The 131,239-nt window shown below is 47.5% G+C and overlaps 16 protein-coding genes and 2 non-coding genes across 41 annotated transcripts; 9 read left to right on the top strand and 9 right to left on the bottom strand.

Annotated features, from left to right (window-relative positions):
* The first annotated feature begins 2,710 nt into the window (after positions 1-2,710).
* On the top strand, positions 2,711-12,741 carry Dcaf11 (DDB1 and CUL4 associated factor 11). 9 transcript variants are annotated; one of them, XM_042686382.1, is made up of 16 exons: positions 2,715-2,847; positions 3,100-3,162; positions 3,454-3,633; positions 4,566-4,693; positions 4,915-5,042; positions 5,282-5,346; positions 5,608-5,708; positions 5,925-6,071; positions 6,421-6,475; positions 6,813-6,881; positions 7,527-7,584; positions 7,675-7,860; positions 8,810-8,963; positions 9,557-9,709; positions 11,708-11,814; positions 11,909-12,741. In XM_042686382.1, exons 3-16 carry the CDS (start codon positions 3,479-3,481, stop codon positions 12,041-12,043), a joined length of 1,641 nt encoding a protein of 546 aa, XP_042542316.1. In that variant the 5' UTR covers positions 2,715-2,847; positions 3,100-3,162; positions 3,454-3,478; the 3' UTR covers positions 12,044-12,741. The 9 variants fall into 9 exon arrangements, 8 of the variants coding, with proteins under 8 accessions (XP_042542316.1, XP_042542313.1, XP_042542318.1 ...); XM_042686379.1 differs by having other exon boundaries at positions 3,381-3,633; XM_042686384.1 differs by having other exon boundaries at positions 3,263-3,610.
* A 6,999-nt stretch (positions 12,742-19,740) lies between these two features.
* On the top strand, positions 19,741-21,021 carry Fitm1 (fat storage inducing transmembrane protein 1). The gene is made up of 2 exons (XM_042686471.1): positions 19,741-20,008; positions 20,384-21,021. Exons 1-2 carry the CDS (start codon positions 19,743-19,745, stop codon positions 20,994-20,996), a joined length of 879 nt encoding a protein of 292 aa, XP_042542405.1. The 5' UTR covers positions 19,741-19,742; the 3' UTR covers positions 20,997-21,021.
* Positions 21,022-25,700: 4,679 nt separating this feature from the next.
* Psme1 (proteasome activator subunit 1) lies at positions 25,701-28,566 on the top strand. The gene is made up of 11 exons (XM_042686346.1): positions 25,701-25,848; positions 26,553-26,585; positions 26,687-26,749; positions 26,856-26,966; positions 27,052-27,097; positions 27,225-27,322; positions 27,557-27,625; positions 27,716-27,783; positions 27,934-27,988; positions 28,068-28,154; positions 28,342-28,566. The coding sequence occupies exons 1-11, from the start codon at positions 25,810-25,812 to the stop codon at positions 28,420-28,422; spliced, it is 750 nt and encodes a 249-aa protein (XP_042542280.1). The 5' UTR covers positions 25,701-25,809; the 3' UTR covers positions 28,423-28,566.
* Positions 28,560-31,116, bottom strand: Emc9 (ER membrane protein complex subunit 9). Its single transcript, XM_042686350.1, has 5 exons — positions 30,608-31,116; positions 30,416-30,492; positions 29,121-29,190; positions 28,941-29,035; positions 28,560-28,786 (listed from the first exon to the last, which is right to left on the bottom strand). Exons 1-5 carry the CDS (start codon positions 30,803-30,805, stop codon positions 28,606-28,608), a joined length of 621 nt encoding a protein of 206 aa, XP_042542284.1. The 5' UTR covers positions 30,806-31,116; the 3' UTR covers positions 28,560-28,605.
* A 558-nt stretch (positions 31,117-31,674) lies between these two features.
* On the bottom strand, positions 31,675-35,748 carry Psme2 (proteasome activator subunit 2). Of its 3 annotated transcripts, none has more exons than XM_042686348.1 (12): positions 35,731-35,748; positions 35,500-35,560; positions 35,162-35,194; positions 34,675-34,737; positions 34,083-34,169; positions 33,959-33,989; positions 33,775-33,872; positions 33,162-33,230; positions 32,960-33,027; positions 32,744-32,798; positions 31,881-31,967; positions 31,675-31,797 (listed from the first exon to the last, which is right to left on the bottom strand). In XM_042686348.1, exons 2-12 carry the CDS (start codon positions 35,545-35,547, stop codon positions 31,717-31,719), a joined length of 720 nt encoding a protein of 239 aa, XP_042542282.1. In that variant the 5' UTR covers positions 35,548-35,560; positions 35,731-35,748; the 3' UTR covers positions 31,675-31,716. The 3 variants fall into 3 exon arrangements, with proteins under 3 accessions (XP_042542282.1, XP_042542281.1, XP_042542283.1); XM_042686347.1 differs by having other exon boundaries at positions 35,681-35,744; XM_042686349.1 differs by lacking the exons at positions 34,675-34,737; positions 35,731-35,748 and having other exon boundaries at positions 35,500-35,614.
* Positions 35,749-36,448: 700 nt separating this feature from the next.
* On the top strand, positions 36,449-51,797 carry Rnf31 (ring finger protein 31). Of its 2 annotated transcripts, none has more exons than XM_042686356.1 (21): positions 36,449-36,800; positions 36,888-37,034; positions 37,176-37,331; positions 37,528-37,587; positions 37,684-37,759; positions 39,532-39,709; positions 41,482-41,869; positions 42,037-42,321; positions 42,573-42,821; positions 42,929-43,114; positions 43,218-43,424; positions 46,809-46,982; positions 47,079-47,177; positions 47,269-47,358; positions 49,307-49,421; positions 49,531-49,649; positions 49,913-50,026; positions 50,178-50,235; positions 51,013-51,109; positions 51,395-51,563; positions 51,674-51,797. In XM_042686356.1, exons 1-21 carry the CDS (start codon positions 36,612-36,614, stop codon positions 51,725-51,727), a joined length of 3,210 nt encoding a protein of 1,069 aa, XP_042542290.1. In that variant the 5' UTR covers positions 36,449-36,611; the 3' UTR covers positions 51,728-51,797. The 2 variants fall into 2 exon arrangements, with proteins under 2 accessions (XP_042542290.1, XP_042542289.1); XM_042686355.1 differs by having other exon boundaries at positions 42,034-42,321.
* Positions 51,798-52,161: 364 nt separating this feature from the next.
* Positions 52,162-58,356, top strand: Irf9 (interferon regulatory factor 9). Its single transcript, XM_042686361.1, is given in 10 exon segments — positions 52,162-52,453; positions 53,624-53,804; positions 54,682-54,865; positions 55,101-55,219; positions 55,303-55,441; positions 55,518-55,601; positions 56,585-56,929; positions 57,868-57,971; positions 58,101-58,176; positions 58,179-58,356. Coding segments are annotated over 9 exon segments (1,281 nt in total). The 5' UTR covers positions 52,162-52,453; position 53,624; the 3' UTR covers positions 58,229-58,356.
* Positions 58,357-58,682: 326 nt separating this feature from the next.
* On the top strand, positions 58,683-58,782 carry LOC122113502. Its single transcript, XR_006148442.1, has one exon. It is a non-coding gene; the product is annotated as a small nucleolar RNA U13 (small nucleolar RNA).
* A 2,921-nt stretch (positions 58,783-61,703) lies between these two features.
* Rec8 (REC8 meiotic recombination protein) lies at positions 61,704-71,883 on the top strand. The gene is made up of 19 exons (XM_042686360.1): positions 61,704-62,557; positions 62,766-62,875; positions 63,205-63,273; positions 63,600-63,742; positions 63,828-63,903; positions 64,012-64,132; positions 66,631-66,715; positions 67,976-68,055; positions 68,251-68,344; positions 68,465-68,537; positions 68,663-68,754; positions 69,121-69,170; positions 69,491-69,625; positions 69,878-69,944; positions 70,053-70,192; positions 70,365-70,413; positions 71,156-71,222; positions 71,337-71,653; positions 71,739-71,883. The coding sequence occupies exons 2-19, from the start codon at positions 62,820-62,822 to the stop codon at positions 71,828-71,830; spliced, it is 1,806 nt and encodes a 601-aa protein (XP_042542294.1). The 5' UTR covers positions 61,704-62,557; positions 62,766-62,819; the 3' UTR covers positions 71,831-71,883.
* Positions 71,884-71,947: 64 nt separating this feature from the next.
* On the bottom strand, positions 71,948-81,033 carry Ipo4 (importin 4). Of its 2 annotated transcripts, none has more exons than XM_042686353.1 (30): positions 80,924-81,033; positions 80,758-80,844; positions 80,595-80,674; positions 80,469-80,510; positions 79,901-80,030; positions 79,638-79,817; positions 79,116-79,181; positions 78,909-79,010; positions 78,478-78,561; positions 77,847-78,011; positions 77,703-77,756; positions 77,521-77,630; positions 77,080-77,188; positions 76,788-76,917; positions 76,493-76,606; positions 76,251-76,364; positions 75,953-76,073; positions 75,724-75,835; positions 75,494-75,609; positions 75,303-75,380; positions 75,168-75,225; positions 74,983-75,088; positions 74,719-74,912; positions 74,540-74,584; positions 74,081-74,206; positions 73,759-73,967; positions 73,524-73,656; positions 73,319-73,423; positions 72,419-72,488; positions 71,948-72,295 (listed from the first exon to the last, which is right to left on the bottom strand). In XM_042686353.1, exons 1-30 carry the CDS (start codon positions 80,990-80,992, stop codon positions 72,165-72,167), a joined length of 3,240 nt encoding a protein of 1,079 aa, XP_042542287.1. In that variant the 5' UTR covers positions 80,993-81,033; the 3' UTR covers positions 71,948-72,164. The 2 variants fall into 2 exon arrangements, with proteins under 2 accessions (XP_042542287.1, XP_042542288.1); XM_042686354.1 differs by having other exon boundaries at positions 79,901-80,033; positions 80,472-80,510.
* Positions 81,034-81,288: 255 nt separating this feature from the next.
* On the bottom strand, positions 81,289-89,271 carry Tm9sf1 (transmembrane 9 superfamily member 1). Of its 3 annotated transcripts, none has more exons than XM_042686358.1 (6): positions 89,181-89,271; positions 88,517-88,889; positions 86,787-87,408; positions 86,005-86,190; positions 83,104-83,377; positions 81,289-81,939 (listed from the first exon to the last, which is right to left on the bottom strand). In XM_042686358.1, exons 2-6 carry the CDS (start codon positions 88,859-88,861, stop codon positions 81,546-81,548), a joined length of 1,821 nt encoding a protein of 606 aa, XP_042542292.1. In that variant the 5' UTR covers positions 88,862-88,889; positions 89,181-89,271; the 3' UTR covers positions 81,289-81,545. The 3 variants fall into 3 exon arrangements, with proteins under 3 accessions (XP_042542292.1, XP_042542291.1, XP_042542293.1); XM_042686357.1 differs by lacking the exon at positions 89,181-89,271 and adding an exon at positions 89,111-89,160; XM_042686359.1 differs by lacking the exon at positions 89,181-89,271 and adding an exon at positions 89,137-89,152.
* A 5,286-nt stretch (positions 89,272-94,557) lies between these two features.
* LOC122113503 lies at positions 94,558-94,664 on the bottom strand. The gene has a single exon (XR_006148443.1). It is a non-coding gene; the product is annotated as a U6 spliceosomal RNA (small nuclear RNA).
* A 2,589-nt stretch (positions 94,665-97,253) lies between these two features.
* On the top strand, positions 97,254-99,613 carry Tssk4 (testis specific serine kinase 4). Of its 2 annotated transcripts, none has more exons than XM_042686363.1 (4): positions 97,254-97,453; positions 97,796-98,010; positions 98,353-98,713; positions 99,118-99,613. In XM_042686363.1, the coding sequence occupies exons 1-4, from the start codon at positions 97,286-97,288 to the stop codon at positions 99,298-99,300; spliced, it is 927 nt and encodes a 308-aa protein (XP_042542297.1). In that variant the 5' UTR covers positions 97,254-97,285; the 3' UTR covers positions 99,301-99,613. The 2 variants fall into 2 exon arrangements, with proteins under 2 accessions (XP_042542297.1, XP_042542296.1); XM_042686362.1 differs by having other exon boundaries at positions 98,323-98,713.
* A 643-nt stretch (positions 99,614-100,256) lies between these two features.
* On the bottom strand, positions 100,257-106,426 carry Chmp4a (charged multivesicular body protein 4A). Of its 2 annotated transcripts, none has more exons than XM_042686402.1 (6): positions 106,322-106,426; positions 102,170-102,319; positions 101,906-102,083; positions 101,451-101,565; positions 100,917-101,049; positions 100,257-100,557 (listed from the first exon to the last, which is right to left on the bottom strand). In XM_042686402.1, exons 1-6 carry the CDS (start codon positions 106,350-106,352, stop codon positions 100,499-100,501), a joined length of 666 nt encoding a protein of 221 aa, XP_042542336.1. In that variant the 5' UTR covers positions 106,353-106,426; the 3' UTR covers positions 100,257-100,498. The 2 variants fall into 2 exon arrangements, with proteins under 2 accessions (XP_042542336.1, XP_042542337.1); XM_042686403.1 differs by having other exon boundaries at positions 102,170-102,316; positions 106,322-106,375.
* Positions 106,427-106,820: 394 nt separating this feature from the next.
* On the bottom strand, positions 106,821-108,247 carry Mdp1 (magnesium dependent phosphatase 1). 2 transcript variants are annotated; one of them, XM_042686404.1, is made up of 6 exons: positions 108,114-108,244; positions 107,950-108,010; positions 107,768-107,878; positions 107,334-107,441; positions 107,173-107,258; positions 106,821-107,030 (listed from the first exon to the last, which is right to left on the bottom strand). In XM_042686404.1, exons 1-6 carry the CDS (start codon positions 108,148-108,150, stop codon positions 106,939-106,941), a joined length of 495 nt encoding a protein of 164 aa, XP_042542338.1. In that variant the 5' UTR covers positions 108,151-108,244; the 3' UTR covers positions 106,821-106,938. The 2 variants fall into 2 exon arrangements, with proteins under 2 accessions (XP_042542338.1, XP_042542339.1); XM_042686405.1 differs by having other exon boundaries at positions 106,958-107,030; positions 107,147-107,258; positions 108,114-108,247.
* A 1,723-nt stretch (positions 108,248-109,970) lies between these two features.
* Positions 109,971-113,295, bottom strand: Nedd8 (NEDD8 ubiquitin like modifier). The gene is made up of 4 exons (XM_042686406.1): positions 113,178-113,295; positions 112,307-112,354; positions 112,063-112,145; positions 109,971-110,320 (listed from the first exon to the last, which is right to left on the bottom strand). The coding sequence occupies exons 1-4, from the start codon at positions 113,193-113,195 to the stop codon at positions 110,224-110,226; spliced, it is 246 nt and encodes an 81-aa protein (XP_042542340.1). The 5' UTR covers positions 113,196-113,295; the 3' UTR covers positions 109,971-110,223.
* Positions 113,296-113,645: 350 nt separating this feature from the next.
* Positions 113,646-122,195, top strand: Gmpr2 (guanosine monophosphate reductase 2). Of its 5 annotated transcripts, XM_042686398.1 has the most exons (11): positions 113,646-113,776; positions 114,119-114,237; positions 114,362-114,481; positions 118,583-118,666; positions 118,847-119,020; positions 119,903-119,984; positions 120,069-120,175; positions 120,323-120,365; positions 121,291-121,450; positions 121,634-121,840; positions 121,902-122,195. In XM_042686398.1, the coding sequence occupies exons 2-10, from the start codon at positions 114,151-114,153 to the stop codon at positions 121,821-121,823; spliced, it is 1,047 nt and encodes a 348-aa protein (XP_042542332.1). In that variant the 5' UTR covers positions 113,646-113,776; positions 114,119-114,150; the 3' UTR covers positions 121,824-121,840; positions 121,902-122,195. The 5 variants fall into 5 exon arrangements, with proteins under 5 accessions (XP_042542332.1, XP_042542331.1, XP_042542334.1 ...); XM_042686397.1 differs by having other exon boundaries at positions 121,634-122,195; XM_042686400.1 differs by having other exon boundaries at positions 113,646-113,780; positions 114,143-114,237; positions 121,634-122,195.
* On the bottom strand, positions 117,583-125,990 carry Tinf2 (TERF1 interacting nuclear factor 2). 3 transcript variants are annotated; one of them, XM_042686395.1, is made up of 9 exons: positions 125,527-125,990; positions 125,282-125,386; positions 125,066-125,167; positions 124,877-124,984; positions 124,694-124,790; positions 123,382-123,829; positions 123,226-123,293; positions 123,030-123,121; positions 117,583-118,318 (listed from the first exon to the last, which is right to left on the bottom strand). In XM_042686395.1, the coding sequence occupies exons 1-9, from the start codon at positions 125,716-125,718 to the stop codon at positions 118,301-118,303; spliced, it is 1,230 nt and encodes a 409-aa protein (XP_042542329.1). In that variant the 5' UTR covers positions 125,719-125,990; the 3' UTR covers positions 117,583-118,300. The 3 variants fall into 3 exon arrangements, with proteins under 3 accessions (XP_042542329.1, XP_042542328.1, XP_042542330.1); XM_042686394.1 differs by lacking the exon at positions 117,583-118,318 and adding an exon at positions 120,320-120,407; XM_042686396.1 differs by lacking the exon at positions 117,583-118,318 and having other exon boundaries at positions 123,384-123,829.
* Between the last annotated feature and the right edge of the window lie 5,249 nt (positions 125,991-131,239).

The raw sequence follows: 131,239 nt of genomic DNA, 5'->3' as shown, positions 1-131,239 counted from the left end.
AATGCTTTTGGTAGATTTATGAATTAAGTTAAAGAAGGGCACCTTGCTGTTACATACACACATTTAGTATCTGAGGCCTTTGATTTTAGTTATTCCTTCCTGAAGTTTGTTTGCAATCACCTTGGCTCCAGGAAAGACCAAATTCACCAATAAGCATCTTGTGACAAAAGGCAACCTTTCTTGTCCTCCAGAGTCAACCAAGCCACACCTGTGACTTGGAACTGTTTGAACTACTCATACCTTTCTCATCCCTTGCCCTGAATTCTCCTTATTTAACCTGTACCCTAAAGACAGCTGAAGATGTACTGAAGTGCTGTCTTCCCAGGCTGCCAAGTAATAAATCTCCTTTCTCTGCTCTTCATCTTATCTCTATATTTTGCATATGAAAATGAGTGACTGGAACTAACATAGAACTCCCAGCTTTTGGGCCTGGGGTCTAAAGCCCATGCAAAACATGAATCTTTTTTCTGCTCAAGGCTAGTACTCTATCACTTGAGCCAAGCTCCACTTCTGGCTTTTTGGTGGTTAGTTAGTGATAAAAGTGTCATGGCCTTTCCTGCCTGGACAGACTTTGAACATTAATCCTCAGATCCCTCCTGAATAGCTAGGATTAGTCATGAGCCGCCTGCCCCCAGCCCCTTGAACTCATTGTGCGTGCTTGTGCTCATCTCATGCACGTTCTCTCTCTCTCTCTCTCTCTCTCTCTCTCTCTCTCTCTCTCTCTCTCTCTCATATTCCGGGCCAACTGGCACTTTACCATTTAAGCTACATCTCCAGTTTGGAGATGGAGTCTCACAGACTTCTCTGCCTGGGCTAGCTTTGAATCTCAATCCTCCTCTGCCTTTTCCTAAATATCTAGGATTACAAGTGGAAGATACAACAGGCCCAATAGAAAATATTTTTTGCTTTTTTTGGCACGTCTGGGGATTGAATTCTTCAGGGCCTGAGCGCTTACAAGGCCAGCACTCTACCACTTGAGCCACACCTCCAGCATCCAGGCTAAATTACTGGAAATGGCACTACTGGGTCAAAGTGCAAGACTGTGTGGAAGGGAGTTGGGTAGAGACAAAGCTTCCTTCAGATGAGAAAAGGTACAGAGGTGGAAACAACAACGTATATATTGGCATAGTTGATTGGCAGAAACAAAACACTGGAAGAAAAAGAAACACACACACACAATCAAGTTGGGGGAAAAAAACCAAGTTGGAAGCCTGCACATGAAAGCCAGAAACAACAGTTCAAATAACAGTGAACCACTCGAGAGTTCTTCAGAACTACTGTTAAGGGGAGAAGCAAAAATTATGGGGAAAATTGTGGTGACTGAAAAATAATCAGCTAGGACTGGGAACGTGGCTCCGTGGCAGAGTGCTTGCCTACCATGGATGAAGCCCTGGGTTCGATTCTTCAGTACCACATTCACAGGAAGTGACACTGTGGCTCAAGTGGTAGAGCGCTAGCCTGGAGCCAAGAAGCTCAGGGACAGTGCCCAAGCCCTGAGTTCAAGCCCTAGCCCCAGGACTGGCAAAATAAATAAATAATAAATAACCAGCTAAAAAAACGGAACTTGGAGAATTGAACGCAAAGAGGAGGAGGTGGGGGAGAAATCATCTTCACAAACGATCCCCGGGTTTTCCAGACTGGATAACCCAGAAACCACGAAATATTAGTCTCCATAAGTACTAATGCACAGAACTGCCCGCACAGTTAGTGGAGCCCGGCAAACGAGGCCTGTGGCGCTGGTTTCAATGGCTTAGAATGTCACGGTGCCGACGGCGGAGCATTGAAGGAGGCCCGGGACTCTTCTGTGTGCACAGCCCCGTTCGCTGAAGCAGGGCAGAGAGGAGCAGGGCAGGGCACCGCGCCCAGGCCCCGCTGGGAACCGGGGGGCTCGGGGCCGCGACCCGCTTTGGGGGGATCGCAACCCTGCTGGGGGAGGAGGCTGGTGCGCAGCGCGAACCCCGAGAAGCCACACCTCCCAACCCCGGCCCGGGTAAGGAACCGCGGACGCGACCGGGCCCGACCTTGAACTCCCGCCCTGTTACTCATAAACCCATAGGAGCCCAAGGTTCGCGACGCCGGAACGTGCGGACGACCCGCGGCCCGGGGCGGAGCGCCGGCACGCAGAGCTTAGGGAAAGCCGGCAAATCCCGGAGCGCCAGGGGGCGTCTAAAGGAAGTGGTGCCTCCGAAAGGCGAAGAGGTGGGACGAGAGTATTAGGGACCGTCTGCAAAGACCGTAAAGGGATCGCCTAAAAAAGGACAGAGCAAAAAATAAATAAAAAAGGACAGAGCAAAAAATAAATAAAAAAGGACAGAGCGTTTAAGGACTAGTCTACAAAGGGCCATTTCCACAAGAAAAAGGCTTCCCAGAAGGTGATCCCCATCTGTGACGCTGAGGCGCCAGTCCTTCAGGCCGGGTCGACCGAGTTCAAGGCCAATCTTAAGGGATCCAAAGCAAACGGTTCGCTCTTGAAAAAATACTTCCTCCTCCCAGCCATTACGCTCTCTCTATCTAGTAAGCTTGACAATTCCGCTTAGATCACCCACTAAAAACGCAAGCCCCTCCTCGCACAAGCTCTTTCTCTGGTCCTCAAGTCCCCTCCCACACTTCCTCCCGCCCACCTATCAATCACGGGACTCCCCTATCCAGTCAGCGGGCTAAGGGGGCGGGACCACCAATAGTGTCACGTGACATCGTCAGCCCGCCGGCCCGGAAGCCCGGAGATACGTGACGACGGAGGCTCGTGATCGTGGAGTGGTTGTGGTTGGCTGCTGCTGAGGCGGCAGTCGGTGTAAACAAGGCCTTCCGCCCTTGCGCCCTTGCGCGTCCTGAAACCGCTCTTGGCTGGTGGGTAACCGCAGGGGGAGGTGCTTATCAGCTTCCTCTTTCCTTGTGGTGTACACACCCCCGGCACACCACGTGGGCGTGAGGCTAAGGAGTGGGTGTTAGGCCAAATTCTAGCGTCATTGGCTGTCGCTACTGCCGGCACCCACAAGAAAGCACTCTGATTGGTTGAGAGGGGGGCGTCGGGGGGTCTCTGAGTCCTAAGGCTTCTGATTGGCTAGATGAGATTAGCTAAGAGAGGCTTTCTTCCTCGAGAGGTTTTGATTGGTGGGCCGGAGAGGTTACCTGGGAATCCACCCCCTCAGGGGACTTGGATAGGTGAGTTTCAGGTAGGAAACTGAGAAATTCCTTTTCAGAGGATTCTTATTGGTAAACTAGGGTTGTGCTTTCTTTCTTTCTGCTTTCTTTCTTTCTACAGGATTGAGAAAGGTTTGTGTTCCTGGAGCCTTGGGAGTTGTCATAGGCTAAAGAGAAGGAATCCTAGTCCCTAGGAAGGGTCATCCCCCACCCTAATGATAACTACCACCCCATTTCAGGAGACCGTGTATTTCTAGAGCAGGCTTTGCTTTCACCAAACTCAAGGAGGTGACAGGAAAAGCCCTTGCACAGGATTTAAGGATGCTGTGACCAGAAGATGGGATCCCGAAACAGCAGCAGCGCAGGATCCGGGTCTGGAGACCCCTCCGAGGGCTTGTCCCGAAGAGGGGCTGGCCTGCGTCGGAGTGAGGAAGAAGAGGAGGAGGATGAAGATGTGGATCTGGCCCAGGTACTGGCCTATCTCCTCCGCAGGTAACTTACCCTCTGGAGTGACCCCACTGGGTGCCACCACAGTCCCCTGATCTCAACTCCAAGCAGGAAAATTACAGAGAATAGGAAATATAATCCCAAAATGCAAACCCTAGGATTATTGTGTTTTCAGAACGCCTTTCCCAGGGAATACCCATGGCACTCATCTCCACACTCAGAGTGATTCTTACCTAGGGCAGGTCACCAGCAGGACCCCCTCTTGTGCTTGAGAAGCTGCTCAGGGGAGCCTCCCTGGCTATAACTACACGAATGTAACCTATTTTCCAACTAAGTAAAAGAAGAGGAAAAAGAGGGCCCTAGTAGGAAAGGAGAGATGTGAGAGGTAAAGGCAAAAGTTGGGGAAGGGGTGTTAAAAAGCTCATGATATGTGATATGAGGCTGTGTGGATTTACTTGAAAAACAAGTTTAAATTGACCTACCTATAACCTTGTTTTTGAGAAGAGAAAAGAATGCTTTGGAGGAGTGAACCACCAAAGGGTGCAGCTGGCTGCTTTGTTTCTTTGATTATGGTTCCTTGGAAAGAAGATGACCCTTAGGATCCCTTCAGAATTTAGTGTTCAATGCTGTATTCCTCCAGCAGAATTTAAGATATAAATGTTCTTAGAATTTTTAGCTCTTTGGCTTAGTGGTAGAGAGTGTTGCCTAGAATGCATAAGGTCCTGAGTTCAATCCCTGCACTACCAGATTGAGGAGGGAGAATTTTTAGCTCTCTGGGAACTCAACTTAGTAGGTTAATCTCCACAGCATGTTGGAGTTCTGTGTTTTTGCTCTAAGAGTATAAGTCAGATTCCCACTGTGTCTTACAGAAGATTGAAAATAGTGCCAAATGTGTTAAGGAACGAATAGCCATTGACTCTAAACATAGTTGACTTGGGAAAGGGGTCCCCTCCTTTATAATGGGGATCTCTCCACAGAGGACAAGTGAGGTTGGTGCAGGGAGGAGGTGCAGCAAACTTACAACTCATTCAGGCCCTCTCGGACTCGGAGGAAGAGCATGACAGTGCCTGGGATGGTCGTCTCGGGGATCGATACAACCCACCTGGTAAGAGGAAAGATAGTCTGAGGCTTTACCATGGAAGAGACTTTCACTAGAAATCCCCAAATTCAAGAAGATAAAAATCATTTAATGTGTGAGAGAGACCCTTCAGCCATAGTACATTCAACATTATTGATTGGGCTTGGACACAAATTTTGCTAGCTGTCTTGTAGGCATGGAAGATCTTTTTGGTACTCATAGTGGATGAATCTTCTTTTTGTTCTCAGTGGATGCAACCCCTGACACCAGGGAGCTGGAATGCAATGAGATCAAGACACAGGTGGAATTGGCAACAGGGCAACTGGGACTTAGGCGGGCAACCCAGGAACGCAGCTTTCCTCGAATGTTGTACCAGGTAGGCCTCGCCACCTTCAGCCAGCCTGCAGCAGTCCTGCTGAGGCAGTCAGAAGTCCTGCCAGTCCCAGAGGAAAAGGAAGAAAACTTCCCAAGGAAAGGGGCTAGAGAATTAGCTAGCCTGCTTCAAAGTGCTGTGGGATCTCCGTTTCTGAGCAAGAGCAGTATCCTTGGAGGAGGGGGTTTGACTGAAGTAGCTCTCTCTTTCTGCTAGCAATATCTCCAATCCCTTCCATTTAGAGAGAACGGGGCCTCTGCCACCAGGGAAGCTTCTCCCTTGGAGAACAGTCTCAAGTGATGTCTCAGTGAGTATGGGGTTTGGTTGAGAGACTCAAAAGGCCAGATAGGTCTAATCTCTTAAGCTTTAAAAGAAGGTAGATTTGAAACAATCCTCAGTGGCATTAAGGTTAAGTTAAAGGGGTTTGAAATTTTGAGAGTAAACAAGTAGAAAAGCAGTAATTTTTGAAGATGATGGAATGAATGAAAGACAATTATACACGAAGCCAAAAAGGAATGTACTGATAGTCCATTCTGCTCCTGAGTTCTCCTTCCCTCTGTTTCACCAGCTTCTTGCCCAATGATCTGGGCTTCATTGATACCTACTCTCAGAAGGCTTTCTGTGGCATCTACAGCAAAGACGGTCAAATATTCATGTCTGCTTGCCAAGGTACCAGACCCTAGTCCTATTAAACTGCCTTCCTATAAAACAAGGAACGTTCCCCTTGATGTAGACTAGAATGCCCCAGACCCAGGGAGGTCAAAATTTGGCTTATAGATGCTTAGTGTATGTTTCCCATGGTAAAGGGGAGACTCCACAGACACACTGAATGATATAGATCTAGGAAGCCTACTTCATAATTCTGCCTGATCCCTGTATTTACAGACCAGACAATCCGACTGTATGACTGCCAGTATGGCCGCTTCCATAAATTCAAGAGCATCAAGGCCCGGGATGTAGGCTGGAGTGTTCTGGATGTGGCCTTCACCCCTGATGGAAACCACTTCCTCTACTCTAGCTGGTCTGATTACAGTGAGTATGCATAAGATTCTCCAGCCTGAGACTTGAGACAAGCCCCCTCTGAGACAGGCCTTCATGCCTTACCCTGGGAAAATCATTTTTAAGGTGCTCTGACATTCTTGCCCTTGATTCTGGTTTTGTTGTTGTTATTTGTTTCATTTCTGTGTGTGTGTGAGAGAGAGACGTGCTGAAAAAGGACATTATGCTTTGTAGCCCAGACTGATCTCAAACTCACAATCCTGTTTCCACCTCCTGAGTACTGCGATTACAGGCTTGTGCCACCAGACATGGCCTGTTCTCTTAGCTTCATTTCCACTCTTAGTCCCCCATCCATGAAAGATTTTTGTTTCTCTTGTCTTAGTTCATATCTGCAACATCTATGGAGAAGGAGACACACACACTGCCCTGGATCTAAGGTACTGGCTTCCTTTTCTTGTCATAGTTATAGAAACTTTTAAAGCAAGGCTCTCCAGGAGCAAACTTCTTGAACTGAAACTCCCACTTTAAGAAAAAAGTATAATAGTTGCAAGTTTCTGTGTGAATCCTGGGAATTCCTGCCTATTCTGTCAGCCAGAAGACCAGGGTAAAAGATGGTTTCAGCATTGTTCTGGGTTCTTTTCTTACTGAGATGATTGTAGCATGTGCCAGCAGGCCTGGTTTATTCTTTTCTTTCTAATCCTCACAGCTTCTCTGTAAGTTAATGAAAGCTTGAAAAGGACATCACTTAACACAGGTCCTTTTTGCTCTCCGCAGGCCAGATGAGCGTCGCTTTGCTGTCTTCTCCATTGCTGTCTCCTCTGATGGACGAGAAGTACTGGGAGGGTGAGTGTGTACAATGTGTCCCTCAATTAATGAGGTAGGAGTTCTGCTAGAGATTGATTCTGTTTTTCAGAGACTACACTGGCAACTATAGAGAACAACTTGACTTCTCCAAGGGCAAGGTTTACAGGCTTACTTTCTTACCATACTAGGTTTAGTTACTTACCATTGCCCCAGTGTGAGGTAACAAGTCTCAAGCCTCCTTTAAAGAAAAAAGCTAACTCCTCTCCTACTTCCTGTGCAAGAACAGAAAGGGGTAACTGGGTCCTGGTAGCACATGACTGTGACTTAGCTTCTCAGGAGACTGAGATCTGAGGATCACAGTTTGAAGCTCACCTGGACAGACAAGTCTGAGTGACTCTTAGCTTCAGTTAACCAAACAAAGAGAGAAATGGAGGTGTGGCTCAAGTGGTAGAGAACCAGCAGCAGCTAAAAAAAAAAAAAAGGCTAAGCAAGAGTACAAGGCCCTGAATTCTTGTGTGTATGTGCCTGTACACATGCACACGCACACGCACATGCACACATATATACACACACATAACATACAGAGGCCCCTCAGTAAGACCTCTCAGCAAGACTCTCCAGAACATACATAGTATGAGCTCTCTCAGTCCTGGCTTCTGGACCCTCCTTATCTCTTCCTTATAGGGCCAATGATGGCTGCCTATATGTCTTTGATCGTGAACAAAATCGGCGTACCCTTCAGGTATTGTTTCTGAGACTTAGGACCTCTTCCTCCTGGTTTGGCTTGTTTTAAGAAAGAAACCTTAAATATCTTGGTTCCCTTCTCTCCCAGATTGAGTCTCATGAGGATGATGTGAATGCAGTGGCCTTTGCTGATATAAGTTCCCAAATCCTGTTCTCTGGGGGAGATGATGCCATCTGCAAGGTGTGGGATCGCCGCACCATGCGGGAGGATGACCCCAAGCCTGTGGGTGCACTGGCTGGACACCAGGATGGCATCACTTTCATTGACAGCAAGGTGGGCAGGGAGACCAGGCTACACAGCTAGACTTCCAAGGTTCTTTTATTTTATTTTATTTTATTTTGTTCGGTTGTGGGGCTTGAACTCTGGGCTTGGGCTCTGTCCCTGCGCTCTTCAGCTCAAGGCGAGCACTCTACCACTTGAGCTACAGCGCCACTTCCAGTTTTCTGGTGGTTTATTGGAGATAAGAGTTTCATGGACTTTGCTGCCCAGGCTGGCTTTGAACCTCGATCCTCAGATCCTAGCCTCCTGAGTAGCTAGGATTACAGGCGTGAGCCACCGGCACCTGGCTTCCAAGGTTCTTATTGCCCAAGAGGGCATAAAAGTGGGTTAGGGTTGGAACTTGACACGTTCCTCATTAACCAAAGGTGTGCAAGAGCTAGACTTTAATGAAAGGCTTAAGTAGGAAACATGAGCCCCTTCTGTACCCACCAGTCTATAAGGAACAAGGCAGGGCTTTCTTTACAGGAAAAGTAGAATAATCTCATAATACAGGATGCAATAAATGACCCACCCAGTGTCCTGGGTAAAGAACGGAAAATGTATTCAGTGGTGGGATCTGAAACCAAACATCAGTGTGAAATTTACTGGAGATAAAGAAAAGAAACAAGCTGAGCTAGCTATTCAGGAGGCTGATACCTGAGAATCAAGGTTTGATGCTGGCCCAGGCAGGAAAAGTCCCTGAGACTCTTATCTCCAATTAATCACACAAAAAGCCAGAAGCAGAGATGTGGCTCAAGTGGTAGAGCACTAGCCTTGAGCATAAGAGTTCAGAGACAATACCCCAAGTACTATCAGTATCCAGAGACAAGGCCCAGTACTGGCACACACACACAAAAGAGAAGCAAAATCAGAGCACTGGAGTTCCTACCCTAGAGCAAGGGAGCTAGACTGATAGGCACTGACATTGGCAGTCTCTGATGCTTCCATCCATTTTTGGAATCAGGGTGATGCCCGGTATCTCATCTCCAACTCCAAAGACCAGACCATCAAACTCTGGGATATCCGACGCTTTTCTAGTCGCGAAGGCATGGAAGCTTCACGCCAGGCTGCCACACAGCAAAACTGGGACTATCGCTGGCAGCAGGTACCCAAAAAAGGTGAGAGCAGAGGTAGAACTGAAATCTTCTGATTGTCATCAAGGGTGGTAATTAAAATACTTCATTTCTGGTAAGGCCTGGCATGGGCACAGTGGATTTATCTATTTTCTATGAGTCCTGGAACCCTTCCGTCAGTCATCTTTTCGAGGCATGAATTTTGTTGTTGAGATACAGGGATTCCTAGGATTGGTGCCTGGGTAGGAGGTCAACAGTTGAAGCCTGGATAGGCAGTTGTCTTTGAGTGTTGATCTTTTAAAAAGGTAAGTGATATAAGGCAAACCAAAAGCAGACTCCCCAAAGCAGGGTGTCATTGGCTCATGCCTGTAATCCTAACTACTCAGGAGGCTGAAGTCTGAGGATAGCTGTTCAAAGCCAGCCTGGGCAGGAAAGTCTATGAGACTCTTATCTCCAATTAACCACTCAGAAAACTAGAAGTGGCCCAGTGGCTCAAGTGGTAGAGCTCTAGCCTTGAGCTGAAGAGCTGAGAGACAGCACCCAGTCCCAGAGTTCAGGCTCCATGACTGACCAAAAAAAAGAAAAAAGAAAAAAACCATACTCCCTAATCTAATGCTCTCTTGTTCATCCTTCCCCAGCTTGGCGGAAGCTGAAGCTCCCAGGGGACAGCTCCTTGATGACATACAGGGGCCATGGGGTGCTACACACCCTTATCCGCTGCCGATTCTCCCCAACTCATAGCACAGGCCAGCAGTTCATCTACAGTGGCTGCTCCACAGGCAAAGTGGTTGGTAAGCATCAGAACAGAGGCTTCAGAAGGGGCAAGAACGTTTCTCTGGCACTCCACCTATAATCTCAGTGACCACCTTCAAAAAGCTGTGGTGACTACAAGTGAAATTCAACTTAGCTTGAAGCAGGAAAGGCAGAAAAGATTCTACTCATAAGCATTTTAAATTAGGCAAAGGAACATAGAATTCTAGTGAGTAAATATATTACTAAAAATACAGTTGCTTTTATTTTTTAGCCAAAGAAAGGGGCTGCAGATGAAAGGTAGGAGGGAATAGAGGGAAAAAATAACATGAAAAGACCACATCTGCTGGGTACTGGTGGCTCATGCCTAGAATCCTAGCTACTCAGGAGGCTGAGATCTGAGGATCAAAGTTCAAAGCCAGCCTGGGCAGGAAAGTCCCTGAGACTCTTTTTTTTTTTCCCTAGGTCCAGTCATGGGGCTTGAACTGTGGGCCTAGGCGCTGTCCCTCAGCTCTTCAGCTCAAGGCTAGCACTCTACCACTTGAGCCACAGCGCCACTTCCGGCTTTTTTCTTTTTGCTTATGTGGTGCTGAGGAATCGAACCCAGGGCCTCATGCATGCAAGGCAAGCACTCTACCACTGAGCCGCCTTCCCAGCCCCTCCCTGAGACTCTCCAGTAAACCACCAGAAAACTGGAAGTGGCACTGTGGCTCAAGTGGTAGAGCTCTCACGCCTTGAGCTGAAGAGCTGAGGGACAGCGCCCAGGCCCAGAGTTCAAGCCCCATGACCAACCAAAAAAAAAAAAAAAAAAGACAACATCTAGTAGTAAAGGTCATGTAGCCACTGACACAAGAGAAATTTAAAAAAAGAAATGCAACAGAGCTATAGATAGGAGCTAACAACTTGTTGTACCTGGCTAGGTACTTAGAGACCCTTGTAGAAAAAGAGATACACCCTGAAGCTGGGCGCCGGTGGCTCATGCCTGTAATCCTGGCTAGTCAGAAGGCTGAGATCTGAGGATTGCCATTCAAAGCCAGCCCGGGCAGAAAAGTCCGTGATACTCTGGTCTCCAATAAACCACTAGAAAACCAGAAGTGGTGCTGTGGCTCAAGAGGTAGAGTACTCACCTTGAGCTGAAGAGCACAGGGACAGCACCCAGGCCCAGAGTTTAAGCCCCACGACCAACAAAAAAAGAGAGAGAGAGAGAACGATAATACCCTGGCTGGGAATGTGGCTTAGTGGTAGAGTGCTTGCTTAGCATGCATGAAGCCCTGCGTTTGATTCCTCAGTACCACATAAACAGAAAAAGCCGGAAGTGGTGCTGTGATTCAAGGTAGAGTGCTAGCCTTGAGCAAAAAGCTCAAGGACAGTGTCCAGGCCCTGAGTTCAAGCCCTGGGACTGGCAAAAAAAAAAAAAAAAACCCTGTCCAGGCAAAGAACAACAGTTGCACACACCAGCAGACGGCTTGGAGTTCATTTTTGGTGTGTTCCATAATTTGCTGAAAGCTTTAAAACCATTGTATTTTCTTAACTGTAAGTCTTTGGATTTTAGCTAAGAGCTAGGGACATTCACATTCTAGTTCGTACTCTCAACCCTAGGCAGGGACAGGAACAGGGGAAAGAAAGAAATAATATTGTGTAGCCAGGTGCTGGTTACTCACACCTGTAATGGTAGCTACTCCGGAGGCTGAGATCTGAGAATCACAATTTTAACCCAGCCTGGGCAGGAAAGTCTGTCAGACTCTTATCTCTAATAAACTACTCAGAAAGAAAAAAAAAAAGCCTTAAGTGGCACTGTGGCACAAGTAGTAGAGGTCTCACCTTTAGCAAAAAGAAGCTCAGGGACAGTGCCCAGGCCCAGAGTTCAAGCCCCGGGACTGGCCAAAAAAAAAATTAAAGAAAGAACACTGTGTTTGGATATAAGCTTTGCTGCATGAGAAAGCAGAGGATTGCCTGAGAGGGGCAGTAGTGCCACTCAGGGAACAGTGGTTGAAGGACCTCTGACAACCCCTTTCTCCACTCTGGCTTTTCCTGGACAGTATATGACCTCCTCAGTGGCCACATCGTGAAGAAACTGACCAACCACAAGGCTTGTGTGCGTGATGTCAGTTGGCACCCCTTCGAGGAGAAGATTGTCAGCAGTTCGGTGAGGTTGCCAGGGCTGGGGCCTGACATATGTCTGGGACTAGGACTTGGGAAAGAACAGCATCTCTTGACTCCTACCACCTTCTGCCTTACAGTGGGATGGAAACCTGCGCTTGTGGCAGTATCGCCAGGCTGAGTACTTCCAAGATGACATGCCAGAGTCGGAGGAATGCTCCAGTATCCCTGCCCCAGTGTCCTCTCCCTCTCTTGCATTTTCCTCTCCCCAGTAGATCCAACCTTCAGTCCCATATAGAGTGAACCTCTCTACAGGTTTTCTGCCTTCCTTTTCCCTTTTCCCTTCTGGGAAATACGTGGAGGAATCATTGGCAATAGATGGCAAGAAATAGAAGCCAGGCTCTGGGCCCCACCTGAGCCCTGAAGAGCCATCCCACAGGGCCAAGTTATCCTCAGGCATTTACACCCAATCAGATTGGGTCTCTCTCTCTGGCTAGTCTGGCCGGGCTGTCATCATCTTGAATGTGACTTTTGTCAGCAAGAGAACTGGCCTGAATATGTTGAATCATGTTTGGATGTTATGTGTGATCCTGAGGCCAGATGTGATTGGACTGTCAGCCACGCTTGTTGCCCATGTCTTCACATCAAGAATTAGATTGGCCAGTGAAGTCAGGTATCCTGGCCTTCCTGAGGTCTTTAGGGGAGGACAGAGTGAATAGAGGTGTTTCCTAAGCACCCTCCTGGGGTGGGGACTATGTCTTCTCTCATATTTGGGTCTTTGGGGTTGCATAGGTTGTGGTGTGAGAGGCAGGATTCTCCAGAACTTTGTATAACCCAACACAGGGCAGGCCCTACCTTCCCAGAGGGTCCTGATTATTATGCTGAATATCAGCAGCTTCAAGAAAGGGTATTGAAGTAGGACTCTTTTGTCCTCTTACTGGCTTTGGCTCCCTCAATAAACTCTGGGAACCTGGCTCAGTATCTGTTTTACTCTTTTCTTATCTGAGGTCTTTGTTGTCTCCCTTCAAGAAAACAGTTTTAACAGAGCTTTCAAATATGCTCCTCTGCAGAAGAAAATGTCCCTTTAATACCCCTAAGTAAAATGAAATACTAAAATCATTTAGTAACCAAGCCTTTGACTGGCCTTTTCTCCTTAACCTATGACATAGGAGAGAATAAACATATTTTCTGATACTGTGGAGCTCTTCCAGTTTTCAGAAGAGGCAACCCATGAATGCAGAGCCAGAGATAACCTGCCAGGAGACTGATAACTCCCACACACAACCTAAGGCCCCAGAGCATACCAAAGGTTAGGGACAGATGGTGTTCATATCCAGCTATGACTAGATTTTTCCCCATAATCTGGCATGCTCTTTTTGTTTGTTTGTTTTTTTGGGTCCCATCGTGGGGCCTGAACTCTGGGCCTGGGCGCTGCCCCTTAGCTCTTCAGCTCAAGGCCACAGCGCCACCTCTGGCCTTTTCTGCTTATGTGGTGCTGAGGAATCGAACCCAGGACCTCATGCATGGGCGGCAAGCACTCTACCACTGAGCCACTTCACAGCCCCCCTGGCATGCTCTTTAAAAAAACAAAAAACAAACTCTGGGCCTGGGCACTGTCCCTCAGCTCTTCAGCTCTACCACTTGAGCCACAGCACCACTTCCAGCTTTTTCTGTTTATGTGGTACTGAGGAATCAAACCCAGGGCCTCATGGATGTGAGGAAAGCACTGTACCACTGAGCCACCTTCCCAGCCCCCTGGTATTCTCTTTAAAACCAGAGTATGTATTTTCAGTAGTGTTCATAGAGGTTCATAGCAAAGGGCACCTATTTAACACCCAAATAGGACTTTTTTGTACTTTTTGTTTAAAGCAGTGTCTTGCTGTTTTGTGTTTCTAAGACTGATATACTGGGCTGAAGCAATCCTGACCAGGCTTCTCAAACAGTATGAGCCACCACACAGCTCCACATGGGTAAAATTTTTATATGTTTATTATTATTAAGGTGTTACACAGAGGTGTTACCATTTCACAATTCAGGTTGTGTATACATTTCTCTTTTGGACAATGTCACACCTTTTTTCTCTTTCTCCCAGTTCGTACTTAAAGCCCCACAGACCACTCTCCCAGGAAAAGACATCTCCATTGCAGTCACATTATCAAAATGTGTAAGCTAGCAAGGCACTGCTGGCTTATGCCTCTAATCCTACATACTTTGGAGGCTAAAATCTGAATATCACAGTTCAGAACCAACAGGGGCAGACAAATCCACAAGATACTTATCTTCAAATAACCAACAAAAAGCTGGGAGTATACAATAGATGAGCGAAACAATAAAATGTGGTATTTATGCACAATGGAATTTTACAAAGCCATTAAAAAGAATACTATGTCACTTGCCAGGAAATGAATGGATCTAGAAAAAAATCATGTTAAGTGAAGTAAACCAGCTGAGAGTGATAAATGGTGCTTGTTCTCTCTCATACATGGGAGATAGGTTTAAAATATAACTGGACATGATAACCTATACAGGACTCTAGACATTCACACACAGAGTGAAGGAGGATGTATATCCTTAGGGGAGGAACCCAAAGGTGTAATTCCTCTGAACATTTAAAACAATATTTATTGAAACAAATTTCAGGAAATGAATACCTGGGTTTTTTTGGCATCATTGGTGGTGGTGGTTGTATAGTAGTGCTTGTATTTATTTTTTTTGTTTTGGGAGTTCTCTTCGGCAGCTAAGGAGGATATAGAAAGGAAGTGAGGAAGGGTGAACAAATGCAGTAATGCTATTCAGTATATAAGTTGTGGGCAAGGATAAAATGGGGAAAGCAAAGGAAGGGGTGACATTTTTCCAAAAAGAAATGTACTCGTTACCTGGATTATGAAATGGTAAGCCCTCTGTACAACTATTTAATAATAATATATATATAATCAGTCCTGGGGCTTGAACTCAGGGCCTGGTCACTATCCCTGAGCTCTTTTGCTCAAGGCTAGCATTCTACCACTTTGAGCCACACTCTACTTCTGGTTGGGGATAAGAGTCTCATGGACTTGAGCTGGGAATGTGGCTTAGAGTACATGCCCAGCACACATGAAGCCCTGGGTTCAATTCCTCACTACCACATAATCAGAAAAAGCCAAAAGTAGCACTGCGGCTCAAGTGATAGGGTGCTAGCCTTAAGCAAAAGAAGCTCAGGGACAGTGCCCAAGCCCTGAGTTCAGACTCCAGGACTAGAAAAAAAGAAAAGAATAGAAAAACTCTCTTTGTCCTACCTGTCAGGGTTGGCTTTGACAAGATCCTTAGATCTCAGCCTCCTGAGTAGACAGGATTACAAGCATGAGCCATGCAACACTCAGCATTAAAATTATATTATATTATATTATATTATTTATTTATTATTTTGTCAGTCATGGGGCTTAAACTCTGGGCCTGGGCACTGTCCCTGAGCTCTTCAGCTCAAGGCAAGTGCTCTACTACATGAGGCACAGCGCCACTTCCAGCTTTTTCTGTTTATGTGGTGCTGTGGAATTGAACCCAGGGCCTCTATCACTGAGCCACCTTCCCAGCCCTAAAATTACATTTTTTTAAAAAGCTGGAAGTAGGGCTGGGAAGGTGGCTCAGTGGTAGAGCGCTTGCCTTGCATGCCTGAGGTCTTAGGTTCGATTCCTCAGCACCACATAAGAAAAAAGCCGGAATTGGCGCTGTGGCTCAAGTGGTTGAGCACTAGCCTTCAGGTGAAGAGCTGAGGGACAGCGCCCAAATCCAGCATTCAGGCCCCACAACCAGACCCCCCCCCAAAAAAAAAAAAAGAAAAAGAAAAAGCTGGAAGTAGCTCAAGTGGCAGAGTACCAACTGAGCTAAGAGACCCCAAGAGTTCAAGTCCTTGTATTGGCAAAACAAAACAAAAACAAAAAAGGTGTAAGATGTTGTACTCATCATGTATTTAGTACAGCTAAAAATTATGGAAATTCAATCCAGAATACAAGTGATACTTCATCTCCAAAATAAGCGACAAAAAGCAGAGTTGGTGGTATAGCTGAAATAATATAACACTAACTAAGCAAGCATGAGGCCCTGAATTCAAGCCCAGTTCTGGTGAAAAAAAAAATTTAAGTCTCAAGGCTTTATAGTCACCAGAACTTTTTATTTTCAGCCATGGGGCTTGAACTCAGGGTCTGGGCACTGTCCCTGAGCTTTTTCACTCAAGGCTAGTGCTCTACCACTTTGGACAGCAGTTCTGTTTCATTTTCTGGTGGTTAATTGGAGATAAGAGTCCCACACACACATTTTGTGTGTGTGTGTGTGTGTGTGTGTGTGTGTGTGTGTGTGTGTGTGTGTGTGTGTGTGTGTAGGGAGTGGGTAAAGGAGAGAATGAGCAATGGACAGAATGAATGAGGGTGAATATGATGAAACCTTTAAGAAGAGGGAAGAGGGTGTGGAGACAGCACTCCTATAATCCTAGCTACTCAGTAGACTGAGATCAGATATTGCAGTTCAAAACTAATCAGAACAGAAAAGTTCATGTTGGGCTGGGAAAGTGGCTCAGTGGTAGAGTGCTTGCCTTGCATGCATGAGGCCCTGGGTTCAATTCTCAGCACCACATAAGCAGAAAAAGCCAGCAGTGGCGCTGTGGCTCAAGTGGGAGAGTGCTAGCCTTGAGCTGAAGAGCTGAGGGACAGCGCCCAGGACCAGAGTTCAGGCCCACACCTGACCATAAAAAAAATAAAAATAAAACACCAGAAAAGTTCATGTTACTTCCCTTCCCCGCCTTTCACACCTCCCACCCCTGTTGTGGAACTTGAACTCAGAGCTTGGGAGCTGTCTCTGAGCTTCTTTGTGCTCAAGGCTGGCACTCTATCACTTGAGCCATAGTGCCACTTCTGGATTTTTGTTTGTTTGAGTGGTTAATTGGAGATGAGAGTCTCTCAGGGACTTTTCTGCCTGAGCTGACTTTGAACTTTGATTCTTAGATCTCAGCCTCCTGAGTAGCTAGGATTATAGGCATGAGCCACTATCACTCAGCTCTTGATACTTTTATCTGCAATTAATCACCAGAAAGCCAGAACTGGAGCTGTGTCTCAAGTGGTAGAGCACCAGCCTTGAGTGGAAAAAGCCAAGTGAGACTGAGAGGCTAGGTTCAAGCTCCAGTTCTGGCACCAAAAAAAAAAAATTTTTTTTTAAGACAAAAAATCTTTTATAGGGGCTGGGAAGGTGGCTCAGTGGTAGAGCGCTTGCCTTGAATGCCTGTGGCCCTGGGTTTGATTCCTCAACACCACATAAGCAAAAAGAAAAAAGCCGGAAGTGGCGCTGTGGCTCAAGTGGTAGAGCGCTAGCCTTGAGCTGAAGAGCTGAGGGACAGCGCCCAGGCCCAGAGTTCAGGCCCCACGACCGGACCCAAAAAACAAAAACAAAATCTTTTATAGATTCTATAAGGGCTGGAAAGATGGCTTGGTAGTAGAGTGCTTGTCTTAGCTGCATGAGGCCCTGAGTTTGATTCCTCAGCACCAAATAAGCAGAAAAAGCCAGAAGTGGTGCTATCACTCAAGTGTGGTAGAGCAGTAGCCTTGAGCTGAAGAGCTGAGGGACAGTGCCAGGCCCAGAGTTCAGGCCCCACGACTGGCCAAAACAAACAAACAAAAAAAGATTTCTCAGACTTTGCTCTTCGGGCTGGTTTCAAATCTTGATTCCCAGATCTCAACTTCCCCAGTAGCTAGGATTACAGGTGTGAGCCACGAGTGCCCATTTCCTTTTCCTCTGTTGTTGGGTTTTGAATGGGCTACAGCTTTGAGGAAGATGACAAATGATCTTCCCTTGAACTGAGCAATAGAAGCTTCTTGAGTAAGCCGTCCTCTCCTCTCCTGCTTCAACCCCAGTGGTCAGGCTTGGGGCTAGGGTTGTGTGGGGAGCCCAGCGGCACAGGTATTAGTTAGGGCAGACTTAACGTTTTGATGAACACCAAACGGGATATTTGTTTTTTCTAGAGTTTCTTCATTTCCATCACCAGAAAATAAATCTGATCTTTAGGGCTCTCGTAATAACCCGTGGGGCCCCATAGTCAGCATGGCCCCATGGCCCGGCCTGCTGGAGGGGACGGGACATCAAGAGAGGCGAATCTCACCGCTCCACAGACCAGGCCACAGGATAGAGCAGGGCTTTGAGAGGCTGATGTCACCGCCGGAGGGGCGTGCCATGCCGCCGAAGGACTGGGGCCTGCCGCTGAAAGGGGCGGGGCATGCTACTGGAGGGGTGGAGCATTGAGCCTCACATGGTGAGCTGTCAGGAAGTGATTGGACAGTGGGCAGCTTGGGGGAGGAGCATGAATAGCAGTTGGAAAACCGTTAGGGGAAGGGCCGTTAGGAAAAAAACGTTAGTTAATTAGTGTAGAGGAAGGAGAGTAGTAGGAGTGGAGGGAGAGCCTGCAGGAGGGGAAAGCCTGCCTGAACAGGGGAGGGCAGGCCTATGAAGGACAGGGCAAGCCTGGAGAGGCCATTTGGGGCTTCTCGAGGAAGCCATTTGGAACCTCCTCTGGAGGTCATTTGGGACCTCCTTGAGAGGTCATTTGGGCCTCCTCTGAAGGCCATTTGGGGCCTCCTTGAGAGGTCATTTGGGGCCTCCTTGAGAGGTCATTTGGGGCCTCCTCTGAAGGCCATTTGGGGCCTCCTTGAGAGGTTATTTGGGGCTTCTTGAGGAAGCTATTCAGGGCCTCCTTGAGGGGCCGTTAGGGGTCTCGAGACCTCCATAGGTCATTCGGGGCCTCCTCTGGAGGCCATTTGGGACCTCCCTTTAGAGAGGCCTGTGGAGAGGCGCCTCCCGGAGCAGAGCAGGAGCGGCCTGCAGTGGAGGAGGAAGGGAAAAACAGGGAAAAGCCTTCCCCATTGGAGGTTTGGAGCTTTGGAGCTTTGGAGGTCAAAGATTTGGAGGTTTGCAGACCAACTAATTGGTAGTTTGCAGACTAACTAATAAAGGTCGGGGGGTCAGGACTGCCCATTGGAGGTTTGGTGGTTGAGGCTGCTCTTGGTTCTGAGTGGCCCAGGACAAGGTAGTCTCAAGACCCTTTTCTGGTGTAAATAGTGTAGATAAACTTCTTTTGTTCACCTCTCACCGTGCCTCGATGGATTGTCTTGCTTTCTGGAGATCATAAGTCTCTGACAGTTCAATCTGGACCACCATCATCTCATACGGGATGTCTTTGTCCAGTCTCTTGAATTTCATGTGTTGATCAAACACAACTGGTATCCTATTAAGTACAATATATGTAACCATTGTACAATCACTTGTTTGTACACCCATCCCTGTCCCAACTAGCCCTTGAGATCCCCCTCATCCAGACAGGAACTGAAGCTTGACTACTAGGCTCACAGTGCACTGAAGAGGCTACAACGCCCCAGTTGATAAGTTTCCCACAGCCTGGAGTAGACAGTACTATGTATACCCACCTTGCTGTTCAGAACACCAGGAGAAGAGCCAGATTGCATTGGTGATAAAACAAGACACAAATTTGTTTTTACAACTTCCCCAAAGTTTGATTAATTTTATCTTCATGGCCTGTGATTTCTCTGTAAACACAGTAGCACTGAGGTGGCAGGAGAGGGACTTTGGCTGACTAATGGCAGGCAGTCTCAAGCAGGCTGTAGACAAGCACAGCCCTGATCGGCAAGCCTGGCCCTGAAACATGAACTAGGACATGGTTCCAGCTGAAGGCACAGGGCTAACAAGAAAGGACCCACGAGTTGCTGTCAGGACACACACTTCCAGGCACCCAAGGCCAAGACTCTGCTGACGTGGCAGCCCTTCACCCTGGCCCCTTGCTGCCCCCCGCCCCTCTCCCCACCCCCCCTGCCAGCTGCCATCAGGGCTCTGCCCTGTGTCTGCCACACCTGTCACTGCCTGTCCTTGTCTGTGTGTGAGGGGGGGATCAGCCCCTCCTCAGCAGCCCAGTAGAGCAGGCAGTTAGTGGGGAGGGGAGGGAATATGGAGCGGGGGCCGGTGGTGGGGGCAGGGCCAGGGGCTGGGACCCGAATCCGGGCACTGCTAGGCTGCCTGGTGAAGGTATTACTCTGGGTGGCCTCTGCCTTGCTGTATTTTGGAAGTGAGCAAGCTGCCCGCCTCCTGGGCAGTCCTTGCTTACGGCGCCTCTACCATGCCTGGTTGGCAGCAGTGGTCATCTTCGGACCCCTTCTGCAGTTCCATGTCAACTCTCGGACTATCTTCGCTAGTCACGGCAACTTCTTCAACATGTGAGTCCACTCAAGGCCATGGGAACCGGCTTCCCGCACTATGGGATCCCAGCTCCCTTCAAACTCCTGTTCTCTTGCCAGTCTGAACACTAAAAATAGGCTAGGAGGTGGACAGGAGAAGGTCAGGGGGAGGGGGAAGGGGAAGAGAGCTTGTGGGGGCTGTCTACAGGGTAAGTTGGGAGAGGAAATGGAGGCCCTAGAATGTGGAACAGCCTTCTAAAAAGATGGCAAATTTCAAATGACTGGGGGTGGTAAAGGTCATGGGGAAGAGAACCGCTGGTAGTGTTCTGGGGACAGCTGGGTGAGGGGAACACAGACCAGGGTGGGGAGATGGAACTCAGGATCTTAGAGGCCTTCTCTCTTCTCTGCCCACAGAAAGTTTGTGAATTCAGCGTGGGGCTGGACCTGCACCTTCCTAGGGGGCTTTGTGCTGCTGGTGGTGTTCCTGGCAACACGGCGCGTGGCAGTCACTGCCAGACACCTGAGTCGCCTAGTAGTTGGGGCGGCTGTGTGGCGGGGGGCTGGCCGTGCCTTCCTGCTCATAGAAGACCTGACTGGCTCCTGCTTTGAGCCTCTACCCCAGGGTCTTCTGCTCCATGAACTACCAGACCGCCGAAGCTGCCTAGCAGCTGGGCATCAATGGCGGGGCTATACAGTCTCTTCCCACACCTTCCTGCTCACCTTCTGCTGCCTGCTCATGGCTGAGGAAGCAGCAGTATTTGCCAAGTACCTGGCCCACGGGCTGCCTGCTGGCACCCCCTTACGCCTTGTCTTCCTGCTCAATGTGCTGCTGCTGGGCCTCTGGAACTTCTTGTTGCTCTGTACCGTCATCTATTTCCACCAGTACACTCACAAGGTGGTGGGCGCCGCAGTGGGCACCTTTGCTTGGTACCTCACCTATGGCAGTTGGTATCATCAGCCCTGGTCTCCAGGGAGCCCGGGCCATGGGCTCTTCCCCTACCCCCACTCCAGCCGCAAGCATAACTGAAAGAAATAAAGGCACAAAAGGCCTGGCTCTGGCTCCTCTTATCATTTATTGGGGCCCAAAAAGGGCAGGAAGGGTAAGAAAAGAGTCTACTAGTCACTTTCCTCCATTTTTCCTTCCATCCCTTTCAGTCATTGAACTGGAATGTTTCTGTGTGTGTGTGTGTCTGTCTATCTGTCTGTCTCTGTCTCTGTCTCTGTCTCTGTCTCTGTCTCTCTCTCTCTCTCACACACACACACACACACACACACACACACACACTTTTTCCTCTCTTTCTCTCTCTGTACTATTATGGGGCTTTGAACTCAGGCAGAGCTTTGTGCTCTTTTTGGCTTTTTCACTCAAGGCTGGTACTGTATTATTTAAGTCACACTTCTACTTCCAGCTTTTTGCTGGAGATAAGAGTCTGTTGAATTTATTTGCACAAACTGGCTTTGAACTTGGATCCTCGGATCTCAGCCTCCTGAATAGCTAGGTTTCTTTCTTATTTTTCTTTTTCTTTTATTCTCATCTATATTTTTTTAATCAGCATCACTTAGTTGCACAGGGTGGGAGGAGGATATTTTGATATGTTCATAGATGCATACACACCTCTCCATCACCCCCTCCCCCATGTCTTTCATTTTCTACACAATCTCCTTCCTTTCAGTCTTCTAGCTATCTGGGACTGTGGAACCAAGAAATGGTGCTAGTAACTCAAAATTACAGTGCTCTATCCAGGCACTGGTGGCTCACACCTGTAATCCTGGCTTCTCAGAAGGCTGAGATCTGAGAATCAGTCCAAAGCCAGGCCATGAAAAAAGTTCCTGATACTCCAATTAAATACCCCAAAAGCCAGAAGTGGAGCTGTGGCTTAAGTGGCAGAACACTAGACTTGAGCAGATAAAACACAAGGACAACACCCAGGCCTTGAGTTTAAGCTCTAGGTTCCTGACTCTGGGTGTGTGTGTGTGTGTGTGTGTGTGTGTGTGTGTGTGTTTGTGTGTGTGTGTGTGTGTGTGTGTGTGTGTGTGTGTGTTTATTGTTCTCTCTCCTTTTGTACTAGGGAATAAACCCAGAGTCATGCATGCTAGGAGCTACTCAAGGTTTTGCCACAAAGACCTATGAAGGCTTTGAACTTGCAGGGTTTATTTTTTGTTTGGTTGGGTTTGGTGGTACTGAAATTTGTAATTTTTAGTGTGTGTGTGCCGGTCCTGGATTTTTTTTGGCGGGGGGAGGGTCCAGTTGTGAAGCCTGAACTCTGGGCCTGGGCGCTGTCCCTCAGTTCTTCAGCTCAAGGCTAGCGCTCTACCACTTGAGCCACAGCGCCACTTCCGGCTTTTTTTTTCTGCTTATGTGGTGCTGAGGAATTGAACCCAGGGCCTCATGCATGCAAGGCAAGCGCTCTACCACTGAGCCACCTTCCCAGCCCCCTGGATTTTTTTTTTTAATCAAAGACTTTATTGGATAAATGTTACACGATATTCTTCAACATTTAACTCTGAACATACTTAGATGAGAAGCAATTTGTCATTCAAGTCTACAAAATGAAATAGGCTCATGAAGATTTGAAGCATAGACAGAAGGCAGCATGACGCAAAGCTTAATTATTAAGCAACAAAAGCAATGAAAGTGAAATTGCATCATGGTAGGTCTGGATTTTAAATACCACTGTTTCATGTTAAAAAAGTGAAAATCTGGTTTGGTAACAACACACTTTTGAGAATTTGTCACGAGAAAAAATACTTGCCCTCCCAACTCTTTAGCCTTTTAGTTACTTCTTGGTCATTTCCACCTTGCTATAAAAGCATTCTAAAGCTTTAAAAATGTCCATCACATCACTCCACGGTCTCAGCACGGCTGGGAGGGCCTGGTTCGTGCAGGGAACCTCACCGGTCAGCACCGCTGGTGTTTCCACCGCTGGTGGAAAGGTGTGCATGGAGCCCTTGTCAGCTTCCCAACTCCCATGATTCCATCCTGAGCTAGTCCTATGGAACACACCCAGAACGGCATGGGCTGAGCTCACTAGACTCCAGACATGCTGCCTTTTTCTTCTTGAGTTAGAGAACAGATCGCAGGCAGGTAGAGTAAATGTTGTGTAGTGGTTCTGGATTTTGAACTTAGTTTGAACTGGGTTTTGAGCACTGCTCCCGAGCTTCTTTTGCTCAAAGTTAACATTCTACCAGTTGAGCCACAGTTCCACTTATAGCTTTATGGTAATGTATGTCTCTCAGAAGCTGATTGTTCATGGCTCACACTTGTAATCTGTAAGACAGACAAGGTTTCTGCTGTTAAGGCAAGTGTTAATCACAAATAATAATAGCAAACACTAGCAGTGTGCTTACTCTGTACCATATAATTTTAAATACCTGTAAATTTTGTATGTTTTTAAAATTATTATTATAAAGGCAATGTACAGGGGAGTTACAGTTACATAAGTCATGTAAAGAGCACATGTTTTTTGTACAGTGTCACCCCTTCTCTCTTTGTCTCCCAATTTTTCCCTTCCATTCCCACCCACAAGTTGTATAGCTCTTCAGTTCAAGGCTAATGCTCTACCACTTGAGTCACAGCACCACTTGCAGTTTTCTGGTGGTTAATTTGAGATGAGTCTCATGGACTTTCCTGTCTGGGCTGGCTTTGAACTGCAGTCCTCAGATCTCAGCCTCCTGAGTAGCTAAGATTACAGGTATGAGCCACTGGTGCCCGGCTCTTTAAGTTTGTTATATTAACACATCAGTTCTCACACCAACACCATGGGATCACTTTTGGTGTTTTTTGTTGTTGTGTTTGCCAATACTGGGACTTAAACTCTTGGCCTTATGCCCTTGCTCAATGCTGCTGCTGTACTATTTGAGCCACACCTCCATTTCCAGTTTTTTTTTTTTTTTTGCTGGTTACTTGGAGATAAGAGTCTCTCAGATTTATCTACCCAGGCTGACTTTAAACCTTACCCTCAGTTATCAGCTTCCCGAGTAAGCAGGATTACAGGCATGAACCACTTTGTCAGACCGAGGTAGATTTAATAGTATTACCATTGTACAGTTGTGAAAATTAAGGTCAGAAGTTAAAGTCACTTGTTCATAGCTAGCAATTAGGGGAGCCAGGATTACAAATCAGACAATATGGGTACGTTGTCTATGTTCTAAACAAACAAAAAACAACAAGAAATTAGCAACTACAGCCCTCCTGTGGGCAGTTTTTGTATGGCCTGCAAGCTAAGAATAATATTTACATTTTTATATGTTAAAAAAGCAAAGATGAGTCAGGTGCCAGTGGCTCACACCTGTAATCCTAGCTACTCAGGAGGCTGACATCTAAGGATCACAGTTGGAGCCAGCCAGGTCAGGAAAGTCCTTGGAGACTCTTATCTCCAATAAACTACTACAAAACTGAAAGTGGCACTGTGGCTCAAGCAGTAGAACGCTCACCTTGAGCTGAATAGCTGAGGGACAGCGCCCAACCCCAGAGTTCAAGCCCAATGACCAACAACAACAACAAAAATCAAAGATGAATAATTCCTGACACTTGAATATTATATGAAATTCAAATTCTAGTATCTATAAATTAAGGTTTTCTGAAACCCAGCCACACTAATTCAATTACCTAGGCTACTTTCTTGCTACAGTAGAAAAACTAAGTAGATACTACAGACTGCAAGGCCCACAAAGCCTAAATCATCTAACACCTTACGAAAAGTTTGCTCAGCCTTGGTTTAAACCACTACATTTTCCTATATCAGTACCATTAAATTGTCTAATATCAGAGAGAAAGATGTCAGTACTACAATAGACTGATCTGTAACAAAGGGGAGAAGATACTTTATGAAGGATGCTGGAGAAAGCTCTCTCTGAGGAACTGACATCTGAGCTCAGAACTGAATGTCCACACACTGGGGGAGAGTGTTTCAGGCAAAGGATTTCTCAAGGGCAAAGTACCTGAGATAGGAACAAGCAACTGTTTGAGAAACAAACAGAAAATATTTGCAATTGCAATGCATGAGAGGAAAGCAATAGTGGCTACAGCGGCTCCTGCCTGTAATTCTCCTAATCAAGAGGCTGAGATCTGAGGATCTCCCTTCAAAGCCAGCCATGGTAGGAAAGTCTGTGAGACTTTCCACGAAATCAAAAAAAAAAAAGGAAGGAAGGAAGGAAGGAAAAGAAAAGAAAGAAAGAAAAAGGAAAAGACCTAAGTGGAGCTTTGGCTCAAGTGATAGAGCTCTACCTGCACCAAAAAAATGTAATAAATATAAGACAAGTAGATCATGAAGGAAAGCTCTAGAGAGGTGTGAACCTGTTGCTCTGGGAGAGTAGGTTATAGAAAAATGGACTCCGCAGCCCATGGTCCAGGGGAGAGCTAACTGAGGCTTGGATAGTGTCAGAGTCTGGGTGTCATTTTGTGGGCCAGAGGATACCCAGGGTGCAATGGGGCACCCTAGCAAGACTAGGCAACAGAAGCCAGAAAGAAGTGGCTCTCATAAGACTGATTATAGTCCCTGGGCGGATCAGGGGGAAAAAGAGAGCCATAGGGGAGGTGGGGAGAGGGGAGGCAGGGGCTGCCAGGCCCGAGATGGGCAGCGTTGGGATGGCTGGAAACCAGGCTTTGGGAGGCTGGCGCCAGAGCCGGGCCGGGAGAAGCCGGGCGGAAACGCGGCCGTCGGGCTGCAGGGGGAGCCCCCGCCCCGCCCGGCTCGGGTCTCGGGCTGTCCCCGCCTCCGCTGGTCCCTCCGCTCGCGCTCCGCAAGGAGGCCGCGCGCGTGGCCAGCTCCGCTTTCACTTTTCCTTCCCTGCCGGCCCCTGCCCCTCTCCTCGTGCGGTTCTGGCCCCCCGCCCCGGCCATGGCCATGCTCAGGGTCCAGCCCGAAGCCCAAGCCAAGGTAAGTGCTGAGGGTTCAAGAAGGGGCCCTTTCGGGGGGCGTGGCTCCGAGGGGCTGAGGGACCCCTCCCCAGCTGCCCCCCCCAGCCCCGGATCTGAATGATCCCCCCCCCCTGCTGGCTTCCCCCCAGCCCCGGATCTGAATCGGGGCCGGGGGGGTCCTGTCAACCGGGCCCGGAGCACCTGAGCCGGCTGGGATGGGAGGCAGCTGTGATCGGCGGGGCGAGGTGAAGCGGAGAGCTAGCGTGGAAGGGAAGTCCGCTGGCTCAGGCCACACACAGACAGGTCCTGCCTGCACACCACCTGTGTCTCCCTTTTAGGAAGGGCCGCCAGTCTCCCTCCACAGGTTACTCAGTCTCTTCCTTCTCGCATAGGACAGTACTAACACCCCTCTATACAGGCCGGGAGGCCCGGAATGTCCTAACATGAAGTACAATTCACGGTCAAGTACCATTCACGGTTCTCACCTCCATCTGCATAGAGCCCGCTCCCTGCTCCCATACACAGATTCAGAGTCCCAGAGATCTACCTCATTCCCCCCACCCCCAGTCCACTCAGTACCTATATCTCACCTTCTTTAGGTGTGGCTTCAAAGGGATCCATTTTACCCCTCCCCAGGCCAGCCCCTACACTACCCTTAGGGAACTGGCCCCCAAAAAACTGATCTTAAAGCCAGGCTTCTAAAGGGTTGCCTGTGTTCCACAGGTAGATGTGTTTCGGGAAGACCTGTGTGCTAAGGTAAGACCTGCCCTTTCCACAGCCTCACCCCTACCCTACCCTACCTACCACCCCTACTGCTCAGGCTTGTGTCTGATTCTGACCCCATCTTCCTCACTCAGACAGAGAACCTGCTTGGGAGCTATTTCCCTAAGAAGATTGCTGAGTTGGATGCATTTTTAAAGGTAATGGGGACAGGCAAGTAGGGAGTAGGGCCCAAGGGGAAGTCTGGGTGTGAGGGGTCTGAGTGTGAGGAGATGAGAGGAACACCTGATCTCTACCTTACATCAGGAGCCGGCACTCAATGAAGCCAACCTGAGCAATCTGAAGGCTCCATTGGACATCCCAATACCAGATCCAGCTAAGGAGAAAGAGAAGGAAGAGCGGAAGAAACAACAGGAGGCAAGCCAAGAGATCTGGGAGAAAGGGCCCAACCAGGGGAAAACAAACCTTAGTCCTGTTTCCATGAGCTCCTCTCTCCTTGCAGAAGGAAGACAAAGATGAAAAAAAGAAAGGGGAAGATGACGACAAAGGTGCCTAATACTTACGTGCTGGGAAAAGACTTGGGTCCCAAGATGCAGGGGATACTGCCTAAGGATCCACTCTCTTCTGCCTCATCCTCAAACATGTAACTAACTGACCCATTGCCTAACTCTCTAGGTCCTCCCTGTGGCCCAGTGAACTGCAATGAAAAGATTGTGGTCCTCCTGCAGCGCCTAAAACCTGAGATCAAAGATGTCACTGAGCAGCTCAACCTGGTGAGCCTTCCACTTCCATCTCCAGGCTTCTACCCTTTGCCTTCTTGGACCCTGCCAGTTAGAGCATGACATTTGCTAAATCTTGGGAGAAGGCCCAGCAAGAAAGTCTAGCAATCCAGACCCTAGGGCTCAAAATGAACCTGGCATCCCTCTATCAGTGTGGGTAGTGAAGAAAGGGAAGATAAGAGCCTAGCAACTGGGTGAGAGTTGATGTGGTTCCCCCCACTCCTCCAGGTCACTACCTGGTTGCAGCTACAGATTCCTAGGATTGAAGATGGAAATAATTTTGGAGTGGCTGTCCAGGTAAGAACACTGTCCCCTTCTGACTTTCCTGCCTTCCTGTGTAGCTCATGCTTCCTTTTCAACGTCTCTCACTACTATTTCTTCCTTCAGGAAAAGGTGTTTGAGCTGATGACCAGCCTTCATACCAAACTGGAAGGTTTCCATACTCAAATCTCTAAGTGAGTAACTGGCCAACTGAACCCACAACAAATTACCTTTATTCTGGGACGGAGGATATCTCTACTCCCAAGCACATTCTTCTGCCTTTGTTTTGGACAGAGGCCTGCACTCTTTTTCCACTCTATATAAACCACCTGTACTTCCCACAGGTATTTCTCTGAACGTGGTGATGCAGTGACAAAAGCAGCCAAGCAGCCCCATGTGGTACGTGAGGCTCAGGTTAGGGTACATGGGGGAAGGACACATTTCAAGTCAGGTCAGGTCTGACCCTGAATTTCTGCAGGGTGATTATCGGCAGCTGGTGCATGAGCTGGATGAGGCAGAGTACCAGGACATTCGGCTGATGGTCATGGAGATCCGAAATGTTTATGTGAGGAGGGGAGGGGAGGGGAGGGGAGGGGACGATTGGGGTTGGCAGAGGCATCTTTCTCAGGCTACCCACTTCCTGACTCCTCATGCTGGGGGGTGGAGAAAGACAAAACTCAGCCTCTCCATAAGACATGAAACCACCAGAGGCCTGTGTCTGACCCCCTCCCTCCTCTACCCTGCCCGTATAGGCTGTGTTGTATGACATCATTCTGAAGAACTTCGAGAAACTCAAGAAGCCCCGGGGAGAAACAAAGGGGATGATCTACTGAGAGCCTCTTCTCTCATTTTGTGACAGCTTATCCCTGCTTTTTTTGAATCAAGGACTCCAGACCTTTCCCCTAACTTCTTCCTGTTGAGGTTTCTCCCTCAGTTTGTCTCCCAGACACAATAAATACAGTCATTGTTGCCCACCAGCCCATCTCTTTATTGGTTCAACCTTCCTAGTCCTTGGCTCAGGCATTTCCATTGGTGGGACCAACCCACTGGGTGATCTGGGTGTTGAGTTTCTGGTTCGTCCAATCCTGTCGGATGTCATCAAGGTGACAGTCAAAGTCCACAAGGTGCTGGTGTGCCCGGCCCTCCAGTAGTGCTCCCACCATCTGCCGTGACTCTTCCCAGTCCCTCCACATCACTCTGAAAGAGAACAGTCCACAGAGGTCAAACAGCATGCAGTAGAGCCATATATAGACTTAAAAGAAGTTGGGTCTAGAGTAAGAAGCTTGGATCATGACCAGAGAAAGCCCAGCAGCCTTGGGCTTCTAAGAAGTGGAGGGAGTAAAACACTCACAAGTTCTTGTCCTTGGGGATCCAGCGGAGACCGTGGCTCTCCAGGACGATGACTGGAGGCACACAAGGCTGAGGCACTAGTTTCTTATTATCCAACTGGGGAGGCAAAAGGCAATGGAGTTTCAAGAAACCCCTCTTCCCTACTTTTGTCCACCTCTTCACCCCCACACACAAGTCTCACCATAATAAGTACTGCATCAGGGAAGAACTCTGCAATTCGCCCAGCGATTTTCAAGGCCAGAGACCCAGGGCTGCGTAGAAGGAAGATCAGAGGAATGAGGAGCCGACTCTGTGGGCAGACCCTGTCCATCTGAGGTGGGCCTCCCAGGTGTCATAGATGTGGGTGCAGTTGTAGCCTTTCCCTGTAGCTGGCCTGAGAGGATAGGGCCTGCTTGATGCTTGGTGAACGATTGCTTGATGCTTGAGTACTGTGGGAAACAGGTGCTCAGACACTGCTGGTGAGAGTGGAAATCAAAGGAGGTCTTTTTGGAGAGTAATTTGGCATAGCTAGCCAGGATGAAACTAAATACTATATAGCTAACCAAGAAATTCCAATATAAATTTACCGAGGGTGTGGCGTAGGTGGTAGAGCTCTTTCTTAGCAAGTGCAAGATCCTAGGTTTAATCCCCAATACCACAAAAAAAAAAAAAAAAAAAAAGCAAATAATTGACTGTAACAGCAAAGTCTCCATAATTAACAAATAAATGGAAATACCCCTGTTGTGGGTTCCAGTACTGGTGTGTGAACTCAGGGCTTGGGTGCTGTCCCTTAGCTTTTTCACTCAAGGCTGGCACTCTACAACCTGAGCCACACCTCCACTTCTGGCTTTTTTTTTTTAGTGGAAAATTAGAAATAAGAGTATCATGGACTTTCCTTTCCAGGCGGCTTTGAACCATACACTATTCTCAGATCTCAACCTCTTGAGGAACTAGAATTACAGATGTGAGCCACCATTACCCAACTTTGGAAATACCCTCAATGTTTACTGTAAAGCATTAAATATAGTTACATGCATACTATATAGCCATTTGGGTAAGGTAGATCTTGCTGTGGAAATGGAAAGATGTAAAAAAAAAAATCTATTAAGTGAAGAAGGAAAGCAAATTACAAAACTATTTCTAACTTGATTATGTTAGAAATACATTTTGATTTTAAATTCTTTTTTTAAGGTGCTGGGTTCAGCTTTTTCTACTTTTTTTCAGCACTTAACCTAGAGGGACACTCATTTAACGCAAGATCAGACTGTTCTAGTTGAAATACTTGTCCTTCCCACCCCCCACAACAGCTACTCTAGGGCAGGACTCTGTCCTATTCATCTTTTTAACGCCTCACTCCAGTACCAAGCGTAGTGCCTGGTGTGCAGACCCTGCTCCTAAGCATTTGAAGAAAAGATGGACAGGATAATCTTGATTTATATGCACTCCAACCAAACCTACCTTAATCATGTGGCTTCTGCCTCTGGCTACCCGACTCACCTCTGATCATCCAGGGCTGCATTGGCATGGTAGTACCCAGCTACCACCAGACCGGCCTGTGCGCCCCACACATCCACCTGTCGTGGAAAAGGGGCCATCAGTAACTAAATCTTGCCACTGATTCTGTGGGCGTGCACTACTGTGAAGGGTTTCGGGGGCTGGCGATGGGGGTTGTGCGTCCAGCGGCAGCACCTGGTTGAGGGCGACCTCCAGCATGACGGACAAGGCCAGTTGGCTGTGGAAGAGGGGCACACAATCGGTGAGACACAGGCATTCCCCGGACCGCGGCGCAGGCGCCAGCAACAGCCCATTGACCGCAGCGTGTGGGTACCGAGCAGCATGCAGGCACATCTTTACGTAGGCCCGGGCCGAGATCTCCACCTCCCCCATGGCGGGCAGGGCCTGCCAGGGACGCAGCAGGCCCGATTAGTGCCGGTTCTCCGCCTCGCAAAAGCGAGCTTGGCCTTTCCCAGTGACTCCTCAATTAGATTCAACCGTGACGCCAACACTGCTGGAAGGCAAGACAGACCTCCGGCTACCAGCGACCTCGGTCAGGAGGCCGTCCCTCTTAACCCCCCAGGGTGGGCGAGAAGGAGGTCCTTAACCTCCCGCGACACAGAGCCCCGCCTCGGCCCAATTCCAGCCGCCGGGGCGCAGATCCACGCCTGCTCCTTACAGTCTCCGGGAGTCCCGCCCACAGAGCGCTCTACAGTAGGTCCAGAGTTCTTCCTTTATCCAATCAGCGGGTGCGCTCAGCCTTGCCCCGCCTTTGTCTCTAGCGAACCGGAAAGAACGTAAATTGTAGGGAAAAGAAAATTGCCGGGATGTTTATTGGCTATCTGACTTCTGCTTTGGGCTGCTGCAAGCTATCTTTGCAGTACCTGGGCTACATCTCCGCCACCCTCCCCACCCCCCGCCCCGCCACTAGCCCGCCTCCTCCCTCCCCTCCCGCGAGCTTCAGGCAGATCAGCTTAAGGAAATGCCAGTCCCTTGTCCTCAGTAGTAGACCTTTGAACAAGATCTCTCTCTGTGTGAGCACTGTCCCTGAACTTTTATGCTCAAGACTAGTGATCTCTTTTGGCCCACAGCAAACTTCCAGCTTATTTTGGTGGTTAATTGGAGACAAGTTTCATGGATCTTACTGTCCAGACTGGCTTTGAATTGCAATCCTCACATCTCAGCCTCCTGTGTAGCTAGGATTACAGACATGAACCACAGGTGCCTTGTGATCTTTGAATGACTGACACACACAGAAGCAATCCACAAAAAGCACGTCATTTATTTTTCTTCTAGTCTTGAACTCAGTACATAGATGGCTTCTCTTCACCCTTTGGGTTGACAATTTTCTCCAGGTTGCTACTGATTATATGATAAAGCTCAGCCTAGAAAGCCAGAAGAACAAGAGTTAGGTTCTTGGCCTTCTGTTCCTCCATCCACCTCCCTTATGAGCTTCCTCCACACTCACATAGAAGGCCCTCAAGTTCAGCACCATGTTCCTGAGCTCCCTATAGGCTGCTTCATCCCGTTCATGCACCAAAGCTCGATAATCCATCTGGGATGTAGGACGCAAAGCTGAGTTAGCCCCACAGGAAGTTGGAACACTGTTTTCCCATATACGGAATAGAATTTGAGTTGGGTGCAGGTGGCTTCACACCTGTAATGCTAGCTACTCAGGAGGCTGAGATCTGAGGATTGTGGACCAAAGCCAGCCCAGACAGGAAAGTCTGTAATACTCTTATCTTTAATTAATCGCCAAAAAGCCAGAAGTGGAGCTGTGGTTCATGTGGTGGAGCAATAGCTTTGAGCAAACAAGTTCGGAGGCAGTGTTTAAGCCCTGAGTTCAAGCCTAGGACTGCAAAAAGAAATTAAAAAAAAACAAAACAACAACCAGAATAGAAAGTTAAAGATGGGCCTATCTCACCACCAACAAATGGGATCACATAGGATCAAGCAGAGAAAAGAGAAAAGGGTCAAGATTGTTGAAGCCCAAATCAAGGGTTTTCTTATTTTGTGCCAGTATTGGGGATTGAACCCAGTGCATGTCTTTGAATTTTTTTACTTAAGCTTTGTACTCTACAACTTGTGGCACAGCTCCAGTGTCTCCTAGAACAGCTTCCAACCTTGATCCTCAGATTTTATCCACCTAAGTAGCTAGGATTACAGGCATGAGCCACCAGTGCCTGGCTTCCAAATCAGTTTTACTAAGTTTTTGGCTTTAATATTCTCCATGTTGGGAAAGTAATAAATAAGAAAAAGAAGATGGCTTCCCCTCAGCTCAATCCCACCCCAGCCAGCCTCAGCTAAAAGGCAGGTGGATTGTGCACTTACTACATGGGTCTCCTTAGAGGCCTTAGCAACCGCATCCCCACGTTCTGAGAAGTACCTGCCAAAGCAAGGGTAATAGCACAGAAATGTGTTTTGAAGAACAGGTATTCCAACACGTCTTTCCCCAAATCTCCCATCATCCTGATGGGACTGTGCAGCTTTGGGAGTCCAACAGAAACATCCCTGCAGCCCCCATTCAGGTCCTCCTGCTGCCCTCACTTGGAAATGGTTGTCTGAAAGGCTTCCACTTTGGTCTTGACAGCATTCACTCTTTCCAGTACCTTCTCCTACAGACGTGGAGGAAAAGAAAACAGCTCATCTCCCTTCCTCACTAGCTATTTCACTTTTCATCCTAGATCATGCTCATCTTCTGTCTCTTACAAATTTCTCCATACTGTGTCCTTAGTTACCCATTTCTTACCTGTATTGCCACCCCAAAATCATTTCCATCCTCAATCTTTGGGATCAGATGCTGGATCCATGTTATCACCTACATAGATTAAGAGGAGGAATCATTCAACAAATGCACTGGTTTCTTCCTATTATGCCATATCCTAATAATAGCTACACGTAATTGAATATTCATTATGTGCCATGTACTATGATGAATTATTATTATCATGGAAACTTTCCAAAGTATATATTCTTACTCTGCTCATTTAACAGATTCAACAACTGAGTCACAGACTTACTTAAGGATCTCATTTAGGTAAGTCACAATCAGGATTTGAACTTGGTTTCCTTCTTGGGTCCAATCTTTTAAAGCAATTCACTATATCTTATCTCTCCACTGGGCACTTAGTACAGCAGAAGATTCTGAGGTTATACAGGTGGATATATCCTAGTTTCTGATTTCAGCTGTACCATTGTGATACTAGAAATCTAGCAGACTGCTGAGAACAGTAAGTATCTAAACACAAAGCACAGAAATAAGTTTCCTTAGGTTTCTGAATGAAACAATTACATCTCTAAAAGAGACCATTGCCTGGCGTTGCTTGTCTTCTCTTCCCACTTTCCCCAGCTGACAGCCTTACCAGAATGCATTTCTCTTTGAGAGTCCACACTTCTGGCTTAACCACAGCAAGCAGGGCCAACACCTTCTCATTTCCAGGGAGAAAACCACACTTAGGGACTGTGAGAGAGAGAGGATTTCAGGCCTTTCTCATCCAGTAGTCAGTGTGTCATTTCTCCTACCCTAATCACACATTCTCGCATTACCTTCTCTCTTCTCCTGTTTATCTGTCTCCATCTAAAGCCAAAAAAGGAAAGTAGCTTTAGAAGTTGAAAGAGTAACATCTCCAATTGAGTTTATAGTCCAAGTTCTGTACTCTGTGTGCCTCACCTCATCATCTTTGGGTGGAGGATCTGGGATAGGGATGTCCAGTGAGGCTCGGAGGGAAGTGAGATCGGCCACATTGAAAGAGTCCTCCTGCACAGAGTTCACTGTCAGGAACTGTCTACCCTCTTCCCCTCACCCAAAGTTACATTTATATTCCCCTCCAACTCTCCTCTCCCCTCACCCCACATTCCATCTGCTCTCTGTCTCCAACCTAGGCTCAGGCTTCACACTATCCCAACATTCCCAGTCTGTTATTCACAGCTGTTTTCTGCATGCTGAGCCCAGTTCTTAGTTTAAAACAGTGGATCAAAGCCAGGCGCTAATGGCTTACTCTTGTAATCCTTGCTACTCAGGAGGCTGAGATCTGAGGATTGCAGTTCAAAACCAGTTGAGCAGCAAAGTCCTTATCTCTAATTATCAAAAAGCCAGAAGTGCATTTGTAGCTCAAGTGGTAGAGCACTAGCCTTAAGCAAAAAAGTTCAGGGGTAGGGCCCTAGGCCCAGAGTTCAAGCCCCAGGACTAGCAAACACACAGACACAAAAGGGTAGGTGGAGGAGAAAGAGACCAAGGGCTAGAGCAGAAGGGACCCACTCACTTGTAAAAGCTGATTCAGGTAAATTATTTTCTGTGGCAAGAATCTGTGGAGAAATTCTTCAGCCTGTGGGTTACATTGCACAAACAGTCATAGAAAACACCCAATGAGATGTAAGAAATGAACCTGGACAGGCCCTTGAGAATCATTGAGTCCAAGACTCTGAACTTAGGAAACTGAAACCCTGGAAACGAAGGGACTTGCCCAAGCTAGTGAGAGGCAGAACCAAAGGTTAAAACCTTGGCATTTGTGATTTGGGATGCATGCCTGTCCTTTCCCATCAAAAGAAAGTACAGAAGAGGCAAGAGTCCTAGAGGGGTTAGACTGAAAGTAGAAATCAGAAATCAGGGGCTCACCTTGGGTGAAGGCTTGGTAAAGGAAGTAAGGAGCAAGTATAGGGTGGGTCTGCGGGGGTTCTCTGAGAGCTTGTGATCCTCAAAGTATTACACCAAGATTCGGTGTCAAATTGCTTGAATTCAGAGAGACTTACCTCCTGGAAAAGATTGTCTCTGAAGACATCCACCTGCACAGAATACCCGGATGCTGATTAAGGGTTCCGGTTGTAAAGAGGAAAATCCTGTCCCCAAACCCCAACAGGGTGCCCAACTGTGGCTCAGATCTTTCCCACAAGCCAGTTTTCCCTGGAAGCCTTTGCTCAGTGCAGACTGGCTAAAGGGCAGGAATTTGAGGATCCCGGGGCAGAAAGTGAAAGCACTAAAGAGAGATTGGGGGAATTCTCTGGCACTGCCTTGGTCCCTTTCAGCACCCCAGCTTGGCTTCCATTTGGAGGGTTCCCCGACCCCTTCCAGCCCTCCGGTTCCTTGGTACCTGTTTACGGGCTTCCCCGCTTAAGCGGACCCCACACGGTTTAGCCATGCTGCTCCAGTTGCTAGAACACAGGTCCCCCAGCTAGCTACCGGCTTTCGATTTCAGTCCCCGGGCCCAGGCCCGCCCCTCTCAGCCCCACCCCTCCCTCCTCCCATTTCCCCCCTCCTCTTGGCAAGCCTACAAGAACTACAATCCAATCTGTAGTTCTTCAGCTAGTCCCAGGCCCGTTACCACCAGGAAGAGCGGTTCTGGCTGGGTCTCAAGCGCAGAGGCTGTCCGAGCAAAGGGGGCACAGCGGGAGGACTGGAACAGAGGTTGTTCCTCGGGGGGAGGCGGGGCTTGTCGTGAGGACTGTCCAGGGGAAGTTCGGGGTTGGGCTGAGTGTAGAATAGAAAAAGGGTGTGCAATGGTGGGTGTCCCTAAGAACGACTATGAGAAGGGTACAATGAAGTGTCCGAGCGAATGGAATGAGTAGTAAGAGGTAGGACCTCGGGTGGACAAGGGCTAGCAGAATGTGGGAGCTGCCTGGGACAGACAGACAGAAGAGGGGGCGGGGCTCGTTTGAACTGGGCTAACGGTGTCCGGAGTCGCATGCCGGGTAAGGCAGGATTTTCCCAGTGGAGAGCGGAGCATTCATAGCCTAGTGGTCCGAATTAAGAGAAGATGATTTTAAGTAAAACAGGCTAAGAACACGCGGAGGACTACCCGGAAGGAGCCGAACAATCCAGAGGGAGGCGTGGAAGAGCTCTAGAATTAAGAGGAAAAAAGCTGGGACGTGCCAAGGGAGGAGCCAGCAGCTGCTTTATCTCCGCATTGGTGGAGATCCGGCCGTTCTTCTTGGCCACGCCCCCTGTCCCTCAGATCACCGCCTCCTTAACCTTAAACCCCACCCCTTCCTCTGAAACTGTGTTGCAGTCCCGCCCTCCTGCCTGATACTTCCTGTTCCCGGCTAACCCTTGTGGGTAGCCGGGGCCGCAGTGTGAGTAGGCTGAGTGACCCGCGCGGCAACTGCGGCGCCGCAAAGCCGGACGTTTTTTCGGGTTTCCGGGCCACGCGCAGCCTGCTCCGGGTCCTGGCGGAACGGCGAGGCTGAGGCTGACTCCAGTCTCGAGATGCCGGGGGAGGAGGAGCGAGCCCTCCTGGCGGCCCGGGAGGAGCTGGCGAGCGCCTTGAGGAGGGATTCTGGGCAGTCATTTTCCCTGGAGCAGCTCCAGCCACTACTGGCCACCTCTCTGCCACCGGCTGCCCGCTACCTGCAGCTGGACGCCGCACGGCTGGTCCGCTGCAACGCGCTCGGGGAGGTGAGGCCAGGTCCGCCCGGGAAGCGGGACGTAGATCTTCCCGAAGCCAGGGCTGGGCTCACAAATTGCCTTCTGACTGCCCTCCAGCCAAGAAACTACCTCAACACTCTGTCCACGGCATTGAACATCCTGGAGAAATATGGCCGCAACCTCCTTAGCCCTCAGCGGCCCCGATACTGGCGCGGGGTAAAGTTCAATAATCCGGTCTTTCGCACCACAGTGGATGCTGTGCAGGTGAAGTCCTTGGTTCTTATGGGGGAAGGACACTAGATCAAGGCTGAAAGTTGTTCCCAAATCTGTGCTGAATGGGGAGGGTTTCAGCCTTATTGCCCATGGAGCCTGCTTGGGTGGTGACTGGTTGTGAATGTGTGGCAGGGGGGCCGGGATGTGTTGCGACTGTATGGCTATACTGAGGAGAGGCCAGATGGATTGAGCTTCCCCGAAGAGCAGGAGGAACCAGATGAGCACCAAGTTGCTACGGTCACATTGGAAGTACTGCTGCTTCGGACTGAGCTCAGCTTACTGTTGGAGGTGAGATGCCCCTTTAGTCCCTTGAAGCTTTTAGGTACCAAGTTGAAGAGCCCAGCCTCATTCAAGCTGTTGGGAGGACTCCATGCTGCTGAACTATGGATCTAGTCCTCTCAGCAGTTTGGGAGCCCCCCATACTGTTCACGGCTTAGAGAGGGAGCCTTGCCCTAAATGAGAACTCTTATGATCTTATTTGCAGAATACTCATCCAAGACAGAATGCACTGGAACAGCTGCTAAATGACAAAGTTGGAGATGATGTAAGGGGGACAGGCAGGAAGAATGATGATAAAGGGGTCAGGAATCACGGGTCTCTGTCCCCCAACTCTTGCCCATTGTTTGTTCTTTCTTCCTAGTTGCTGCAGCTTTCAGAGTTTGACCCACTATTGAGAGAGATTGCGCCCGGCCCCCTCACCACACCCTCAGCCACAGGTATCACTGGTCCTTTATGGAAGAGAGCAGTAGACTTATTGATGGATATTTGGGACCTTTCTTTATGTTCTTACATTTCTTGCTTTTCTTTTTTCTTTTCAGTATTGAATTTGAACTTAGGGCCTTGTGCTTGAGTTACACTCCTAGCCTATCTTTCTTTTTGTTTGGTAGTGTTGTTGTTGGAATTTGTTTTCTTTTTCGCCAACACCAGGATTTGAACTCAAGGCCTCCTGTTTGTTCAGCGTGCTTGCCTGCTGCCTGGCACTCCACCACTTGAGCCATACTTCCAGATTTGCTTTTTGTTGGTTATTTGGAGATGGAGTCTCATTGACTTTTCTGCCATGGGTGACTTCAAATTTTAATTTTCTGGATTTTAGCCTCCTGAGTATCTAGGATCATAGTTATGTCATTGGTTACTGCCTCTTTGCATTTTTTGCAAGGGGGGGTGGGTCTGAACTCTAGACCTGGGCACTGCCCTGAGCTCTTCAGCTCAAGGCTAGCACTCTACCACTTGAGTCACAGTGCCACTTCTGGCCTTTTCTGTTTATGTGGTACTGAGGAATCGAACCCAGGACCTCATGCATGCGAGGCAAGCACTGTACCACTGAGCCACCTTCCCAGCCCTAGTTTTGTTGTTTGGTATTGAAGTAGAAAAGTCACTAGTGACTGGCTCTTTGCTGCTTTTTTTTTTTTGCCAGTCCTGGGGCTTGAATTCAGGGCCTGGGCATTGTCCCTGAGCTTCTTTGCTCAAGACTAGCACTCTTGAGCCACAGTGCCACTTCTGGCTTTTCCTGTTTATGTGGTACTGAGGAATCAAACCCAGGGCTTCGTGCATGCTAAACAAGCACTCTACCACTTGGCCATGTTTCCAGCTCCTGCATTTTCTTTTATTTTTTGGGGTGCTAGTCCTGGGGTTCAAACTCATTACCTGGGTGCTATCTCTGATTTTTTTTTCTCAAGGCTCTACCACTTGAACCATAACTCCAAAAAGCTCTGGCTTTTTGGTAGTTAATTGGAGGTAAGAGTCACAGACTTCCCTGTCACAAAAAAGCTGAAAGTGGAGTTTCAGCTCAAATGGTATAGCACTAACCTTGAGCAAAAAAGCTTAGGGATAGGCCCTGAGTTAAAGCCCCAGGACCAGCATGCACGCGCACACACACAAAAGAGACAGACCTGTGATACTTGTGTCTTGTGTTTTGTGTAATACAATATCTTCCACTTCCATCCATTTTTCTTTTTCTCTCTTTCTTTTTTTTGTCGGTTGTGGGGCTTGAACTCTGGGCTTGGGTACTGTCCCTCCGCTCTTCAGCTCAAGGTGTGCCCTCTACCACTTGAGGCACAGCACCACTTCCAGTTTTCTAGTGGTTTATTGGAGATAAGAGTCTCATGGACTTTCCTGCCGGGGCTGGCTTTGAACCGTAATCCTCAGACCTCAGCCTCCTGAGTAGCTAGGATTACAGGCATGAGACACCAGCACCCAGCCTCCATCCGTTTTTTCTTAAGTGATAGGATTCTCTTTTGTGTGGATGAGTAATTGAGTAATACTCTATTGTAAATGTGCCATATATGTGTTTGTGTGTGTGTGTGTGTATATATATGTATATGTATATATATATATATATGTTTATGTTTATATGGCAGAGGAATAGTATATAACCTGTTCATCTGTTGACAGATACCTAGGCTAATTACATGTATTGGGTATTGTGTAAACAGTAAACATGGGTATTCAGGTTAAAATTTAAACCTTATATTTTGTTCCTGTTTTCCAGGTTGTAGTCCTGGTCCTTGCTTTCTCTGTGGTTCAGCTCCAGCCACTCTGCACTGCCCAGCCTGTAAACAGGCCTCATGCCAAGCTTGTGACCTCTTGTTCCATGGACACCCATCCCGTGCTCATCACCTTCGACAGACCCTGCCTAGAACCCCGCAGGCTGCCCACTTGAGCCCCAGGTAAGATGCTTTCTTGGTTGGAATAAAATTAAGAGGCTGTAGAAAATCACATAGATATCTATTATGTGCCAAGGTGTATATTATAAAGATTTTAGTAGAAGGCAAGCAACCAGTCACACCACAAGAAAATTACAGACAAACCAAGCATCAATCCTATAAGACTGGTTATAATGGAACCTGAGCTGGTGGCTCATGCTTGTAATCCTAGCTACTGAATAGGAGGCTGAGATCTGAGGATTAAGGTTAAAGCCAGTCTGAAAAGGGTGCTGGTGACTCACGCCTCTAGTCCTAGCTGCTCTCGAGGCTGAGATCAGAGGATCATGGTTCAGAGCCAGCCGAGGCAACAAAATCCATGAGACTTTTATTTATTTATTTATTTAATTTTTGTCAGTCGTGGGGCTTGAACTCTGGGCTTGGGTACTGTTCCTCCGCATTTCAGCTCAAGGCGAGCACTCTACCATTTGAGCTGTGGTGCCACTTCCAGTTTTCTGAGTGGTTTAGTGGAGTTAAAAATCTCGTGGACTAAAACGAACTTTACAACGTTGGTGCGGGGGGGGGGGGGGGGGGGGGGGGGGGCTGGGGGGGGAGGAAGGAGAAGGATTGGGATTAGTGGGGGAGGGGGGAGGCTGGGAAGGGATGTGAAGGGTAAACAAAGGAGGAGGCTGCAATGCTTGGTAAGAAATGTACACATTATCCTGCCCATGTAACTGTAACTCCTCTGTACAGTATGTTCACAAATAAAATTAAATTAAATTTAAAAAAAAAAAAAAAAATCTCGTGGACTGGGGCTGGGAAGATGGCTCAGTGGTAGAGCGCTTGCCTTGCATGCCTGAGGCCCTGGGTTCGATTCCTCAGCACCACATAAGCAAAATGAAAAAAAAAAGCCGGAAGTGGCGCTGTGGCTCAAGTGGTAGAGTGCTAGCCTTGAGCTGAAGAGCTGAGGGACAGCGCCCAGGCCCAGAGTTCAGGCCCCATGACCGGACCAAAAAAAAAAAAAAAATCTCGTGGACTTTCCTGCCCAGGTTGGCTTTGAACCTCGATCCTCAGATCTCAGCCTCCTGAGTAGCTAGGATTACAGGCGTGAGCCACCGATGCCTGCAAATCCATGAGACTCTTATTTCCAGTTAACACCAGAAAACCAAAAGTGGCACTGTGGCTCTAAGTGGTAGAGTGCTAGCTTTGAGCAAAAGAGCTCAGGGACAGCGCCCAGTCTGTAAATTCAAGCTCCACAACTCACATGCATGCACACACACACACACACACACACACACACACACACACACACACACACAGCCTGATCATTATCTCTAATTAACCAGTAAAATACTAACTCAAAGTGTGGCTCACATGGTAGAGTGCTAACCTTGAGCATAAAAACTGAGCAAAAATTCAAAACCCTATACCAGCACACACATGTACACACATGAACACACACACACACACACACACAAAGACTGGTTATATTATTCCTTATAAAGGAATGCAAATAGGTAGTATGTAGATACAATCTTATCTCAAGGATAAGATCCTTTGACAGTATTTTAAATACCTAGCACAATTAAGGCCCTATGTTGTGGATACATACCAAGCAATAAGCTACAAACTATCATGTACATGTTGAACAGACTGTAGGTATAGGAGTATTCCAAATAGAGAGAACAAGATGCACAATGGTCAGAGCCACATTCCCTAGGAAATGAGACCTGACTGGGGATGAGGGACTCAGGCATTAGGTACCACCTCAGCAGGCCATGTCTACTTTTCTATTACAGTTTACCTGCATCATCCCACCCACGACCTCATTCAACCTCCTTGCTGGCTCTCGGAGGCAGCTCTCTTTCTTCCCCTGATCCTGGAAGCACCCATCTGCTGTGGCACTGTGCTGCCTGTACCATGCTAAATGAGCCTTGGGCAGTCCTCTGTGTGGCCTGTAAAAGGCCTAGAGGCTGTAAGATATTGGGGATAGGGACTGAAGGTCTCCAAGGAAGTGGAGACCTAGAACCTGAGCTTGCACGGGGTCAGTGGGCCTGCCAGAGCTGTACCTTTGAGAATGAGGCAGCAGCTGTGCTATGTGCCATATGTGAGAGACCACGGCTTGCCCAGCCTCCTAGCTTGGTGATGGATTCCCAGGATGGTGGCATTTGTCTGCAGCCCCTTAAGGTAACCTGTTCTTATCCTTCTCAGCAATTTATTTGCCTTTAACTTCATGCCATTCTCTACTTCCCCATTTTCCTTTTTCCTTCAGTATTCACCCTTAGTTCTCTATATTTCCATTATGAACCTCAGCTATCCAATCAATGGGATAATTCTCTCTACCTTCCCAGCAGGGGGATACTTTGCCTTCTGCCCAGACCCAAGTCTGGTACTGTATTCACTGTACCTTCTGCAACTTGGGTCCTGGCTGGGTGTGTGCTATGTGTAACCGGACCAGCAGCCCTACCCCAGTACAGCATGCTCCTGTGCCCTGTGCTAGCTCTTTGGAAAAGGGACTTCCAAAGCCTGGGCCTCCACAACGACTTGGTGTCTCCATGACCAGTACCAGTGGAAATGCTGAGAAACAGCGCCAAGACAAGATGCGAGAGGAAGGTCTCCAGCTAGTGCTCATGATCCGGGTAAGAATCTGGCCTACATTGAGGTGGGACTGAGCTGGGGAAAGAAAAGTGCCATAGCTTGTTAATAGGAGTTCTTAGATAAAACCTGTCATTTTGTATTGAATACTTCAGGAAAGGCAGTTACCATGGTATGCACTGGTCACATGATCAGTATGTCTTCAACAGTCACTGCTGATATGTTGGATCAGGCCGAGGGTTTGGTTTGGGGATGGTGCTTTTCCTGATAGACCCTCTGGATGTCTGTTCCTTAGGAAGGAGAAACTGCAGGTGCCTGTCCAGAGGAGATCTTCTCAGCCTTACAGTACTCAGGCACTGAAGTGCCCCTGCAGTGGTTGCGCTCAGAGCTGCCTTATGTGTTGGAGATGGTAGCTGAACTGGCTGGACAGCAGGACCCAGGTCTGGGGGCCTTTTCTTGTCAGGAAGCCCGGAAAGCCTGGCTGGATCGTCATGGGAACCTTGATGAAGCTGTGGAGGAGTGTGTGAGGGCCAGGAGGAGGAAGGTACTAGTTCTGCTGGAGGTGGGACACAGTTGAGGTTTCAGAGTCTTTCATACTCTGTCTTGCTTGTTTTTACCTCCTCTTACGCCCACTCCGCTCCCAATGTGCAGGTGCAAGAGCTCCAGTCCCTGGGCTTTGGGCCTGAGGAAGGGTCCCTTCAGGCTTTATTCCAGCATGGGGGTGATGTGGCACGGGCTCTGACTGAACTACAGCGCCAACGTCTAGAGCCCTTTCACCAGCGCCTCTGGGATACTGGTCCTGAACCCACCTCTTCCTGGGATGGGCCAGACAAGCAGGTACTGAGAAAAGGCAAGATGCTCAAGAGCCCAGAAGAAGACTGATGGGGGGAGAATCACTGATCTGACAGTTATTTCTCTCTGCACCTGAATGAAATTGCAGAGCCTGGTCAGACGGCTTTTGGCAGTTTATGCACTTCCCAGCTGGGGCCGGGCAGAGCTGGCTCTGTCACTGCTGCAGGAGACACCCAGGAACTATGAACTGTTGGATGTGGTAGAAGCTGTGAGGCATAGCCAGGACCGGGCCTTCCTTCGTCGCCTGCTTGCCCAGGAATGTGCTGTGTGTGGTTGGACCCTGCCCAGAAACAAAGTAAGTTCCTCCCTACTATACTTTGTTTTAGAACTCTCAGTTGCCATTAGACCACCTGCCTCACTCTTGTCTAGTCCTGTCTTCTGCTCTGCAGTTGCTCATATACCCCTGCAGGTTTCTGAGTAGGGAGAGCAGGAACATGTTGCCCTAATTATGGAAAATTGAAAAAACAAAAAACATGTTAGTCAGTTTTCTGTTATATAGTAAATACCTGAAGCAGTCAACTCACAAAGAGAAAGGTTTATTTTGGCTCACAGTTTCAGATATTTCAGCCATGATTTTTTTGGCTCAGTTTCTTTTTTTTGTGCTAGTACTGGGACTTGGACTCAGGGCCTGGGCATTATCCCTTAGCATTTTCCCTCAAGGCTAGCTCTACCACTTGAGCCACAGTTCTACTTCCAGCTTTTTATTGGTTAAGGGGAGATAAGAGTCTTGAGGATTTTCTTGCCCTAGCTGGTCTCCAACTACAATTCTAAGCCTCCTGGGGAGCTAGGATTAGATGTATAAGCCACCAATGTCTGGCTGGCTCTATTTCTTTAGGCTTGTGATGGCATAAGCAGGATAATGTGGCAAAACAACACCACTTACCTTATGGCCAGGAAGTCAAAGACTAGGGTCCTCAGTTCCCTTTGATGGCATGCTCCTTCACACTAGACATCTCCCTCTAAAGGCTTCACTTACCTCTCAATAATAGTGCCATCCCCAGGAACAGGCTTTACTATGTAGAGCTCTGTGGGACTTCAAACTACAGCAAATGTACAGTAGTAGAAAGATTGTATAATGAATTTCCTTACTCCTCACTCAATTCCATTGTATAATGAATTTCCTTACACCTCACTTCACTCCATTGTATAATAAATTTCCTTACACCTTACTCCATTCCAGCAGACATTCCAGTCACCAAATTTCAGCAGTATCATTGTATTGCCAATCTTTTTCTTTTGTGCTGGTACCTCAAAGCTTGGTCATGGTCTCTTGAGTTTTTGTGCTCAAGCCTAGTAGTGGTCTACCACTTGAGCTATAGCTCCATGTCTGGCGTTTTGTTTGTTAATTAGGAGTAAGTGTCAGGGTTGGGGGGGAAGGTGGCTAAGTGGTAGAGTGCCTGCCTTTTGCATGCATGAGGCCTCGGTTCGATTCCTCAGCACCAAATAAGCAGAAAAAGCCGGAAGTGGGGCTGAGGCTCAAGTGGTAGGGCACTAGTTTACACTGAAGAGCTGACAGACAGCACCCAGGCCCAGAGTTCAGGCCCCACGATCAACCAAAAAAAAAAAAAAAAATACAAGTAAGTGTCTCATAGACTTTTCTGTCTGGGCTGGCCTCAAACTGCAATCCTCAGATTTTAGCCACCTAAGTAGCTAGGATTACAGGTGTGAGCCATCAGCAACCAGCTGTCTGGCCAATCTTGATTTCATCTATACTCATGATTATTTTGAAGCAAATCTCAGGTGTTTATAAATAATAAGTCTCATTCTTTATAAATATTTTGATGTATATCTGTAAAATATAAAACACTTATTTGAATAAACCATTGACATACCAAAAATTTAACAATAATTTAGCATCATCAAATATTCACTTGATAAGAATAGCCCTTCAGCTCACACCGATGGCTCATGTCTGTAATCCTAGCTTCTGAGGAGGCTGAAATCTGACATTCACAGTTCAAAACCAGCTTAGGCAAGAAACCATGAGTGTTATCTCCAATTAATCACAGAAAAAGCTAGAAGTGACACTGTGACTTAAGTGGTAGAATGCTATCCTTGAGCAAAAGGAGCACAGGGAGAGCTCAAGCCCCCGGACTGACAAAAAAGAAACAAAAAAAGAACCATCCTTCTTTATCTTCTGAGCCCTCACTTTATCTAGGTCAAAGTGGCAGCTTGTTGTTCTATACAGTCCAGTTTAAATAGCCTGGATTTGTGTTTTGTTTTTTCCTTTTGTTTTAAAATAACTGCAGATACACAGGAAATTGTGAAAATAGAATATTTTACCCATCTTCCCTTAATGGTGATATACAATTTTAATGCAAATCAATTCTAAAAGAAACATTTGACAGTGTTAGCTATAGTACAGATCTTATTTGTTTACTTATATGTGTTTATGTATATAGTTTTTTCAGATTTTATCCCATATGTAGATTCATATAACCATAACCATAATCAGGATAAAATTACAGCCAACCTGGTGGGTTCACCTAGCACTCAGGAAGTTAAGGCAGGAGAATTGGGAGTTAAGGCAGCCTAGACCACATACTGAATCCGAGGCCAGCCTGGCAACATAGCAAGGCCTTGTTTTTAAATTTAAAGAAGATCTATACAGTACCATGTCACAAAAACAAACAAAAAAAAAAAACACTTCATGCTGACCCTATGTTCTAACTCTACCCCCTATGCTCGTCACCTAACAACCACTATTCTGTTCTCTATAGGGTTATTATTTCAAGATGTGCGAGCACGTGTGCGTGTGCATGAGCGCACTTGTACTAGGACGAACTCAGAGTCTTGCACTCTCATTTGGGTTTTTTGCTCAAGGCTGGTGCTTTACCACTTGAGCCATACCTCACTGTCAGCTTTTGGTGGTTAATTGGTAATAAGAGTCTCACAGGGGCTGGGAATGTGGCTTAGTGGTAGAGTACATGTTTAGTATGCATGAAGCCCTGTGCTCAATTCCTCCGTACCACATAAACAGAAAAAGCTGGAAGTGGCACTGTGGCTCAAGTGGTAGAGTACTAGCCTTGAACAAAAGAAGCTCAAGAATAGTGCTCAGGCCCTGAGTTCAAGCCCCACGACTGGCAAAAAAAAAAAAAAAAATCACAGATTTGTCTACCCAGGCTAACTTCAAACTGTGATCTTCATATCTCAGCCTCCTGAATAGCTAGAATTACAGGCCTGACTACCAGCTCCATGTTTCTTTATTTTTTTTGGCCAGTCCTGGGGCTTGAACTCAGGACCTGGATGCTATCCCTGAGCTCCTTTTGCTCAAGGCTAGCACTCTACCACTTGGGCCATAGCGTCACTTCTGGCTTTTTCTGTTTATGTGATACTGAGGAATCAAACCCAGGGCTTCATGCATGCAAGGCAAGAACTCTAACACTAAGCCACATTTCTAGCCCTCCCAGTTTCAAGATATTATTTACGTATTTGTTTTTAATTGAATGTGAATGCCTTTAGAGACATTCTTGTCTTTAGATCTTGCTATTGCTTGTTTTCCTCTACTAACTACCTTCAGATATTTGGGTTGCCAGCACTTGTGGATACCTGAGATTGTTACCCATGGCTAGTTAATTAGACTGGTTTCTCAGTGGACATTTGGTTAGTAGAATCCTTTTGCAGGTTGATTGTGGTGGCTTCTGACCTTCCCTTTCTCGTCTCTCTCTCTCCCCTCTAGATGCAGGCCTTGATTTCCTGTGAGTGTACCATCTGTCCTGAGTGCTTCCGCCAACATTTCACCATTGCCTTGAAGGAAAAGCACATCACAGACATGGCATGCCCTGCTTGTGGCCGCCCAGACCTCACTGATGATACTCAGTTACTCAGCTACTTCTCTACTCTTGACATCCAGGTATTACAGTCTCTATGGTTCTGCTCTCCCAGGCTTTGAACTCACCATCTCTACATTCTCAATTCACCACTCGCCATCTCTACTTTCTGTTCCTAGCTACGAGACAGCCTAGAGTCAGATGCCTATGCATTGTTTCATAAGAAGCTGACTGAGGCTGTGCTGATGCGAGACCCCAAGTTCTTGTGGTGTGCCCAGGTAAATGGCATGACCAGAAGAGCTAGTTATGGAGGGGTAGGGGATGTCTCCAGGTCAGGGTTTGAATAGCTTTATGTTCTTACACTCACAGTGCTCCTTTGGCTTCATATATGAGCGTGAACAGCTGGAGGCCACATGTCCCCAGTGTCACCAGACCTTCTGTGTGCGCTGCAAGCGCCAGGTGAGTCACACTCAAAGTCTGAAAAATATTTGTTAAGCCATTCTGAGGTACCGTTTTAGACTCAGGGTATACTGGAAGGCAAAACAGTCACAGGGTTTGAGTTTAAAGAGCATATTATTTAGGGAGCCAGGCACAAGGAAAAAGGGAAGAATGGAGGGAGAAGGAAAAGGGAGAGAAAGAAGAAAGTAAAGAAAGGGAAAGTAGCCAGGTACTGGTGGCTCATTCCTGTAATTCAGGCTACATAGGAGGCTGAGATTTGAGAATCACAGTTCAAAGCCGGCCCAGGCAGGAAAGTCTGTGAGATTCTTCATTCTACTAAAACTACCAAAAGAGCTGGAAGTAGAGCTGTGGCTCAAGTTGTAGAATGTTAGCCTTGTGCAAAAAAGCTCAGGAACAACACCTAGGTCCTGAGTTTAAGCCACAGGACTAGCAAAGAGACAGAGAAAGAGCAGGGGGGGGGGGGGGGGGGGAGGGAGGGATGCTTAAATATAGATATAAATTTGATCAAGAAAATAAGTAGTATCAGATACTGATAACAGCATGGACCTACTAAGGATAGCTAGATTCTAGACATCTTCTCTAAAATGACTTAATCTTTTTTGGAGGGTGAGGGTGGGAGTAGTACAGAGAACTGAACTCAGGGCCTCTTAAGCCATAACCCTCAGTCCTTTTTCTTTCAGTTTATTTTTCAGAGAGGGTTTCTTGATTTTACCTTGACAAGCCTTAGACTGCAGCCCTACCTCCTTCTCCTGAATAGTTAGGATTATAAACATAAGTAACCATACATGGCCTAAAATGGCTTAAACTCTGGCCTGAAAGTTAAGAAGAAGCCACCCATGTAGAGAATATTTGCAACAGAGAGAACAACTCATGGAACGAACAAAGGCAGAAAAGTTGTATGGCTGGAGCCTTGGGTCAAGAGTGAGTCTGTCAAGAGCTAGCTGTCAGATGATAGACCTCAAGGCCAAGGAAGGCAGTTTGCTTTTCATTGTGAGAATGTTTGCTACCAAAACACTGGCATATGTGTCATGAAACAATAAAGTGAACACCTGAGTTCCTATCTTCAGACCTCAAAACCAGCACATTATCAAACTCTCTGACTTCTTCTTTGAAAGGATTTCTAGTCTTTTGGCTACAGTGTAGAAAATAGGGTCTAGGGAAGCAGAAGTAGAAACAGATTAGTAAGTCAAGCAAGTAACTGGAAGCAAGATCTGACATTGGCATGGTAGTAATAAGAATTAAGAAAATGGATACAGGGCTGGGAAGTTGGCTCAGTGGTAGAGCGCTTGCCTCGCATGCATGAGGCCCTGGGTTCGATTCCTCAGCACCACATAAGCAGAAAAAAAAGCCGGAAGTGGCGCTGTGGCTCAAGTGGTAGCGCGCTAGCCTTGAGCTGAAGAGCTGAGGGACAGCGCCCAGGCCCAGAGTTCAGGCCCCATGACTGGACCCAAAAAAAAAAAAAGAAAATGGATACAGATTGGGTGGTGAAAATGAAACTTGTGAATAATATGAAATGGTATGAGGAAATGAAAATCCAAGGTGAAGCTGGGTACTGGTGGCTCATGCCTAAAAATCCTAGCTACTCAGAAGGCTAACAGCTGAGGATCATGTATGGTTCAAACCGAGCTGAACAAAAAAAATCCACAAGACTTCATCTGTGATTAACCAACACAATGTTGTGCCAGAGGTATGGCTCAGGTAGTAAAGTACCAGCTGTAAACAAGCAAGCCAAGTAAGCTTATAGGTCCTGAGTTCTAGTCCTAGTATTGATACATACAGAGAGAGAGAGAGGAACCAAGATAGCCCCTCAGTTTTAGGATGTGAGCAAATGGTGATGGACAGTGACTTAAACTAAGCTGGGGACCACAGAATGTGAGTAGAAAAATGAGTAAGAAGGGCCAGGGCATGGGTCAGAGCTTGCATGAATAGCCTGCTTTCCTTTTGGCAGTGGGAAGAACAGCACCGAGGACGGAGCTGTGAGGATTTCCAGAACTGGAAACGTACCAATGACCCAGAATACCAGGCCCAAGGCCTAGCAATGTATCTTCAAGAAAATGGTATTGGTAAGGCTATCCTACTTGGTTTATCTGCTCAGTAGTCTTCTCTGTCAAGACCTCCAATGGCCTTAATGTTACAGTGGCTGCTGTAGCCTAGATCTCTTATCCCTTGCAGACTGCCCCAAGTGCAAGTTCTCATATGCACTGGCCCGAGGAGGCTGCATGCACTTTCACTGTACCCAGTGTCGCCACCAGTTCTGCAGTGGCTGCTACAATACTTTCTATGCCAAGAATGTGAGTACAGGAATGGGGAAGGAAGATAATGGTGGGAAGCTGCCGCTGGGTTTGAGACAAAGAGGCCATTTAGGAGTGCCCAGGGGAAGAAGAGAGGAGGTTAGTAAGGATATAAAGTACCACTTTTTGGTCCCTTTTCCCCATTTTTTGGCTTCATACTCTCTAGCTCTCTCCCTACCCTTATGCCCTTCATACAAGGGGTTTCTGAGAGTTCAGGACCCCAAGTTTCCAACTTCCTATCTTTCATTCTGGGTTACCACCAGAAATGTCCAGACCCTAAGTGCAAGGTGAAAAAATCCCTGCATGGCCACCACCCTCGAGACTGCCTCTTTTACTTACGAGATTGGACTGCTGTCCGGCTCCAGAAGCTGCTACAGGTGAGCAGTGACCAGCCCCACTGGCCTTTCAGGTTGCCCAGGAGAGGGAGGCAGGATCTTGGGTGGGAAAGAATGGAAAAGGCTTTATGATAGGAAATACAACAGTGGCTGGATCAAGGGGAACATAATACCTATCTCTACCCTTCCTCAGGACAATAACGTCATGTTTAATACAGAGCCTCCAGCTGGGGCCCGGGCAGTCCCTGGAGGTGAGTGTCTGACCAGCCTCAGATAATGGTGTTTTGGGATCCCACTGTAGGGTGGGTAAAGGGAAGGCTTGGGTCTGGAGTTGTGCCCTTTGGCAAGTTAATAACCTCCTCGGGTCTTGTTTAGTCCTCTATAAAATAGAGGTAAAAATATCTACCTTGCTAATACCTACCTTGCGCTCAGTTATTTACCTAAGATACCATTAAAAGTGATTGCTCTTAATGCTAGGCTACTTCTCACATTCTCCAATGATTATGATTCATTCATTAATTCTTTGGGTATTTAATGAGAACTGCTAGTTGCAGGGCACTGTTAAAGGTTCCCTGAGAGCAACAGACAGGTGTGATGTAGGGTTCTAAGCTACTCTGCTTGTCACCATCTGGAGATACAACTGTTACAGAATAACTGGGACTGTGGCTAAAGTGGAAGAATGCTTACCTAACTGCTTAAGGCCCTGAGCTCAATCCCTAGTACTATAAAAGCTTCAGTTACCATGCAGGAGCTAAAAACCAAGAGTACTTTATCAAAGTGTGGTTATGAGTCAAAAGCCAGCCTGGATAAAAAATAAGGCAGCAAGCTTCCTTATCAAGAGTTGGTCTTCTGCTGAAAACATCTCTTAAGTATCTGTATATACTCAGTGCATAAACCCAGTGCATATATACTGCATATACCCAGGTGGGAGGCTGCCTCCCGTGCTGCATGGATATTCCAGTTCTCCGGGGATTTTATGTCAATTGCCTCCTCCAAATGAAGAGTCCCTTCCTTTCCCTTACTCTTAGGTGGCTGCCGAGTGATGGAGCAAAAAGAGGTTCCCAATGGGCTTAGGGATGAAGCTTGTGGCAAAGAAACTCCACCTGGCTATGCCGGCCTTTGTCAGTAAGTGCCAGCCAGGGCTTACAGAGCATGATGTTGGGAATGGGGGATAGGAGTGGTGAGGGCATGCCCAGGCAGTGAGGTGGGGTCTCTGGGAGTAGTAGGGTCTTGCACAGAGTGGGAGGGAGGGGTTTCTCTGGGCAAGGGCATGAATGGGTAATGGTACATGCTGATTGGCAGTACTTATTAGTACAACAGGTAGGAGTTTGTAGTCCTGTTTGGGTCTAAGAATTGTAGTGGCCCAGACAGGCACTTGGCATACTCAGTTCTGCTCCCTCATCTCCTCAGGTCACACTACAAAGAATATCTTGTGAGCCTCATCAATGCCCACTCATTAGACCCAGCAACTCTGTATGAGGTGGAGGAGCTAGAAATAGCCACTGAACGCTACCTGCATCTGCACCCCCAGCCTTTGGCTGGAGAGGATCCCCCTGCCTACCAAGCACGCTTGTTACAGGTAATGCTTTACCCAGTCTCACCTCTGACCTCACATCCTTAAGAAGTCACCTGTCCTGGCTGGTTTTTGAACTCTAAGCTTCCAACATTCTTATCTTCTCTTGCCTACAGAAGCTGATGGAAGAGGTGCCCTTGGGACGGAGTATTCCCCGAAGGAGGAAGTAGCTGAAGGAAAGGGTCCTGCTCCCTCAGAAATAGCTCCAGCACCAATAAAGAGGCATCTTACTGCCCAGGCTTCTTGGTGGTCCTTCTTCCTGGCCCCACCATTTAGGGGCATCAAGGAAACGGGGTGGGGGATGGGGGGGAGTTGAACAACATTTTGTTGAAAGAGCTCCCTGAAGCCTACTATGGACTTTCTGGATATAGAGCCAGGAAGAAACTGATACCATGGACAGGCAAGGCCTCCCTTGCCAATCCAACCATCTGGCCTGGGCTTCTTCCTTCCCTACTTCTCTTCTTTTATCAAATTCAGCTGGTATTTGAAGTCACCTAAATTGTACCAAGCAAGTACACTATGGGTAAAACACAGACCCACAGATGTACACAGCAATTCAGAGGCTCCAGACTTCAGGAAACTAGTCTTCCAGAGGAAGCAGCAGTGGTACAAACAAGTATATAAGCGGGAGGCAGAGGCAAAGTCCACCTGAAGGGGTCTTTCTGCTAACAAAAAACTGTTACTGTAAGATTCTCCTATGCTGCTTCCCTCTTGTGGCAGCTAATTGCCCTGCAACTCAGATCACGTGATTTCTGGGAAATGTTCCTCCCTGGAGGAGAAATGAAACTTAAGGGTGGAGACTGTAGAAAGGGGTGGAGAGACAGCAGTAGAAGCTTCCTAGGCTGGTTCTGAGCTGAGTTCCGTGGAGTCCTGGGACCGCCTGGAGAGCAGTGCAGGTAAGCAGCCATGGAGGGGAGTCAGCCTGGGATCTAAAGCTAGAAGGGCCAGCCAAACTGGAAATAATAGTAGGGACTCCTGGTACACCTATGCCAGAGGAAGAGGCTTGTGAGTCAGAAAGCTAGCAGTGAGAATAAGAGACTGGTAACAGCCAGTGTTTGAAGTTTTGTAGGAAAAATGGACAGAATCTGATACCAGTTTGTGGAGGAAGGCTCTTTGCCCAGCCTCAAATGACCCTGCTTGTTTTCTTGCCTTTTGGCCCTGCCTACCTCTGCTGAAGCTCCACCCCTGTTTCCAGCTAGCCACCCCACCCCCCACTTGGGGGTGAAAGTATAGGTTATGGTGGTTGTGGGTTGAGGGTTAATGAAGCCTTTGCAGGTGCTTGGGAATCTAGATCTTTCACCAAGAGCAGAACACTATCTCTCATCCCTCACCCCCCAATTCTGAATCATTAAAGACCAATGTGTTAAGATTTCCTTCAAGTGTCATTGCTTGAAAAAGTAAAAAGAAATTTTTAAATAGTTGGTAGTGAATGGGTGCCAGTGGCTTAACTCCTGTAATCCTAGCTACTCAGGAGGCTGAGATCTGAGGATCAAGGTTTGAAGCCAGTCCAAATTGATTAAGTCTGTAAGACTTACCTGCATTAAATTATCAAAAAGCTGGAAATGGACTTGTGGCTTAAATGCTAGCCTTAAGCAAATATTAGCTTGGATAGCATCCAACCCCTGAGTTCAAGCCCCAGAACCAGCATACACACAAGTTGCCATTGGTGTCAGAAATGAAGTTGAATACTAAGATATATTTAGAGCCAAAAGAAGATGGATGGGTGTCTGGGAGCTGTTGCTGAAACTGGCTATTGATTAGGGTCAACAGATGTTCTCTTCCAAATTGCCAGTTTGGGGGGATGGTTTTTGGTCCATCATGGGGCCTGAACTCTGGGTTGGGTGCTGTCCCTCAGCTCTTCAGCTCAAGGTTAGCGCTCTACCACTTGAGCTACAGCACCATTTCTGTTTTTCTGGTGGTTTATTGGAGATTAGAGTCTCATAGACTTTCCTGCCAGGGCTGGCTTTGAATAGTGATCCTCAGATCTCAGCCTCCTGAGCATCTAGGATTACAGATGTGAGCCACCAGATAAACTGCCAGTTCTAATGTTTCCTCTTATTTCTCAGGATGGCATCAGGCAGGGCCCGCTGTACCCGAAAGCTTCGGAACTGGGTGGTGGAGCAAGTGGAGAGTGGGAAGTTCCCAGGGGTATGTTGGGATGATGCAGCTAAAACAATGTTCCGGATTCCCTGGAAGCATGCAGGCAAGCAGGACTTCCGGGAAGACCAGGATGCTGCCTTCTTCAAGGTAACAGGGCCTGGAAACAACCATCCCCTCCAAGATGTGGATTTGAGATACTGGGCAGATTGGAAAGTAGAACCAGCTGTCCTTTGCAGAGCCCACCTTAAAAAATTATTGCTGGAGCCAGGCGCCAATGGCTCACACCTGTAATTCTAGCTACTCAGGAGGCTGAGATCTGAGGATCACGGTTCAAAGCCAGCCCAGGCCGGAAAGTCCGTGAGACCCTTTTCTCCAATTAACCATCAGAAAACAGAAAGTGACACTGGGGGACTGGGAAGGTGGCTCAGTGATAGAGTGCTTGTCTTGCATGCATGAGGTCCTGGATTTGATTCCTCAGTACCACATAAGCAGAAAAAGCTGGAAGTGGTGTTATGGTTCAAGTGGTAGAGTGCTAACCTTGAGTTGAAGAGCTCAGGGACAGTGTCCAGGCCCTGAGTTCAAGCCCCATGACCGACCCCCAAAAAAAAATTGCTTTGGATTGACTTATGGAATTGTAAGCCTCTTTGTAAAACTATTTAATAATTCTTTTTAATTTTAAAGAGACTGTGAGAGGGGCTGGGAATGTGGCTTAATGGTAGAGTGCTTACCTAGAATGTATGAAGCCCTGGGTTCGATTCCTCAGTAACACATTAAGAAAAGCCAGAAGTGGCACTGTGGCTCAAGTGGTAGAGTGCTAGCCTTGATCAGAAGAATCTCAGGGACAATGTCAATGCCCAAGACTGGCAAAAAAAAAAAAAAAAAAAAAAAAAAAGCACAAACCCAGCATAAGCTCATCTTAGCCTCAGCCTGTGCAGGTGCTTCACAGATGTGAAGCCAGTTCTACTGGAAGGACAACTGGGATGCTACGCAACACTGCTTCTTCTTTGCTTTCTGTCTTAACTAGGCCTGGGCAAAATTTAAGGGAAAGGACAAGGAGGGAGACATTGGAGGCCCTGCTGTATGGAAGACTCGTCTGCGTTGTGCCCTCAACAAGAGTCCTGAATTTAAAGAGGTTCCTGAGAGAAGCCATTTGGATGTGGCTGAGCCCTATAAAGTGTACCGGCTGCTGCCACCAGGAACCCTCCCTGGTGAGTATCCCCTAGCCCAGCTGTTCCAAGACCCAGGAACTGGGATGAAGGATGGAGATAGCTGCCTTCTGGGAGAGTGGCAGGACACCCCCCGAGTGTTCCGTTTTGTCCTTGCCTGTGGGGAGCTGCTACCCAGGTTTCCTTCCCTAACCCTGTCCATCCTTTCATGGCCCTTCCATCTCCTCTCTTTCCTGTATAAGCCACTCACCTTGCTCTTCCTCCAACAATTCCACAGCCCAGCCAGGAACCAAGAAATCAAAACTATGCCACAGTTCTGTGTCTTCAGAGAAGCAGGAGGATACTGGCAAGAATGGCACAGACAGTCACTCCTATCTTCAGGATCCTGTCAATACTGTGAGCTGGGGAGGACACTGGTGGGTCTTATGGTGGGACAGTAACCAGAGTGAGAGGTGAGTGGTAACACACACTGTCTATAGGATGTGAGGGCTAATGGAGCTGCAAGCCACTCAGACAGTGGGAGTAGTGGCAGCATCGCCAGCAACAGCAGTAGCAGCAACAGCAGCAGCAGCAACAGCAGCAGCAGCAGCAGAAGCAGTAGTACTGAACCACAGGAAGGTACTGCCTCTCAGCCCTGTGTTTCCCCTGTATAGCACTCTCTGACCAACCCTGAGTACCCTTGCCTCCCTTCCAGGTGTAGACAATACCTTACTTCTTGGAGAGGCCACCTTTCTTGAGGAACCAATGTCTGTGGAGCATCAGCTCCCTCTGGACTCAGGTATTTGGTCTCTCTGACTCTTTCCTGCCTCCTCTTTCCCTGCTTCTCCTAGCAATGTCACCCTTCATATTGTATTTCTTGGACATCCACGTTGAGACTATTAATCCATGTTGAGAATATTAATTCATGCAAATAAGGCCCAGTCTCTGGGACTTTTTTTTTTTTAAACTGCAAGGCCATGGATATTAAGCCTTGATACAGATAAATCCATTTGTTAAAAGCTGGGTGCTGGTGGCTCACACTTGTAATTCTAGCTACTCAGGAGGCGGAGATCCCAGGATTGCAGTTTGAAGCCAGCCCGGGCAGGAAAGTTTGTGAGATTGTTATCTCCACTAAACTACAAAAAAAAAAAAAAAAAAAGCCAGAAGTAGAGCTGTGGCTCAAGTGGTAGAGTGCTAGCCTTGAGCAAAAGGAAGCACAGGGACCATGCACAGGCCCTGAGTTCAAGCTCAAGGACCAATACACACACAAATCCAAATGTTAGGTGACAAGAAAGCCTTAACTAGGGGCTGGGAAGGTGGCTCAATGGTAGGGCGCCTGCCTTGCATGCCTGAGGCCCTGGGTTCGATTCCTCAGCACCACATAAGCAAAAAGAAAAAAGCCAGAAGTGTTGCTGTGGCTCGGGACAGCGCCCAGGCCCAGAGTTCAGGCCCCACGACCGGACCCAAAAAAAAATTAAAAGAAAAAAAAGAGCCTTAACTAGAAAGCCCTTGCTGGTGATGACATGGGGGATAAGTAAGAGGAGAGGAAGGAAGGTATAACTACTGCCTCAGCCCCAGGGCCTTTGTCTTTACCAGTCATTCCTTGGTTTCCCCTCTGGGCCTTTTTTCTCACTATGGCACAATGAGGATTTTGGAACCCAGGGAACTCCACCTCATTTTCCTAAAGCCTTTGCTGGCCAGGTGTACCCCTGGGAAGAAGGGCCTGCAGGCAGCCTTCACCCTTGTCCAGCACCTGGCAAAGTTGGGCTTTTCTCTCCCTAGACTACTCGCTGCTGCTCACCTTCATCTACTGTGGGCATGTGGTGGGTGAGGTACAGGTGCGAAGCCTGGACTGCCGCCTTGTGGCTGAGCCCTTCGACTCTGAAAGCAACATGGAGCAGGTGGTATTTCCCAAGCCCAGTGATCAGCTGGAATCTGCCCAGCACCTGCTGAATCAGCTTAAGAAAGGCATCCTGGTAGCCAGCAACTCCAAAGGTCTCTTTGTGAAGCGCCTTTGCCCCATCTCTGTCTCCTGGTATGCACCCCAGGACCCACCTGGACCAGGTCCACATCTGCTGCCCAGCAACAAGTGTGTGATGCTTTTCCAAACTGACTGCTTCTGCAGAGGTAAGGCTGCTCCAGCTGGACACCCAAGCCCTTTGCCCCTACCTTTTAGTACCCTCTAGACCTCACTTGGCAGGTCCTACCACCACCCTGCCCGCCAGCCCCCATATCTTTGTGTGGTACACATCCTGTGTGGACTATGCCCAGCCCTGGCTGCTCTCTTTAGCCAAGGACACAGAAGATAGGATCAGGTGGCATCTAACACAAGAGTGGCATACTTCAGAGCCAGGTGCTGATGGTTCACACCCATAATCCTGGCTACTCAAGAGGCTAAGATCTGAGGATTGCAGTTCAAAGCCAGCACAGGCAAGAAAGCCTGTGAGACTTTTATCTCCAATTAAGCACCAGAAAGCCAGAAATGGAGCTGTGGCTCAAGTGACAGAGTGCTGTCCTTGAGCACAAAAACTCAGTGACAGCACCTAGGCCCTTACTTCAAGCCCCACAACCTACAGGGAAAAAAAAAAAAAGTGACACACTTCACAGAGCTTCTTTACAATGAAGCACAGAGTATGTGAATGTGTACAGCCCAGTTAGCACAGAGATCCCGAGCCTTGTGGCCATGTGCATTATGCCATGTACAGGTGTTCCAGAGACGCTGATGCTCTCATGTTAGGAGGGTATGAGCAAGCAAGGAAGGGATAACCACCAGGGCTGCTGCCTTTGAGGACTTGAAACTCCCCAGAAGACAGTTTTTCAGGTCATAAAAAATAATCTACCTTCAGTGCTTTTTGAGGAAGGGACATCCTATCCTATTTATACATGGTTGAGTAGCAGCTTAGTTCCCAGCATTTCTCCTTACCCCATACCTCCTGCTGTGGCCTTGGTCTCTATATGACCCTACTCTGCCTCTTTCTTTCCATCATAGATTCTTGGATATTTATTAACTTCTTGCCTAGGACCCTAATTTTTTTTTTCTAACCCTTGACCCTTTTGTTTGAAAGACTTGGACAGGTACTTCCGTGGTGAAGGCCCCAGACCCAAGTTCCAGGTAACACTGCATTTCTGGGAGGAGAGCCATACCTCACAGGATCTTATCACAGTGCAAGTAAGTTCTGAGCAGGGGAAGGGAAAATGGTACCTCAGAGGAGGAGACACTGAGAGGAAGGAGCCACTGTGAGTTACATCTGCCTCTGTTGTGTTCACTGAATCCTATTCTTCACCTCTTCTGGCACAGATGGAGCAGGCATTTGCTCGGCATCTCGTAGAAAAGGCTACAGAGGAGCAGATAGCCGCTCAGTTCCTGAAGAAGAGCCTGGAGACCCACCTGCCACCTCACCTTCCTGTTCTTCCTGGCTCCTTTGAAATAATTTGTTCTTCACACTGTTGTTCTGCCTCCCTTTGTGATGGCTCTCACAGCTGTCTGTGAGTTAGATCCTTGGATTCCTTATGTACCTGGCTGGTGGAGAACTCAAGGATAGTTTCTGTCCTTTAAGAAAGAAAGAGAGGGAGAAGCTGGACGCCAGTGGCTCAAGCCTGTAATCCTAGCTACAGAGGAGGCTGAGATCTGAGGATTGTGGTTCAAAGCCAGCCCAGCAGGAAAGTCTCTGAGACTATTATCTCCAATAAACCACCAGAAAACCGGAAATAGTGCTGTGGCTCAAGTGGTAGAGTGCTCACCTTGAGCTAAAGAGCTGAGGGACGGTGCACAAGCCTAGAGTTCAAGCCCCACGACCAACAACAACAAAAAGAAAGAAAAAAGAAGAAAGAAAGAAAAAGAAAGAAGAAAGAAAGAGAAAGAAAAGAGAGAAAGTGAGAGATCCTTTTCTGGTTTATAATCATGACTGGGTTCTCATGCGCTTGTGTGACATGTGCTTCCTCAAACCTTGTTATGATGTGGGCACATTACCCACCTGACATTAAAAAAAAAATAGAAGAGAGATAAACCTTTTGTCTCTAAGGAACTGGGGCCAAATGGTGTAAACTGAGGGCAGCTTTCCCTCTTTCCCCAACCCTCCAACTCTAAAGCCAAGCACTTTATATTTGGTCCTATGTCCTAAGAATTTAAAATAAACTTCTGTTAAAAGAGTAATCTGCATTTGATTTTCTGAGAAAGGAAGTTAGCAGGACATAGTAGAGATGTAAACTTAGGAGCCAGGCTCTGGGATTCTCTTCTTGCTGATATCTCTAGTCCCCTTCAGTCTCTTCTACCCACAGGTTCTAGCTGGGACACTGTTCATCTGACACTGTCAGAAATGTACCTTCTAGACAATCAAAGAGCTAAGCACTTTAACTACCAACCTCATGTAGCCAGATTTTCACCTGAATACTACCGTTCTTTGCTAGAGACCTCAGCTTTGGGGCTCAACAGAAGAGAGGCTGTGCACCCCTCCCACCCCCACGTCCTGGGGAACTACATGAAGAAGACACTTGAGACTGACCTGAAACTGTGGTCTAGACACCCTGGGCCATAAAGGGGAGCAAAAACCAAGACTTGCCAAGCCTTCTGTAACTGCTGCTTCTGCCTCTGAAGTGACATAACAGGCCCTAGTGAACTGTCACCTGACAGAATAGTCCCTAATGGGATCCTTCATTTCACCTGAACTTCATAAAAGAAGCTATAGATTGCCATGTCACCACACCCTGTGTACCAAGAGGGCTCCAAATTGGCTGACACTCCACTCTTTTTTTTGGGGGGGGGGGGGCGGGGGGGGGTCCAGTCGTGGGGCCTGAACTCTGAGCCTGGGTGCTGTCCCTCAGCTCTTCAGCTCAAGGCTAGCACTCTACCACTTGAGCCACAGCACCACTTTTGGCTTTTTTCTTTTTGCTTCTGTGGGCCTCATGCATGCAAGGCAAGTGCTCTACCACTGAGCCACCTTCCCAGCCCTGACAATCCACTCTAACCCATTGTTTCTTTTCTTCCTTCCTTCTGTCCTTCCTTCCATCCTTCCTTCTGTCCTTCCTTCCATCCTTCCTTCCGTCCTTCCTTCCTTCCTTCCTCCCTCCCTCCCTCCCTCCCTTCCTTCCTTCCTTCCTTTCCAGGCTTGGGGCTTGAACTCGGATTAGGCACTATCCCTCAGCTCTTCAGCTCAAGGCAATTTGAGCCACAGCACCACTTCCGGTTTTCCAGTGGTTTATTGGAGATAAGAGTCTCACGGAGTTTCCTGCCTGGGCTGGCTTTGAACCGTGATCCTCAGATCTCAGCCTCCTAAGTAGCTAGGATTACAGGCATGAGCCACCGGCACCCGGCTTGTCACATTATTCTTATAAGCCTTCAGTTTCACCTATCTGACCAAGTCTAAATACCTAAATCCACTTACGTTCTTGTTATCTTACATGACTAGCTCCAGTGCTCCCTTTGTGCTTTGCTTCTCTATATCTTCTCTTTCCTTCAGTTTGTTCCTCATCCTGCTGGGAAGCCAAGCTCCTAAATAAGCAACTGCTTGAGCATCAAGGAAAAGATGTTCAGTATACAATTGCCTTTGGGTCCTCAATTACTTGGACTTTTTTTTTTCTGGTCATGGGGGTTGAACTCTGAGCCTGGGCACTGTCCCTCAGCTCTTCAGCTCAAGGCTAGAGTTCTGTTACTAGAGTTACAGTGCCACTTCCAGTTTTCTGGTGGTTAATGGAGATAAGAGTGTCATGGACTTTGCTGCCCAGGCTGGCTTTGAACTGGGATCCTCAGCCTCCTGAGCAGCTAGGATTATAGGCATGAGCCACCAGTGCTTGGCTTTTTTTGTCTGGGGGGGAGCAGTCTGTTCTGAATTAGTTTCTTGTCTTTCATTCCATGTCTTTACATCTAAGCCACCATCAAATTGTTATTAGCTGGACTCCTATCCTATAATCCTAGCTACTTTTAAGGTTGAGAACTGAGGATCTAAGTTTGAACCTGGCTGAGGTAGAAAAGTCCAAGAGACTGTATCTCCAATTATTTTCTCAATTAGCCAGCAAAAAGTCAGGCTGGGGGCACAGTTCAAGATGTCAGGCATGAGCAGGAAAGCTAGGCATGCAAGACCCTGCGTTCAAAACAGCCTTCCCCCCAAAAAAACAAGATTCCACTTTCAAAAGCTCTCAAACTAAAAGGTCCAGTTATTTGTAAATATATCCATATGACTTAATTTAAAGAAAGAATAATTTGAGACAATGTGTGAAATCTTAGTTACTCAAGTGGCACAAGTAGGGATTGTAGTCTGAGGCTAGCCTGTCCTAAAGCTAGAGATCCTATCTGAAAACAAACTAATGCAGGCTGGGGACTTAAATCAATGGTTCAAGTTGTAGCGTGCCTAGCCTAATTAAGTACATGCAATCCCAAATTCAATCTCCAATATGGCCAAAGAGAATGACTGAGATTAATAGGTTTTATGGGCCAATAAGTGTATATTGCAGGCTGGGAATGTGGCTTAGAGGTAGAGTGCTTGCCTAGCATGCATGAAGCCCTGGGTCCAATTCCTCAGTACCATATTAACAGAAAAAGCCAGAAGTGGCACTGTGGTTCAAGTGGTAGAGTGCTGGCCTTGAGCAAAAAAAGCTCAGGGACAGTGCCCAGGCCTTGTGTTCAAGCCTCAGGACTGGCAAAAAAAAAGTGTATATTGCTTTTATTTGGGGGGTGGGGCCATGGGGGGTGATGGGAAAGGTATTACTAGGGCTTGAATTCAGGGCCTCATGCTATCGCTTAGCTTTTTTTTTTTTCCCTCCAGGCTAGTGTTTGAGCCTCAGCTCCACTTCCATATAAGAGTGTCACAGACTTTTCTGCTCGGGCTGGCTTTGAACCATGATCTTCAGATCCCATCCTTCTGAGTAACTAAAATTGTATTATGAGCCACCAGCACTTGGCTTTTTTTTTTTTTTTTTAAAGAGTTTCATCACATAGCTCAGGTCTTGAACTTTCCATCCTCTTGCCTCAGTGCTGGGATTACAGTTGTTCACCACAATGCCTAGTGTAAAATCTAAAACTTACTTCAGCCAGATCACATTCAACTCAAAAGAACTAGATGGAACATGTCTCCAAGCTAAGTTGTTCAAAATTTAAGTTATGAAACTGACTTCTTCATTAACCTGTGGCAACTCAAAGGCCTTCTCAGTCTAGCCTGGTCCAATTTAGTGGAAAAGGCAGGTGTATGCACCAGCCCGGCACCTCCCTCCCTGACATTTCGGCACCTTCGGCAGGGCCACTGCAATTGCTCCCGCCATGACCCAACCTCTGCCGCCTGTTGAGACACTTAGTTGCCAGTCTTGGCGCCAGGGAGAGGCTAGGGGTGCTCCCCGCTCATTGGTCAGTGGAAAGCTTCGGACAAGACCTTGCTACAATGGCCGGAGAACGAAAATCCATTGGCTAGGACCATTCAAAATGCGCCCACTCACCACGCGCAACGTTCTTCTGATTGGTTCACTGCCTGTCTCCAAGACACCGGGGTGACTTGACCTCTGGAACCCTCGCCCTCCGCCAACTTGTCTCCCCATTGGCTGTCGTGGCGCACGAGAACTGAACAGTAAGTTCCAGAGCCTGCCGCGGGACGCCAGTCGTGTGCCGGGAAGGCGACCCTGCTGCGTGCGTGAGCCAGACCTCGTGTGAGGCTGGCGGACGAAGGCCTGCTGTGGAAGACGCCGCGCTCTGAGACCTGCTCTGCAACCCAGCTCAGGCCTCGCCGCGGAGTTCTTCATCTCCATCCTTGGAAGCCAGCCCTATACAGTGCAGTAAGTTCTACTCGATGTGCAATCCTAACGACGTGTGATACCACTGGGGGCTGGCAAAGAGGACTGTCCCAACTCTGGCTTTTCTGTTCAGTCATCCCCTCAATGTAACTACCAGTTCTTGACCACCTCGTTAACTGCGCTTTCGTGGGTCCACTCACTGTGCCACCCGCCCAAATGCTTACTTCTCTTTCTTCTCATGCCCCTCAAGAATTTCAGTTGAGAGCCGGACGGAGGAGTGTTGGAGACTGAATTCCGAAGGAAAATGTTCTATTATCCCAACGTGCTTCAGCGCCATACCGGCTGCTTCTCCACCATCTGGTAAGGTCTGAGCCTGATAGGTGCAAACCTATCTCGCACTCCAAACCCTCCTCCCAGCTGGGTGCCCTGAGCTCACGCCTGTAATCCTAGTTAGTCAGGAAATCCTAGCTACTGAGGATCGAGATTAAAAGCCAGCCCAGGCAGAAAGGTCTGTGAGACTCTACTTTCCAATTAACCACCAAAAAGCTGGAATCAGAGCTGTGGCTCAAGTGGTAGAGTCTCAACCTAGAGAGGGAAAAGCTATGGGACAGGACCCAGGGTTCAACCCTCAGCACCAGCACACATGAACACGTGCATACACACAAACCACCTCATCTTACCCACTCCAGGCTGGCAGCGACGCGTGGCAGCCGGTTGGTGAAGCGCGAATACCTGAAGGTGAACGTGGTGAAGACGTGGTAAGACCCAGAACAGTAGAGAAAGGAAACCTAGTGGAGGAGCAAAGGGTGGGAAAGGGGACCAGGAAAGGTGAAAAGGGTGGGGGGGGGGGCAGGAAAGGGGAGAGGGCAAAAAGAGGTGGGAGTAGTAGGGAAGGTGGGGGCGGGAAAGGTGAGAGGGTAAAAAAAGGTGGGGGTGGGAAAAGCAAGGGGGCGGGTGGCAGGAAACGTGGGGGGGAGGGAAAGATGAGGGGGCAGTGGAAATGTGGGGGAGTGGGGGAAAGGGTGGGGGCGGGGCTAGTCTGTGGGGGCTGTTCTCGGTGCAGCAGTAATCACTGTTCTCTCAGCCAGGAAATCCTCGATTACGTATTGGTCCGAGTTCAACCCCCAATGCCTGGCCTGCCACGACCCCGCTTCTCGCTGTATCTCTCGGCCCAGCTGCAGATTGGCGTGATCCGGGTCTACTTCCAACAATGCCAGTACCTCGTGGGTAAGGCTGGGAATCCTACAGATGGGGGAGGGCTGAACAGCTGGCAGGGTAGGCGGGTTCTCTACCTTGCTCTTCCTGCTTACAGAGGACATCCAGCACACACTGGAGCGCCTGCACCGGGCCCAGATGCAGATCCGCATTGATATGGTAGACACAGACCTGTAAGTGGATACTGACCTATTGTGGACACTTATCTGGGACTAGAATGGTTCAGACTTTGATGGAGCACTTCCATGTTTGGTTCAACTTCTACCCACATTTTCTTCCAGACCCAGCCTGCTGCTTCCCAACTGCCTGGCCATGATGGAGACCCTAGAAGATGCTCCGGATCCCTTTTTTGGATTGATGTCCGTGGAGCCCAGCCTTCCTAGCCCTTTCAATATTCCTCAGGTAAGGTTTATTCCCCTGGAACATTTCAAAGTTGTAAACTGTAGAAGGGAAGGAGCATACTGTCCTTGTCTTCTGCCCACACTACACATCCACTTCTGGCTTTTTGCTGGTTAACTGGAAATAAGACTCGAAGACTTCTCTTTTTTTGTAGTGGAGCTTGAATTTTGGGCCTGTCCCTCATCTCAACTCAAGGCCAGCACTCTACCACTTGAGCCACAGCACTACTTCTGGTTTTCTATTTTGGTTAATTGGAGATAAGTCTCAGGAACTTCCCTGCCTGGGCTGGCTTTGAACCACAAAACTCTAATCTCAGCCTCCTGAGTAACTGGGATTACAGACATGAGCCATCAACATCTGGCTTTTGCAGGTATTTCTGACTGGGATGGCAATAAACAGATCTTCAGATCTCAAGCCTCCTGGGTAGCAAAGATTAAAGGTGTGTCTCCAGGGCCCAGCAGGTGCTGTCCTTGTGTCAGTCTTATGGGATTCAAGGAAGGGAATCTGCTCTAAGTCCCCCCTAAGGGAGATATGTCAAAGTGCTTCACAGTGGTCCTGTACAGGGAAAGCCTAGGGTATCTGACTAGTCCATAATGGTCACTCTGCGTTCTATTAGTTAGATCCTAGAGAACCTTACAGACCTAGTTCAGATGCTACCCTTTTTCCATGAAGCTTTCATCCCACTCCCAACCAGAACAAAATGCTGTTTGGAAGCAAAGCACTTTCTGAGTCATTGTTTTATCCTTTGTATTGACTTTTTTTTTTTTTTTTTTTTGGTCGGTCGTGGGGCCTGAACTCTGGGCCTGGGCACTCTCCCTCAGTTCTTCAGCTCACTTAAGCCACAGCACCACTTCCAGCTTTTTCTGCTTATGTGGTGGTGAGGAACTGAACCCAGGGCCTCATGCATGCAAGGCAAGCACTCTACCACTGAGCCCCCTTCCCAGCCCTGCATTGACTCTTGTTGGGGCCATATACAACCTTGTCTCCCACTAACCCATCTACTCTTTGCAATCAAGAATCATAGCCAAGCTGGGCACGGTGGCTCAAGCCTGTAATCCTAGCTACTAAGTAGGTTGAGATCTGAGGGTTGAGGTTCAAAGCCAGCCCGGGCAGGAAAGTCTGTGACTCTTATCTCCAATTAACCACCAGAAAACTGGAAGTGGTGCTGTACCTCAAGTGGTAGAGTGCTTGCTTTGAGCTGGAGAGCTCAGGGACAGTGCCCAGGCCCAGAGTTCAAGCCCCAGGACCAACCAAAAAAAAAAAAAAAAAATTGTAGCCAGAGCCAGGTGCTGGTGGCTCATGCCTGTAAATCCTAGCTTCTTTTTTTTTTTTTTTTGGGGTCCGGTCATGGGGCCTGAACTCTGGGCCTGGGCGCTGTCCCTCAGCTCTTCAGCTCAAGGCTAGTGCTCTACCACTTGAGCCACAGTGCCACTTCCAGCTTTTTGCTTATGTGGTGCTAAGGAATTGAACTCTCAGGGCCTCAGGCATGCAAGGCAAGCGCTCTACCACTGAGCTACCTTCCCAGCCCAATCCTAGCTTCTTGGAAGGCTGAGATCTGAGGATTACGTTTAAAACCAGTCCAGGCAGGAAAGTCCATGAGACTTTTTAATCTCTAATTAACCACCAGAAAACCAGAAGTAGCACTGTGGAAACAAAATGAGTGCTAGCCTTGAGCAAAAAAACTCAAGGACAGCACCCAGGCCCTGAGTTCAAGCCCCATGATATAAAAACAAAACAAAGCAAAACAAAAAAAAATTAGAGTGCCTACTTGGGGATTAGTGAGAGCAGTTTCAGGGCTTATTGCATGCTAATGTCAATGCCACAAGAATTGGGTATAAGTAAGTTGGGCACTGGTAGCTCATGCCTGTAATCCTAGCTACTCAGAAGGCTGAGATATAAGGATTGTGGTTCAAAGTCAGCCCAGGCAAGGAAAGTCCATGAGACTCTTATCTCCAATTAACCACCAGAAAACCAGAAGTGGCGCTGTGGCTCAAGTGGTAGAGCTAAAGAGCGCAGGGACAACATGCTGGCCCAGAGTTCAAGCCTCATGACCGTCCCCCCCCGCAAAAAAAAAAAAAATTGGGTCTAAGACTGGGTATGCAGCTCAGTGGCAAAGCATGTGCTTAGCACCCATGAGCCTCTGGATTCAATTCCCTGCAGCACAACAACATAAATGAATAGTGTAAAAATTACCATGTCACTATGTTTTGATTTGTTTTTAATTGGTCGTGGGGCCTGAACTCAGCCTGGGCACTGTCCCTCATCTCTTCAGCTTAAAGCTAGCACTCTACCACTTGAGCCATTGCACCACTTGAGCCATAGCGCCACTTCCGGTTTTTTCTGCTTATGTGGTGCTGAGAAATTGAACCCAGGGCCTCATGCATGCAAGGCAAGCTCTCTACCACTGAGCCACCTTCCCAGCCCCTCTGTTGTGTTTTGAAAATGGGAAAGTAGAAGGCTAATGGTGAAACTTTTCTTTTGATCCCAAACTCTTTTCAAAGATTCGACATCTTTTAGAGTCTAAAACTCCAGAGAGAGTTCCTGAGGAGATCCCTCCTGTAGAACTTATGAAGCACAGGAAGCCAGGTTGGTAAAAACTTTTTTTGGTGAGACACAGGAAGCCTCAGAGCTGAAGAAATGATGGTTTTGAGCTTAAGAGTCAGGCCTTGCTTTGTTGAATGCAACTCCTTTGTACAACTACTTAATTCTTTTTATTTTTTGTCAGTCATGGGGCCTGAACTCGGCCTGGGCGCTGGCCCTCAGCTCTTCAGCTCAAGGCTAGCCCTCTACCACTTGAGCCATAGCACAACTTCCAGCTTTTTCTGCTTATGTGATGCTGAGCAATTGAACCCAGGGCCTCATTCATGCAAGGCAAGCACTCTACCACTGAGCCACCTTCCCAGCCCCATACTACTTCTTAAGAAAATGAGAAGAAAAGCGGGGTGCCGGTGGCTCACGCCTATAATCCTAGCTACTCAGGAGGCTGAGATCTGAGGATTGCAGTTCAAAGCCAGCTCGGGCAGGAAACTTCGTGAAACTCTTATCTCCAATAAACCACCAGAAAAACTGGAAGTGGCACTGTAGCTCAAGTGGTAGAGTGCTAGCCTTGAGCTGAAGAGCTGAGGGACAGCGCCCCGGCCCAGAGTTCAAGGCCCATGACCGACAAAAAAAAAAAAAAGAAAAAAGAAAGAAAATGAGAAGAAAAAAAGTCAGGCCCTATGAGGGACATTGTGTAACTTTATCATTGCCTTAAGAGTCCTATGAAATCAAAGCTGGGAATGTAGCTTAGTAGAGTGGTTGCCTAGCATGCACAAAGCCCTGAGTTTGATTCTTCAGTACCATATAAACAGAAAAGGCCTGAAGTGGCACTGTGGCTGAAGTGGTAGAGTACTAGCCTTGAGCAAAAGAAGCTCAGGGCCTGAGTTCAAGCCTGGCAAAAATAAATAAATAAAAAATGGTCCTATGAGATCAAAATTCAGTGGTTAAGAAATACACATGGATTGGATACTGGTGGCTCATGCCTTCAATCCTAGCTTCACAGGAAACAAAGATCTGAGGATTGCAGTTCAAAGAAAATTCATTGAGACTGTCATTCCCAGTTAACTACTAAAAAGCTGGAAGCAGAGGTATGGCCCAGGTGGTAAAGCACCAGCCTTTATTGGAAAAGGCTAAGGAACAGGGCCCAGGTCCTGAGTTCAAGTCCCAGCACTTGCCAAAAAAAAAAAAAAAAGGAATCAGACACTTGGAGTCAGGCTGTCAGTGACTGGCCTGGATAGCACTGAGTCTACATGAGTGTGGGAACCTGAGAAGATGAAAGAGGGTACTATGACTTTCCTTTCCCTCCAGAAAAGACCTTGGTCACTGTGGTATCTCCTGAGTCCATCACCCTGAAGGAGGTGGAACCCATACGCATACTACAAATTGAGGTATGTTGTCTCCTTTCATAGTTTCAGGTTCAGTCCCTTGCATCAGCTTTTCTCAGTTCTACTTTTAATCCCATTTTCCTCACTCCCTATCCCTGGCCTTTGAACACCCAATAGACATCCCTTGGACATGTCTCTTGGATCCACTCACTTATCTTAGAAATGGACTTGGGCTTCTCACTTTTCCTTTTCCCACAGGGTGAACAGGATCTCCCAGAGGTCAGCCACCAGGACTTGGAGCTGCTCATTGCAGAGGAAGATGAAGCGATCTTGCTAGAGGAACGTCGGCAAGGCAGGCTTCTCCATTAGCATAGGGCCTACTAATGGATAGCTAAGACCCTGCACAGCCTGGGATCGGGCAGTGCTTCTTTCTCTTTTCTTCTGCCCCTGAATTCTGATCCTCTCTCTACAGAATCCAAAGAAGTGCCCCGGATGCTGGAGGGTGACACTATAGTACCCTCACTCTCACCTCCAGTTCCTATGCAGTAAGTGTAGGAATCCCTGGAATAAGTATGGAGTAACCCCCATACCTAGAGGAAGGTTTCCTGCCTAGTTTTCCCAATATTATACATCATTAATATTATTCCTAATTTTTCCTATTTCCTTTCAGGGTAGAAGGGTTAGAAGAGCTAGTTCCAGGCCAGGTCTTGGGCCCTGAAGAGCCAAAGCCAATAGGCTGGGAGCCTAGAGTCCTACTTCCAGGTAAGTGTCTACCCTGCCTGAAGGCCTTCCTAGGAACACCTGCACAGCTGCTGCAGACAAAGGCCAGATATCCCAATCTGCTAAAGGGAACACTCTAGCTTCTTGTCCTAGAGGCTGCCAAGAGTGAAAGGCAGCTGGGTACTTCTAGCTCACACCTGTAGTCTTAGCTACTTAGCTACTGGAGGGTGGCAGCTTGAAGCCAGCGCAGGAAAAGTCCCAAGAGACTCCAAGAAGTCAGGCAAGAGATGTTGCTCAAGTGGTAGAGCATCAGCAAGCCAAGTTGAGTGCAAGGCCCCAAGCCCAGTACCAAGAAAAAGAAACAGTGAATAGGCTTGTGGGACAGAGCCCTTTTGACTACTATTGCAGAGGTGACGCCCCCACAGGAGTTGCATCTGCCAGCTGCACCTAGCCCAAAGGTGAGTATTCTTGCTGAGCCTCTTCCTTTCTGTCCTCCCCTCTCAAAGCTATTAGCCCCATGGCCAGGGCCAGCGCTACCTTACATGGTATGTTTGTGCACACCAGTAAAAAGTGCCCTTTTCTGTTCCTCACGGTGTATGGCCTTCCTTCCCAAGTGGGAACCCTCTTACAAGTAAGGTATGACCTGCACCAAGTGCATGTTCTGGCCCAAGCTCTTTCCCCAGGTACCCCCTAGTGTGGGGCCTTTTTTTTTTTTAAACCACGCCAAGAGGATCAGGAGTGTGGCTAGCTTTGCCTCCACCTCCCCTCCTCTCTGCAGAGGAAGGCTCCATCTCCTGGGGGGCCACCTGCTCGCCGTCGCCGCCGCCAGTTACTGTTCTGGGACAAGGAGACTCAGATCTCCCGGGAGCAATTCCAGGAACAACTGCAAACCAGAGCTCACTGCTGGGAGTGTGTGAGTGCAACCCAGGCTCTTCCTGGGGAAAGGACTCAGGACAGGCTGGACCTTCTGAACTCCAATGGGAGTGGAGGGGGGGGGGGAGAGGAAGAAACAAAGAATTTAATGGGGATTAAACAACAACAAAAAACACTATTTTCTAGAGATTGCTTGTGTGTGTAGGGTTGCATACACATGCATGTACAAAGCAGAGGAGAAGGGCCAAGGTTACCTTCCTTCTAAAAGGGCTTCTGACCTCCCATCACACAGCCAAAGGTACAGCCTCCCAAGAGGATGACCAGGAGCCCTGCAGAGCTGTTCAGAACCCCGACTCTCTGTAAGAAGGATAGATGGTGGGAGATGGGCACATAAAATCTTCAGAACCAAGCTTTATTTTTTACTCTTGTTGTTTCTTATGACTCAAACTTCATCCCTTTATCCTCAGCTGCCTGGCTACCTCCAGAGTTACTGTCTCTCTGGACCCACTGTGCCCGGGTACCCCCCAGAATACAGAGGCCACCTACAGAGGTTGAAGAGGAACCTGATGTGGAAGGCAAAAAGGCTGAAACTCCAAGTGATATTGAGGTAACTGCACCTGCATTGTGTCCTGTGAATCCCCAAAGCTTTGCTTTGCCAGGGCTCCAGCTATCTTTTCTTGCTGCCTATCAACCAACAGTAAAAGCTCAGGGTCTCATGTCCCATCAAGTGGCCTAAGCCCCAGATGCTTGGGGCTCAGTTCTTGATCTCCCACCCACAGGTCCTAAGAGAAGCCCAGGAGCCCAGTGGGCCCCTCATGTTGTCTTCAGGTAAGCACTTGGAAAAGGGGATGATGGGAGACAACCACTGCCACAAGAAACTAGTACTCCAGCTGGTGTGAAGCTGTTTCTGTCAGAAATGGGGGGGAAACGTAACACAAGGTAGTGTTTGTGTATGTATGTGTAGGGTACTAAGGTTTGAACTCAGGATCTCATGCTTGCTAGGCAGGCAGTCTAATACTGAGCCATTCCTCAGCCCTTTATTTTTTCAAGTCCTGGGACTTGAACTTAAGAACTTTATTGTTCGAAGCTAGTCCTCTAAAACTTCTGGCCTTTTTTTGGTGGTTAACAGTTAACCACCCTGGCCTTTCCTGCTGGGCTAGCTCCAAATTGATCCCCAGATAGCTCAGCTTCCTGAGTAGCTAGGATTAAAGGCTTGAGCCATCTATCCCCGACTTGTTTTGGTTATTTTTGAGGTAAGGGTCTTCCTTACATGCATGCCTGGACCATGTGTATTTTTGCTTCCAACCATCACTGGGGTGACAGGCACGTACCACTATACCTAGCTTGTTCCACTGAGACGGAGTTAGACTTTTCTGCCCATGTTGGCTTCCAATGTAAGCCTCCTGATCTCAGTCTCCCAATTAGTTATACTAAAGGGGCTTGGTTGGAGATTGAACCTGGAGCCTTGTGTGCTAGGCCCTCTACCACATTTCCATCTGGGCCACAAGGTCTTGATTGCTTAGATCCAAGAATAAAGACTCTGTCTCAATGTCTTTCTTCAACCCAACAGAGCTTTCCCTAGAAGCAGCTGAAGAGGAGAGGTCTCGTACCAGTCTTGTTCCTCCAGAAGAACGGTGGTAAGTAGCCAGGCTTTGGGTTCAGACTACAGAGCTGGACAGGGGTAGGATCGTTGTGTCCTTCATCAGTGTCACAGTCGCCACTTTCCCTGCTCTGGCTTCCATGTTCTTCAGGGGCTGGACTGAGGCAGAGCAGCCAGAGCCCCCTGCATTGCCGGTGGTGCCTGAACTCCCTGAGATGCTCATGGAATTGCCTTTGGAGCTGCCCCCAGAGCCTGAGCTGCTCACTTTGGGGGCTGTGCACAGGTACCAGGAAAGTGGGTGTGTGTCAATAGGGTGGACCCTAAGGCTGAGGCCCCAGCTAACAGTTCTTGATCCCAATAGGGCAGTGGCACTAGGACTGCAGGCCAACCAGAAATTGGACTTCAGCAGCCTTGTGCCTCCTCTTAGCCCCCGCAAAATGGCTGCCCGGGTCTTCTACCTGCTCCTGGGTAAGTGTGGGCATGAGGGCACACAGGCCAGAGGCCACTACAGGAACTCCCTCCTGTAACCTGTGCTTTCTTCTTTCTTGACCAGTGCTGTGTGCACAGCAGATCATTCTTATGGAACAAGAGGAGCCATATGGGCACATCCTGATTCAACCGGGGCCCAAATTCTACCAAGGGTAGAGCCCATTTGCAAAGCTGTAAGAAACCAGCTTCATTAAACCATCTTCTGTCTCCCTGTGCCTTGCCTGCCTTATTTTTGAATGTACATCGCTAACCCTCCTGCTCTTAGAGCTATTGTCCAAGCAGAAAACAAACTGTCTTTATTACAGTAAGTCACGACTCCACCTGTAATAATACATACAGTCCAAGAACACTCCTGTAAGGCAGCAAGTAGGGTTGAGTCCAAGTGAATATGAGGCCCAGAATCTTTGGTAAGGCGTGAGTTGAAATTTGGCTGAGGTGGTCTTAGGGCCGTGGCATGTTCTGCTTCTCTGGCCCAGCTGCAGCCTGTAGACTATGTGAGACCCAGCACAGCCTGGAGCTCCTGAGCCTTGTCAGCAGGCAGGGAGCCCAAAGCTGTGTAGAAACTGTCAGCGTGCTGTTTGGCCAGGAACGTCAGGAGCAGCAGCAGTGCAGCCTTCGTGTCTGGGTGGAGAGGGGAGGACTGGGTTCCTAAACCCTACAGGCTCCACATATCTTCTGAGCCCTGTTTACATGCCGCCCCCCCCCCCCCCCCCCCCCCCCCCGCCCAGCCTCCATCATCCTCACCTGGTGGGAATTTGTTGTCTGATAGGACGAGGCTGCAGATGCGCAAGAGCTCAGGGGCCACATCTACTACCTGTGGGAAATGAGTGGTTGACTTGGCGACAGAAGCAGCCCTAGGCCCCAGGACTAAGGTGGGTGGTGGGGACAAGGAGAAGCAGTCTCCTGTCAGGGCTGTTTGCATCCAGTACTGATTCACAGACATCCAACTGTCAACATGAGAAGGAACAAGGAAACAGTAGTAATAATTCCCTTTTTGGAGGAGATGGGAGATGTATGACTAAAGATGATTAGTCATTAAGACCAAAAGAAGCAGACAGCCAAACATTCTTCTAACATGTTAAGACTAAAGGTATAAGACAAAGGCAACAAGAACACATGGATATGAAAGCAAACTTAGCTTGGTACATGCAAAATCTCCTAGCTACTCAGGAGGCTGAGATCTTGGTTTAAAGGCAGCCTGGGCAGGCAAGCCTGTGAGACACTATCTCGCAAAAAGCTGGGGGTGGAGCTGTGGCTCAAATAGTACAAAGCTGGCCTTGATCACAAAAAGCTCAGGGACAGGTCCCAGGCCCTGAGTTCAAGCCCCAAGATCAGAACTGCTCTGACTCAAATGTATGGTGGAATGTGACAGTAATGCCCACGTAGCAGTTTTCTAGCCCTGGTCTAGAAAAAGTGGCCTGGGAAAGTTGACAGGGCAGAAATGTAGCTAAGGAAAAATGCTTTTTCGAGCAAGGACCAGCTGCCAATCCTCACAGATGAGCAGGAAAATAGAGGAGGAAGAACCCAAAGGAAGCTGAACCCATCCTGCCTGCCTTAGCTACAACTTGACACCACCTCTGCCTGTCATCAGGCCTGGAACATCCCACCCCTCCTATTCATAAGGGCTGCCAGCATCAAGGTTACCTGGTCAGGACTGCTCTGGTACAGGAAGCTGAAGAGGTGCCCTATGGTGACCCACTCTTCTAAGTCTTCCCTCAGTGGCAGGGCATGAAGCAGGGCAGCCAGCACCTAGACACAACAGATGCCTCAGGCTACTTTCCTGCCCACTTCTTTCCCTCCTTGGCTTCAGAACCTCCAGGTTCTGCCTGATGTCCCCTTCCCTCCTCACCTGGGGCTCTGGTTTCCTTGTTGGACTGGCCATTAACAGGCGGGCGAGAGCACCACAGATATTGTCACGGACACGATCATGTCGCTCCCGTGCCAGGAGGGGCAACAGGAGGCCCAAGAGTTTAGGGAAATGGCTGATCCACAGTCAAGGAACAGATTAACGCACATGGGCAGACCTTGCCCATCCCAAATCCTCCTTGCCAATCTCACTCTCCCCTCTTACAGTCCAAGGATACTCTTGGGCAGCGCGACCTCCATGCTCTGCAAGTACACCCAACCCAAAAATGGCATTGCTCCGCACCTCAGGGTCTGCCTCTCGGGCAGTATTCAGCAGCGCTGGGAGCAGTCGAGATACAAACTGGGCTGAAGCAGCACCCAGACCCTGAATGGACTCTGCCAGTGTGCCCACTGCAAAGGACTTCTCTGCCACTGTGCAGCCCTGTTTCTGTGGGGGAAGGCAAGGGAGTAGTGCATATCAGCCTGGGACTGGGACACTGTGAAGGCAGGCACTGGGCACAGGGGTTGTAGGGGTTTGAAGGTACAGAATGGAGCACTCACCGTCTTACATAGCAACAACGGCAAGAAGCCAGCAAAGAAAGGAGCGAAGGCATCTCCCCCAGCTGCAGCTGCCAGGGCAGGAATGGCCTCTCCAGCATGCTCTAGCAGCATGGCATCGTATTCAGCCTGTGAAGTCAAGTCAGGGACTGGAGCAGCAGGATCAACGCTGTGTTCCTTCAGGCTGCTTGTGGTTCTAGGGGCTGACCTTTGTGGTGTACCTGCCCTGCTTCTAGGGTGTACCTTTTTGTAGCCCTAGCCTTCCTGCTCCTACTTATCACTCCAAGTCTTCTCAGGCCACCCTGCTCTCCCCTGAACTCATACTGCCTCAGTGGTGTCAGGGTTTTGTCACCAATCTCCCGTGTTCTTGGCTCCCCCCAGGCCAAGCCAAGTATACTACCCACCCAGGCCCTTTCAAGACTACCTGGGCTACTGAGGCCTGTCTTCACCTCTAGTGCTCACCTGATCATCGTCTTCTTCATCATCATCTGTGTCTTGACAGGCTGTCTGTAGGAAGAAATGTAGCTCAAGTGAGTCTGGGCTCTCTGCCCTTCCTGTCCGTGAGGGTGGAGATACATAGGGAGCTGGTCTTATAGGGCCTCTGGAACCTCCTCTTCCCCAGTCCTCCATATCCTGCTTACCTTCCTCTGCAGCACAGCCTTGAGCAGGCTGCAGAGCTCAGCAAGGCGCCCAGAGGGCTGCAGTGTGAGGGACCCACAGTTGCGCAGCACCCCTGTGAGGGCCTCTAGCACAGCCATCACCACCTGGCGCTCTCGTTCTCCTTTCACTGCCTTCATGTAGGATGGTATCACCCTGGCCAGGGCAGCCTGCAGAGCTGGAAACACAACTGGTCAGGCCCTGCCCTGCCCCCAAGTTCCCAGCCTGGCCAGGCTTCTGCTTCTCACCAGTATTGTTGGGTTCTGAAGGGCAGCTCTGACAGGCCTTGTGAAGTGCACAGCAGAACTGACCCAGGGCCTCGTGGGCTGCCTTCCGCACGTTGAGGTGAGGACACTGTGGAACAAAGAGGCGAGGTGTATGCTGCTGTGTGCAAAGTGAAAACAGATTCAGTCCAAGTGCCCCACTAACTCACCTCCAGAAGTTTCACTACTTCTTCAAAGACATTCTCCATGTATGGAAGGAAGGCCACACTGTGGACAGACACACAACAGTGGGCAAAGGGCTTCCAGGTGGGATTCCCAGTGCCAGGGGAAGGGCCAATGCTCACCTGGTGTTCACAGAGATCTCCCCCAGTGCAGTGCACGTGTCTTCCTTCTCATCGAAGAAGGCATTCTCCACACTGTACCTACAGGAAGGTGGGGAGGCAGCGATCAGGTACCAGTGGGAGCAGCTCCAACAAGGCCCCTTGTCCAGAGTCAGAGATTGCAGTCCCCTGTGTAGAGACACACTACTCCATACCCTGAAATCTCGGAGTCATCTTCCTCTTCTACATCCTCATCCATGAGCTCCTCTTCCTCTTCCTCATCACTCTCATCATCAAACAAAAGAAAGGAACTGCTTCCATCATACTGAGGCTGGATGGAGGAAGCAGAATAGAGACTCACTGCGGGAAGGGGGTACCCAGGAGAAAGTCCCTATCACAGGGCCAGCTTGACTAACTTCATCTTATGTACATGCCCTCTGCTCACCACAATGCCTTCGGTGGAACGCAGTGACAACAGCATGAGTGTGGTGATTTTTGGCAGGTAGGGTGCCAGGCCCTCACCCATCAGTCCTGATAAAGCTGCCAATAAGCTGTACCTGGTAGAGGCAGAAAGAAACTGTATAATCAGTTGAGAGACAGAGTGACAGAACTCAGAGAAACCTGGACTCAAATGTGGAACAGGAACTATGGATCCAGGATGAGGGGTCACTCACGTGCAGCGCCGCAAGTCAGGGTCATCTACCTGGTCACATAAGCCCAGCCCCAACTGACAGCATTCTTCAGCCAGGGGCCTCATGGGTTCTCCCACTGCTCGTACCAGCACCCCCAGAGTCTCTGTGGAGGCAAGGATGCAGAGGTACACTGAGACACAGAGATGATAGGATTTTAACAATTCTACCCTACTCCTAGGTAAGGAGAAGAAAAAGCCTTTGATGAGAAGGAAGATAGGCTTTCGGCCCTGGGGACACCAGAACATCAGCCCTTCCTTGGAGCTGGGAATCCCTCACTCACCTAGACTCTGGATCCGCACAGGCTGAAGGTCTTCATGGCCTGTCAACAGGAATTCCCGAAGATGTTCCATGACCATGGGGAAGTAAGGCAGGAAGGAGGCCTGAGCAGCTGTGGCTGTAGGACAGGACAGAATCAGAGCTAAAAGAGCAGGGAAGGGGGGAGGTGGGACCACCTCCCACAGGCAGAATGGTACAGGGTGAATGAATCCTCTAAGGTCACTTCCTGTCTCTTTTTCTCCTCACCAATGGCCCCCAGGGCGCTCACAGCCAGCTCCTTGGCCCGGGGACTGCTGGGGTTCCTCAGAGGCTGCAGCATACACTCCATAAGCTCTGGAAGGTAGGGCTGTACTTTGGGCCCTGTGGGAAAGAGTGACTAATCAGCCCAGATCTCCAACCTTCTGCAAATGGACCTGCCTCCAGGCTGACTCCGTAGCCTCTCCATCTGCTTCTCCCCACTACAGGTGGCAATGCAGGAGATGCACTTGGCTCCTATTGGTCAAAGCTGCACTTCCCCTGCATTCCCCACTGCCATCACTACCTAGGTTCTCCACGAAGTTCTCCAGGGCATAGCAGGCTTTGGCGAGGTGGTGTGTGTGCCCTGCAGGCACTGACTTCAGGTAGGTGAGGAGCATCGGCATCACCTCCCCTGAATAGCTGCAGATATGGGGCTAGGGGAGGGAGCAAGAGAAGCAGAAGTCAGGTTCACCTGCAGGACATACCCCTGAGTGCCAGTGGCAGTAAATATGCTTGAAAAGATGAAAACAGAGGGGAAGCTGACACTTAGTATGGGTGAGGGACAAAGCCAGCTGCCCAGATTTAGTCTTGCTGACCTGCAGATTCTCTGAGAACTGGCCCAGGGCAAAGAGTGCAGCATTGCGCACAACTTGTGAGGAGTCCTGCAGGCCTTTGCACACGATCTGTAGCAGTGGGGACAGCAGTCTGAACAGGATGAGATAACGGACAAAGTCTGAGAGGCAGGATCTAAGAGCCCTAGGCTAACATGTCCTCTCATTTCTCCTGGGAAAACCAAAGCTTTCTCTATCACTGGCTGGTAGTACCATCCTCTGGTCCTTATCACTGGAAGGCCATTTCATTTATCTTCCAAACCCAGCAGCAGTTTCAAACTAGCTTTCAAAGTATGGAGAAATACTCAGTGGCTGATCAGTGCTACTGACAAGCTGAAACAACAATATACGCAGGACTGCCATAGGATGTGTACCCCACCCCCTTCCATGGCCCCCCTCATCCTGGGACAGGAATTAAATAGCTACCTCTGCCTGATATGGTCACCAGCTCCGTCGGACAATACAGCTAACACCAGGAGCCCAGCCTTGCGCTGATATGGGTTCTCACTCCGCAAGGCCTCTTCCAACATGGGCATCTAGGGAGAGTATAAGGCCCTGAGTTCAAGCCCAAGTATTAGCACTAAATAAATAAATAGAACTACACTTACCAATTGGGGACAAAGCTTCTCAGGGGGAAGGTGTAGGGCCAGCATGTCCACCACCTGATAAAGCACAGTGAGATTGATTCCATCTCTATCTCCCTAACATCCCACAGCCACTTAACAGCTTGTCCTGCCCACCCCATAGCCTACCTGTACAGCAAAGTGCTTGGGAGTCTCCCCCACCAGCCCAATCTCCAATTCTTCTTCTTCAGAATCCTGGTCTTCAGGATCCAACTGCCCTGGGGGTGGCTCAGCACCCATAATGGGGAAAAGAGTTTGCAGCAAAGGAGGCAGCAGACGGTTCTTCAGTATGGCCTTGAAAAGAAAAAGCCATTATTCCTGAAAATCTCTTGGGTGCATTAAAAAATTCCAAGGACCCCAAATAAGATTCCTAATCTCCTAGATATAAATTACAGTGAGGCAAGGCCTAGGCTTAAATAGCAACCTTTAGATATCAATAGAAAGCTCAGACAATGAGATTAAGGGTGGAGATAGGGTTGGGGTAATATACATCAGAGGAGACTATAATCCTAGCTACTTGGGAGACACAGATCTAAAGACTGTGTTCAAAGCCAGCCTGGGCAGGAAAGTCCATGAGAATCGAATCTTCTCTCCAATTAAAAACACCAAAAGGTAGAAGTAGAGCTGTGGCTTGAGCATAAAAGCTCAGGTACAGCACCCAGGCCTTGAGTTCAAGCCCCAGAACCACATACATGCATGTGTGCATGCATACCCCTGCCCCCAAACCAAAACCAGACAAAAAATATCAGAGGACACCCACCTTGCTCTTAACTTTGACCAGGAAAGTGAGGCAGCAGAGAATACGTACACGTATTGCATCACCCAGGGCTATGTTTTTAGCTACCTGCCCGGAGACAGCAAGAATCAGCAAGAATACTTAGACAAGGTTGGGGCACCTGGTGGCTCATGCCTGTAATCCTAGCTACTCAGGAGGCTGAGAAGTGAGGATCATGGTTCAAAGCTAGCCCAGGCAGGAAAGTCCTTGAGATTCATCTCTAATAAACCACTCAGAAAATCAGAAGTGGCACAGTGGCTCAAGTGGTAGAGCGCTAGCCTTGAGCTGAACAGCTGAAGGACAGCATTCAGGCCCAGAGTTCAAGCCCCATGACTGACAAAAATAAATAAATAAATAAACAAAAAAGAATACTTTGACAGCAAAACAAACAACTGAGGCCATGCATTGAGGCTTACCTCTAGGCAGAATGTAAGGACTTCAGAGAGATGGGGAGTGATGATGGGAACCTCTGACTCCAGCAGTTCATCCAGAGCCTCCAGGGCCTCACATGCCTTTGCCTGACAGACAAGTCATCTCAATCATGCTCCTCTGGAGATCAAGCTGCAAGCTTCGGTACAATCCTTCCCATAGAATGTGCTCCCTCCCCACCCTTCTGTCTTTACCTCATCTATGGGGATCAGAGTCTTCACAGCAACAATAAGCTTAGGCACCAACATTCGTGCAAGAGGCTGGGAAATACAAGATGAGATTGGTCACATAAAGCACAATGAAGCCTAAATTCCAGGGCCCAGAAACTGGTAGCATCTTCAGTCTGTAATCTTAAAAAGGAGGTGAGGTACAGCAGCTAGGTCTGACCACACAAAGTATTCCCTTCCTTATGGTTAGGAAGAATCTAGTAAGAAAGATAAAAAATCCGAAGGGGCTGGGAAGGTGACTCAGTGGTAGAGTGCCTGCCTTGCATGCATGAGACCCTGGGTTTGATTCCTCAGCACCATATAAGCAGAAAAAGCCAGAAATGATGCTGTGGCTCCAGTGGTAGAGCACTAGCCTTGAACTAATGAGCTGAGGGACAGTGCTCAGGCCCAGAGTTCAGACCTCACGACTGACAAAAACAAAAATGAAGCTGCTTAGAAACCTGCAACAGTAAAGACAGTAAACAATAAAGATTAAGGCCTCTGTCTTACCATGTCATCTATGTTGAGGTATGGAGCCATGGTGGCTAGAGTACGCAGGGAGTAGAATAGTAGCCCAGGACAGCCCACTTCTCCAAGAGTCTCATTTAAAAGCCGAAGAAGCTCCCGATGATGGGGTTGGAAGGCCTTTGGCTGGGAAGTCACCACCACACTTAGCAGCAAAAGTCCCATCTGTCCAAGAATTGAGGGTGGGAAAGAAAAGCTTTTATGATATATCCAGACCCTCAGTCCCTTCCTCCTAAGTGTGACAGTACCTCTTTCTCAGAGTTATGGGGGCTTCGAGTACTGTGCTGAAGAAGCTGCATGAGCTGAGGCCAGGCCTCCAGGCCTTCTTTTCGGAAAATGGTAGCTGAGAGCTGGGCCAGGCTGAGGCTCACAAAGTGCCTGCAAACAGGAGACTCCCCTGAAATCACCCTTTAATGCCTTTACCTGCATACCCACGGCTCTTCTTCAATGGAGTAGGCCAGGACAGAAATCATCAGGAGGTTGTGAGCACAAGATCTTTGCCGAGTTGGAACATAAGAAACATCAACTCAGAGAGAACCCAGCAGCACTGAGTCTGCTGTGTGATCTTTGGCCTCATCCAACCTGAATTTCAATTTCATTCTTCTGACTCCAGTTTGGCAGACAATCATCATCCATTCTCAAGAACTTTAGTTGTCAAAAGAATTAGAATTTTGCTCCACCCTCGGTTTAGGGTTGAAGTCTCTGCCCTGCCACACTCCCCCAGTCCCAGTGTGGAGCTGAAAAGAAGGTAGAAACTCAGAGAATCACAATCTAGAGTCAGTCAGGACCAAAGCAAAGGGTGAGGTAGTCACTTACTCTGTCTCTCTCTGAAGGGCAATTAGGACCAGAGACTTGAAGCTGGAAGACAAGTTTCAAATGTTTGGTACCCAGCCAGCCACAGTCACCTCAACTTGGCCGCGCCCCGCCACAGGCCTAGCCCACCTCTCACGCTGTTCTGCAGCTAGGCGTCGCCAGTGGGTGTTGAGTCGTCTACGGACCAGCACAGCTGCGAACTGGCGGATCTAAGATGTAGAGACAGACATGTGAGGAAGACACTGAGAAGACCACAGAGTGGCGCTGGTGGGGAAAGAGCTGGAGTTTTTACCTGAGGGTCTGACGCTGAGGCCAGCAGGTCGCAAAGGGCAGGCAAGGCGGCAGGGTCGCGAAGGGCGATCTGGAGCTGCTCTGTGGCCTGGGGGAAAAGCTGGGTGAGACTTGGGCCTTTCTCCAAGTCTCCTGTTAGCCCTGCCCCGGTCCCACCTGCCTCATACCTGACGGATGCGTTTGGTATCCGGGAGAAGGAGCTCCCGTAAGATTAGTTCCAGGCCGGCAGGCTCCATGGCAGCAGCAGAGCCGCCGCTACCGGGCTGGGAAAGGGAGGGGGGAGGGACGGCACGTGGACCTGACCCACTTCCGGCGGAAAGGGCGTTACACCACGACTCTCTGGTTGCCAAGGTGATTTAACTCACTTCCTACGAAGAAATTCCCGACTGGGCCACGGAAACCCGTCCCCTGGCAACATAGGTTCCGCCGGCCGAGGGTTCCCAAGCTGTGCTGGAGAACTCAGTGTATTCATAGCGGACTTTCTAAGGGGTCCTCGAGTTCTGTAAACAGAGCCAAATCTCCAACTACAGGACCTTTTTCTTAATAAATTTTATTTTGATAATTGTAAAAAGAAAAATCAGGACCAAAACTAAAGGCAACTTAAAAAGTTCAAATATATATTCCTTATATAATAGAGATTTATAATTTCCAGGCTCTCCTGGGGAAGGGAGAGCCCAAAGAGCAAACAATAAGGCAACATTGCCATCACACAATTCAGTCAGAGAAAAGCTGTCAGGAGAGATCAACAGGGTATGAAGAAAGGGAAAGAAAATAGTTCTGCCTCAGAAATCAGTCCATTTTGAGATTGACATAGATATAACGGATGAATTTTAGGGAAGAAAAAAAGGAGATGGTACCCAGCATGAGGAAGAAGACGTAACCAGTAAGTAAGGAGTAGCCAAAGAATTCTACTGTCTGTACTGCTCCTGACATGTTGGAGCGTCGGGCATAGTAGAAAACTGAGTAGAGGAAGATGAAGAGGCCAGTGGAACCAACACTCAGTACAGATCGCCACCACCAGCGGTAATCCTCCCCAGACAACTGGAAGTAGGTGAGTGCAATGGAGATGCAAGCCCCCACACTCAGCAGGATGGCAAAAACAAAGAAGAGGATGCCATACAATGTGTACTGCTCTCGACCCCAGACTGTGGCAAAGATGTAGTACAGCTCCACAGAGATGGCACTGTGAAGAGAAAACACAATTCACTGTGCACTGTTAGTACCACGATGGAACCAAAATCTAGCCCACACCCTTCCATATTATTGGGTCTTGGGTCCCTGTGGAAAGTGAGACCACCCTTTCTCTCTGCCCTAGATTTCCTGGCCTCAGTGGGGATTTTATTTTATTTTTTTTGTTGGTCATTGGGCTTGAACTCTGATTTGGGCACTGTGCCTCAGCTCTTCAGCCCACGGTGAGTGCTCTACCACTTGAGCCACAGCGGCACTTCCAGTTTTCTAGTAGTTTATTGGAGATGAGTCTCATGGACTTTCCTGCCTGGGCTGGCTTTGAACTGTGATCCTCAGATCTCAGCCTTCTGAGTAACTAGGATTACAGGTGTGAGCCACTGGCGCCTGACTATCAGTGGGGATTCTTTTGCCTATGATTTACCTGCTCTCATTTCAAGAATATCTTCATTGGGGCTGAGAAGGTGGCTCAGTGGTAGAGCGCTTGCCTTGCATGCATGAGGCCCTGGGTTCGATTCCTTAGCACCACATAAGCGAAAAGAAAGAACATCTTCACTGATCATTTGAAAGTAGGGATCTTGCCAGGCGCTGGTGGCTCACGCCTGTAATCCTAGCTACTCAGGAGGCTGAGATCTGAGGATCACGGTTCAAAGCCAGCCCGGGCAGGAAAGACTGTGAGACTCCTATCTCCAATAAACCACCAGAAAACCGGAAGTGGTGCTGTAGCTCAAGTGGTAGAGTGCTCGCCTTGAGCTGAAGAGCTGAAGGACAGTGCCCAGGCCCAGAGTTCAAGCCCCACGACCGACAAAAAAAAAAAAAAAAAAGAAAGTAGGGATCTTTTCCGTTTTATTTGCTTCTGCATTAGCTACCTGGCAAAAAGAGGTACTCAACAAGTTGAATGAGTAATCAAATGGGCTTTAAGCCCCAAATGATGCCACTAAAACACTAAAGAACCCAGGTTCTGCAGGCATAATGTGGGGGCATACAGCCATTTACTACTTTGAGTAGAAGAGCTTAATCTGAACTAACTGAAGATTAGTTCTGCTAGGGCATTGAACTACTTAATGAGCTCTTAGTGGTACAGCAGAACTAGGGATTATTAATGGGTTATGATACGAGGTGAGTGGGAAAAGTTGAGTCATGGCTATGGGACGAAGGATACCTGAAAGGCAGGAAGCCTCCAACAGTCATGTGGATGAGAGTTGACTTGTACCATGGCTGGGGTGGGATCTCCCGGGCAATATTCTTGGTACGACAAGGTGCATCAAATGGGCTGGCATTGTTCTTCCCAAAGATTCCTCCAATGACAGTGAGAGGAAAGCCTACCAGCAGCCAAACCGTCAGAAGCAGCAGGATGGTGGTGGCTGGCAGAGCTTGTGTTGAACCATTGGCCCAGTGCACTGAGTTCACCACACTCCACGTCAGGAAGAAAGGCACTGTAGGAATGGGTTCCCACAGAGATCGGCATTAGGAGTTATATGTGTGGGGTACTTACTCGGATTGGTCCTAAAAAAGAGGGCTAAAGCAGCCTACAACTCTAAGGGCCCACCCACATTCTTGGATAATCATATAGAATTGATTACTTTCTTCTTCACTTGTGTGTGTGTGTGTGTATGCTAGTCCTGGGATTTGAACTCAGGACCTAGATACTGTCTCTGAACTTTTTTTCCTCAAGCTAGCACTCTACCATGTGAGCCACAGCTCTACTTTTGGCTTTTTGGTGGGTAACTAGAGATAAGAGTCTTATGGACTTTCCTTTCCCTAGGCTGGCTTTAAACTGCAATCCTCATATCTCAGCCTCCTAAGTAATGAGGATTATATGTGTGAGCCACTGGTGCCTGGCTTCACCTTTTATGCCACATTGTTCTTTGTTCCTTGTCTTGTCTTGCCAATACCCCTTCCTCTACCCAGTGTCATCATGGGCAATTGCTCATCATGATCTGAAAGACAGAAATACTCTTGTGTTCAAGGTCTGTCTTGTCATGGCATTGGAAATTCTTAGCATTGTGACCCTGTTTTCAGAAAGCCCCATTTTATATAAAACTAGCACATAAAACTAGTAACATGAAGGATTCATACAACTGCCTTTGAAAGGACTGAAGTAACCCTACCTCCAAGATAAGTGAGGGACTATCCAAATATGAATTTAAGAGTGTACTTTAAATCTAAATATTCTCATCTAAACCGTGTTAAGAATACAGGCTTTAGATTCAGACTGCTGGATCTGAAACCTGATTCACTACTTTTTGTGTCTATGTGTATGCTGGTATTGAGGCTTGAGTTCAGTGCCTTGCAAATTCTCTTAGCTCTACCATTTGAACATACTCCCACTTCCAGCCTTTCTCTGGTTAACTGGAGATAATTTGGGATTTGTCTTCCAGGGCTAGCTTCGAACTATGATCCTGATCTCAGTCTCCTAGAGTTGCTGGGATTATAGTGTGAGCCACCAGTGCCTGGTTCTGGATATTTTAACTTTTTTTTTTTTCTCCTCTAGTTCTAGAGTTTGGGCTCATGCTCAAACTTTAACTTTTAATTGTTTAAAAAGGCAGGGCTATGGGGCTGGGAAGGTGGCTCAGTGGTAGAGTGCTTGCCTTACATGCATGAGGCCCTAGGTTCGATTCCTCAGCACCACATAAGCAAAAAGAAAAAAAAGCCGGAAGTGGCGCTATGGCTCAAGTGGTAGAATGCTAGCCTTGAGCTGAAGAGCTGAGGGACAGTGCCCAGGCCCAGAGTTCAGGCCCCATGACTGGACCCAAAAAAACAAAACAAAATACAAAGGCATGGCTAGCCGGGCGCAGGTGGCTCACGCCTGTAATCCTAGCTATTCAGGAGGCTGAGATCTGAGGATCGTGGTTCAAAGCCAGCCTGGGCAGGAAAGTCAGAGACTCTTATCTCCAATAAACCATTAGAAAACCAGAAGTGGTGCTGTAGCTCAAATGGTAGAGTGCTTGCCTTGAGCTGAAGAGCACAAAGACAGCGCCGAAGCCCAGAATTCAAGCCCCAGGACCAAAAAAAAAAAGGCAGGGCTCAGTGGGAGAGTGCTTGGCTTGCGTGCATGAGGCTCTGGGTTTAATTCCTCAGCACCACATAAGCTGAAAAAGTCAGAAGTAGAGCTGTGGCTCAAGTGGTAGAGCGCTAGCCTTGAGCTGAAGAGCTGAGGGACAGTGCCCAGGCCTAGAGTTCAGGCCTCATGACCGACCAAAAAAAAATTTTTTTTAAAAAGCAAACCAGGTGCCTGTGTCTTATGCCCACAAGCCTAGCTTCTCAGGAGGCTGAGATTTGAGGATCAGGGTTTGAAGCCTGCCTGGGCAGGAAAGTCTATGAGACATTAATCTCCAGTTAACCTCCAAAAAGTTAGGAGTAGGGCTCTCACACAAGTAACAGAGCATTAGCCTTGAGCATAAAAGCTCAGGGACAGCACCCAGGCCCTGAATTCAAGCCCCAGGACTAGCATAAAATTTTTTTTAAAGGTAACCTAGAGATATAGCTCAGTGGTAAAGTGTTTGCCTAATATATACAAGGCCTTGGGTTCAATCCCCAACACTGAAGGACAAAGAAAAGCATTCTGAGCCACATAGCGCTCATGTAATCCTCACACTCAAGGTTGGAAGATCATGAATTTGCAGCTAGCCTGAGCTACATAGCAAGCCCATCTCAAATAAAGAAAAAGCTGTGCACTGGTAGTTCATGCCTATACTCCTAGCTACTCAGGAGGCTGAGATCTGAGGATCGAAGTTTAAAGCCACCCCAGGCAGGAAAGTCCATGAGACTCCTATCTCCAATTAACCACCAGAAAACCAGAAGTGGCACCATGGCTCAAAGTGGTAGAGTGCTAGTCTTGAGTGAAGAGCGCAGGAATAGCACTCAGGCCCTGAGTTCAAGCCCCATGTTAGAAAAAAAAAAAGTGTTCATTTGGATTCTTTTTTTTTTTCTTTTCTTTCTCTCTGCCTACATTCCTTCCTCCCCTACCCTCTCCTTTAAAATCTCACTCTGACTATATTCCAAATTCCTTGATGTGTTCTTAAGTCCAAGCAGACCCACTAGGGAAGGAAAAAATCCTCACCAGAAAAGAGACTGGTAGTGAGAATGATATTCCACACCCAACGCTCGCCTCCAATCTGTCGGTAGAAGTGGCTAGACACATAGCCAGAGATGCAGCAGGTCAAGGCATACAACAAGATGGCTGCTGAGTTAATGGCTCCATGACGGTGTACATTGAACATGCCCAGTAGTGCCATGACAATAATTCCTATAGGATGGTAGTAGAAAGCCATGTTAGATCTTACCTATCTTTGTAATTTCAGAGGAATTGTGCTCCTTCTGCCAGTTCCAATGCAAAATAGTCTTCCCTAGCTCTGCTCTGTTCTTTTTTTTATTTTTCTTGGCTTATGTGGTGCTGAGGAATCGAACCCAGGGCCTCATGTATGTAAGGCGAGCACTTTCTACCATTGGGCTAGCTTTCCAGCCCTCTTCCCTAGTTTTGTTGTCCAGAAAATTCCCACAACCCTCACTAGAGCCATCTTTCCCCTCAGATCTTCTCCTCACCTTGAATAGTAGTAGATTCTCAAACCTTTTCGTTCTTTCTTTTTTTTTTTTAGTGCAGTCGTGGGGCCTGAACTCTGGGCCTGGGCGCTATCCCTCAGCTCTTCAGCTCAATGCTAGCGCTCTACCACTTGAGCCACAGCGCCACTTCTGGCTTTTTTTCTTTTTGCTTATGTGGTGCTAAGGAATCGAACCCAAGGCCTCATGCATGCAAGGCAAGCGCTTTACCAGCCCCAATCCTCAAACCTTTTCTTACAATCTACCTACTCTTTGGGAGAAATCTCCAATTAATTCTTATCTTACCAGTGCCAAGAGCCAGGAACTGGGCACCCACACCCAGCACAGCACAGAGCAGACCACGGTATGGAGGGAAGCGGAAGACATCTGTATGGATTATTTTCCAACCATTGTCACCCTGGTCAAAGTCATCACTAGATCCTCCAGAGGTGGTCTCCTCATCTAGGTTGTATCGAGCCAGGTCATTCCGAAGTACACGCATTAGAATGACAGCCACAAATCCCACCAGTAAAAACACAAGCACCATGGAGTTGATGATGGACAACCAATGGATTTCTAATGTTCGGGGAAAGAAGCCACCATCATCACCCCGGCGCCTGTCACTCCGACGCTCCACTGAAGTCTCAGACCATCGCACGCTGTAAGTGTGGGTAAGGCCTAGGAGTTCATCAGATCTTAACCCATCCAAGCTATGGGGTTTGACATCTCGCACAGAAACATTGGCAAATATAATTCGATCTCCATGGAATTCTAGATGGAAGTCCAAATGGGTCCAGAGTCCTATCTTGTGGCTATGTGGTAAGAAGCCACTTTCTTCCATGTAACCCACAAAACCACGAATTGGCAAGTCATCTACCACAAATTCAAAGTAATACAGTTCTTCAATGGCCTGGCGCAACTGTTCTACCTATAAAGAGAAAGTCAAGAGTCAGTCACACTCTCAGAAAAGTTTCTCAAACTTTTGTGCTAGTAATACTTTGTGGGGAGGACACTGATCTGTGTATTTGTAGCATGTAGTATCCCTGGCCATTGCACAGCAATATTATCCCCCAGTTATGACAGTTAAAAACATCTCTAGGTATTTCCAAATGTACTTTAGTGGACAAAAGTCTTCTGCTAAGAATCACTGGGTTTAGTTCTAGTATGTTGGGATTACCCTCAAACAAGCAAGTATGACTTTGAAAGGGTTAAGCTATAGAAAAGGAGAGCAGGAAGGTGTAAAAAAAAAAAAAGACTGCAGTAGACCAAAGAATGGTGAATGGAAAAACCATGACAACTGCCCAAGAACTGGTGGCTCATGCCTGTAATCCTGTAGTTCAAATTGAGCCTGAGCAGGGAAGTTTGTAAGACTTTTATTTCCAATTAACCACCCAAAAGCAGGAAGTGGGGTTGTGGCTCAAGTAGTAAGAGTGCTAGGTAGTCTTAAGCAAAATTGCTCAGGGGCAGCATCCAGGTCTTGAGTTCAAGGCCTATGACTGCACCAAAAAAAAGGGGGGGGGGCTGGGAAGGTGGCTCAGTGGTAGAGCGCTTGCCTTGCATGCATGAGGCCCTGGGTTCGATTCCTCAGCACCACATAAAAAAAAGAAAAAAACCAGAAGTGGTGCTAAGGCTCAAGTGGTAGAGCGCTAGCCTTGAGCTGAGGGTCAGTGCCCAGGCCCAGAGTTCAGGCCCCACGACCCGACCAAAAAAAAAAAAAAGGAAAGGAAGAGCAGATAGAAGGAGTTGAGAAAGAGCCAAGAGGTAGATATGGAAGGAAAGAAAAGAGAAGTAGGCAAAAGTGATAGGAACTAATTGCTGACAGAGAAACTTGCAGCTAGAAGCCCTAGGCTCTAATCTAATACTCGATTTCTGCAATTCATTATCCATTCTTTCTTGAAAAAGTCACTTCAGAACAAGTATGTCAGTTACAGAGTTATGTTAAAATAGATTCCAAAAGTTATTTTGAACTATAAATGCAAAGCATTATTAATGCCTGGAAAGGAGGATTAAGAGAGAAACAATGCGGAGGGGCTGACCTGCGCAGAACTGAGTTGCATGTGGCATAGAATTCTCTTCTCCACGTTCTCTCGAAAGCGTATCTCATACAGAGACTCGGCCATTCGGTCTCCATCCAGCACTTCACCCAAGCTAAGGCTTTTGTGTCGTATCTTCTCAGGGCAGCAGACTGGAAGCTGATAGTAGTGGTAAGTTTCCTGAGGATTATGGTAAGGTCCCACTTTGTTGACATATAGAATGACAGGGTCACCGGCCTTGTAGTGTGTCACACCTTCCACCCCTGGTTCATAGTCTGTGCCCAGCAGCAGTATCAGGATTGGCAAACACTGGCAGCTCCAACTTCCAGGTTGCCCTAGGATTGTCATCCTTAAGGCAGTGGAATCTGGGAGAATCCTGCAGTTACAGAAACTAGGGGTCAACTCATGACGTCCTAGGTTAGGTTTCTCGAATGGACGCCCACTGGTTCCACCTTCCCTTTGGGCTTCCCCACCCCCACATCACATGGCGTCCCAGAGAACCCTCAAACCAGGTTCCACCTCCACTCGGGACTTTGAGATCAGTATAGCTCACCCTCCCACAAAAGACCCCAGCCGGGGCTTCCACAGCGCCCTAGCCTGTTTCCATGGCAACGCGGCATAACCTCGCCACTCCGGCCCCATCCCGCCACAGCTCCGGGGTCCTCACCACGAGGGAGCGGCTGGCTAAGGCGGCGCCAGCGGCCCCGTAAGCTGCCCTTGGGCTCCTGCTGGGGTCTCCCCCTGAGAGGCGCGGGAGCAGTGGGGTTAGAGAGGACCAGAAGGCCGACTTGCACGGGGTTGTCCTCTGCTGTGCCTGATCACAACGGCTGTGACCACAGCAGGCTGGGCACCGCATTCGATTCAGCCAGGTGCTCTCCGCTGGGCTTTCTCCAGAGAGATGTCCATCCCAGCTCCGGAGACCCGGCAAAGCTTGGTTCTCCCATCTTCAGTAGAGGGTCCTCCCGGCGAGCTGGAGGCAGCCCGTGACACGTCAGTCTTACCACTTCCGCCCTCACAGGCGGGGACCTCAGGTTGACGGAAGGCTCCTGTAGTGGATGCTCCGGTGCCGAGGCTGCGCGCGCGTTCGTTGCGGGTCGCATCCGATGGAGGGGTTAGGCCAGGCCCGGCTACGACGCCTTTTCCGGACCAGGGTCGTCTTTGGGTCTCCCGCCTGTCCCTGGAAGGATTGCGCACGAGAGCCCGGGCCAGCGGTGGCTGCCGTGGTTCCTACGAGCGGAGTCCTGAGAGTGAAGCCAACCACGCGCGCCGCCGGCAGCCGGGGCGGCTGCGCACGGGCGGCAGCTGCGCCCACACTTGGGCTCTGGAAGTTTTTGGCGGCTGAACCAATGGAAGTCGCCACTGGCTACTGAGGCGAGCCTTGAGAGGCGGTTCGTAAATGCTAACCGGAGAGGGGCGAAACGTGACGCGTCGCTCCCACGCCAGCGAGGCCTGAACGTCACTTCACCCCTTTCTCACGGGTCACCGAGGCCTTCTGGTGAAAAGAACAAATCGGATCTAGTGAAAGTGTGGACCCGAGGCTCTAGTGAGGTTTGCCAAATAGAGGTCAGAGACACGCCGAAACCGTTTTGTGTGGGTTTTTGTTTTTCCTTGATACTGAGGTTAGAAGCCCGAGTCTTGAATTTGTTGGGCAGGCGCTCTGTTGCTGAGCCACGCTTGCTGACCTGTTGTTTTTCCGATTCGTTTTTGAGCTAAGGTCTCATTTCCTGCTCAGAGCAGCTTAGCCATTAATCTGTTTTCTGCTGTTTTTGCTGGAATGACAGGAAGCGTCTTGGGCTTTTCTGCCTGGGTTTACTGGAACGTTGATCCTTCCAACCTCAGCCTGCAGTGTAGATCAGATCATGTGTGCTTTTCTGCATCCAGCTCTGGGTTAAGAAGGGGTGTCTTGGGAACTTTTCTGCCGGGGCTAGCAACAGCTGTGATATCTCGGTGTCATTCTCCTAGCAGCTAGGATTACAGGTGTAAGCCTTGTTTGCTTTTTTACCATGGGAGTCCCGCAACTTTTTTTTTTTTTTTGGTCTGTCATTGGGCTTGAACGCCGTCCCTCAGCTCAAGGCTAAGTGCTCTACCACTTGAACCACTGTGCCACTTCGGTTTTCTGAGTGGTTTATTGGAGATAAAGAGTCTCACGGACTTTAGTTCCTTGGCTGCCTTGGCTGGCGTTGAACAGCGATCCTCAGATCTCAGCCTCCTGAGTAGCTAGGGTTACAGGCGTGAGCCACCGGCGCCTGGCTATTCCTGGGTTTTAATATTGTTTTGTGTTTGTGTGTGTGTGCGCGCGCGCGCGCGTAGGCATGCTGGTCCAGGGGCTTGAACTCGGTCTAGAAGCAGTCCCTGAGCTTTTTTACTCTAGACTGGCACTCTACCACTTGAGCCCCAGCTTTTTGGTGGTTAGTTGGAGTGCAGTAGATTTTCCTGCCTCTGCTGGCCTCTAATAGGGATTCTCAGATGTCAGCTTCCTGAGTATTAGAACTACATGCATGAGACACTGGCAACTTAGCTTGGTGAGTTATTTTTGTTGTTTTAATTTCCTTTATTGTTATTATAAATATGATGTACAGAAAGATTACAAGTCAGGTAATGGATACATTTCCTTTCAAACAGTGTTCTCTCTTTCCCAGTTCCTCCCTCCCATCTCCACCCACAAGTTGTATAGCTCACTTTGATCAGTGTTCAGTGAGCCCCACTGCTGCACTTTTTCACTTTTTTCAAGTTCTGTACCCTGCCTCCACCCTCTCGATACCCTCTGACTACACCACGCATAAAGAAGACAATCATCACAAATAAAAATTAAAAAGAAATCACTTGTTTCCATATTTTGGAGTTTGTTCTGATATATATAAAGATGAAAAGGCATGTAGGCATTGCACCTTTGTGTTCTTCTCCTAAGAGTATTCTCTTGGTCTCACTGTGTGTGAGCAAACTTGATAAGTTATTGGAGGTAAAGAATCTTGTGTCACAGGTGCTAGTGGCTCTAGCCTGTAGTTAAGAGGCAGAAAAGTCCATGAGATTCTTATCTCCAATAAAAAGCCAGAGGTGGAGGTGTTAGAAACAATCTCCAGTGTCAAAACTGAGTAAGTGCAAAAGAGATATAGGAGATTTTGCCAAGGCAATTTATTTTATATATATTTTTTGCCAGTCTTGGAGCTTGAACTTAGGCTTGAGCACTGTCCCTGAACTTCTTTTGCTCAAGGCGAGCACTGTACCACTTGAGCCACAGCACCACTTCTGGATTTTTTTTTCTCTGTTTATGTGCTACTGAGGAATTGAACCCAAGGCTTCATGAATGCTAAGCAAGCACTCTACCACTAAGCCACATTCTCAACCATAAGGCTGTTTATTTTTGTGCAAAAGGGTGCAATGGTTACCTTATTCAGCTAGGCAGGCACATTGGGTGGGGCATTCTGCTAGGTTTTTATCCCAATCCAAACTTCCTCTTCCTTGTCAAGGAGTTAGGCTCCCCCTGCCCCCCCCTTTTTTTTTGTCAGTCTGTGGGGCTTGAACTCTCCGAGTCTGGATTCTGTCTCTGAGCTCTTCAGCTCAAGGCAAGCACTCTACCACTGGAGCCATATCTCCACTTCTGGTTTTCTGGTGATTTATTGGAGATAAGAGTCTCATGTCCTTTCCTGCCTGGGCTGGCTTTGAACCATGATTCTCAGATTTCAGCCTAAGTAGCTAGGATTACAGGCATGAGCAACTGGTGCCTGGCAATAGTATTTTTTTTTTTTTGGAGGGGAGAATTGGGAAGACTCTAAATACAGAATTCAAGAGTCTCAGTGGTTGAATTTGAGGGCAAAATATTGGTATCATCATTTTCCTTTCCATTTATATCTATAATAGTCACCTTGTTAGTTTTTTGGTCACCTGCCCCTTGGATCGATTTCACAGTGCTACTGGACTATTAAAACCTAGAATCTTGGGGAGAGTTGTTGAGCATTTTTGTTTTCTTTTTTTAAACAGGCTCCAGTTTTGATGCATAAGGACATTTGACTGTAAATACATAGAATAAAGAGAAGACAAATTGGGCATTGGTGGCTTACAGCTGCAATCCTAGCTACTTGGGAAGCTAAGATCTGAGGTTTGCTGTTAGGCCAGAGGAAAGTCTATGAGACTCTTATCTGCAGTTAAGCACTAGAAAACCAGAAGTGGAGCTGTGGCTCAAAGTGCTAGAGTGCTAGCCTTGAGCAAAAACTCAGGGACAAAGTCGGGCTCCTAGCTACTCAGGAGGCTGAGATCTGAGCATCGAGGTTCAAAGCAAGCCTGGGCAGGTAAGTCCATGAGACTTATCTCCAGTTAACCACCAGAAAACCAGAAATGGCACTGTGGCTCAAGTGGTAGAGGGCTCACTTTGAGCTGAAGAGCTGAGGGACAGCACCCAGCCCCTCTGGGTTCAAGTCCCATGACTGACAGAAACAAAAAAACTCAGACTGAGTTCAAACCCCATGACCAAGCAAAAAAAGGAAGTGAAGACAAGTTGACGTAAAGTATTAGTCAGACTTAAGTCCTAATTTCTTCAGGTATATTAACTTTCTGCATTCATGGTGTTCTCTCCTATCTGTAAGCTTCATGGTTCTTCCTGCCTAGTCTACCTGGTATACTATTCCTTACTTCTCAACTGGAAGACCTCCTTTAAACAGTGCAATTAACTACTCTGTAAGTCCTTCCATTGCCTTTCTTTCCAGGTTTGTTAATGGCACTTCATCTCACTGTAGTTATTTTACTTAGAAGTTTGTTTCTCTTGGTGACTAACAAGTCTACATCTGTCCATCTTTGAATCATCAGGACCCAGCAATTTTTTTCTTTTTGGGTTGGTTGTGGGGCTTTAATTCTGGGCTTGCGCTCTTTAGCTCAAGGCGAGCGCTCTACTGCTTGAGCCACAGGACCGCTTCTGGTTTTCTAGTGGTTTATTGGAGATAAGAGTTTCAGGGTCTTTCCTGCCCGGGCTGGCTTTGAACCGCGATCCTCAGATCTCAGCCTTCTGAGTAACTAGGATTACAGGTGTGAGCCACAGGCACCCAGCTCCAGCAATGTTTTTGTATACACTATGGAGCTAAGTAGACATTCCTTGAATGAAATGGTATATATCTTGTATATGTGAGAGACTAGAGGTATTGTTAAGCTGTCCATTCAAGACAAGTTTGTAGGACCAAAAGGTGGGTAGGACTGGGTGGGCTTTTTACAAAACATGGTATACCCTGGACAGTCTTACTAGATTGAGGAATTTCAATAGAACTTTTAAACTATCTTTTCTTTTTTGGGGGGGGGTCCAGTCGTGGGGCCTGAACTCTGGGCCTGGGTGCTGTCCCTCAGCTCTTCAGCTCAAAACTAGCGCTCTACCACTTGAGCCACAGCGCCAATTGTTTTTGCTTATGTGGTGCTGAGGAATCGAACCCAGGGCCTCATGCATGCAAGGCAAGCGCTCTACCACTGAGACACCTTCCTAGCCCCTTGTTTTGTTTTTAATAAATTTTGTGTGTGTGTGAACATACTGTACAGAGGGGTTACAGTTACATGAGCAAGATAATGAGTACATTTCTTATCAAGCATTGTTGCCTCTTCCTTTGTTTTTTCCCTACCATCCCTTCCCTCCCACCTCCACAACTACACTCCGGCCCCCCCATGCCTAAATTGTAAAGTTCGTTTTTCAACATAGTGTCTTGTACAGCTCATTGTTACAATGGGTCAACATTTTTTTTTTTTTCCCTTCCCCTCTCCAAATTATACCAACGACATCAAATACAGTGAAAACAGGTTATACTATGGGGGAGGAACATACAAAGCAACAACAAAAAACACATGGTACCTTATAAATATGCTAGAAACAATAGCAAGAAAGAAAAAAAAACACTCGTGTCCCTATCTTGGGGTTCATTTCGCTTAACTTCATCTTATCTGGTCATATGTACATAGCTTTTGACCTTTTCCACTTGTCCCAAACATATACTAGTTATTACAAATAAGGAAAACCATGGGACCTGTTTCTTTGGGCTTGGCTTACTTCACTTAATATAATTTTTTCCAAGTCTAAAAATATGTAATGCTTCACGAATTCGCGTGTCATGCTTGCTCAGTGGCCATGCTAATCTTCTCTGTATTGTTCCAATTTTAGTATATGTGCTGCCGAAGGAAGCACCTTTTGAACTAGCTTGACAGCAGGATTGAGACTCAGTAGTGGAAATTTGACAGCAGCCTATGCCACAATCTGCTTGGATTATTTTCCTTTGTTTGAGAGGATGGAAGATACAACTTCAAATCCTTCCCTGTCTCCCAAAATTTTAAATTCAAAGAACCTGTGTCATTTTCCTGCCCTCACCCTGTCAATCCTCCAAAACTTGTGCTCCCATTCCACTGAGACCCCCAGTTCACACCTTATTCTGTTTCTAGCTTGTTTTTTTTTTTAGATATATGTATATACATTTATTATTAAGGTATTATACAGAGGGGTTACCATTTCATAAGCCAGGTAATGAGTACATTTCTTTTTTTGGGGGACAATGCTACCCCTTCATTTTTCCCTAGTTTCTAGCTTGTCTTTTTTCTTTTCTTTTCTCACCCCTGGGCCAGATGCCAGTGGTTTACATCTGTGATCCTAGCCACTTAGGAAGCTGAGTTCTCAGGATCAGTTTGAACCCACCAGGAGCAGGAAAGTCCATCAGACTTATAGATCCAATTAACTACCAAAAAAAGCCATAAGTGGAGCTGTGGCTCAAGTGGTAGAGCATTAGCCTAGAGCAAAAAAGCTCAAGGACAGCACCCAGGTCCTGAGTTCAAGTCCCAGGACCAACATCAGAAACAAAAACAAAACAAAAATAAATAAATAAAAGGACAGGTGCCAGAGGTATGGCTCAAGTAGTAAGAGTTGAGTAAGCCCAGCAAGAATGAAGCCCTGAGTTAACTGCTACCAGCAAAATGAGCCGGACATTGTGACCTACACTTGTAATCCCAACATTGAGGAGGCAGAGGCGATTTTGAGTTTGAGATCAGACTATGATACATAGTGATAGGGAGAGGCAATGAGTATGCAGGGTATGTAGTGTTTAAATAATCAGGGATTTGGGGATTGATTAGGTATAGGAATTAAAGTAGGGAGAAGGATCTAGAAAAACGTTTGGGTATCTTAAGGTCAACTGGTATACCAGAGGAACAGAATTCAATTTTGGATGTAGTCTGAGATGCCTAACTAAGGGCAATCTGTGTAAAATGTAAAAGTCAGAAGAAAATAGTTCAGTTTGGATGTAGTTTGAGATGCCTAAAGGCAGACATACCTGTCTAGTAAACAAATGGATATGGTATCTGGAACTGCACCCAGAGCAGATGAGGTTAAGAATAGTAAGCAGAGATATGTGGAATATGTAAGATCCTCAGGGGGGATGTGAAATTCAGAGGAAATAAAGCCGGTAACAGTACCTTTGGGATATGCTTTAGGGATAGAGGGAGGAGTTGGGGCATGTCAAGCATGCTTGACAGCTGGACGCAGCAACTGGAAGACGAGATTCTAGGGCACAGGAAAGGTCTTGGCTGAGCTTGTCCCCATTGTACCAGTGAGTAAGCAGCTGGACCTAAGAAAGAATAGACCAGGGGCTGGGAAGGTGGCTCAGTGGTAGAGCGCATGCCTTGCATGCCAGAGGCCCTAGGTTCGATTCCTCAGCACCACATAAGCAAAAAGAAAAAAGTCGGAAGTGGCGCTGTGGCTCAAGTGGTAGAGCGCTAGCCTTGAGCTGAAGAGCTGAGGGACAGTGCCCAGGCCCAGAGTTCAGGCCCCATTACTTGGCACCCCCCCCCCCCAAAAAAAAAGGATAGATCATCACACCACTCCAGTGCAAGCAAGGGAGTGTGGCCCCAGCATGTGCAAAATCCTGGCACCAGTACCACATATAGAGAAAAAGGACAAGCTTTAATGGAGGATGACCAGAAGAATGGATGGAAAGAAAACTAGAAAGAGGGCTGGGGAGGTAGTTCAGTGGTAGAGCGCTTGCTTTGCATGCCTGAGGCCCTGAGTTCGATTCCTCAGCACCACATAAGCAAAAAGAAAAAGCCAGAAGTGGTGCTGTGGCTCAAGTGGTAGAGCGTTAGCCTTGAGCTGAAGAGCTGAGGGACAGTGCCCAGGCCCAGAGTTCAGGCCCCATGACCCGACCCAAAAAAAAAAAAGAAAACTAGAAAGGATCATGCAAAGCAAAAATGCTGTTAGAATATGCCAACGCCTTACAAATCTTTGTAGAGAATGTTTCTCATATTGCATTGTAAAAATCTCTTTTGGCCTTATCGATTTATCCTAGTGTTCAGCACACACTGGCACATAGTAAGTAGATGCTTAATTAAAATGAATGTTGCATTCAGATCCACAAGGGTCTTTCCAGATGCAGAACATGTCTTTGGGAATGAATGTGAGTCAAACTGTATCTCATTCTCAGGCTTTGTGGACAGTAATGACAGAAGGTATATTATGATGTGTATAGAACTTGGGACTTTAGGAAAGTTCTGTAACCAAGAGGTAAAAGTGACAACATCCAGTAGAGACAAAAAGGGACTGTTCTTTTCTTTCTCCCTCCAAGTTCTTAGTGGAAGGCTGAGCCCAATATCCCAGACTTATGTGACTATACAGGCAAGCATTCCAAGACAAGCCTCACTTTGGTGTCCTAGCCTTAAGGGACTCTCAGCAAGCCCAACACGATGGTGAAGGGTGAGATGAAGAGTGAGATGATCAAGGGTAATAACCCAGAAGCACAAATAACTGCCCCAGTCTATCGCTCTGTCATGGAGGAATATGGTTATGAGGTGGGCAAGGTCATTGGCAACGGCTCCTATGGGACTGTGTATGAGGCTTACTATACAAAGCAGAAGGTCATGGTTGCTATCAAGATCATCTCAAAGAAGAAGGCCTCTCATGAATATCTTAACAAGTTCCTGCCTCGTGAAATACAGGTCAGAAAAGGGGGCTGGGAGAGAGAAGTGGAGCTTAGTAGTCAGCTTTTTGAGGTTTCTTATAAGGGTGTGGCTAGGAGATGAAGCTAGGAACTTTGAAGCCAAAATGAACATATGTAAACAGCTAGGAAAATTCCTTCATGTACATTCAACCTTGTTCCTACCTAGCTCATTCTCCTCTAGTCCCCTCACTCCAAAGAAAAAGGGAAACTTTTTCTACACACCAGTATGAGTCAATTCTGTTGCAAAGTTCTAAGTAAGTAGCAATGGGGGAGGAGGACAAGGTTGACAGCACAGTTAAGGTTGCTTGCCTGGTTTGATGGTTCCCTTTTGTGGGATCAGGTGATGAAAATCCTGCGGCACAAGTACCTCATCAACTTCTATCAGGCCATTGAGACTACATCCCGAGTGTACATCATTTTGGAGCTGGCACAGGGTGGTGATGTCCTTGAATGGATCCAGCGCTATGGGGCTTGCAATGAGCCCCTTGCTGGCAAGTGGTTCAACCAGCTGACCTTGGGCATCGCCTACTTACACAGCAAGGGTATTGTGCACAGGTAAGGGAATGGCCTTTGGGCTTTCAAGGGGTTTTTATGCAATTACCCATTTCCTGCCCCCTTTTCTTCCCTTAACCCTAATATGTAGGCCCAGTCATCCATTCTGGTTTAAACCTCTGGTCAAAGACACTTTTACTATGTGTAGAGCACTTTGTTACAACGGTTCTTAGGTGCCATCCTCTGCTGTGGGCTCTGCTCACAACTCCAGTGGCTTTCCTTCCTCACAGCCTTGTACTTTTCTACTTTGCCTGATCCCTAGCCTTTGACCCTTGGCCCTTCAGCTCCCATTCTAATACAAAGCCCTCTCCCCAGCCTGACCCCCAGCCTTTCTGCTGCTGGTAGGGATTTAAAGTTGGAAAACCTGTTGCTGGACAAGCGGGAGAATGTGAAGATATCAGACTTTGGTTTCGCCAAGATGGTGCCTTCAAATCAGCCTGTGCATAATAGCCCTTCTTACCGTCAAGTGAACTGTTCCCACCTCAGTCAGACCTATTGTGGCAGCTTTGCTTATGCCTGCCCGGAGGTCTTGCTAGGCTTGCCCTACAACCCTTTCCTGTCTGACACCTGGAGCATGGGCGTCATCCTCTACACTCTAGTGGTTGCCCGTCTGCCTTTTGATGACTCCAATCTCAAGAAGCTGCTGAAAGAGACTCAGAAGGAGGTCACATTCCCACCTAACTGTGCCGTCTCCCAGGAGTGCAAGGTGCTGGCTCCCCCAGGAGGGCTGAGGTCTTAGGGATGACTCATGGGGAGAATACATACCAAACCTAGACCTCCCAACTCAGGAGAGGCTGTTGCCATGCCAGAGCCACTTCACACTCCTACCCAGACTAATTGGGGAAACGGCTGGGATCCAAAACTTGTATTAGCTTCATAAGCATGTTCTAGCTTTGATCCTTTTAGGCCAGAAGGGGATTATTATACAAGGGGTCCTTTTCAAGGAGCCCTTCCTTTCTCTTGCAGGGAATGCTGGACTCCAGCATAAAACCAGGGGCACATTCACGAGAGTGGTATGATAGGCTATCCTTTCTTAGGTCCAGCTGCACATTGCCTGTGTGGTACAGTGGGGGCCAAGCTCAGCCAAAACCTCTCTTTCCCCTGCCCTAGAACCTGATCCTCCAGATGCTGCGTCCAGCTGTCAAGCGTGCTACCGTCCTGGACATCCTCAAGGATCCCTGGGTGCTCAGGTTCCAGTCTGAGCAACCCACCCATGAGATTAGGCTCCTCCAGGCCATGTGCCAGCCCACCAATACCACTAATCGTCACCTATCCTTGGAGATCACAACCTGAAAATGGCTGAGGCAGGGGATCAAGAGAGAAGGAAATCAGGAGGATCTTGGGTGAAAATCTTTTATTCAGAAATAAATCTAATTTGATTTACTTTCACCAGCAAGAGTGAATAAAATTCTTACCTCAAGGCAGTCTTAGCAGGTAATACTGCTGAAGGTCAGATGCTGCGGGTCAGATAGATTTCGTCCAAAGCCTTTAATCTGTTTTGACACTTAAGTCAATAGTGAAATTCAAAGTATAGAGCTGGATGCTGGTGGCTCATACCTGTAATCCTAGCTACTCAGGAGACTGAGATCTGAAGACCACAATTTGAAGCCAGGCCGGGCAGGAGAAAGACCATGAGATTCTCTAATTACCAAAAAAAGCCAGAAGTGGCACTGTGGCTGAAGTGGTAGAGCAGTTTAGCCTTGAGCAAAAATGCTCCGTGACAACAACCAGGCCCTGGCTTCAAACTTAAGGACCCACCCCATCCCCCCCCCAAGAAATTATGGCATGGCTTGCAGGGAGGGGTGCTCAGATTAAAACCTGGTTTGGGGAAGCTTTAGTATCATGGTTGTTTTATATCTTTTCATTGTCTAAATGTTCAAGCAGTGAGTGACGCAAAGGCCTTAGTTGGTTAACTTCAACTATGGCTCAGCCTGTCTATAGTCCAAAGTGGCAGCATTGTTCCTTCACAATTGAATATTTGGATTCCTATACTCCTAACATGTTTCTATCCTTAATATTGTTCACTAGGTCTAGTAAATATTTGTGCGTGTTTGTGTGTATGGATGTCTGCATGCACATACCAGTACTGGGGCACAAAAAAATGTCTAGAACATAGATTAAGATATGGGAAATGCCCGTTTGTTTTGTTTCAACTTCCTTTCATTACTCTTATTGTCCACTACCTGAAACAAGGCTGTAAAAACCAGGGGAAATCTCAAATGTATATACAACAGTAAAGACATTGAGGATCCATCACCCAATTTTATTGGGAACAATTGTATCTGCTATTAAAGAGAAGGGAGCCAGGATTCCTTTTGCAGCAAGAAACTTCAGCTAGGGATGGGAGAAGCAATGGGCCCCTTTCTGACACAGGAACATACCACCACTTCAGCATGACCTCCCCAAAAAGCTATGCTCCTTTAGTTCAGCATTTGGCACTTAAGGAAAAGAGACCGATGAAGGCAGCAGTAGGAAGACAAGCCCAGACTCCTTAGGATACCCATTCAGCCAACTGTTTTAGTGCTGCTTCATCTTCATCCACTTTGGAAGCTTTGGGGGCAAGGATAACCAAAGAAAGAAAGAGAATGTTAAAGCCTCAGCCAACTTTCAGCCATCCCCTACTCTTGACACCCAGAGCCTGAACCTAAGTGTGGGCCTTCTGACTGTGGGGCTGCTGCTCATTCCCATAGCACCTTTGTCCAAATTAGAAAGAGGCCTCTTGCTCGTACCTGCAACCCCAAAGAAGGGTACGTAGCTTATCAAGTAAAGCACAGGCTGAATTCTGGGTTTTAATTCCTACTCCCTTTTAGCCAGATGCCATTATGCACCAACTGTGCAACTGCAACAGCAACCCTCTCTGCTGAAGAATGATCTGTCCCACCCTCAAGACAACAAACGGCCCTTGGTACCTGGCCCTGCAGGCAGGTGTGTAGAAGGTACACTGGGCAGCTTGATTGAGGGTTCTTCCTCCTTGTCCACGTTTAACAACTCCCGCGCTAATTCCTCCTGTTCCAGCTCCTCTAGCTCTTCCAACAATTCATCCTGGTATTGGACAACAAGCCAGTTCTCAACAAAGAAAGGAAGTTTGCACTTCTCCCAAACAGACCTTTTGAAGTTCCTTCCCATTTTTTTCTAACGGCTTACTTCTGTTTTTTTTTTTGTTTTTTTTTTTTGTTTTTTTTTTGCTAGTCATGAGGCCTGAACTCTGGGTCTGGGCGCTATCCCTCAGCTCTTCAGCTCAAGGCTAGCGCTCTACCACTGGAGCCACAGTGCCACTTCCGGCTTTTTCTGTTTATGTGGTGCTGAGGAATCGAACCCAGGGCCTCATGCTTGCAAGGCATGCACTCTACCACTGAGCCATCTTCCCAGCCCTAACGGCTTACTTCTGGAGAAAGCAGCCCCATGTTTTCTCCGACATTCCCTGGCCCCTTGTACCCAATCACCTCATCCACATCATCTCCAAAGCCCAGGGGTCGAGAAATGGCATCTGAGATCTGTTGAGCCACTTCTTGTTGTTCTGTGATGTCAGCCATCAGTTCATCTACCTTGTCAATGTCCCTGAGAACAAAATACAGAGCCAAGAAATCTGGTGGCAACCCCTTTTTAGACTTTCATCCCAGGAATGAAGCCCATGTGGTCTTTAAGCCCATGGATGGGAAATGTAGAGGCAAGTCTGAGCTAAGAAATAGTAAGGAGCCACACTGGAAAGGACAGGTTGTACTTCCTTCCCTAAAGACTCTTGAAGAAAGAGTGACCATTTTTTCTCCCAAGAATGCCTGAGCTGGAAAAAAGGACTTTTTTTTCAGGAAGAAAGAGGCATGCAAGGGGTGTTATAAATTCGGCAGCAAGGCACCCTTCTTAGTGTTTGAGTCTCCTTCTCCCTTCCCCCCATACCCACATGTCCTGGTAGGCTTTCTTCATGCCTCGAGCAGCAAGTTCCATGGTACGGAGCACTTCTGCATTGGTGGTGGCATTCTCAATAGCCTCACGCTGAAACTCCAGGGTGGATAATGTCCCATCAGTTTGTGCCAGCTGCTGTTCCAATCTCTTCTTTCTCCGCAAAGCCTGCAGGGCAGCTGACCCAGCCCATACCCTAAACATCAGAGTCAGAAGTACCTGCTTCCCACCTGGGCCCTCCTCAGCAGCGCCTTTCCCTTTTTACCTCTCTTATTCTTGGTTCCATGCTTCTTGGCTGTTTGTAGCTCCTGTTGAATCTTCTGCTCCAGAAACTCCTGCTTCTTGATCAGTATCTTCTCAGTCTCCTTCAGTTTCTGTATTGCTTCTTCTGGGGTTGGCTCCTTCTCCTTCTTCCCTGAAGATTGCAGTGGAGCAGGCCCATATTGTATGAAAGGTGAAATATCACCATCAATCACCGAGCGTACAGTACCAGCCAGGTACCTGAACTATGCTACTGCTAATCAGCAAATGATATTCTACAATTAATGTACAATTTTACTCTCTAAACATGACAACAAACACAAAGATGTTTACTTTTTTTTTTTCTAAAATCAGAACTAGTGCCTGGCGCCAGTGGCTCATGCCTGTAATCCTTGTTACTCGGGAAGATTGTGGTTCCAAGCCAGCCTAGGGGCATAAAGTCCATGAGACTTTGTTGTTGTTGGCCTTGAACTCTAGGCCTGGATGCTGTCCCTGAACTCTACATCTTTGAGCCACAGTGCCACTTTTGGTTTTCTGGTGGCTAACTGAAGAAGAGTCTCATGGATTTTCCTGCCTGGGCTGGCTTTGAACAGTGATCCTCAAATCTCAGCCTCCTGAGTAGCTAGGATTATAGGCACAAGCCACTGGTGCCCCAGCCCATGAGACTCTTATCACCAATTAACCCACCAAAAAAAAAGCTGGAAGTGAAGCTGTGGCTCAAGTAGTACAGTCCTAGTCTTGAGCAAAATGAAGGTCAGTGACAACAACCAAGCCCTGAGCCTAGGACTGGCACAAAAAATAAAATAAAATTATAACTAGTAAAAGTTAAGCCATAATAAAAATGTGGCAAGCCAGGTACCAATTGGTCAAGCCTATAATCTTAGCTAATTAGGAGGCAGAGATAGCATGAGTGGCAGTTTGAGGCCAGCCTAGGTGAAAAATTCATGAGACCCCTTCCTCAACCAAGACCTGGGCACAGTAGTTACTGCCATTTTAGATCTAAGAAAGGCCAAGATTGGGAGGATAACATTTTCTTACCTAGGCACAAAGTTGATGAGACCCAAGCTCAACAGAAAAAAACCATGGAGGGCTGGGAAGGTGGCTTAGTGGTAGAGCGCTTGCCTTGCATGCATGAGGCCCTGGGTTCAATTCCTTAGCACCACATAAGCAGAAAAAAAAAGCCGCAAGTGGCGCTGTGGCTCAAGTGGTAGAGCACTAGTCTTGAGCTGAAGAGCTGAGGGACAGCGCCCAGGCCCAGAGTTCAGGCCCATGACCAGGTCCCCCACCCCCCAAAAAAAGCATGGAGGTGTACACCAGTTATGGTGGAAAGCATGTACAGGAGGATCAAACTCAAGGCTGGCCAGAGCAAAAAGCTAGACCCTATCACCAAAATAACAGGAGGAAAATGGGCTATAAGTGTGATTCAAGGAGTAGAACACCTGCCTTTAAGCATGAAGCCCTGATTAGCAATCTGACTTCCTACAGCCAATATTTTTTTTTTGGGGGGGGGGGGAGGGTAGTCATGGGGCTTGACCTCAGAGCCTGGGTGCTGTCACTGAGCTTTCCTCAAGGCTAATGCTCTATCACTTTAAGCCACAGCTCCACTTCTGGTAAGAGTTTCACATATTTTGTTGCCTGGGCTGGCTTTGATCCCTAAATCTCAGCCTTCTGAGTTGTTGCGATTACAGGCATGAGCCACCAGTGCTTGGCATAAAGTTTTGTCTTTTTTCCTTTCAGTATTGGGGAATGAACTTAAGGCCTCACACTTGCTAGGCAAATGCTCCATCACTGGAGCTATGCCTCCAGCCCGTTCCACAGCTAGTATTATTTTTCCTATCAAAGCTGCCTTTCAAGTCATTTCCAAAACATTTTACAGTTTGTGTCCTAAAAGATGCCAGAGGTCCTTACTCCACATGATCAAACTAATAAAGTACAAAGTGTAAAAGAAAAAAGAGGCTTCAGTTTCTTTCTTTTTTCCTTTTTTTCCAGGAATTTTGATATGTAGTTCAGGCTGGCCTTAAATTCACGATCCTCCTGCCTCACCCTGGAAGTGCTGGATGTGTACCACCATGGTAGGCCATTTTTTTTAAGAGGACCTTATTAGCATGTATTTAGTTGTAGTTAAAAAGTTCCATTGTAACATATGTGTAACAATGTAAATAGGGATTTATGTAAACAATGTATCCCTATCAACTCCTTCCAACAAGGTTACTCTCCCCAACTCTTCTTTAAACAATCCTAGCCTGGTGCTGTTGGCTCACACCTGTAATCCTAGCTACTTGGGATGCTGAGATCTGAGGATTGCAGCTTAAAGACAACCTGGGCAGATAAATCTATGAGACTCCAATTAACCACCAAAAGGCCAGAAGTGAAGCTATGGGGCAAATGGTAGAGAGCTAGCCTTGAGTGAAAAAGCCAGGCAAGACTGCCAGGCATGAAGTTCAATCCCAGTATGGAAACAACAAAAGTCCACAATTTCAATTGGTTTCACAACTTCAAACTACTTCCACCATATTTATCTCCATTCACTCTATTGTTAGTCCCTCCTCCTACCAATGATGCTCCTGCCCTCCCCAATCCCAGGACAGGCCTTTTTTTTTTTTGGTAGTCAGGCTTAAACTCAGGTCCTGGGCACTGTCCCTGAGCTCTTCAGCTCAAGGCTAGCACTCTACCATTTGAACCACAGCACCACTTCTGGTTTTCTGGTGATTAATTGGAGATAAGAGTCTCTCGGACTTTCCTGCCCAGGCTGGCTTTGAACCATGATCCTCAGATCTCAGCCTTCTGAGTGGTTAGGATTACAGGAGTGAGCCACTGGCACCCGGCTGTCAGGCCATCTTATATGCTGTTTTTTTTTTAGTTGTTATTTTCTGCCAGTTCTGGGGCTTGAACTCAGGGTCTGGGCACTATTCTTGAGCTTCTTTTGCTTAAGGCTAGCACTCTACCACTTGAGCCACAGCACCACTTCCAGCTTTTTTATGTGTACTGAGGAATCCAACCCAGGGCTTCATGCATGCTAGGCAAGCATTCTGCCATTAAGCCACAGTCCTGGTCTTTCTGTACTGTTTTTAGCGTCCTGGGGTTTTAACTCCAGGTCTGAATTCTACCCCTGAAACACACATCCAGCCACAATTTCTACACTTCTAATTGTCCCCCCCCTTTTTTTTTTGTTTTTTGTTTTTTTTGGGGGGGGGCAGTGCTGGGGCTTGAAATCAGGGCCTAGGTGCTCTCCCTCAGTTTTTTGTTCAAAGGTGGCCCGACAGTGCTCTACCACTTGGCTTTTTCTTTTCTTTTTTGGTGGTCAATTGGAGATAAGATTCTCATGAACTTTCCTATCTATGCTGACTTTCAATCACCATCCTCAAATCTCAGCCCTCTTGAGTAGCTACAATTACAAGCATGAGCTGCTGGCACCCAGACCTGCCACTTTACAACACGAAATCTGAGGACTTTTACTTACTTAAAAACCCTTCATACTTTCCATTGCTTATAGCATAAAACCTAACACTTTGGGGGAGTCATAAAAGCCCCTTTACGTTATCTCATTTTTCTCTCCCTCTTGGTAATATTCCCCCACTCCCGCCCCCCCCCCTCCCCAATCTCCTTTCAGCCACAACTCCTATTTTCCACAAATACACTGTAGTTTGTTTTTTGAAGGCTGTAACTGCTTCCTGGAGTTGCTCATTCATTGCTCCACCCGCAAACTACTAAGCCTCTGGCACACCATAATATAGCCAGAGTCTACTTATGTGCTGTCCTAATTTTCCTGCTTTTGCTTTCCTTCCCCCACCAAAAAGGGCATTAAGAAGATTCTTTCTTCACTTTAGATCCCTCTTGCCAACCACAAAGTAAATGCAAGCACCCATGTTTTGGAAAAGGACTGGGTGAGGTCTCCTGGTAACTAGACCCCCAAGCCTGTGCAGTGGGAACGAGCACGGATGCCGCACGGTGCCCTGGCAAGCCCCCCTCGGACCTCGGGTTCCAGGCAGGTCGGGGCAAGGCGCCCAGCCCAAGCGGGCCTCAAGGCGCTGACGATGTGCAAGGCTCCGCCATGGGCCAGGGCTTTCAAGGCAGCCTGTGGCCTGGGTCTCTCTTCCTTGCTGACTACTGCGATCTCCCCGTCCCCGCTCAGAAGCGCAGTTTTGCCCAGGCTCACCCCTCCCGAAGAGTCGGCTGAGTCCACTCATCGCAACCTCGCCTCTCCCGCCTCGGCCCCACGGCGTGCTCCACACTTCCGCTTTGCTCCCAAGAGGGTGGATCTCATCACTTAGAGACAAGTCTCGACCAATCCCTCCTTAGGATACCTAGGTAACATCATCAAGAAGCGCAAATAAGAGCTCGGCTCTGTCACGTGATCTGCTATTAGCGCAATCTTAGGAGCATTTCTTAAAGCAACCGCTTCATTGCTGCTTAAAAAGGCAGTACCCAACACCCAAACAGTAATTGTTCCTGGAAAAGATATGTGCAACGTGATGGCAGCCCATTATATAGCGCAGTGGCATAGTTTTTCATGTCCTTTACAGGGTAGATCGATTCTAACATGAGGAAATCACATCTTGTGGAGGCCACAAGTTTATATAGTAGTTTAATGTCTCCCACTTGGGTCTGGGCACCCCAGTTCACACACGAGAGAAAGAGAAACAATCCACTCTGGATAAAATTCCATCTCACTCACAGATCCACTTTAATAAATTACAAGTGCACCTGAAAATGCTTCCTTGATTTTCCTTCAGTTTTAGGCCTCAAATGAGGCTTCATCCACAGGGCTGAAACTCAAGGCCCCACCTGAGCCTTTGCAAACATCTCTAACCCTTGAGTTAGGGTTTGAAGACTCATTCCATTCTGGATATGAATGCAGGTGACACCTAGAAGAAAAAGAAATCACATTTTGTCAGGTTTCCAGGGCTTCTCGTGATTGCCCTCTCCTTTTGGGTGTATCAAAGCACAGGACTAAGCCCTCCTAAGAACCCTTCTCATTCTCCAATGACTACCCTCACCACTCAGTACCAAGTTGGCTGACATCTACAATATTCCGCTTCTCATCATCAAAGAAGATCATCTGGGAGAAAGGAACTCCAGTCTTCTGCTGTAACCTGAGCAAGACAGGACATGAAACAGCCCAGCTAGTGTCTTGGTTTGCCCAGCCCCCCACTTTTATCTCTGCCTACCTCTCAAAGTGTGTGACCTTGCTGCCTGGATAGATTTCACGCTGCACGAAGTATCTGGTAAGGTTAAAGAGCTCCAGTAGCTGGTTGGCCCCTTGTATCTCACCTGTCCTGCAAAAAGGTGTAAGAAAGGGAATTAGGGCAACTAAGGGCCAAGACTATAAACACAGTTATGTAACTGGGGGGTGGATGGGAAAGGGATCAATTTGCTGTTTTTCCAGGATGGATAGGCATCCTCAACCTTTATTCAACTCCGTAGCCTCAGCCTCAATAGAGGCAATATTTAGTAACGAAAAGGCACAAGAATGGGGACAATTAGGAAAAACATTCAAGTATTTGCAGCTGCACTTCCTAAACTTTTGTACCCAAGAGGTTACATGAAAAATGTCAGGCACATGTTCTTTAGTATTAGCTGGATTGCTGTCAATCGTTCTTACCGCGAGGCGGCCGCGACGGGCACCCCAAGACCCTGCAACTGGTCCAGGACTTCGGTTACCTCCGGGTACAATCGGATGTTCTGGCCTCGCCTGTCTCGTACAGTTCCATCACTGGAGAGGAGCAAGAGACCATTCAGCTCCAGCAGGGTCCCTTCTGGCCCTAGGCCTCCCTATTGGCTCACCTGCTTTTGTGGAACGGGGGGTCCACGTGCGTGTCAACCCAGAAGGGCCAGAGCGTGTAATCTGCGAGAGGAAGGAGGAAGTTCCAGTCTTGTGTCCCAGGGACTCAGTTGCCATTAGGAGTGGAAAAGAACGCCCCGTGAAATTCCCCATACCCATTCCTCACCCAGATCAAAGACGGCGAGCTTCGGGAGCCGCGACATGACCGGCCCCCACGTGCCGCGCGGAGCTGGAGCTTTCTCCTGAGCCTGAGAGCCCGGCCACGCCACAGTGGTTGCCGGCTTGCCACCAGAGACCAGGCGCCTAGAGCGTCGCCACTCCGGGCTCCAGGCAATTACACGGGGCGCCATCTGCTGTTGCACTGGGGAAAGGCCTGCATCAAGATAACCTACGCGTCTGACGTGCAACACGACAGGCGCTCCAAAGCACTGGCCACAAGCATCAACCCTTCTCCACAACACCAGCTTGCCAGTTTCCATTACAGAAGCCCAGAAAAGCCTGGCTTCTTCTAGAACTGGTCTCATTTTAGCTTGAGATGTAGATGATCCAATCAATTTTTCACTCCTCAATACAGCTTTTCTCCCTCTATCAGCCTCTTTTTTTGGGGGGCAGGGGAAGGGTGGTCGTGGGGCCTGAACTCTGGGCCTGGGCGCTGTCCCTCAGCTTTTCAGCTCAAGGTTAGCACTCTACCACTTGAGCCACAGCGCCACTTCCGGCTTTTTTCTTTTTGCTTATGTGGTGCTGAGGAATCGAACCCAGGGCCTCATGCATGCAAGGCAAGCGCTCTACCACTGAGCTACCTTCCCAGCCTCTATCAGCCTCTTATGGTGTAGAACCTAGAGCCTTCAGCATTATTACAGCCATTAAAAATGTAGTATCTAAGCTGGATGCTGGTGGTTTACTCCTATAATCTTAACTACTCAGGAGCTGAGATTTGAGAATGGTGGTTCAAAGCTAGTCAAGGTAGGAAAAGGACTTATCTCTAGCCAGCAAAAAGCCAGAAGTAGAGACTGGGTTCAGGGGATAAAAGGCCACCATTAGCAGATAAAGCTGAGAGCAAGAGTCCCAAATTTAAGCTCCAGTATGGTAATAAATAAAAATTAAAAAAAACTGGGGCTGGGAAGTTGGCTCAGTGGTAGAGCGCTTGCCTTGCATGCCTGAGGCCCTGGGTTCGATTCCTCAGGACCACATAAGCAAAAAGAAAAAAAAGCCGGAAAGTGGCGCTGTGGCTCAAGAGGTAGAGTGCTAGCCTTGAGCTGAAGAGCTGAGGGACAGCGCCCAGGCCCAGAGTTCAGGCCCCACAACGGGACCCCCCCAAAAAAATAAATAAATAAAAAAAACTGCAGCCCAGTCTACATATATTACCCTGCTAGGACAAGGATAAATAAAAGACAACGTGCTTACAAATTCCTGAGGTTTCTCCAATCAGGCCCAGATGCCCAGCAGTCATAGTTGGAGAGGATTTATTCTGATTTATACCATACACATCAGTACTATGATGGCATATGTATAAAGGATTATAGTGTTTGTGAATTTCTTAAAACATTCTTAGCATGGCTGATTTCCAGTTATCAACATGAGATTACATATTATGCAGTTGGGAAGAATGGCAGTGCCTTGCTCTTTTGTTGGTTGTGGGGTTTGAACTCAGCTTGGGCGCTGTCCCTGTGCTCTTCAGCTCAAGGTGAGCACTCTATTGCTTGAGCCATAGCGCCACTTACAGTTTTCTAGTGGCTTATTGGAGATGAGTCTCATACTTTTCTGCTCCGGCTGGCTTTGAACCGTGATCCTCAGATCTCAGCCTCCTGAGTAGCTAGGATTACAGGTGTAACTGGCGCTTGGTTAGTACCTAGCTCTTTTAAGCTTTCAAGAATTGGCTTCAGCACAGAACTGAGAATAGTTAGGCTTTCCTGGAATCTGAGAATCTCTGTAACAGCACCAGTCCTCCCATTTTCCCACCCTTTAGCCTGATGTGGCTGGTTAGTATGAATTATTTTGATTTAATCTGGAGATAGAAGAACGATTCCAAGAGGCCAGGAAATATTTTATTGACAACCAGGGGCACAACCATTAGAGGGAAGCACACAGGATGACAAGCTAAATCCAATAGCCAGCAAAGGCCCTTTGAGCCAGAAATACTGCATCCTGGGGTCCTCACTTTCTCCCATCAGTAGACACACAAGACTGGGCATCAAGGGGAGGGGGCTCTGGTGTCCCAGAGAGTGATACCTCATTACCAATGACAGGGTAAGGAGGTGTAATGGTGGGAAGGCCCGTCATTGTCCATGACCAACACCTCCTCTCAGAGCTAACACCAGGTGGAGGACTGAGCCACCTAAAATCTTGTAATCAGCAGCTGTCTTCTCATCATTCCTACAGGGGGGGAGAAAAAAGCATTAGAAATCTAGAAAAGACTTTTTTTTTCCCCGGTGCCCATCCTGGGTCTTGAACTCAAGACCTGGTACTATCCCTGAGCTTTTGTGCTTAAGGCTAGCATTCTACCACATGAGCCACAGCTCTATTTCTGGACTCTTTTTTGGGTGGGTGGGGGGAATAGTTAATTAGAGAAAAGTCGTAAGGACTTTCCTACTCAGACTGGCTTTGAACCATAATCCTTAGGTCTCAGCCTCCTGAGGAGCTAGGATTACAAGGTGTGAGCCACCAGAGCCTGGCTTAGAACAGATATTCTTGCTTGACAAGTGCTTTACCACTTAAACCATGCCCTCAGTCCTACAAAGACCATACTAAAGTACTGCTCTGTTCTACTCATGCTTCTTTTTTTCCTTTTTGGTGCGAGTGCTGGGGTTTGAATTCAGAGCCTGGGTGCTGTCTCTGAGCTTTTGTACTCAAGAGTAGCACTCTACCACCTGAGCCACACCGGTACTTCTAGAATAGACATTCTTTGTTTCTTTCTCTTTTTTTTTTTGTCAGTCATGGGGCTTGAACTCAGAGCCTGGGCACTCTTCCTGAGATCCTTTGCTCATGGCTAGCACCCTACCACTTGGAGCCACAGCACCACTTGCAGTTTTCTGGTGGTTAATTGGAGATAAGAGTTTCATGATAACTTTTCAGCCTGGGCTGGCTTCGAACCTTGATCCTCAGATCTCAGCTTCCTGAGTAGCTAGGATTATAGGCATGAGCCACCAGTGCTTGACAGGACTTTTTTTTTTTTTTTTGCCAGACCTGGGGCTGGAACTCAGGGCCTGAGCATTGTCCCTGAGCTTCTTTTGCTCAAGGTTAGTTCTCTACCACTTAAGCCACAGTGCCACTTCTGGCTTTTTCTGTTTATGTGGTACTGAGGAATTGAACCCAGGGCTTCATGCATGCTAGGCAAGCATTCTACCACTAAGCCATATTCCCAGCCTAAACAGACATTCTTTTTTTTTGGTCCGGTCATGGGGCCTGAACTGTGGGCCTGGGTGCTGTCCCTCAGCTCTTCAGCTCAGGGCTAGCACTCTACCACTTGAGCCACAGCACCACTTCCAGCTTTTTTCTTTTTGCTTATGTGGTGCTGAGGAATCGAACCCAGGGCCTCATGCATGCAAGGCAAGCACTCTACCATTGAGCCACCTTCCCATCCCAAAACAGACATTCTTAATCAGGGTTTCATACATCTCTCTGGAAGGTCTTGGATGAAAAAATACTCCATCTTAAAAAACCAAAACATAAAACCCCCAAATCTCTCAATGTAATATTTCTTTCAATTTTGAACATGGCAAAATTCTCCAGTTTTAACACTATCAATAACTTAACAATAAAAACTAGATATTTTCGTTCATATTACAGCTGTTTACAGGTATCTTCAAAATACTTTAAAAGTTTGGCAGTTATGAGTCCATCAATAGATCATGTTTAATGCATTAGTTTTAAAAAGCACTCAAATTCATATACCACTATTTTGTTTTAATGTTTCATAACTGTATTTCAGCATAACTTGTTTGCTTTGTGATTCTATGTATTTTATTCCATTCTTGAAAAAATCTTATTCTGAGAAGATTCTATGGCTCACTAAATTGCCAGAGTCCATGGCAAACACACAAAAGAGGCAAGTCTGATCCATCTCCAACCTCATCTTCACTAAGATTGCTATGTCCTCATTCTCCTTCTAAACTCACATCTGTTTGCCACTGTAGATCAGTCGCTGCTGTTGTGGGGGGATTCCCTCTTTTTCTTCCACACGCTCCTTGATTCGCTCCACCTTTAAAGGGACAAACAGTCAGAGGTTGCTTAGAATCATAGCAATGGAAAGAGCAAAGACTGTGCAGTCAACATGAGAACAAAAGGACTAAGTTCATAACCATACCTAGTAAGGGTACTAAGCAAGAAAATGTACAGGAAGAAATTGGGGGTATACATCACCTTGTCTGTGGGTTCAATGTCAATCTCAATCTCCTTTCCAGTCAGCGTCTGAAATAGGCAAATGTTTCATAAATCCTACAGTGCAAAATACATTTTTTCTAGGTAAAACATCCTATTTTTGTCTGTAGGGACCTGCTGTCTTGTGAGAGAGGCACATTCTCAGCAACACTGCTGTGGAGAATCAGAAGGCTTTGACAATACTTTTCACCAAACCACTTTAAACTGTCAACATTCTGATAGGGCAAAATTCCGCAAAACACCTAATTCTCCGAATTTCACAAGTCATCTCCTTCTAGCTGTCAACTCTCATAATCAGCAGGAATATCCCCTCTTTTTTTTTGGGGGGGGGGAGGGGGAGGGGGGTCCGGTCGTGGGGCCTGAACTCTGGGCCTGGGCGCTGTCCCTCAGCTCTTCAGCTCAAGGCAAGCGCTCTACCACTGAGCCACCTTCCCAGCCCCAAGGAATATCCCCTCTTGAAAGGCCCCCAGTTACCCTTCTGAGATGCTAGGGTAGAAACCCAAGGCCTTGTGCATGGTAGACAAGTGCTCCACCACAGAGTTACGCCCCCAGCCCCTACAGAGGTTCAAATACTGAGACTCCGGACAAAAGCAGTCCCGTCGTGGGGTAAGGCAGTCCAGGCAAGAAGGCAGGGAAGATAAACGACCCCGGAACGCTCTGGTGGAGCTAGCTCCCAGCTCTCAAAAGCTCTCCAGGGTCCCCCTATTTCCCATCACGCCTCGCGCGGCGTCCGGAGGGTGTCAGCGACATCCAGGCTCGGGAAAGGCATGGTTTTCTTTCCCCGCTTTCTCTCCTAAGGCGCAGAGGGTTTCTCAGTACCACTGAGTCTTAGCAAGCTTGGAAATGCTCCCACCTTTACTTTAATTAGCATCTTCTTCCCAGGCTGGGGCTGCAAGTGGATAAATTGCTGCTTCTCCCGCTGCGGTGGCCGCTGCCCCTTCCCAGCACTCCGCCCACAAGAGTCACTTCTACTTCCGGGTCACTCTCTGGTTCCACCCTCCCGTCTTCCCATCGGGTTCCCGAAAGATTCAGAGATGACTCCTGGGTTTCCTTTTAGTGGTGTTGTAGACAAGAAAGAGACAGCCACTTTAGTCACAGCAGCGATGATGTGTCTAAGATTTTTGACCGTTTCCTAACGAGCCAAAGTTAGTGGAAAGCAAGTGGGGCGGAGAGGGGGATGTTTTTCCCGTCATGCTCGGCGGCATTCCGCCTCTGGCATCTTGGGAGTTGTAGTTCGCCGCCGCTGGGATTCAACGACAAATCTCAGTAAGTGAACTCTGTTTCCCAGAAGACCACAACGTGGTCCTGCAGAAGGCGAAATTCCGGTTGGTTTTAGCCGGCAATTAGCGGAACCTGTTGGCGTTGCCCGCTAGGTTTAGCAAGGCTGTAGGACACTAGTTGCTAAGCAAAGGTACCTTTGGTCAACTGCCACCTCGGCCGAGCCTACAGGAAGTAAGTATCCCTAGGCCGGAAGCTGATCGAGACCTCCGGGTTCCTTCTCTCACAGTCAGTCCTTACTCCAAATTACTTTTTGCTGGGATATGGGAAGAAAGAATAGTGGGATAAGCAATGCACCGTCAGAATCACCCACAACTCTTTCCCAGTTCTCTTTAATCAGTTTAAAAGGAATCGAGAGAAATCTCCACAGGACGGTCCCAACCACGAGTTTGACCTGTATAACAAACTTCCATAACTTAAGCGAGGAGCGATAGACCCTTCCGTGCATCATCAGGATGTTGAGGTCCTAGGGGGATGGATTTGGGATTTGGTTCTTTCTCACTTTTTGTCTTCCAGTCCTTAGATCCGTGGTTTCTTTAGACCCTGCCATGCCTCATATCGACAATGATGTGAAGCTAGACTTCAAGGATGTCCTGTTGAGGCCAAAACGAAGCACCCTTAAATCTCGAAGTGAGGTGAGCCTGCTTCTCTTCTTGCTCTCTTTTGCACAAGCACCTGGTGGGCCAGGACCAAAAAAAGCTGCTTTGTTCTGTTCTCATGTGATGAATGAAACGATCAGTTTCCTGTTTCTATTTGCAGGTGGATCTCACAAGATCCTTTTCATTTCGGAACTCAAAGCAGACGTACACTGGTGTACCCGTTATTGCTGCCAATATGGATACTGTGGGCACCTTTGAGATGGCAAAGGCTCTCTCTAAGGTGGGATTTCTTGTATGCTACTTACCTAATGTTAGATTAGGCTAACTGGTTTCAGAGGCATTAGCTCTCTGACAGTTAGCAGTTAGAATTCTTGGATGTACCATTTCTCTGGTACTAAGGCCCCTTTTACCCTATCTGTTCAAAGGGCCATCTGACGGTGGGGTGTGATGCCTGTAATTCCATATATGTGGTAGTTTGGAATGGGGAGTGTGAGGGCAGCCTTGGCAAAAATGTTAGCAAGAGCCCATCTCAACAGACAAGCTGGGCATGCTGGGGCTAGTCTGTCATCTTAGCTACTAGGAGACATAGGTTGGAGGATTGCACTCTGGCCCTGGGCAAAAATGCTAGACTCTATAAAAAAAAAAAAGCTAAAGCAAAACAGGGCTAGAGGTGTGGCTCAGCAGGTAGAGTGCTTGCTTAACAAGTTTGAGACACTGAATTCAGACTCCAGAACAGCCCCTACACACAGAAAAAGAAAAAGGGCCATCTGAATTAATGAGATTCAAAGTTACTTTTTGTCCCATTTTTCTGATATATGAACAGAACTTTTATTTCCCCTAATTTATACACCTCACCAACTTTTCCCATTTCTTAGGCTATCCTTTCCCAACTATATTTATCCCTCAGTCACATCATGTGTGCAGCAGTAAGCATTCACTGTTTTGGTCTAGAAACTAAATCCAGTTTGAGCTCTCAATTCCTAACTAGCATTTCCTAGAGAAGCAGCTTACTCATTTTTATGCCTGCTATTCTTTTGTTGTTGTTGTTTTGTTTTGTTTTTTTTTGGTCGTAGGGCTTGAATTTAGGGCCTGGGCACTGTTCTCGAGCTTGTTTTGCTCAAAGATAGCACTCTACCATTTTGAGCCACAGTGCCACTTCCGGTTTTTGAGAGGTTAATTGGAAATAAGTGTCTCAAGGACTTTTCTGCTTGAGCTTGCTTGGAATCTCCATCCTCAGATTTCAGCCTCCTGAGTAGCTTGGATTACAGATGTAAGCCACCAGGGCCCAGCATGCCTGCTATTCTTTCTTTCTTCTTCTTTTTTAAAATATATTTTTATTGTGAAAATACTGTACAGAGGGGTTACAATTACATGGGTAAGATAATGAGCACATTTCTTATCAAGCATTGTAACCTCCTGCTTTGTTTCCCCTTCCCTTCGTATCCTTCCCCCTCCTCCGCCCCCCCCCCACCAAAGTTGTAAAGTTCATTTTTCGACATAACGACTTGTACATCTCATTGTTGCAATGGGTCCTCCTGTACCCCTGTTTTAACAATTTGTTTTTTCCCTTCCCCTCCACATATACCAACATCATATATAGTGAAAGCAGGGGTTATACCATGGGGGAGGGACATACAAATGCCTGCTATTCTTTTGAAAAAAATCTTCCTCTTCTTTAAGTCCTAGGTTGCTGATAGTTTCTGGGACATGGCCCCAATGGAATATGTTTTTCTTACATACAGGTTGTTCACTTTGAAAATGGAAGACACTGCTCCTGTCAGTAATATTACCTGCCTCTATGCTTGTAGCTGAGAAGGTAGATAGTTACGTGGGCACTTTTGACAATATACACACTCTGCTGGTTAATCTGTGAAGCATTAGTTGAATTCTGTTGTTATTTGTAGCTTTGTTTACCTTATGGACTTAATCTCCCTACCTAATTTTGATTGTTGTGTCTTTGTGGAATGTTTGTCACCATTTCTCTGAGGCTGATAGTTACACAGTTTTATTACTTTATTCCTATTCCTCTTTACTAACTGCTTAGGAATCCTTTTGCCCATTGTCAGTCTACCCTGACCAGTAGACTTGAAGAATAGTTAATCTATTAGGTTAGTAGACATGGCTATATTACATGAGCTGTATTAGGGACTGACTTGCTATAATTTGGATGAATGCTAAAGACATCAGATTTTTAGCTGGGCACTGGTAGCTCACACTGCAGTCCTAGCTACTCAAGAGGCTGAAATTTGAGGATTGTGGTTCAAAGCCAGCTTAGGCAGGAAAGTTTGAGATTCTTTTTTTTTTGGGGGGGTGGGCGGTCCAGTCGTGGGGCCTGAACTCTGGGCCTGGGCTCTGTCCCTCAGCTCTTCAGCTCAAGGCTAGTGCTCTACCACTTGAGCCTCAGTGCCACTTCCGGCTTTTTTCTTTTTTCTTATGTGGTGCTGAGGAATTGAACCCAGGGCCTCATGCATGCAAGGCAAGTGCTCTACCACTGAGCCACCTTCCCAGCCCCAAGTTTGAGATTCTTATCTCCAGTTATCCAACAAAAAGCTGTAAGTGGAACTGTGGCTCAAGTGGTAGAGTGACAGCCTTGAGTGGAAAAAGCTCAGGGATAGCAACCAGGCCTGGAGTATTTTTATGTTTTTTGGTCAGTCATGGGGCTTGAACTCAGGGCCTGGGTGCTATCCCTGAGCCTCTTTGTGCTGAAGGCTGGGCTCTAGCACTTGAGCCACATTGCTACTTCCAGCTTTTTTGAATAGTTTACTGGAGATAAGAATCTCATGGGGACTTTTCTGCCCAAGCTGGCTTTGAACTGTGATCCTCAAATCCTTAGCCTCCTCAGTAGCTAGGGTCACAGGCATGAGCCACTGGCACCTGACACAATGGTTTTTTTTTTTTTTTTTTTTTTGCCAGTCCTGGGGCTTGAATTTAGGGCCTGAGCACTGTTCCCAAGCTTTTTGCTCAAGCACTCTACCACTTCAACCACAGCACCACTTCCGGTTTTTTGTGTATGTAGAACTGAGGAATTGAACCCAGGGCTTCATGCATGCTAGCAATCACTCTACCAATAAGCCATATTCCTAGCCCCACAAATGAGTTGTTGGTGTTTTTGTTTTTGTTTTTTGCTCAGTTGTGGGGCTTGAACTTTGGGCCTGGGCACTGTCCTTGAGCTCTACAGCTCAAGGCGAATGCTCTACCACTTGAGCCCAGTGCCACTTCCGGTTTTCTGGTGGTTAATTGGAGATAAGAGTCTCGAACTTTCCTGCCCAGGCTGGCTTTGAACGGTGATCCTCAGATCGCAGCCTCCTGAGTAGCTAGGATTACAGGCATGATCCACTAGTGCCCGGCTCATAAATGATTTTTTAAGGCTTGGTTTGTACTAGATGTTTATCATGACACATTATACCTGTGTATCTCCCAGTTCTGTTGACGTCCTAGAGCAACTTCCTTTATCAACATCTTCACAGTAGAATGTTATTAAGAAAGCAGAATTTAGTACCAGTTTTAGCTACAGTGTTAATGATAAACTGAGTGTCTAGTTGCTACAGATACGTGACTGGGTTTTTTGTCAGCCAAAAGATTTGTGTTGTCTCAGCCAACTGCTATCTCATATTTGCATGTTTGCACCTTAGAATAACATAAACATTCAGAGTGGCTTTTAAATACCTTTTTCAAGTATTGTAATATTGCTTGCAAGTTGTGCAGTTGGATTATGAGCCTGCCAAGTCATCATTATCTTTCAGCTTGGTTGAATGAAATTTTGTACTTTTGGATACATTTGCATACAAAAAACTTGTAAAAATTATGTATGCAAAATATTTTCATATGCTTTTGACATATATCTATCACCCAACATGAACACTTGTTCTTTCATCCAGTGAGAATGGAGCAAGGATGTGATAGCTCTTTGGCTACTTATCTTTTGTGGGAATCTAAGCAGACTGAATTACTGCTTACAAATGAGCCAGAAAAGACCAGAAACATATTAATACTTTGTTACCTTAAGAGGGAGGATTAAGTGAATCACTGACTCCATATTCTCTTCATGGTTGGCCACTACTTGTCCCACTATCTCCACTTTACCAACAGCATGTCCTTATCACCTTGTAGATATGTGCTGGCAGGAAAAATACAATCCTGTTAACAGAGTACCTGAGTAGGAATATTTGACCAGTACTAGCTTTTGGTAAAAAAGCTGTGCTGGGATTTGTAGGGAGAGTAATGGTTCAACTCAAATCTCTGCTCAACCATGAACTTCTTAAAAGTTGGTTTCCTTTCAAATCCCAGTCATTTTCTTTATTAGAATAGTATAAAGGTCTCTTTCAAGAAAGGAACCTAGTAGGGGTTTCTTTTTTTATGTTTTTTTTTTTCTTCTCCCCAGTTTTCCCTCTTCACTGCTGTCCATAAGCACTACAGCCTTGATCAGTGGCAAGACTTTGCTAGCAAGAATCCTGACTGCCTTGAGGTATTACTGGATCTGCCCCGATCCTTTCTTATCTGAGTTTTCTAGGAAACTTTTTTCAGAGGGGGGGGGTTTACTGGAGATCAACCCTCATCTTTAATGCTTGCTGACTGCTTATTAGATCTTTGGTTAACTACAGGTTGATCTAATGCTCTCATGTCAATAGTCCTGTTTCTCCCACAGTATCTGGCTGCCAGCTCAGGCACAGGCTCTTCTGATTTTGAGCAGCTGGAACAGATCCTAGAAGCTATTCCCCAGGTGAAATATATTTGCTTGGATGTAGCAAATGGCTATTCTGAACATTTTGTTGAATTTGTAAAGGACGTACGGAAGCACTTCCCCCAACACACCATCATGGTATGTTTGTTAGCCTGTAGTTTTTACATTCCTTTCTCGCTCCTTGTTGACTCTCCATTTTGTCGTATCAGCTCATTTCTCCTCTATTGTACTGATATTCCTAGTCCACATGATGTAACTGGGTGATCACTCATGGTTCTAAGCTGCAAATAAGTTCATTGTCTCTGACCCTACAAATCCAGAGTCCCTGACATCACTCATAAAACTATGATCAAACATTTATGCATTGTACATACTTGTGTTACAAATCACATCTGCACACAGAAATGGAACTGTTCTAGTCATATAAAAAGTGTCACATGAAAACAAAACCCGAAGTATTACAGGAGATGTTTTATTTTTAAAGAAGCTTAAGGAAATAAGTCCTTATTAATTTGAAAAGGATGTTTGTGCTGCCCCTCAAGAACAAGTGCATCTGGGCAGAGCAGGTGTTTAGCCTATATTTCCGTCTTCTCCCTTTCTCTAAAGCCAGCCATAGAGCTTTAGGACTGGCTATATTGGAACCCCCTGGCTAAGTCAGATCTGAGCTTGGTTTTAAAGTTTTCTTTGCTTCCCTGAATGCTCCTCCAAACCACCTCCTGTCTTCCTGATGATCTGCTTTGTTGCCTGAGGCTATAAATTGTGTCCTGGACCTCAGCTTTACCCTAGTTAAACAGTGACACTGGCCATTTTTCACCTTACCTTTCAAAGGACTGTGGGAATGAGTGGGAAATGGTATCCTTTTAAATAGCTAGTATAGAAGCCCTCCGAGGGCCTAGTAGAAGGCACCACAGTATGCTTGAAATAACACTAGCAGGTAATATAGTCTAGGTATGCTATAATGAGCATGAAAACTCCTCTCCATTCTTGATCCTAAGGATGCTCTATTTTGCTGTCTCTCAGGCAGGGAATGTGGTAACAGGAGAGATGGTGGAAGAGCTAATCCTCTCTGGGGCTGACATCATCAAAGTGGGAATTGGACCAGGTAAGTTGGTTCATCAGGACCACTGGCTATCCCATCAGTGGCAAGCATCCATGGAACACTTCACTTCCACCGTTGTACCCACAGGTTCTGTGTGTACAACCCGGAAGAAAACGGGAGTAGGGTATCCACAGCTCAGTGCAGTGATGGAATGTGCGGACGCTGCACATGGCCTCAAAGGCCACATCATTTCAGTAAGTCTCAAGGGCTGGCAGGATATGAGTCTGCCAAACAGGAGCTTTCTGATGTGGCTTCGTCCACTTTGAGGTGGGTTGGTGGGAAGTCACTGAGAGGGTTTGGGAAGTCCGTGTTGTGTCTTCACAGTGCTCCTTACTTTGTAGGATGGAGGCTGCAGCTGCCCTGGGGATGTGGCCAAGGCTTTTGGTAAGGTTTGTAAAGAGGTTAGGAGGACCCAGAAGCTGAATCCTGTAGAAAAGGATGAGTTACCTCTGAGTGTCTAGGATCAGGCCAGAGAAGCTCAAGAAGCCACTGAGATTCTTTCCTAATATGAACTAGTCTCCCAATGCGTATGGTATCACTAATATGAACTAGTCTCCCAATGCGTATGGTATCACCTGGGGCAAGCCAGAAGAGGAAACTTGGAGAGACTGATTTTAATTTTCCAAGTGTGAGCAAGGGCCATCTACACTATCCCCTAGACTGTTGGGCAATGTAGATTCCTGAGCCCCACAGCGGGCCTACAAAACCAGCCTCCAAGGGACAGGGCTGCAAATATTTTTCCCCCCTTTCCTTAGTTTCCCAAGTGATCCTTACATTAAGTGGGAGACCTCTGCTCTTGGGTCAGGTAAAAATCACACTGCTGGGAGCAGTAAAATAGTATGACCAAAGGATAACACTGGCAGGAAAAGGGAAACAGTAGCTTGGTCACAGAGCTCCAGAGGCTTTTCAAAATCTTGACAAGCCAGCCAGTGGATCATGCCTGTAACCCTAGCTATTCAGGAGACTTGTGACCTACAGGATTGAGGTTCAAACCCAGCCCTGGCAGAAAAGCCTCTAAGATTCTGTCTCTAAGATAAACCAACAAAAAAGCAGGGCTAGAAGCATAGCTCTTACAGAGCAAGAAAGCACAAGGTCCTGAGTTCAAGCCCTGATACTGAAGAAAACACACACACTGGGAAGTAGAAACCAAGGCAAAGCAGGCCTGTGTGCATCGTGGGTCAGCTGGGCACACAGAACTGAGAAGATGTTCAAGTTGTCAGCACTGAAGATTTGGCATGAATTGCTTTTATGGGTGGCCATGTGGGCACCTTGGCCACCTACATCTTTCTCACCTCTTTGGTTTTGGCAGGGGCAGGTGCTGACTTTGTGATGCTGGGTGGCATGCTGGCTGGACACAGTGAGTCAGGAGGTGAGCTCATTGAGAGGGATGGTAAGAAGTACAAGCTCTTCTATGGAATGAGTTCTGAAATGGCCATGAAGAAGTATGCCGGTGGCGTGGCTGAGTACAGGTATGTGTGGAGGCTGGGCAGCTGAGGGTTCTGGCAAAGCTATCTAGCAGATGTGGTTTCATGGGTACTAGGAAATGAACAGTAGAATGCTCAGGAAAAAAAAATGACAGAGGGAGGCTAAATGCTAGAGTTGGGACAAGCTTAAAGAAGAGAAGGTAATAACATTTTTTTCCTATTCCAAAGGGCCTCAGAGGGAAAGACAGTGGAAGTTCCCTTTAAAGGGGACGTAGAATATACTATCCGTGACATCCTAGGAGGGATCCGGTCTACATGTACCTATGTGGGAGCAGCTAAGCTTAAAGAGTTGAGCCGGAGAACGACCTTCATCCGAGTCACCCAGCAGGTGAATCCAATCTTCGGTGACACACACTAGAGCCAAGCAGTCCTGCTCTCTCAGGACAGCAGCACTCTACCACATGGCCCTCCAAGTTGGGCTTGTTACCCATTCCAACTAGTATGGTAGTGTATTACTTTATTAGTTCCTATCAGCTCAATTCCTGCAGGCTCCTGCATTAATGCTATATTTCTCTGCATACACACCCACTGGGAAGAAAGAAAACAATCAGAAAATAAAGACAATCAAATGGGAATCAAGAGACTCAGCATCTTGAAGATTATTAAGAGAAAAAAAGATACTAATTGATATAGAAATGCTTTAACATGGCCTTGGTCTGGAAAAGGCAGGCTTTTGTAATCATGTCTTCTTAATCATTTTCATTAAATGAGATCTTCAAATATCTGAAAAGCTTAGAAGTATTTATGTTTTTGAAATAACTCAGTAAAAAAAGAGATCCCATTGGCTGTAGAGAGATGCTAGGGCTTTCTGCACAATGCTGGCATCTGGGTGCTGTTTCAGGGTGGGCAAAGGAAGGATTCACACTGACCCAGAGGATGGATACTTGAGTATTATTAACACGAATTATTCCATTGTAACACCACCACCCCAAGTAACGTGGCAGTGAGAGAATTTACACAGCATATTCTGGCATTAGGCTATTTTCAGAATAGTGCAAGGATAATTTCCATATTTTCAAGCCCAGTAACCATCCTAGGCAGAAATGAGTAACACTTTCCAAAGGAAGTAGAAAGGCAAAGGGCTTCTTCCAGCTCTAGAGGGGCCAGTTCTGTTATAAGGAATGACTGCTGACCTATAGGAGACTTAATTTCCCTCCTTTACATCAAGACAATATTATAATAAGTTGAAATATCAAGAATTACAGTTGTGAGCAATGAAGCCAGGCAACTCAAGCCTGGGCTTCCATTTCAGTCACTAAGCTGCCTACAGAACTGCAGAGGCAGATGGGCAGGTGTAGAGGACATTCCAGTGCTATCATAGAAGGCTAGAGCTGTCTATGCAGTCATGGGAAGGAGCAAGCAGGCTATTGGGGCCAGAAATGGGAAGATATTCACAGAACGTAGGGATCAAGGTGTCAGACTTTGTCTTCTGATAGCTTCCCAGAGACTCCTGCAGAGAAGGGAGCAGTGAGAGCCTATCATCAGAAACCACTCCCTGAACCCCTCTCTAACCTGGAGGAGTGGATTTGTCTTGTTCAACCCACCTTTTTCCCTTCTTACTCACCTTTCCTTCTCTTTGACTATTTCCTTCCTCATCAGAGTCCAAAACCAAATCCCCTATGGTAATGACTGAGCTGCACAGAGATGGAGAGCACACTGCAGGAAAGAAAGCAGAATCAAACTACTCTAGGTAAATTCAGGCCCTGAAAAGTCCCCAAGACAAAAGGCTGTTGGAGCCAATCCTGGTTTAGTCCACCTACCTCGTTTCTTGGCCCTAGGAGGTGATAATGACAGTCTCAGGGGATCCATGTAGCAATCCAAGAAATTCCTGAGGTAGAAGCAACAAAACGATAGGGTAAAGGGGAAACAGGTAAAAGAATGAGCTCCTGGGAGGGAAAAACAACTCTTCCACTCACGCCTTTTGTTCTGCAGCAGACAAGTCTGATGAGTTCTCCTCCAAAGCCTTTCCCCCTAGGCTCTGAGATGGATTCTTAGACTTCCCAGTGGAGGCTGCTCGTGTGCCCCCAGAATCTGCTGTGTTTCCAGTGTGTATCCCTTGTTCTTCTCTGCTTTCAGACTTCGATGTAACCTGGGTTGATGAGCTCAGATTCCTAAAGGGGAACAACATGACCGTGGGGCGCTCTTTGTGCCCTCCCTTTGCAGATGTCCATTGGGAGTGGGTTCTTCGCTGGCCTAGAGGGGCCAGATTGAAGTGGTGGCCTGATAAGAGTTCTGGATGCTTTCTTGAGGCTGGTCCTTGGGGGCTAGGCTTAGCTTTTGGCAGAGGACTGTAGAGGACTCCTTTGGGATGTGGAGGAGGAGTCTGTTTCACAGACTCTGTCAGCTTCACTAAGTCAGAGTTTTCTGAAAAAGAAAGTGAGGCTACTTTTTTTTTTTTTTTTTTAACTGCTCATCTGCTGCCACTTGAGCCCCATACTTCTACCTCCCACTTTCTGCTAGTTAACTGGAGAAAAAAGTCTCTTGGATTTGTCTACCCAGGCTGGCTTTGAACCTCGATCCTCCTAGCTTAGAATTCTGAGTAGCTAGAATTGTAGGTATGAGCAACCAGCACCCAGGAAAATAAGGCTCAAAAAATATGCCTCAAGCTCTCTTAACTTGTTTTGTGTTAGTACTGGGGCTTGAACTTTGTCTGGGCACTGTTGCTTCGTTTTGTTTGTTTGTTTGTTTTTGTCGGTCATGGGGCTTGAACTCTGGGCTTGGGCTCTGTCTCTCAGCTCTTCAGCTCAAGGTGAGCGCTCTACCACTTGAGCCACAGTGCCACTTCTGGTTTTCAAGTGGTTTTATTAGAGATAATAGTCTTACGGACTTTCCTGCCTGGGCTGGCTTTGAACTGCAATCCTCAGATCTCAGCCTCCTGAGCAGCTAGGATTACAGGCATGACCCACCGGCGCCCGGCTTTGCTTAGCTCTTTTGCTTAAGGCCAGCCTTGAATAGTTAGGATTACAGGTATAAACCACTGGGGCCAACACAGGGAAGGAAAGTCCCTAAGACTCTTATCTCCAATTAACCATGAAAAATCAAAAATAGGAGCTGTGGCTCAAGTGGTAGAGTGCTATCCTTGAGCAAAAAAGCTCAGGGCCAAGACCCAGGCCTTGAGTTCAAGCTCTACTGGCATGCGTGCGTGTACACATGTACACACACACGCACACACAGAAATGTTGTTAGGTCAGACCCTGCCTCCCAAATTCCTAGTTATCCCTTATATACCTGGAAGTGGCCACTCCATGTCCATACCATACTGCCTCAGGGTAAGAGAAGAGGTCACAGAAATTCCAGGCTGCAACCAATTCAGCACATCTTGGAGCTGTGGGCAGGGAAACAGGTATGAAGACCACAGTCCTGGATACCACTGCTCATACTTAATACCATAAGTACTCTGCCCCAGCAAACCTTCTCTGCCTGCAATGTAGGCAGTGCTTTTTCTAGCTGACACAGGTATTCGAAAAACAGCTTTTCCATGGCAGCAAGAAAAGGTTCTCCATACTCTTGTTCAAGTTCCTGCAGAGGGAGAAAAAGGCATGCAAAAAGAGGAATAAGGAAAATTGAGTCATAAAACAGCTTCCAATTAGCCAGTCTCACCTGCAGGTTGGCGGCCAAATCCACGGAGTCCTCTGAGAGCTGTTTCACCTGCTGGCAAAAAGTTTCTTGTGCCTCCGAAATCTTTCTCAGATCTTGTTTTGTCTGTCGAGGATATGGATGGCAAGAGATGGCAGAATCAAGATCTAGCAGTCGAGAGGAGGGGTAACTAGTGCAGTTAGGGTACCTGCGGTTAGGGATTGTTCAGGGTTTACTCACAGCTTTAGGGTCCCGCACTCTAGGTCCAGACTGTGCAAAGTGGTGATTCAGGACGTTCAGGACGTGAGCCCAAGGCCGGCCCTGCAGGATCAGCTCCACCACCATCTGTATAGTACTGAGCTCAGAATCCCCAATTTAAGAGACTAACAACCCTTTTCCAACTAGTCCTACTCCCAACCTGTCGTCCCATTCCCAGGTCCTCGCACCCCACCCCTTTCCAGGTCCTAACTCGCTCCATCCAATACCTTGGCCTTTAGTCCCAGACACAGGCGTTCATGATGCCGGTAGAGAACCAAGCCCGGAGCGGCAGCGCGAAGCGAGTGCAGAAACTCCAGGACTCGCGGAAAATGCTCCACACAGCGTCGGCGTACAACTTGCCAGCTGGCGGCGGCTGCCAAGCGCAGGGAGGCCGGCCCGGCCCCGGGAGGCGGGTCCATGGCCCGCGGGATCCTTCCCCGGGCCGTGCCTCCTACTTCCGGACCCCTCTCACAGAAAAGCTTCCGGCGGCCCGTTGTGGCTCCGGTCTTTGGTAGGCACTGGCTACTTAGCGACCTGGCTGACCTGTGTCCTGTAGGCCACCAGGATTCTGGAGACTTCTTGCCTGGGGTGGAACTTGAAGGAAAGAGCCGGTCGACTCCGACACCACAGATGGCTACGCTTTCAACCCCGCCGCGGTGTTGGCGCCCCGAGCACCTCACTTCCGGATCGGTTGGCACTTTCCCTTGCCCCGGAAAGAGACGGTAAGAGAGGACCAATGGGGGAAGTCTGGGGCTGTGACGTCAGTCCAAGGCCTTGGCGCACGGGGTTATTGCCGGGTACTGCGCTTGGCTGCTGCGGCCTTAGAAGCCGCGCTTCGGGCCCAGTCAGCTTCTGCCTTGCTCCGCCGACCTTTTAGAGAAGGCGAGTCACTTCTTCGTGTCTTCTGGCTTTGTGAAGCGAGGATCGTGCTACCTCCCCTGTCTGTCGTCTTAACCTACTCAAACATGGTTCCTTAAAGCCGCCTCTGGGTGTTACAGCCACAAGACGGAAGGTGGTGCTCGCCTTCTAAAAACAAGAGCGCGGCCGGGTTGCCGCTGCCAGGTGAGAGCGCCGGCCTAGTGTGCCTAAGGCCCTGGGTTCCCCCTCAGCACCGACGACTCATTAAACACGCCAGGAAACAAAACCTCAGAGTTTGAAAAGAAGCGAATTGTTCACTGCCGTTTTCTAGGATTAGAGGTAATTGATCTGTGCTTTTCTCTGTTACACTTCTCTGCGTAGTTGAAACTTTGAAGCTTTTCTTTTTCGAATTTCTGTTGTGCACTTAGTCATCCCCCACTTACTGAGTTGACTCTTTTTACTTGTCTGTGTTCTTGTCATCCTTCCTGGTGCCTCTCCTAATTTCCATTAAGTATCGAACCTGGCACGCAGTGTACTCTCCTTTGTCGAGTTAGTTACCTGTCCCAATCACTTTACAAGCATTTAGGGAGACTGCCGTTCTTTCAGTCCTTTCTTCCATTCCTAGGTAATAACACATGCTCTTGTCTCCATCCCCTGGTAAGTCTTAGCTTATCCACACATACTTAACTGCCCTGGAATACATAGGCACAAAGTGTTGGGGGTGTGGTGCAGTGGTAGAGCACCTACCTAGCATGTATAAGACCTTAGCACTACAAAAACAGAAAAGTACTACCGATTAGACAATTCTAGGCTTTACATTTTTCTTCATTTATTCATTTTCTAATACTCCTAATACTTTATGTAAATCTGAGTTCTGACCTATGTAATTTTTATACTATTATTTATTTCTATTGAGTTTGAACTTAGGGACCCAATTCTGGCTTTTTTGCTGGTTAATTGGAGAAAAAAAAAATTGTCTAGGTGCTGGGAAGGTAGCTCAGTGGTAGAGTGCTTGCCTTGCATGCTTGAGGCCCTGGGTTCGATTCCTCAGCACCACATAAGCAGAAAAAAAAAGCCGGAATTGGCGCTGTGGCTCAAGTGGTAGAGTGCTAGCCTTGAGCTGAAGAGCTGAGGGACAGCGTCCAGGCCCAGAATTCAGGCCCCACGACTGGACCTCCCTCCCCCCCCCAAAAATTGTCTAGGCTTGCTTGAACCTCCTCTGATCTCAGCCTCCTGAGTAGCTGGGATTATAGACTTGAGCCACTGGTTCCCACTTAGGTTTTTAGAGCCTGTTTTGGGACCTGTGACTTTCTTTTTTTTTTTTTTTTTGCCGGTCATGGGGCCTGAACTCTGGGCCTGGGTGCTGTCCCTCAGCTCTTCAGCTCAAGGCTGGCGCTCTACCACTTGAGCCACAGCACCACTTCTGGCTTTTTTTTTTGCTTATGTGGTGCTGAGGAATCGAACCCAGGGCCTTATGCATGCAAGGCAAGCACTCTACCACTGAGCCAACTTCCCAGCCCCAAAAGACTTTATTATTATTTTTTTCCTGAAAGTTGTGGGGCTTGAACTCAGGGCCTAGGCTTTGTTCCTGAGCTCTTTTGTTCAAGGCTAGCACTCTACCACTTTGAGCCACAGCTCCACTTACGGACCTGTGACTTTATTAAGTATTTCTCAGTCCCTGTTCATTCCAGTCCTCCTTTGTCACCTCTTCTATCCCTCAGGAAAGTAGCAGGAGCTGAATAGTTCCTTTTTTGGCTTATTTAGACTCATTTAGCGACTCATTCAGCTCATTTAGACTCATTTAACAACCTGAATTAGAATTAGTTTTTCCTGAGCTCAGGCCTTGTTGAAAGCTCTGTCTTATCCTCCCCTGATGCCAGGGTGCTTGAGGGGAATGAAACTGATAAAGCTTCTAGAGATAAAATTCATAAAGTGTGAAGACCCCCTTAAGTAAAAGGCATCTTGGAGTTTTTAACTCTTAAATTCCATCTACACTGGGCCTCCAGCGACTTGTCACTCACAGTTTTAAGCTTTCTAACCTGGTTATTGGTTTCCATAGAAGTTCCTAGTCCTGATCTACGTTTGGTAGGTTGTGATTCTCTGTAACTACCTGTTGCTGTTTTGATTTTTGGGTTTTTTTTTTTTTTGCCAACAGTAGGGCCTGAACTCATGTTCTTGCTTAGCTTTTTGTGTCTGTCTGGACTGGCTTCAAACTGAGATCCTCAGATCTCAGCCTCCTCTGTAAGTAGAATTATAGGTCTAAGCCACTGGCACCCAGCTAAGACTTCTTAAACTCTAAGACTCAAGAAAATATGTGGTTGGAATTTAGAACACCACCCACATGGTCTCATCATTACTGCCTGAGAAGGGTGTATGCTGGAGGAACCCAGAAAAAAAGTGAAGCTGAGTAGAAAATAATGGGAGGTGATTGTGGACTGCCCACAGTAGCATCAGATTTTTTTTTTTTTTTTGTTTTTTGTTTTTGGGTCTGGTCATGGGGCCTGAACTCTGGGCCTGGGCGCTGTCCCTCAGCTCTTCAGCTCAAGGCTAGTGCTCTACCACTTGAGCCACAGCGTCACTTCCAGTAGCATCAGATTTAGATTCTTAAAAACTTGTTTTCTGGGTCTGCTACAGGGATTCTGACATGGGAGGTATATGTAAGGGTCCCCAATCTGAATTATTAATAAACATTTCAAGTGATTATAAGGAAAGTAGAGTAGTCTAGAGACTCTATTAAAATATGGGAACAATTTTATTCAAATCATGGCTGAAGGCCTCCAAAGGTCACCCAAAGGAGTAATTTCAGATAGAAGGGAGCTATGTGAGTACTGGTCTGAGCATAGCCTCTCCTCTTGCAGTGTCATATCTATGGTTATGGGTACCAGTCCCTGTATCAGTGGATACCTCATTAATCACTCTTATTCTCCCAAGTCAAAACTGGGAGGAAGCCACTTAGGAGGCTAAGATCTGAGGGTCTAGATTTAAAGCCAACTTTTATAGCAAAGTCCATCAGACTCTTACCTCCAATTAACCACCAAAAAGCCAGAAGTGAAGCTGTGGCTCAAGTGCTAGAGTACCAGTCTTGAGCAGAAAAGCTAAGGGGCAGGGCCCAGGTCCTGAGTTCAAGCCCCAGGACCAGCACAAAAGAAAAGAAACTTGAGCCAGGCACTGGTGGCTCATGCCTGTAATCCTAGCTACTCAGGAGGCTGAGATCTGAGGATCACAGTTCAAAGCCAGCCTGGGCAGGAAAGTCCGTGAGACTTATCTCCAATAAATCACCAGAAAAACTGGAAGTGGCACTGTGGCTTAAGTGGTAGAGCACTAGCCTGGAGCTGAAGAGCTGAGGGACAGCACCCAGGCCCAGAGTTCAAGCCCCATGACCAACAACAACAACAAAAAGAAACGTGGAAGGTTATCTTTTCTGTTCCTCTCCACCCTCTAACCAGCCACTTCCCAATTCTGTCCAGTTGACCTCCTTTGCACTATTTTCTTCTGTCTTTAGTACCACCACTTTAGCCTGAATCACTCTCTTTACCGTGAACTTTACAGTCACTTCCCAGTCTGTGTGTACATTCACTCTAGCTCTGCTTTAATCCACTTTTGCCACTGTAGACAGAACAATCTGTTCCCAATATACAATCTAGTCCTTTCACCTCCAATCTTTGAAACTTTTTACTGCTTTTCTAAATTCTAAGTTTTTTATCTTGTTTATGCCAGTACTGGCAGTACTGATGCTTTCACTCAGGTTCTCAAGCTCTCCCTTAGCTTTTTTCACTCAAGGGTGGTGTTCTGCTACTTGAGCCACACCTTCACTTCTGGCTTTTTGCTTGTGCACTGGAGATTAGAGTCTTGGAGGATGGGAGTTTCTGCCCAGGCTAGCTTTGAACCACAATCCTCAGATCTCAGCCTCCTGAGTAGCTAGGATTATAGGTATGGACCACTAGTGCCCATCTAAAACACCTTTCCTTTAAAAACAACAACAGCCGGGCGATGGTGGCTCACGCCTGTAATCCTAGCTACTCAGGAGGCTGAGATCTGAGGATCGCGGTTCAAAGCCAGCCTGGGCAGGAGAGACCGTGAGACTCCTATCTCCAATAAACCACCAGAAAACCAGATGTGGCGCTGTAGCTCAAGTGGTAGAGCGCTCGCCTTGAGCTGAAGAGCTGAGGGACAGCACCCAGGCCCAGAGTTCAAGCCCCACGGCCAACCAAAAAATAAAAACAACAACAACAACAAACTGTTTTCCATTCTAGAAGGGATGGTATGAAGGAAATATAACCATAAATATAAATGACATAAAATAGGTGTTCCTAGCTATTTTCTTCAGGACAAGCAATCCTAGTAAGCACTCTACTCTGGTGATTAGTACTCAGTTCCCCCAAGTGCCCACTATCTCTCTCCTGCACACTGTCTTCGACTGCTCCCCCATACTCCCTATCACCCTCCAGTTTAATTTTTTTTTTTTTTTTTGAGATGAGGTCTTACAATGAAGCCCAGACTGACTCTGAACTCATGATCCTTCAGCCTTAGGCTCCTCAAATGTTAGGATTAGCCACCACACATAGCACACCTTCCAAACAATTATGAGCACCTGTCATGTGCCATGGGTTGTGACTCAGCCATGGGGAAGAGAGAGAAGGTGCCTCTCTCATGGGACTTAGAGTCAAGTAGAGGGAAACTAGAGTCTGAAAGTCCTATCAAGTTAACCCTGAAAGGTAGGGATTCTAATGCCACCCCCATAGAGCATCTCATTTGAGCTGCACAGGATAGGAGCTTACATGGTTCTTGCCTCCAAGCTTTGTGGAAAATAGCATTACTTCCAACAGAGAACCAGGGAGAGAGCCAGAAAAACAACTTTGTAGCAACTTACAAAGCTAGAAATTTTATTTTATTTTGTTTTGTTCTGGTAATGGGCCTGAGCCCCAGGGTCTGGACCATAGCCATCTACCACTTGAACCATTGGTTTTTTGGTCATTAATTGGAGATAAGAGTCATGGATTTTACTGGGTAGCTAGTATTAAGTGTGAGACACTGGCCTGGCAAGTTAGAGATTTTAAACTCACACAATAGCAATATTTCTCT

Source organism: Dipodomys spectabilis, unplaced genomic scaffold (assembly GCF_019054845.1).
Source record: "Dipodomys spectabilis isolate Male_0828 unplaced genomic scaffold, ASM1905484v1 ptg000097l, whole genome shotgun sequence".
Classification (NCBI taxonomy): domain Eukaryota; kingdom Metazoa; phylum Chordata; class Mammalia; order Rodentia; family Heteromyidae; genus Dipodomys; species Dipodomys spectabilis.
Note: the sequence above shows the minus strand (reverse complement) of the source record. Positions and strands in the feature narration are given on the sequence as shown.

Excerpts from the sequence above, each read along its gene's own strand:
- Dcaf11 (XM_042686383.1), top strand. The coding sequence starts at position 3,479 with ATGGGATCCCGAAACAGCAGCAGCGCAGGATCCGGGTCTGGAGACCCC. Across the intron at positions 3,634-4,565 it reads CTGGCCTATCTCCTCCGCAG|AGGACAAGTGAGGTTGGTGC; the intron begins GTAACTTACCCT and ends ATCTCTCCACAG. Across the intron at positions 5,347-5,607 it reads CAGTCTCAAGTGATGTCTCA|CTTCTTGCCCAATGATCTGG; the intron begins GTGAGTATGGGG and ends CTGTTTCACCAG.
- Fitm1 (XM_042686471.1), top strand. The coding sequence starts at position 19,743 with ATGGAGCGGGGGCCGGTGGTGGGGGCAGGGCCAGGGGCTGGGACCCGA. Across the intron at positions 20,009-20,383 it reads CACGGCAACTTCTTCAACAT|AAAGTTTGTGAATTCAGCGT; the intron begins GTGAGTCCACTC and ends CTCTGCCCACAG.
- Psme1 (XM_042686346.1), top strand. The coding sequence starts at position 25,810 with ATGGCCATGCTCAGGGTCCAGCCCGAAGCCCAAGCCAAG. Across the intron at positions 26,586-26,686 it reads GGGAAGACCTGTGTGCTAAG|ACAGAGAACCTGCTTGGGAG; the intron begins GTAAGACCTGCC and ends TTCCTCACTCAG. Across the intron at positions 27,989-28,067 it reads CAGCCAAGCAGCCCCATGTG|GGTGATTATCGGCAGCTGGT; the intron begins GTACGTGAGGCT and ends GAATTTCTGCAG.
- Emc9 (XM_042686350.1), bottom strand. The coding sequence starts at position 30,805 with ATGGGGGAGGTGGAGATCTCGGCCCGGGCCTACGTAAAGATGTGCCTG. Across the intron at positions 29,191-30,415 it reads GCAGCCCTGGATGATCAGAG|CCCTGGGTCTCTGGCCTTGA; the intron begins GTGAGTCGGGTA and ends CCTTCTACGCAG. Across the intron at positions 29,036-29,120 it reads CTGATGCAGTACTTATTATG|TTGGATAATAAGAAACTAGT; the intron begins GTGAGACTTGTG and ends TTGCCTCCCCAG.
- Psme2 (XM_042686348.1), bottom strand. The coding sequence starts at position 35,547 with ATGGCTAAACCGTGTGGGGTCCGCTTAAGCGGGGAAGCCCGTAAACAG. Across the intron at positions 35,195-35,499 it reads GCGGGGAAGCCCGTAAACAG|GTGGATGTCTTCAGAGACAA; the intron begins GTACCAAGGAAC and ends TATTCTGTGCAG. Across the intron at positions 31,968-32,743 it reads CCTCTAAGGAGACCCATGTA|ATGGATTATCGAGCTTTGGT; the intron begins GTAAGTGCACAA and ends CCTACATCCCAG.
- Rnf31 (XM_042686355.1), top strand. The coding sequence starts at position 36,612 with ATGCCGGGGGAGGAGGAGCGAGCCCTCCTGGCGGCCCGGGAGGAGCTG. Across the intron at positions 36,801-36,887 it reads GCTGCAACGCGCTCGGGGAG|CCAAGAAACTACCTCAACAC; the intron begins GTGAGGCCAGGT and ends ACTGCCCTCCAG. Across the intron at positions 51,110-51,394 it reads GGCTATGCCGGCCTTTGTCA|GTCACACTACAAAGAATATC; the intron begins GTAAGTGCCAGC and ends TCATCTCCTCAG.
- Rec8 (XM_042686360.1), top strand. The coding sequence starts at position 62,820 with ATGTTCTATTATCCCAACGTGCTTCAGCGCCATACCGGCTGCTTCTCC. Across the intron at positions 64,133-66,630 it reads GCCCTTTCAATATTCCTCAG|ATTCGACATCTTTTAGAGTC; the intron begins GTAAGGTTTATT and ends CTCTTTTCAAAG. Across the intron at positions 70,193-70,364 it reads AAACTCCAAGTGATATTGAG|GTCCTAAGAGAAGCCCAGGA; the intron begins GTAACTGCACCT and ends TCCCACCCACAG.
- Ipo4 (XM_042686353.1), bottom strand. The coding sequence starts at position 80,992 with ATGGAGCCTGCCGGCCTGGAACTAATCTTACGGGAGCTCCTTCTCCCG. Across the intron at positions 79,182-79,637 it reads ACCTCAACATAGATGACATG|CCTCTTGCACGAATGTTGGT; the intron begins GTAAGACAGAGG and ends TGTATTTCCCAG. Across the intron at positions 75,836-75,952 it reads CCTGACTTGCGGCGCTGCAC|GTACAGCTTATTGGCAGCTT; the intron begins GTGAGTGACCCC and ends TGCCTCTACCAG.
- Tm9sf1 (XM_042686357.1), bottom strand. The coding sequence starts at position 89,133 with ATGCCGCGTTGCCATGGAAACAG. Across the intron at positions 83,378-86,004 it reads CACTACCAGTCTCTTTTCTG|TGCCTTTCTTCCTGACGTGG; the intron begins GTGAGGATTTTT and ends CCATTCCTACAG. Across the intron at positions 81,940-83,103 it reads GGAGGCTTCCTGCCTTTCAG|TGCCATCTCTGTGGAGCTGT; the intron begins GTATCCTTCGTC and ends TTCTCTTCACAG.
- Tssk4 (XM_042686362.1), top strand. The coding sequence starts at position 97,286 with ATGGAGGAATATGGTTATGAGGTGGGCAAGGTCATTGGCAACGGCTCC. Across the intron at positions 97,454-97,795 it reads TCCTGCCTCGTGAAATACAG|GTGATGAAAATCCTGCGGCA; the intron begins GTCAGAAAAGGG and ends TTGTGGGATCAG. Across the intron at positions 98,011-98,322 it reads AGCAAGGGTATTGTGCACAG|CCTGACCCCCAGCCTTTCTG; the intron begins GTAAGGGAATGG and ends CCCTCTCCCCAG.
- Chmp4a (XM_042686402.1), bottom strand. The coding sequence starts at position 106,352 with ATGAGTGGACTCAGCCGACTCTTCGGGAGGG. Across the intron at positions 102,084-102,169 it reads TGGAACCAAGAATAAGAGAG|CTGCCCTGCAGGCTTTGCGG; the intron begins GTAAAAAGGGAA and ends GGGCTGGGTCAG. Across the intron at positions 101,050-101,450 it reads TTGGAGATGATGTGGATGAG|GATGAATTGTTGGAAGAGCT; the intron begins GTGATTGGGTAC and ends GTCCAATACCAG.
- Mdp1 (XM_042686404.1), bottom strand. The coding sequence starts at position 108,150 with ATGTCGCGGCTCCCGAAGCTCGCCGTCTTTGATCTGG. Across the intron at positions 107,879-107,949 it reads CCCCCGTTCCACAAAAGCAG|TGATGGAACTGTACGAGACA; the intron begins GTGAGCCAATAG and ends GCTCCTCTCCAG. Across the intron at positions 107,031-107,172 it reads TGTAGATGTCAGCCAACTTG|GTGTCACCTGCATTCATATC; the intron begins GTACTGAGTGGT and ends TTTTTCTTCTAG.
- Nedd8 (XM_042686406.1), bottom strand. Across the intron at positions 112,146-112,306 it reads ACATTGAACCCACAGACAAG|GTGGAGCGAATCAAGGAGCG; the intron begins GTGATGTATACC and ends GTCCCTTTAAAG. Across the intron at positions 110,321-112,062 it reads ATCTACAGTGGCAAACAGAT|GAATGATGAGAAGACAGCTG; the intron begins GTGAGTTTAGAA and ends CCCCCCCTGTAG.
- Gmpr2 (XM_042686398.1), top strand. The coding sequence starts at position 114,151 with ATGCCTCATATCGACAATGATGTGAAGCTAGACTTCAAGGATGTCCTG. Across the intron at positions 119,021-119,902 it reads TCCCCCAACACACCATCATG|GCAGGGAATGTGGTAACAGG; the intron begins GTATGTTTGTTA and ends GCTGTCTCTCAG. Across the intron at positions 120,176-120,322 it reads TCAAAGGCCACATCATTTCA|GATGGAGGCTGCAGCTGCCC; the intron begins GTAAGTCTCAAG and ends CTTACTTTGTAG.
- Tinf2 (XM_042686394.1), bottom strand. The coding sequence starts at position 125,718 with ATGGACCCGCCTCCCGGGGCCGGGCCGGCCTCCCTGCGCTTGGCAGCC. Across the intron at positions 125,387-125,526 it reads GTCTGGGACTAAAGGCCAAG|ATGGTGGTGGAGCTGATCCT; the intron begins GTATTGGATGGA and ends AGTACTATACAG. Across the intron at positions 123,830-124,693 it reads CATGGAGTGGCCACTTCCAG|AAAACTCTGACTTAGTGAAG; the intron begins GTATATAAGGGA and ends TTTCTTTTTCAG.